Consider the following 144,179-nt stretch of genomic DNA (forward strand, 5'->3'; position numbering starts at 1 on the left):
TCCTAGCGACACATTACAGTGAATATCAGCCCGACAGCGAGTTTGCTTAGCAGCTCATCTGTTGTCTCGAAAATCTGTGAACGCTATTCGTTGTTTAATGCCTGAACATGGGCGCGAAAGAGATTTCATACAGATGGTAGGTGACTTCTTCGATGTGATCAGTTCAAAGGCTATTAGCCTGTGGACTAGGTATTCACTTTCAAGTTCAGGAACAATGGCGACTGAAATTTTTAAATGTTGCTTGAACATGTACGTTGGCACCTCAGTGTATCTTCTATTTCAAAAAGTATTCTTGAAAACTACTTAGTCAGTAACTCAACGGGCTTATAATAACGAATACATTCTCACTGAAAGACTAAAAGAAAACTAACTGGAGAACGTTATTCCCAATACAATAGGCCTTGGACATTTGTATTGTTGTCAATCGCCAGCCGTCCTCGATATTCCTCTTTCAATTGCATCGTATGCTGAATCAGTTGAAGGAGGGGGATTTGCGACTACAACGGTGTTTTGCAGCACCCTGCCAGGTATGCCTGAGGCGCTGGCAATATTTTAATGAGCGGAGAAGGTCGAAAATATAGATCTCGCAGCAGCAGATTACAATATCCCGTAACAGGCTTCTGACTGCAGCGTTGAAGGATTTACTGTATCTTGCCGAGTACGGAGATCACCGATGCTGGCTGGCACTACGACATATCACTGGCAAAATCCACTAGAGAGTTTGTGGCAATGCCTGAGGGATGTTTCAATAGGTGGTTGGACATGATTTCTCGCGGAGGTTCGCTTCTGCCCTCAGAAATGTGACTCGAAACAGCTACGAAGTTCGAATTAATTTTTTTCCCAGATCCAGGGATACCAAATTTGTTCACGGAAATTGGTGTCAATTAGTTCCATACTTAGCGAGAATGTCTCCATATTCCATTCTGAAACAACTTAAGTGCCCCCTCTCCCCTCCCCTCCAATCAACTCAACAAATTTCGCGGTGTGTACCATTGTCGTTTCCACAGCCCAATAAAAGTTGGTCTTTTCTCACTGAGCACTGGATTAAATACTGTTTTTATATACATTATAGGGTGCAAGACGGATGAAACTTCATGGACAGAGTTTCTGGAGAAATTTAAAAGACTGTATATATTTTTGGGACACATCGTGAGAGGAGTATAGCAATACAGGTGCAAGAAAGGAAGCACTTTTCCCGTTTCTTAATGAGTCCATAATGGCTTCGTGTGGCACAGAGAGACAATGAATGTCCGCTGACGTTCTGTATTTTTGTTTTTAGCTTTTATTTCTGATACTTACCGTAAACGAAATCTAAAAACCGATATAAGTACATCAGTGGGCATAAATTCATAAAATACACTTGCTTCATTGTTATAAGTGTTAAAAAATTCCAGCCAAGGCCGCCCATACCCAGGAGCAGCGCACTCCCCCCCCCCCCTACGCCCCCTCCCTATCAGCGCTCAGGGAAAGCAAAAAATAGAGTATGATGAGTTGTTTTTCTTTTAAGAAAATGATTTAACAGTCGTCATTATTCAGGTTTTTAACACGGTCGGAAATATAAATGCTTCATGGCTACTTACAAGTCGCCATTCGTCTTTCAAAGTATTAAAAATACTCCATACCCCAGATAAAGTTCGAATAGTTGCTAAATGCTTCATTTCTTACGTATCTGTTGTATTAATTACATGATGTGAGCCATGTAGTTTTTCTTCTACGAATGTGAAATGACTATCTCAGACTTACAGGTCATCTTCTATGCTACATACATAATAAACATCTACACGAAACCGTTTAGTTTTATTCATTTTCGTTTAACACGATGTATTTCCTCAAACAGCTATCACTCACATTCCATGTTTCAGAAATCATGTTGGCTAATAATTGTGGGGATCAACTGCGCTGAATTTGAGGTTCTCTTAACTTCTGCCTGCGGCTAAAAACTCTGATATAGCTTACAGCCTCTCTCATAACTGCAATCTTTCCCGTTAAGAAAGGTTGGTGGTGTTCAGTAACTTCGAAATACATATTTCGTCCATTCTTAGATAATTACGAAAATCATCGATTCCCAGCATCTTCAGTAACAGAGCATGGGTAAATATCTTCCTCTACATTAGCCATTTAAATTCCCACAGCTTCCTCTCACCTTTCTTAGATCTTCTTAACTCGAAAATAGCCAAGGCTACCAAGGCCACTCCCAGTTTGTGTCTGTGTAATACAACCAGGATGTCACACAACATAATTTCAATCAACTTAAGGTAAGCAAATCGCAGCAACAGTGCGGCGCTGTGATCGCTAAGTGCAGTCGGTGGGGCGTGTGTAGCCTGCCGCGAAGTTGGTCGGTCGGTCGGTCGGTCGAACGATAAATTGGTTCGTATGTAGGGGGCTTAAAATTTGTGTCGTAACGAGAACACGTATCCTACTGCTCTGGTGTCATCAAAAGACAAGGCAAAGAAAGTAGAGGCAGCTCACCCTCGCAAAGCAGGGAAGTTGCATTTGTCATCGCTTTAGGGTCTAAATGAACAATATTCGCGTAAAGTAAGTTATATGTGGTTAGACTCAGTGACTCACCACCAGAGGCGCCGCTGCCGAGTCACGTGATCTGGCCAAATGCAACCGCAGACGAAACGAACAGTCGTCATCATTCTTTAAACCGTTGTTCGCTTGTTGTTGTTACTGTTATCGGTTGATTTGTGATACGGACTCACTTTCGGTTGTCATATCGAGATCAGCTTAAGACGAATTTTGGCTAACTATCGCACATATTGATTTATGTTGTTGGTGCTCCTGTGTATTTCGGCTGACAACCCGGCTTCTTCACGGACCAGTGCCACGACAGTACAGGCGCGGTGAGTGAACTCGCTTATGTTTCTTGAAGTCATATTTTGTATCACTGTTACTTTCTTGATTTAGCATGGTTTTATATTTGGAAGATTTAGCTCAACATTCTGTTCCCACCTTCATATTAAAAGATTAAAGATCAGTGGTGTGATTAAAATTTTTAAAAAAAATATATGTACGCCAGTTAGATTAATTAATTGATCAGTTGCATCCTACAAAAAAAAAAAGGCAGTTGCATAACTTTCGTTGACAAATAACAAAAGCAAACAAATATTTTGCGTTATTTTTTGCTCATATTAGATAGCTTGTAGTTTTGTTTATTTTTGCGTTACAGATTTTTTCATTAGACTCGAAAAGGTCTGTTGCACGCTGTGAGAAGGTATGTTTGGTAACCGACCGAACAAAGCATAATGCGTTTCCTTTCGGGAAAAGGACAGGAAATTGGAATCTGTTCGTCGTCCGTAATAAGGAAGTTTACGAGCAGGGCATTGGCTATTGCAATAGGCGAAGTTATTGTCTACGATAAAGTTCCTACAAGAAATTATTTTGACTAATTGCTTTAGTTAACAATTATTTTTATGTAGTACTGCTTGTTCCTGTTACAGTACGTACAGTATGTTTGTCTATAGAAGTTCGTGTATATCGAAATTGGTGATGCAGTTCTCTTATCTGGGTGGGTTTCTAATTAGTGTTTGGTAACTGTGTTCAACAGTGGTTTATAGGTGTCGAGGATATTTACCATCGTCGGTTAGGTTACATTGTGAGTTTGTTTATTGGACTGTGGCCTTCTTGTTAGATAGGGTAAGTGAAGGCTTGCATAACGGATCTATTTGAATACGTTGGTTTTCGATACTGTGAGTTTCATTATAGCTGTCGCATCCGTAGAATGTAATTTGCGGTGTCGGGTTTCGGTGTTGCGTGTGGTTTCTGGTATCAAGGGCTTCGTTAGACGTATAGATACATGAAGCGAAATTTAAGATACCAGTGGTTATGGTTTTTGAATGTTGACAATTTTGTGTGGTTGATTTTTGTATTAATACTGTTTAGGTTGTTGTTGATCCTTATTGTCGTATATTTTGTCATCGCTCTAAACCGTTCACTTCTCGCTATTGTTCCGTTGAACTGATTCTACCGCTAGAGTTAAATATTTCACGTGTTACTGTTGTTCGTTCGCGGATGCAGTAAGTGGCGTCATGTTGTTGCAGTCTTCAGTCCTGCGACTGGTTTGATGCAGCTCTCCATGCTACTCTATCCTGTGCAAGCTTCATCTCCCAGTACTTACTGCAACCTACGTCCTTCTGAATCTGCTTAGTGTATTCATCTCTTGGTCTCCCTCTGATTTTTACCCTCCACACTGCCCTCCAATGCTAAATTTGTGATCCCTTGATGCCTCAGAACATAGTAGCCATGTTCTGTACGCTTCAAAACCGGATGTCCGCTGACTTCATAACGTTGCGGGACAAAGTAGACAAGCGGAATAGCAACCTTATAGTCTACCCATTTTGCCCTTTGCTCAAGAACAAATTACGTAGGTACCTGACAGAAAATGTTCATATATTGTTCCCTTACGCACCAGAATGGTCAGATGCCACCCGTCGGCTTTGACCCGTGACGTAAATCTGTTGTGGTGTGGGACGTCGCGAAGGCGCGAAGTTTAGTTTGCGAGTGTCGCGTGTTTGTAGATGTCTTGTTGTCAGTGGTGCTCTCTGATGGCGTGTCTGTAAGTTGTAGGTAAGGTTTTATTGTTTGTTTTGGTGTGTGCTTGTGATGTGTTTGTAGGTGGCGTGTCGTTGCGGTTCACTGGTGCTCTCTGGTGGGGTTTGTGGTTTGTGCGGTGTGTGTCGTATTGGGTTCTTTTGAGTTGTTGACGTTGTCAGCTTTTGTTGTGGATGTAAGTGAAGATTGGTGGCGTATTGTGCAGTGAGTTGATGGTTTAATTTTTTTTTATAGTAATGTAGTGTTGTATGTGGTTTGTCGTGTTTGAATCAAAAACACGCAATCAAAACCAAATGAGAATTCGTTTTTGAGAGAATATATGATTCTAGATTTCAGAAGTTGGTGATACATTCACACAATTGGAATTTTATATGCCGTGATTTTGCTCTTGAGCTCATATAAGAAATGATCAAGTGCATTTGCGATCTGTTACTCATAATTTACAGCCCTTCCATTCATTGTAATAGTGATCTTTCGCTGTGGCTGGTTGTCCTCTTTTCACTACATACCATAATTCCATGTAGTCTGAAATCTGTCAGAAGTACTCATTTCTGACATTATGTGCATGCTCTCTGATTCTTTAATCACCTTTATTAGTAATTTTGAGAATTTTTGTGTAAAACTTCCAGTAGATCTTTGTTCATAGCAAAAGATAATTTTCCCTTTCACAAGATATTCCAATCCCTCCGGTCATAGTTTTTCACATGGCTTATAACTGCTGTAACGTAATATTTGCGCCAGTTCCCAAAAGATGTTGCTTGACGATATTTAGTCTAATTTTATATCACCAAGAACACACGCCACTTGGCCTGCTTAACTCTTCTTTATTGACTTTGATTAGCAGCTATCCCAGAATCATCACATCTTTCCTACCAAAGAATAAACAAAAATAAAAATTTTAGAGATATTACATGTTATCAGTAATGAACTATTAACGGTCTTGGCAACTTCATAAAATACAAAAATTCCATTTAGGTTGCATCACTGTTACCTTTACACTACTCCCCCACCAGCAACATGACTACTAATTAATACGTGGTGATGAAGCAATTTTCTAAAAAAATCAGCACATTAACATAAAACAAAAACGTATTGGAATGACAAAAGATGATACAAAATAATTACAAAAACTTTTTACAATGTCTGGTATGATATTTAATTCTCCACAGAGACAACTGCTCTAAGAATCGAGGTGGGAAACTTATAATCCGTCCTGACTTCGATACAGATATTTGGAGATAGTTCCTCTGTGGGATGTTGTGGTTCAGTGTCCTTCGAAAAGTTTGGAAGTTCCTTCTCTGATTCCCATTTTTCTTGCAGGAGATAAGCTGGTTTAAGTCTGTCCACTGACACATTTGTTTCCACTTCCTTTTAATAGTGAAATATTTTTCATGTCTTGAAATGACAGGACAGGGACCATCAAATGTATGTTCTAATGGTTTTCTAACCCTGTCACATCTCAGGAAGACATGGTAACAGGTCTTGTGATCTTTTGGAACAAATACTGATCTTGATTTGCTTTGTGTAGACCTAGGTTTCAGATGAAGCGTTTATCTAACATGAATTTAAATTCTTGTTTTGCCATCGCCATGCGCTTTGGGTCTAATTGTCTTGCCCTAGAAAACACAGGCGGGCCTTCAGTGGTAATATAGTGTTTGACATGTTTAATTTCGCTAGGTACCAAATTAGGTTTAGCTATGTCTGGATACTGTAACAGTAGATCTGTAAATTTTGTTTCGGCTCATGTTGCTCAGGACGTTTTCCTCTGAGATTGACATAACTTTACCCTCAGCATTGAGCTTGGTTACATCTGTTAATCTTTTATTATGGACATCTACTAATAATTGAAATTTATTCAAAAAATCGGCACCCAATATAGTTCTATTGATCCTCGCAACTATAAATGGCCATTGAAATTGATGTCGCAGTCCCAGATAAATAGTACGAAGTTAGATTCAGTATGTAGGAATTTAGAGACCATTTGTAGCATACAATTTATATGGTGACTCACCATTAACATTTGCGTGAGCGGGAATGACGAACTTCCGCCCCACTGCCGACTAAAAATTGCAGTCCCGTTTTTTTGTCGGTTACAAATAAGCGGGTCTTGGGGCCATGGACTTGGGCAACAGAACTTGCCGGTAATTCAGCTGCTGGGTCGCGTTTCCCTTTTCAGTCCAGCTACATGGAGGTGTGAATTTTTTTCAGGCTTGCAGTTCTGCCCAAAGCGAAAGTGGTAATAACAGTACTTGCCCTTGGAGTTGTATTTGTTTCGAGACTTAAGACTTCTTTTACATTGACGCTCACAGCTTCTGTTAAGAGACCTGCCTCGATAACCAGTTTACAGCGCGGTCATTTGTTGCTCTAGCCCAGAAATTCTTGTCATCAAGTCACTTTGTTATCGAAACATCCTGTTGGCTACAAGCACCACTTTTTGTGGCGAACAATTCGTTACGGGGGTTTATTTCTGTTATTGTATCAGCCATTATAGCCTTTTCGAGTCCCTCGTCATTGACAATTAAAATTTTCCTTATAGAATCCGGAAGTTTTCCTAGCCAAAGTGTCTTTAGGACTTTTTCTGACACACCTACACCTGCCAAGGCTTGCATTTTGCGTAATAACTGACTAGGTTTTTGGTCTGCCAAATCAATTCCAGTAACTAATCTCTTAATACGCTTGTCTTCACTTTCTTTGAAAATATTCAGTAGACGTTCCTTAGCCAACGAATATTTATGCGCAACTGTGCCACAAATAATGTCCCAAATATTCTCTATGTATTTTGGTTCTAATTGTGACACTAGGTGGTTAAATTTAGTTTCTTCTGTGACGAGTTTGCAAATGCTGAACTGTGCTTCTAATTGATAGAACCAAAATTCGGGTTTTCACTCAAAGGTGGAATTTTGATGCTAACATTGTTTGCTTCCAGGCAATCTTCGGAAACGCTCCCGTTTGTCATCATATGTTCTTATAATCACGTGGGGGTCACCAAATAGCTGCTGTAACGTAATATTTGTGGCAGTTGCCAAAAGATGTTGCTTGACGATATTTAGTCTTATTTTAAATCACCAAGAACACACGCCACTTGGCCTGCTTAAGACTTCTTTATTGACTCTGCTTAGCAGCCATCCCAGAATCATTACATCTTTGCTACCAAATAATAAACAAAAAATTTAAAGATATTACATCATGTTATCAGTAATGAACTATAACTATTGACGGTCTTGGCAACTTCATAAAATATAAAAATTCCATTTAGATTTCATCACTGTTGCTTTTACAGGCTCTTTAGTGTCCTTTCTCATTAGCTTATGTGTAAAGCTCTTTTCAAATAATTTTATCATGGAATACATTAAATTTTGATTGCATTTGGTTCACTATAAATTACATCCCATGTCATCACCTTTAAATTCTTAAAAGCTGTTGCTCTGTATAGCCATTAATTGATTCTCACTGAGGAGTATCCACACTGTAAGGTGCATCATGATCAGAGAGCATTTGTTACTGGGTTGACAGTTATTTTCTTACTTTGAGCTTCATCAAAGAAATTCTCAATCACAATCATATGGTCTTTATCCACCCATATTTGAAAGTTATTCAGACAAAATATTTCCAGATAATTTTGCTTGTATCATCCATTAGAATATCTACATTGAAATCGCTATGGACAATTAACTGTTCGCTGCTGGTTCAATATGTCAAATTGAGGATCCATATATAGTTACAATTAAAAATGAACTATTTTTCAGCATTAACAAGCGCACACATCTGTGCTGATCATTAAAAAATCTACTTGCCTCAATGTTTCAGAACTTACATTGACTGTATATAACAAGTTCATTTCCTATATTTGTTCATGAGTAAGTTGCAATTTTATTTGTAACTTACCTAACGCTGTGGTTATGTGAAGGTCTCTAAATGTTCCAAACAAGACTATAAAGAAGCTACCTTATTATTCAGGCCTCTAATATTTTGTTCAAATAAGCTAACCTTACTTTTCTGTGCATTATTAAGCATTTTGTGGGCTCTTCTTTTTCATGTATTTTGGAATAGGGTGCCTAAATCCTGATTTGAATCTAAGAAGGGTGCCACTCTGACACCAGTAACCATAGAGATCTCGGCATGTGTGATGGAGCCTCCTCCCCACCCCCATGTATATTATCTGCTAGCAGCTCAGCCAGCCTATCATATCTTCTCCTAGTCAGATGTAGGCCACGTCTAGCATGTTCCCATCTCCCGTTGTTGCAACTGGCGCTGCACTCAGATGAGATTTAGTTTGTCAGCAGCAGCCTGCTCAACATATTCACGTGGATCACAGCAGTGTTTACCCAGGGGTCGTCATCTTGCTGCAGTCCAAAACAACTCGTGTGTGTGTGTGTGTGTGTGTGTGTGTGTGTGTGTGTGTGTGTGTGGGGCTGCTACTCCTGTTCCATCCAGGTCACATGTGATGCAGTAATTACTCCTCTTAGGCTGGCTGTTCCCTGCTCCCCCAAAATAATGACCTGATCGTCCTTGATAGAACCTCTGCACAAATTACAAATTACCATAGGCCTTTGTCACCTGGCTAAGGCCAGCACTAGCCTTCAGAATACATTTAACCTGGTACCCCGTCCAATTTGTCCAGTACCATGTGACCTATACCCCTTCCATGGCTACTACCCAGCAGCAAGTCACTCTTCATTCTACTCTTTCGGTACTGAGCTACACTGAGTTTCTTTGCTAGCAGCTTGCTGCACCCTGTTGTGATCTAAAACTGGAAGAGGCTTTTCTCCTCCTGCTTCAGGTAACAAGTTAAATTTATTGAATACTGTTAGCTGTTACCTTTACTCAGTTCCCAAGACCCTTTCCCATATTCAGCCTACAGAGTTCAAATATCGCTTGATGTGATTCAGCCTGAAGGGCACAAATCTTTGCCTTCCTGCTCAGAGATTCTCTTGTCTTTCTTGCAAAGCCTACAATTCCATGGGGAGTCTCGTTGTTTCCATTCAGTTCACCGCTAGTCACACCAGTGAAATTCCAACCCACAGTCTACACATACCAGTCCCTCTTTGAGTTTCCTACCGTGACATCCACAGTTTTCAGGCATTTCAAAACAGATTGTCAGCTTATAAAGAGAATTAAATTACTTCACACTACATATTAGCGCTTCAGGTATGTGGTATAACGTAAAGTTATTTCTGCGTACAACAAGAACTTAGCAGTCATTAAACTGCAGTATCCGTTAAATTATTTTTATCACAACACAATGCAACTTCATTGTATGAAAGCTGCACGTAACAAAACGGTTAGTGCGAAGGATTCTACATCAAACAAACTAAGATCTATGCTTCTTTCCGTTAATATTAATTCAACAGTGAACGAACACGTTCAAATAAAGTTTTTGAAAAGAAAGCAGAAGAATTAAGCGGGATTCTCTAAGTTAATTATGCCAAAACATAACTATTACAAACCGAGCTTACTATCTTTTCACGTTTTATGGACTAATTCTTTAAGGAAAGTGAGATCTTAAATAGCAAGCTTAAGACATACTGACACAAGTATTTAATAATTTGTACTAAATTAACTGTTATTACAAATCTAAATCTGTCTTCACGAGAGCGCAAAAACTTGTTCTCGCCTGGCGCAGGGCTGCCAACGACCTGTGCAATCTTACGCAAAATCTGAAAATACTGTATACAAAAGCGTAAATAGTAATCTTCCACCTACATCAAGAAAAGAATCGTCAAAGAATTTTACGTTATCCCATGTTAGCGCCGTAAAAGAGAACATGTACGAGGGCAGTTCAATAAGTAATGCAACACATTTTTTTTCTGAAACAGGGGTTGTTTTATTCAGCATTAAAATACACCAGGTTATTCCCCAATCTTTTAGCTACACAACACTATTTTTCAACGTAATCTCCATTCAATGCTACGGCCTTACGCCACCTTGAAATGAGGGCCTGTATGCCTGCACGGTACCATTCCACTGGTCGATGTCGGAGCCAACGTCGTACTGCATCAATAACTTCATCATCCGCGTAGTGCCTCCCACGGATTGCGTCCTTCATTGGGCCAAACATATGGAAATCCGACGGTGCGAGATCGGGGCTGTAGGGTGCATGAGGAAGAACAGTCCACTGAAGTTTTGTGAGCTCCTCTCGGGTGCGAAGACTTGTGTGAGGTCTTGCGTTGTCATGAAGAAGGAGAAGTTCGTTCAGATTTTTGTGCCTACGAACACGCTGAAGTCGTTTCTTCAATTTCTGAAGAGTAGCACAATACACTTCAGAGTTGATCGTTTGACCATGGGGAAGGACATCGAACAGAATAACCCCTTCAGCGTCCCAGAAGACTGTAACCATGACTTTACCGGCTGAGGGTATGGCTTTAAACTTTTTCTTGGTAGGGGAGTGGGTGTGGCGCCACTCCATTGATTGCCGTTTTGTTTCAGGTTCGAAGTGATTAACCCATGTTTCATCGCCTGTAACAATCTTTGACAAGAAATTGTCACCCTCAGCCACATGACGAGCAAGCAATTCCGCACAGATGGTTCTCCTTTGCTCTTTATGGTGTTCGGTTAGACAACGAGGGACCCAGCGGGAACAAACCTTTGAATATCCCAACTGGTGAACAATTGTGACAGCACTACCAACAGAGATGTCAAGTTGAGCACTGAGTTGTTTGATGGTGATCCGTCGATCATCTCGAACGAGTGTGTTCGCACGCTCCGCCATTGCAGGACTCACAGCTGTGCACGGCCGGCCCGCACGCGGGAGATCAGACAGTCTTGCTTGACCTTGCGGCGATGATGACACACGCTTTGCCCAACGACTCACCGTGCTTTTGACCACTGCCAGATCACCGTAGACATTCTGCAAGCGCCTATGAATATCTGAGATGCCCTGGTTTTCCGCCAAAAGAAACTCTATCACTGCCCGTTGTTTGCAACGCACATCCGTTACAGACGCCATTTTAACAGCTCCGTACAGCGCTGCCACCTGTCGGAAGTCAATGAAACTATACGAGACGAAGCGGGAATGTTTGAAAATATTCCACAAGAAATTTCCGGTTTTTTCAACCAAAATTGGCCGAGAAAAAAAATGTGTTGCATTACTTATTGAACTGCCCTCGTATTAGTGGATTTTATGGCAGCGAAGTTAACTTTGAACTATCCATTGATCAGTAGAACAAATTACTCCCAGTTTTTTGTTTGTGCGTGTGCTTTATAGTTCGCATTAACGGTAAATAATAAAAGCATATTGATATCGTTTTGGTCGTTCAGTGACTTGTCCATATCACTGAAAGTGAAAGTAGCAACATGGCAGAACGGCATAGCATCAGATTTCAGTCGGCAACAAAGACTTGCTAAACGAAATTAAGACTTCGACTTGGTCTCCGTCTTTAGATATAGACGATAGTTTAAGGTATACAGAGAGCGAAGTAAAAACATTGTTTCTTGGTAATGAAATAAAGTAGGAAGAGAATAAATACGGAAAATGAAAACTCAGTGGAAATATTAGTTTTATTCCTAGCAGCAGCACCAGCAGCATTGAACCGCGTGCTTGGGTTTGTGATACGGGTTCGAAACCTACTGATGAACCAAAACAACTTCTATTAATGCATTTTCCCTGTTGCTTGTTCGGATGGAGACAAATTTCCAGCCGTCTTGATACAATGTTCATCCATTGCAGCAATATAGTCCCGGAAATGGTGCTGAATTTTATTCATCGATTTTGTCCCCAAACTCAAGGCACAGAAAGTTACTTGCGTATTTGAGTTATTTACGGTCCGAGTAATTAAGAAAGAGCAACAGCCTAATCCGGCTTTTGCATAAACAGCTACACACGAAAGAACTGTAGTTGCTTGAGTCATTCAAAAATTTAAAAGCTACGTTTGGAGTGAATGAGTTGCTGCTCTACTAGATTAAACATACGATCTAAAATGTCAAGGTAACAGTATAGATGGCCTACGGTCGTGCTCGAGAAAATCGTGACGCTGACCCAAATTCTCGAAAATTTCTCAGACGCTCTTAGTTTGTCGACGGTGCTGCTCTCTGATGGAGTGTGCGAGACCACTGTAACCGTTGTCTTCCTTACTTGCAGAGAAAAACCTGAAATTGCACTTCCTGCATTTGTATCAAGTGTACTAACGTCACAATTTATTGAAGCAATACGAAGTCTCTCAGAAGACAATCGTGGAACAGTTAATCAAAAACGCAGATCTCGCACGAAACAAACTTTATTCTTATAAGAGTTGAAACTAAATCAAAATAAATTGGTTATTTTGTAATCTGCAGTGAAGTAAAGGAGAATTTGAAGTCCTGGGAAGTGTATTTAGTTATTTAGTTCAGTATTCCCCCTATCCACCTTATTTTGTGCGGCAGAGAGAATGTACTACCTGTACCAGTGACTTTGGCTCCCCTCTCCTTGCTCACTGACAGCCTCCCAGACGTTGCCTAGATGTGAAGTCTTTGTCGTTAGACATTTATTCCAAAAGGGTTTGGGTGAGGACTGTTAGCTGTGCCTGAGGAGGAGACTGAACTTGTCTGAGCGCGGCAGGATTAGATAACTGGTTGCGCTAGTTGGATTAGCGGTTTTTCTTCTTAGTGCTCCTGGCCCCACATGTGTGTAGCCAGTCCAGAGACGTGAAGACGGTATGAGAGTTGACCAGGTCTAGGTCTTTCTTGGAATAGACGTTGTACAGATTCACGGCTGCCCAACCGAACTCTTAAGGTTGGTGGGAAGTGAGGGTTTCGGAGTATCGGGAGGGGTGAAGGGATATAGGTGGTTGTGGTGCGGGTATGAACCATCACACAATGATCCCACTAACATGTCCATCAAAATCTTCGCAGCTCTTGGGTTGTCAGACAGTGGCAGGTAGTCGTAGTGGACAGCAGCCTCTTCTGCAACTTCAGCAGCGACTTGTGCTGCTTCATCTTCTTCCAGCTGCTGTGCCGTCTCCTCGTCCGCCTTCCCAGCAGCCTGCTTTTCCGCGTCGGCCAGGGAGGCGGTCGTCTGTCTCCGCATCTACTCCCTCCCTGGTGGGGGTCTGCGCCTCTTCCTTGCGAGACGCGGGAGTCATGGCTTCCGTCAGTTGCCACACCTGACGGCGCGCTTCTGCCAGTTCCACCCTCAGAGGGCCGCCCTCCTCCGCCATGGCGGATTTGAGGGCGGCGACGGCGTCGTCAGTGGCTTTCTGTAATAAGTTACGGAAACTGTTGTCTTCGCGGCGGAGCGGCCCGCTTCCCCTTCTAGGAAATGGGGGGGGGGGGGGGGGGTCGGCGGCAGGATTGCCGCCTTGTGTCTTCACCTTTTCGGGTTCAGCGGCCTCGACCTTCTTGTTCTCGTTGCTTCAATTCTTGATACAGCAGCAGCGACGCGGATTTGCAGCATGTGCGCAACCACAGTTAACACCCCCCCCCCCCCCAGGGGGTCCACAACTCTTTTGTGGATACGTGTGTAACGAACACGGGACCACGAGCTAATGTGGCCCTCCTTCCTTTCCGGGCTGCATACCTTCCTTTTCTGCATCCTTCCCTCTCCCCCATCTTCGCCCCTCCTCCCCTAACCTCTGGCTCTTTCCTTCACTTTCTCCCCCTCTGGGAGTATGGTTTGTGCCTACGTCCGGAGACGGACGCTCGTAAATGTACCGCATTCTTCGCATTCTCTGCTTGTATGTCTTCATCCTTCCTTTGTCCTCTTTTCCTTACCTCTTTTCTTTACCCTTTTCTCCGCTGCGGCGTTTGAGACCTCTCTTCTTTCCTTTCCCTTCCTTTGTTTTTCCTTTTTCTTTTTTCCTCCCTGTGCATGTCTCAAGGCTGACCCACGCATTTTCTTGCGTAGCCGGTGACGGGGTAACGCGTAATTCCCCGCCCCGGGTAGACAGGTAGGACACGTACGTACCCCCTGGTAACGGCCAGGCCCAGGGAGGGGTGATCACCCGAGCTGATACCTTCCGAAAGTGCCGATTGGTCCCTCCGTCCGTCTGTTTCTCGGGAGGTGTGACCTGAGGTGTGAACAATCACCTAAGGCGAGAGTGCCCTCAGAGGGCCCCCACGAGGGAGGAGCGTGCAATCGGGGACGCCAGTAATCATGGCGTATTCTTCCGCAATGGTTTCCTCACCTTCCACTATGTCTGCTCACAAGCGTAAGTTCACTGAGTCTCAGCCACAGACAGTTCTTCCATCGTTGCCACAGTTCCTTGTTGTTTCTCGGTCTGACGAAGGTCACGATTTCTCCACAGTCAACCCTTTCATTATTCAGAAAGGTGTCGACGCAATTGCAGGTCCTGTAAAGTCTTGTCACAGGTTACGGAATGGCACCTTGTTGTTAGAAACAGTCAGTGCCCTCCAGGCACAAAAATTGCTGCGTACTTCTCTTCTCCACACCTTCCCTGTCTGGGTGGAACTGCACCGTACTTTAAATTCCTCGTGTGGAGTCGTTTATAGACGCTCCCTCGATGGATTGTCTAAGAAATTCAGCACTACCTGTCTGACCAGGGCGTAACGGCTGTTCGTAGTCATGAAAAGGGTTGACACGAACATCGTTCCAAACCGTATTGTCTTCTTGACATTTGACATAAAAGCGGGCTATAAGATAATTTCCGTTCGCCCTTACATCCCAAACCCTACACGTTGCTATCAGTGTCAGCAGTTCAACCATACCAGCCAGTTTTGTTCCAATCCGGCCAAATGGGTTACATGTGGCAAGGATGCCCATGAGGGTGCTTGTCCACCTCCATCCCCTCATTGCATCAACTGTATGGGCGACCACGCAGCTTCCTCTCGATATTGCCCCATTTTTAAAGACGAAAAACTCATCCAGGAAATCAGAGTGAAGGAAAAGGAATCGACCTTTGCTGCTCGAAAATTATTCGCCAGTCGACAGCCCACTGTGCCTCAGACAGGAAAATACAACACTGTCCTTGCTTCTCCTCAGCCAGGAAAGGAGGCGGCCACGCAGACTTGTGACCTCACCTTTAGTGCCACGGTCGTCAGATCGGCCAGCGTAAAGATCGCCCGTTCAACCTCACCACTTTCGCCTGCCCACTCTACGGCTCACCCTTCATCGGGTTCTGCTAAGTCTCGAGCCCAAAAGTCAGACACAAATATATCGAAAAAAGAGCATACTCGTGAAGATTTTTTACGTACCCCAACTTCACAACCATCGGTTCCTCCTTCACCTAAACATCATATTTCCAAGAAGGCTAATAAGAAACCCAGTCTCATCTACAGCACCATCTGGCGGAAATCGCCCTCGGCCGTCTTCTGTGTCGCCGAGGCGCACTGCTGGTGGCCGAACCACCGGTCGATCGCTGGTGGCAGGAGCTGCTTCTGAACAACCTATGGGTCTGGATCTTCTGCCTTCGGCTGAGTGCCATTCCATGCTGTCGGTCGCAAGCTCTGAGCAGTCGTTGAGTTGACAGCAACCTTGGTCACATTCCTCAATTTTCTGTTCACCCTATGTCCATTATCCACTGGAATATCCGCGGCATTCCAGCCAATCGGGATGAATTGTCGATCCTCTTACGATCCTACTCGCCGGTCATCTTCAGGCTTCAGGAATCAAAGCTGTGTCCCTATGACAGCTTTGTTCTCCCCCATTTTCAGTCAGTTCGATTTGATCTCCCCTCTGTTGAAGGCACTCCAGCACATGGACTCATGATTCATCTCCATGATTACATTATCACCCAATCCCCTTAAACACTTCATTCCAAGCTGTCGCTGTCCGTCTTTCCCTTTCTGGATATACCTTTTCTCTTTATACTGTATACATTTCATCGTCCACACCAATGGCACAAGCTGATCTGCCGACCACCCGCTTTGGGGATCTCCACATCCTTGTCCACGTCTTCCACCAAGCGGATATAGTTTGCCTCAACACTGGGGTCCCTACATTTTTGTCTGCCTCCACGACAAATTTCTCTTATTTGGACCTTTCCGTCGGTACTATACCGCTATCTCGGCGCTTCGAATGGTTCGCTCTTGATGATACACACTCGAGCGATCACTTTACATGTGTCCTTCGACTGCAGCCTCAACTGCCATGTATGTGCCAGCGACGCTGGAAGTTTTCCCAAGCCGATTGGACACTCTTTTCGTCTCTAGCGACATTCGATGACCGTCACTTTCCCAGCGTCGACGATGAGGTCACACATATTACCGACGTTATTCTTACAGCTGCGGAACATTCAATACCACGCACCGCCGAAATGCCCCGGCGCCCACAGTTCCTTGGTGGAACGAGGAATGCCGTGACGCAATACGCGAGCGGCGACGTGCTCTTCGCGTTTTCCGCCACCATCCTACTTTGGCCAACTGTATCCGCTATAAGCAGTTCCATGCGCGATGCCGTCGCGTCATCCGCGATAGCAAGAAGGAAAGGTGGAAATTCTTTATTAGCTCATTTAACACCTCCACTCCTCGAATGTTTGGAGTCGGCTTCGACGGTTCTCAGGCGCGCCTAGTTTCTCCTCGGTCTCTGGGCTCACTGTCGCGCATGATACATTAGTGGACCCCGTCGCAATTTATAACTCGTTGGGTCAGCACTTTGGTGAGATTTAGAGCTCTTCAAGTTACCCGCCAACGTTTCTCCCCAGGAAACGTGCAGCGGAAGTGCAACCTCTTGCTTTCTTCTCTCAAAATCGCGAAAGCTATAATAATGTTTTCTCCATGCGGGAACTCCTACATGCACTCGCTTCTTACCGCTACTCCGCCCCAGGACCGGATGGTATACACACCCAAATGTTGCTGCATTTATCAACCCATATTCTGCGTTACCTCCTTCGCATTTATAATCGAATTTCGACCGACAATACTTTTCCCAGGCGATGGCGGGAAACTGTCGTCGTTCCCGTTCCGAAACCTGGAAAGGACAAACATCTATCGCCCCGTTTCTCTCACGAGTAGTGTCTGTAAGGTTTTGGAGCGTATGGTGAATTACCGTTTAGCTTGGTGGCTGGAATCCCGCAGTCTTTTAACACCTGCCCAATGCGGATTCCGAAAGCATCGTTCTGCAGTTGACCATCTTATTGCTCTCTCCACTTATATCATGAACAATTTTCTCCGGAAACGCCAAACAGTAGCAATATTTTTTGATCTGGAGAGAGCATACGATACCTGTTGGAGGACAGGCATCCTCCGTATACTGTTCTCTTGGGGCTTTCGAGGTCGGCTGCCCCTTTTTCTTCGCGAATTTATGGCAGAGCGCACATTTAGGGGGCGGGTGAACACTACTCTCTCCCGTACTTTCTCCCAAGAAAACGGGGTACCCCAGGGCTCCGTGCTGAGTGTTGTACTGTTTGCCATCGCCATAAATCCAATTATGAATTGTCTCCTTCCTGATGTCCCGGGCTCCCTCTTTGTGAACGATTTTGCGATGTGCTACAGCTCTCAACGGACCAGCCTTCTTGAACGACGTCTTCAAGTATCTCGATCGCCTCCACTCTTGGAGCATCGAAACCGGCTTCCGTTTTTCTCCCAGTAAGACCGTTTGAGTTAATTTTTGGCGTCGTATGGAGTTTCTTCCGCCCTCCTTACATCTAGGTCCTGTCAATCTTCCGTTTTCAGACGTCGCTAAATTCTTGGGTCTTAAGTTTGACAGCAAACTGTGCTGTTCCTCCCACGTTTCCTATCTTTCGGCTCGCTGTCTGCGATCCCTCAACACCCTCCGTGTCCCGAATGGTAGAATGGTACCTCCTGGGGAGCGGACCGAGTGGTCCTTCTCCGCCTCTATCGCGCCTTAGTGCGCTCGAAATTGGACTATGGAAGCATAGTCTAATCCTCTGCTCGGCCGTCTATTCTTCGGCGTCTCGACTCTATCCACCACCGTGGATTACGTTTAGTGTCCAGAGCTTTTTACACCAGCCCTGTGGAAAGCCTTTATGCTGAGACTGCTGAACCTCCGCTGTCCAATCGGTGAGCAGTCCTTCTGAGTCGTTATGCTAGCCATCTGTCTTCCATGCCTGCTAATCCAGCCCATGACCTTTTTTTCGACGCCTCCTTTGATGTAGGGTATGCAGGCCGCCCCCTCCTCCCTACTACCACCGGGAGTCCGCTTCCGTCAACTGCTCCATTCTCTTTCCATCCGCTTTCCTAAAACCACCTTGACAACTTGGGCTACAGCACTACCTTGGCTCCGTCCCCGTATCTGCCTGCTCCGTGACCTTTGTCGATTTCCCAAGGATGGTACCCCTTCACTTATCGTCGGGCATTTGCTGCTCTATGTGCACAAATGACGGACGCCACATTTACACCGACGGCTCGAAAACATCGTTAGGTGTAGGGAGTGCCTATATTGTTGGCGACACCCCAAATCAATTTCGGCTTCCCGACCAGTGTTCGGTTTATACTGCGGAGCTTTACGCTGTTCTCCAGGCTGTCCACTACATCCGCCGCCATCAGCGGATACAGTACGTTATCTGCTCAGATTCTCTCAGCTCTCTGCTCAGTCTCCAAGCTCTTTATCCTGTGCACCCTCTGGTCCACCGGATTCAGGACTGTCTGCGCTTGCTCCACCTGGGGGGCGTCTCGGTGGCGTTCCTCTGGCTCCCGGGACACGTTGGTATCTGTGGAAATGAGGCGGCCGATATTGCAGCCAAGGCTGCAGTCTCTCTTCCTCGGCCAGCTATTCAATCGCTTCCCTTCGCCGATCTACGGAGCGTTCTATGTCGACGTGTTGTTCATTTATGGCACACGCATTGGTCGACACTTACCCTTAATAAATTGCTGGACATTAAAGCTCTTCCTTGTGCTTGGACCTCTTCCTCCCGAACGCGTCGTCGGGAGGAGGTGATTTTAGCTAGACTCCGGATAGGGCACTGTCTTTTTAGCCATCGACATCTTTTAAGCGGCGGTCCTCCCACTCTCTGTCCCCACTGCTCTCAGCTGTGGACGGTAAAACACCTTTTAATTGAGTGCCCCTATTTTAATCCGTTACGCTCCCGTCTACAGCTATCGCCTGATATATCGTCGATTTTAGCAGATGACACGCGCTCAGCCGATCGCGTTCTCGAGTTTATTAGTGCCAGTGAAATGACGTCAGTCATTTGAAGCTTTTTTGGGGACAGCAAACCCCTTTCTGTAGTGGATTTTTAAGCCTTCCTTCTGCTTTTAGTTTCTCCAATTTTATGACTTTCGTTCCCATTGCTGCTGGTTTCAATTTTCGGTTTTTTACTGTTTCCTAAGTCACGGACCGGACGCTAATGACCATAGCAGTTTTGCGCCCTAAAACAAAAAAAACAAAAAAACACAACTGAGATGATACTCCATATGCACGCAATATGAATAATAGTCGCTTGTGAGGAACGGTATCAAAAGCGTTCTGGAAATATGGGAATATGGAGTCTGAGATCGCTTGTCGACAGCACTCACTACTTAATGGAATGAAGAAGTACCTGTGTTGCACAAGAACGATATTTTCTGAATCTGTGTTGGTTATGTATCAATAAGTCATTTTCTTCGAGGTGATTCCTACTGTTACAGTACAGTATATGCTCCAAAATCCAACTGCAAATAGAGATCAGTGATATGGGTCTGTAATTCAATGGGTTACTCCTTATTCCTTTCTTGAATATTGGTATGACCTGTTACATTCCAGTCTTTAGGAGCAGACCTTTCGTCAAGTGAGCGGTTGTAAATGATTGCTAAAAAAAAGGCGCTATTGTCTGTATACTCTAAAAGGAACCCGATTGGTATACCATCTGGAACGGAAGACGCCTTTCTTAAGTGATTTGAGTTCTTTGGCAACGCCTAAGATGTCTACTTTTAAGTCACTCATGCTAACAGCTGTTCTGGTTTCGAATTCTGGAATATTTACTTCGTCGTCTTTCCTGAAGGAATTACAAAAAAATCTGTATTTAGTAAGTCCGCTTTAGTGGCACCATCATCGGTAACATTTCCATCGCTATTGTGCAGTGACGTATTGACTGTTTTTCGCCACTGGTGTACTTTACATACGACCAGAATCTCTTTGGGTATTCTACCATATTTTTAGACAATATTTCATTGTGGAAACTATTAAAAACATATTGCATTGACGTCCGCACTAAATTCCGAGCTTCCGTGAAACTTGGATTTTGTGGATTTTGCGTTCTTCTGAATTTGGTATGCTTTTTTCGTTGCTTCTGCAACAGTGTTCGACGTGTTTTGTGTACCACTGTATATCCGTCTCGTCTCTTAACTTATGCGGTATGAATCTATCTATTGCTGTCGATACTGTATCTTTGAATTTGAGCGTTATGTGGTCTACACTTACACAATTAGCTTGGGGGGAATGGACACTCTCAGGAAGGCTTAAAGCATAATTTTTATCTGTTTTAAAGATATATTATTTTTAGTGGTTTTGGTTGATTCGGTTTTCAGCCTCGCTACAATGACCCTGTGTTCACTAATCCCTGTATCCGTCATGACGCTCTATTAGATAAGCATATTTATGGCGAAGAGGTAGTGTGTTTTCGCAAACATTTACAATTCGTGTGGGCTCATGAATGAATTGTTGTAACTAATTATGAGAGAAAGCATTTAGTAAAATTTCGGAAGCTGTTTTCTGTCTGCCAACGGCTTTGAAGATGCATTTTCGCCAACAAAAATGGTTCTGAGCACTATGCAACTTCACGAGTCGCCTAGAACTTAGAACTAATTAAACCTAACTAACCTAAGGACATCACAAATATCCATGCCCGAGGCAGGATTCGAACCTGTGACCGTAGCGGTCGCTCGGTTCGACTGCAGCGCCTAGAACCGCACGGCCACTACTGCCGTCTTTTCGCCAACACATCGAGAGTAGATTGAAGTCTCCACTAATTACAACTGTATGAGTGGGGTACTTATTTGTAATGAGATTAAAGTTTTCTTTGAACCGTTCAGTTATTATATCATTTGATTAGGGGGTCGGTAGAAGGAGCCAATTATTATTTTGGTGCGGCTGTTGAGTATACCCTCTACCCATAGTAATTGGAAGGAACTACCTATTTCAACTTCACTACAAGATAATCTTCTACTAATAGACACTCGCAAACACCACCACCTACTTTAAGTAATGTACCCATCCTGAGCACGGTTTGCCCCTCTGTAAAAATTTCGGCAGAAATTCTGTCGGGCTTTAACCAGCTTTCTGTTCCTATAACGATGTCAGATTCAGTGCTTTCTATCAGCCCTTCAGCTCTGGTACTTTTCCAGCACAGCTATGACAATTTACAACTTCAATACCGACTGTTGCTTGATCGATCCTCGTCGTTTCTCTGCCCTGTACCCTTTGAGACTGGAGCCCTTTTTGATCTTTCCCGCGACTAACCTAAAACACCGCCCAGTCCATCAGGGATTCGCGACCCTACCACTGTTCGCCAATCACCGTCAGGCAAGTGTCGACCGGCAGGGACGTCCGAATCCGAGGGCGCAGTGGCATCAGAGATCCCAAGCGAAGCTACAGGTTCCAGAGGCGCCAAAGCGCTCGCATCTGGTGTCACCGCGGCCCAGGGCAACAGCCTGGACCCTGTCGACCACGGCCAACACAGCTTCCAGCTGTTTACGGATGGTGGACAATGCCCCCTGAATCCGTAAACAACAGGCTCAGTCCCTATCCACCCCTAACAATTTTTTTCCTCTATCTCACAATCCGTTCAAAACAGACAAATGACTGACGACTAATCGAATTTACTCTGTACGGGTACTAAAACGCGATGCTACAACTCTCAAATGCTACTATTTGTGAATTAAACTATGCAAATACCCAAAATCACGCAAAGAAATTAAGAATTACACTATAAAATAAGTGACCTAGAGTGCAACTTGCTGCTGGCTGCTGCTTATCCAACGGCGGCAGGCGGCAGGCGGCAGGGGCGTTACTTGACTACTGTCGCAGGACTGACTCTGAGAAACAAAGTAGCGTCTGCCAAATAATGAGTGTATTATGTATTCCTATGAGATAACAATGTATATTTGTAACTAGTCAAATTCATTCATGTTTTAGCATGAAAATTTTAATTAAGTGCATATCATGAACTACGTAATAACTTGCTACATAGTAATGTTTCGTAACATAAATCTCAATTTTCTTATCCAGCTGTAGAATTGGATGATAATGAGTAACTTGTCATGATGCCTAATTTCGGGACAATTTGAAATGGGTTATGGAGGGATTTCCTTGCAATACTACACCTAGTTCATAAGCATGGGTCCAAATATTAGTTTCCTTGCAACTTACAAGAATTGTTCCACCTTTGTTATGGACATGACGTCTGTACGTAATTTGCGCTTTCTATGAGAGTTGAACTTAAATTATTACCTAGTGATTATCGGCACCATCGTTGATTGAATCTCTACTTTGTTGTAGTGGTAGGGACTGCTTATTCACCGATCGTTATTATTTCTGGAGCATTTATTCGCTCTTTCCTTCTTGAATCCTTGGAGCTGGCATGTTTCCCACTGGTAGGGATAGTCAGACGAGTTCCGAGAATTCCTGTGTAGACCCAGGCATTGTTTTGTCGCTTTTGCATAGAGATTTGGAGCCCCACTTTAACTCGAAGCATTTCCACAGTACCAGAAATAACTCACATGTTTTTCGAAATAAGTACTTAAAGGTACGCCATAGCCCCCCCCCCCTTTTCCCTAAAGTCTCACTGAGAAGATAATTACATTGTTTTTCAATGAACTGCCGAGAACTATCAATATTAAGCTAGGAGATATGACAAATAAATAACATAGAAGAATCACATACCTTTCACCACAAACGTTCACTCATATCACCTCGAAGCTGCAAATGAATTGCGTGTGTCCTTACCTCTGCTAATGAAGGGGAAATACCTAGTGAAGCCAGTGATTTTTATCCTGTTCTCTGTACAGAGCTACGGCGTCAATGCAGGGTGCTCGTGAAGGGACGGAGAAGGGCGAGCGTCAGAATACTACCTCTCCACACATCGAGGTTCACACGTTTTTATTTTCTTAAATGTTGGATTGTTCGTATAGCGTAGTGGACATTGTCGTAACTGTGAGCCAGGTCGGCCTTCGAACAGTACGTTGTTAACAGGTATCCTCTGCACCTGCGCAATCATATAAAAAGAATTAAAAAAAATGTTCTTCCAGTCACGATTTCTGCCTGAAGTCTGGCGCTCCTCCCGCAAATTCAGTGCACTGGCAACCCTGCATTTCGCCTACGGGTCAGATAACCGTCAACTACTGTTCGAAAGCGCTATACAGAATTTGTTAGATATGCATTCAGAGGCTTTCCCCCTTTGGGAAAAAATGGGACGAAGGGAGGGGATAGAAACCGCTTCTCCTACCTTTCCCGATTGATCCGCCGTTGCCCAGGATCTTCATATTACAATCCTTTCATCTGTTACTCAGTGTCAGAGTACTACTCTCGCCATCTGTTGTTTGCTTAACCTCTTCTGTTCCTTTTATTGTTCGTTGGCTTGCCTTCGTTCTTGTGGTCCTTTATTTCTTTCCGTTTTGTGTTATGTCTCGTCAGTTTTATTCCCACACTTGTGGCATCGATTTATTAGGAACAATGGACCGATGATTCTTAGTTTGGTCCCTTTCCCCCTCTTTTATACCAACCAGCCAACTACTCTGGATTTTTGTGACTTCATCTAAACACCGTCAATTTTATATTCCTTAGGACGGCAGAAGAGGAGCTAAAGTTACACTTTCGGGAAAATGTTTAGAACACTGACGTGCTTCCTATTGCTGCGAATAATCTACAGTGCAAATTTGTCATGGCTGCAGACGACACAAATATTTTAACGACGTCAGCGTAATTCAGGTAACATGGACCAATGACAGATGTTATTTTTTCCTTAACACTATTGCATTGATATTACTGTACCAGCGGAAGGTTTCTTATCATACGGCTTCCAGGGACAACAAACTTGATTTTCATTGTTATATTAACATCCTAAGTTCAGCCAATAAATAAATTCCTGTCATGTATTTATTATACCTATAACCTTAAGTCAGATCTAACGCAGATAAACATAATAGCCAGAAACGGTACATACCATAAGGCATCATAGCTCAGGATGAATGAATTACACGGACTCTTCATGCAGTGTTTCATAACGAGAGTTCGTAGCGACTTCCAACCAACTTTAAACATAATTTCAAACCATTTCTAATTTTTTTCTTACTTACACGCTTAACGTCAAATACCGCACTAACTCATTTGTAAAGCAATTAGAAATCTGAAGCAGTTGCCAACCTGAGAGTTAGGTCCTTCAAGGAATCGGATTTAATGGTTAGTCGGCAGAAGCAATAACAATAATTACAAACTGAGGTTCATTCCCATGGTTAACTTTTGGCCTAGTTTCCAAAATTTTCGACATATGGTTGGGCCCCAATAAGTTGGTGACGCAGCTCTCCAAGGCATTGTGTGAGATTCTAGCCCTCTGCTACTATAGTTGCTTTAAATTAATCATGTGCAGCTGAAGTTACCAACAGGACCTAACATGAATCTAGGGATGTAACGTTTGCGTCTTCTTAGCCTTTTCATTATCCATAGTTTTTATTGTATACTATGTTTGGTTGTTTTGTTGTTACGCAATTGAAATGTGATTGTATGACTCCTTTCCTTTTGTTGTATCAAGTTTTCTGTTAATAACTCCGAGGTAATCTGAAATTTGTATAAGTGCACTAGAATACATGATTACTTGTTTTCAATCCCCTCCCCATTTTGCACTGTGACTGCATACATAACTGCTGTAAATTTTTTTCACACTACTTTGCTTTAATTTTGAATAGTTTTCACAATAGCTAATCATTCTGTTCGCAAAATAATCAAAAGCACTCTCAGTATTAACTTCAGTACTGGTTATCTGTTAATATCTACTTTAAACACCTTGTATTTAGTAGACCAGTAATTAGATGCATGTATTATTGCATTAGGAAGCACCTCCTGTTACTTTTAATGCAATTAAATGTGATGGTACATTAACTTCTGGATGGTTAGTTACTTGACATGAGTATTGACTATTGCAATCTCGTCATAATTCTATGTACTTCAGAAAATTGTACACAGATGTGTTTATGTTCAACATAATTTCATTGTACTAGACTTACTTAGGTTTGCAAACTGAACAGCTTATGACATTGTAGGCTTGTGCCTTTCACTTAATATACAAAACTGCGCACGAACCTAAAATTATGTTTAGACAGTGCTTACATACTGAAGCGCCAAAGGAACTGATACGGGCATGCGTATTGAAAAACAAATATATATATATATATATATATATATATATATATATATATATATATATACGGTGCTGCGACCGGCAACGCCTATATAAGACAAGAAGTGTCTGGTGCAATGGTTAGATCGGTTACTGCTGCTACAATGGCAAGTTCTCAAGATATAATTGTGTCTGAAAGTGGTGTCACAGTCGGCGCACCAGAGTTGGGAGACATCAAATCTCAGACATCGCTGCGACCAAAAAAAGGTCTCGCAAGAACGAGACCAGCGACGACTGAAAAGAATCATTACACGTGACAAAAGTATAACCTTTCAGCCAATTTCTGCAGATTTCAGTGCTTCGCCACCAACAAGTGTCTGCGTGCGAACCATTCAGAGAAAAATTATCGATATGGGCTTTCGTAGCCTTGGTAAAGTCTTGTACCGTAGATGACTGTGTTGATGGATGTCAAGCGAGGCGTAAAGCTGTGTTGTGCAGGCTTTGGACTGTTGATGGCTGGAAACATGTTGGCTCGTTTCAAACTGCATCGAGGGGATAGAAGTGTAAGGGTATGGAGGAAGAAACCTCATGGAGCCTGCATGTCAGCAGGGGACTGTTGAAGATGGTGAGGGCTCTGTAATGGTGTGGGACTGCGCAGTTGGTATGTTGTGGGACCTCTGATACGTCTACACAAGACTCTCGACAGGTGACACGAACGTAAGCTTTCTCTATGATCACGTGCATTCATGCCCATTGTGTATTCCGATGGACCTGGAAAACTCAATCAGGACAACGCGACACTCCGGACGTCCAGAATATTTACAGCGTAGCTCCAGGGGAACTCTGGAGATACACTTCCGCTGGAACCGAACTCCCCAGACATGTACAATACTGAGTATAATCAGGATGCCTTGCAATGTACTGTTCAGAAGAAATCTTCACCCCATCGTACTTTAAAGGATTTATGGGAAGCTCTGCAGCATTCATGGTGTCAGTTCCCTTCAAAAGTACTTCGGTCATTAGAGTCTATGCCACATCGTTTTGTTAAAATTCTGCTAGCTCGAAGGGGCCCCTACACAATATTAGGCAGGTGTAAAAGCTTCTTTGGCTCTTCAGTATAAACAAGTAAAAGTCCTTATTGAAAAATTGTATACTTCTATACTAACCTAAGACATACAAAGTAAAAATAGTTCTTTTGTAATATGAACAAGTATTATTTGTATGATGTTAGGCCTGTTACCTTGTTGATTTCTTAAATCATATCATTCTACCCGATCTTAAATGTATTGCTTGTCATTAATGAAGCCAAGTTGCTTTAGTACTAAAAAGCTATGTTGACTCTTCTATACATTTTGAGTATGATAGACTAATTTATATGAAATGTGACGTGATCTAACTGTAAACTATTCGTAAGTATTTGACTACCCACTTTCACTGGCAAATGTATTTTTTGATGTTATATTGCGATTCTTTCTGTTGCGTATTCAGTACCGTGAGGAGGAACAGTGATAGAAATGGGTCGTAATAATTAAGTATTAAAAACAGCATTATCATTTATCTTTACAGACAGTGATTTCAGAATGTAAGACATGGCACTGTGACTTACTATTTATTGCACTTGTAGGAATAGCAAATAATTGCTATTGCCAGTAAACACACAGAAGTACATCTATCTGGGCTTCTATCTTCATATACCCTCGTCACTACAGTTGTTCCCCTCACCTTGAGGTATGAGTGACTTTCCCTTCTTTGTTAACCTATCCTAGCTTTCCACCCTCTCCTGCCTGAGGGAGTTACTGTTACCTCACTTAAATTTCCCAATGACCTCTTTAATGTCTCCGTATTTCTGTGTGTTTTCATACTTACTCTGAACTTTCGTCATGATGCATATGGAACAGTTGCTGTACAATTATTCATGTTTACTTTTTTATAACTTGCATTGGTATTCATCTGGTTTTTTTCAAAGTTGTTAATAAAATCAGAATTTGTGGTGTGCACGGGGTATTTATCTTGATTTAAAAAGATAGGTTAAAATAATTTTCTTCATCTGTTTTTAGTTCTGAAACAAAGAAAGAAAGAAAGAAAGAAAGAAACCATAATGAACGTACTTTCTGTATTTCGCTAAGGTATAACCTGCATGTAGCTTTCATTCTGTAAAAACATTCTAGCTGACATTGGAATTTGCTTATAACACCTAAGAAATCTATGTAATGCAAATATGTTCTAATATAATGTTTCTTGAATAATAGTTCTGTTACTGACAACTTCATTTCTTTTTATTCCCTGATATAAATGTTGTTTGCCTAAATCATTACTTCCCAAATTTGACAGTCCATGTAGGCAAAATCTAAAGCTCAAAACAGTGTTGCTTGTAGTTACGTCACATGGTCTGTGGTAAGATTGTAAAGAACCATTGTGTGTCTGACTGCTAGTAAGCTCTCTAGCCAAGTCTGTCCTCGCTTCCACATACTTTTCACGCTACTCTCCTCTTTCCTGTCGGCCTCTATTGGCCAACTCTTGTTTATTTCGACCCCGACGGTATTAGGTTGCGAGGCCCGAGGGTGTCTTTCATTTCCATTATCTGATATCTCTCCTGGGAGAGAGGGGGGTCTCTTCAGATTTGGTGAAACCTGCCTTACTAGAGGAGCCAATCCGTGAGATGAAAACTGGTCTTCAAAGCCAGTGATTAGGCTTGTAGCCTATGTAAAAGATTTTACACTCGCAGGCCTAAAAATTTTCAGACACAAGGCCAGATGTGAGGCCAGAACAGGCTGTACTGGAGGTGTAGATAAGTGTTTATACGATCATACAGTCTCACAAGAAACCTGGCTCTGGAAAACGTGACCCACAGTTGTAGGTGTTTCTCTGCATTAAAAGTGAAGGTGAGATAGAAAAAGCTTTCTGCAGAAGGAAAAACCCTTTTTAAATGACGGTAAACCATCCATTTGTTGCTCTACTTGGTGTCACCGCAAAAAGAAGTAATGGGAAATATTGGAAACGTGTAATCCCACGTTGCTTCCGTTACTACAGAGACAATCCCAGAGAGCAGCATACGTGCAGAAGTTACGTCGATGACTAGTGAACGCATGCAAGTGAGAACAGCAGGCTGCTGTTTCAGAATTCCAGTGACATTGTGTAACAAGCTGGAGATCTTTGATGAACAGCGTAATATTGCGGAGGCGTATGTGAAGATCAAAGCGAAAGCGATGAAAGAATGCTGGGGTGCAGCATTGTTGAAAGGATCATATGTAACAGTGCACTTGATCCCACAACAAACTCAATACACTGCGTCCCACTGGTGCCTTGTTCCTAGTTGTCAATCGCCCGAGACCTTACGGACATCTACACTGATGTGTATCTTGAAGTTTTCCCGCCGTATTGATTGGTCCATCATATTTCTGGCTTGCAGCCGGATCACGTTGACATTTTGGCACGATATTTCGGCTAACAAACATGCAGCCATCTTCAGGTGAGTACGAGACTGAAGATTACTGGTGCGCGTCGTTCTATATTGAGAGGCACCCACTTGCCTTTCTCATACTGGGGCATCAAGCAGTCAGGCCTGCAAGATGAGTGGGTTGCCAAGCGAGTGGATTCTTCCTTAATTTATCGAGTAACATGAATTCTCGTATCTTACTATTTAGTTACAAATTACTCTCCTGTATGAACAATACGCAACGGAAACACGCATCTATCAGTGATTTATAGAACTCTGACTGCACACTACGCATTGGCAATACCACATTTACTTTTTGTCTTTGATTTAACGGCTTTTGTATAACTTCGGGATATTATGACAACATACAATTTAATGAAAAAGGCCACCAATCTCTTTCTTTTCACGATTTGATTTATTCCTAAACACACAAATTCTACAACCTACAACAATATAACATGAGAAATTCCGCCCAGTGGGCATGGCTTTACATTAGTGAATCTCGATACTATGGTCTCGTAATCTATTTACCGCAACAGTGCACTTCCTGGATAGGATGGTGGATCCTTTATTATATCTCACGCTTCGACTCTCACAATCATCCTCACGAAACTTTCCTCCAGATCGAGCGATACAGAAGGAACAAGCATAACCCACACATCTTTCGGAACTACCTTGCTACTCCCATGCAAAACACACATACCCAAATTACATGACATACACAACACAACAATATGAAACATTACACAAAGAACGGTTACAACTTCATCACTTTCCGCTTTCCCACTTCAATCAATATTTATCCCAGTTTCACACGACACTGCCCCACTTTGTAATTCTACTTTCCTACTGTGAACTCTGGAGATAAACGCACGTCTTCCTGTGCAATGCAAGCCAAGTGGCGTTGCTGGAAAGACGGCCGACTCACCTTGATTCTCTCTGTTTAAATTTAGCGTCACACGGAATGATATTTCTTAAATATTTCAACTTATGATACACACGCTATTTCTTAAATATTTCAGCTTATTGTACACACGCTATTAATTCAGCTTAACTTAAGCACACGGAAGTATCTCAACTTACAACTACACGTGGGCTCATTGTGACCGTTGGTTTACTACAATCCCCTTAAAATTACCTGCCCCACATTTAATTCTCCCCACAAAAGTTCCTGAGGAAGAGAAATTATTAATTCTAACTACTCTTAAATATTCCACATCCATACCATGCCTCCACTCTTTCATTACGGAGCACAACAAAAACAGTTCTTTACAGCAGAAGGTCCAGTGGCAGAGAGTTGAAACATGGCCGTATTCCGGTTCTCTCGCACCTCTGTCGAAGTGGGAGAAGCACCTTGCTACCTTATTGGTCAGCCACATTTCAGACGCTCAAAGCTCTGGTAACTTCCATCTCTTTGGTCTCACCAAAGGTGGCGAAAAGATCGACTCAAAGATCATATATTCCCATTCACTATCTGTGGTTAGCAGACGACCATACATTCATTCATTTCACAGATCTCACCAAACTGGATGTAGGGATTTATTTTGAGGGAGTGCACATGTGATCAATTAAATAAATAAATTGTCATTCTTTCCCACACTGGTATCCGGCTTCGCTGTATTAATTGAAATTGAGTTACTTTTTCACAAAAAATGTGTTGTTCTGACAAGAATACTGAAGTATTTCGTACCTATTTTCAATGTTGGGCGGTACTGTACCCTTTCACCACCGGCTACCCATGCAGAAAAAATGGCACGGTACTATCCTTGCAATGCGAGGGTAGTACCGAACATTTTTTTTAAGAAAACTGTATTAGAACAAACATAGCAAGTCATCAAAATACCCAGGAGGAGACCTTAGCCCCTGGTGACCTCAAATAGACGACCAAATATTGTTACTTTACCAAATTGTTGACAGTTGTTGCATTATTGTACTCTCCACAATCCGGAGTAACGTACACATACAAATATATAACAATCCACATGACAAATAAAACATCACATAGAAATAAAAAAAATAATATTGAGATAAAAATTTGCTTTAGTTACTGGGATCTTCGTTATTTTTGAGTAATCCAAATTTCAATAATTCTAAAACAAATAAAAAAATACTAATTGTACTCATGAAATCTTAAATAGCTCACCGTCCAAACACTGACCAAGTAATCTGACATTCATAAATTGCGCTGTAAAAACCTTTACACAGCAAAGTCTAAATACAAAACAAAATCGACAAAAGAAAAACATTGCGTACACTAGTTACACGTAGAATGTCAGGCTCCATACCATTACTCTAAAATATACCTCAAACCTACAGAGAAATAAAACTGAGAAGAAAAACAATGAAATACACCACAAGTTACATACTGGTTACGTAATATCGTTCGTCTAAGACATCATGTCATACCTCATTAACTATCATCACCTAAGCAATTGCCACAACTACTCGACAGTGAGTTTAACCTTATCCTTATCCACCAGTACAAATACCTGCTGCTGAGCCAGTCAGTCGATCAACTTTGATCAATACACACAGTAAATAGTTTAGCCATAAGTGCTTGAATCTACCAGTAGCTCTCTTATCTTACTCTACTGCTTATTTCTCTGTTGTCACACATTTAGACGACAAGAACTTGCATTTCGACTAGCCTTCGTTACACTTTAATGTGAAACACCACCACTGTGATAATGAAAATAAGTGGCTTCAGTCAAAACACCAAGATTATTACTATGCACGACATCAAAATGCATCAATTAATTCCGATATTCGTTGTGCAATGCAAACTCTTCTCCCCTGTGACAACCTTACTGATCAATGCTACAAGAGCCGCTACGTTAGTATTACGCCACTGGCTAATAATTAGAGCATCATTGTACCAAATATTCTAATAAACATGCTACGTGAACTTGATAACCCAGAACAGACAAAAAACAAACACTAACTATTCTAAACACAAATATTAATAAAATACAATTACGCTTGCTGTCCCTTCAGGAATGAAACATACAAAAAACATTCACACAATTACAAATACATTATTCCCTATCTTGCGAGTCACATGAAAACATTTCATTCTGTGATTTTCTTGGGGTCAAAAAGTTGCTGATAGTTTTCCTAGAACCACTGTCTCGGTGTCAAAGCTCTCCCATGGTTACCCGGACGAAAGTCTTTGAGTCACTCAAATCGGCATTTTGAACACGCACTGAACAGTAAACTGTATCTCTCATTAAACACTGTCATAGTCACTCTGAGTACCATCCACACGAATCTGTTCGTCCAAAAAATGGCCCTACAACTACTATTACCCACGGTTCTGTCCTTTCAGTTCATGGTGTAATTAAAAGTCGTCAGTTCCAACAAACAGCACTTATTCCCGCGCCAATTCAAGAAATGTCTCCTACTACAGACGCAAATGTCAGTGTCCCACTTTAGTTTCTCGCGTTCATACAATAATTAGTCACCCAAACGACAACTGTCCTCTTCAAGAATACCAAGCGTCCCACATGCAATTCACGAAGCCCACTTAACAAGTCACTGTCAAAAGTATATGGATCCCACCGTTCAGTGGTCAAGACAAAACTAAACAATCATCCTGTCTGCTAAAGACAAAATCTTTTCCACCACTCACAACATGGAAACAACAGTCCTTCACTTTCCACCTTATGGAGACATACGAGCCGTCATCTTGTTTCACGGCTCCACAGTCCAGTACTAGTTAATAGTTGCTGGTAACAAATGCTCGCCGGGCTCTGCCGCGCCTCGTCCATTCTGCAGTAGCGCCGCTGCGCGCGCCGTTGAGCAGAAGAAACCACCCGCTGTTGCCTCCGCTGGATACCTTCCCCAGTCGTAAGGGTGGCGGAACTCATGAATGGCCAGTGATACGTGCGTGTCGCCCCAGGCCGTTGACCTGCTGTATCGGGCGCGTGGAGTGTACCTCGTCCGACAGTGGAGTGGGGAGTGCCGCGGCTCTGTCGCCCGTCGACATGGCAACGTCAGCTCGGCCCGCTAGCGGTATGGGCGTTATGACACCCAATCAGAGCCTTCCGTGCATCTCGCAACATTACAGACAAAAGGATATTCTTACATTATTTAAATACTCATTGATTACATGTATGATCTATTAGATACATTGGTAATAAAAGAACCTTTGTTCTAAAAAACATAAAATTATACACCCTAGTTTTCTACACATACAACATCATCTCTTTTCTATAGACAGCCCACACTCGTGCTATTCATTGTACCTGTCGTCCTCATACAAAACATGAAAGTGTAAAAAAAACAAAAGGAATAATAAGCAATCTATACTGCTCATAATTACAATATCAAATAGTAGGCTACTCTAACATCCTATCACAGTGAAAATATTAGAAACTGTATTCTAAAACTACAATATACAATGAACTTTTGTGCTTGTGACCGACTGAAAATTAATACCCCTTGAAAGTGTTCTAACAAAAAAATAAGAAATAATCTACACAGCTCACAATTACCTACCACATGTTGTTAAATAGTAAACTACTTTAACATCGTAACACAATAAACATTTTAGAAACTCGTGACTCTAAATCTACAACATACAATGCACCTTTGTGCTTGTGACAGACTGAAATCAGTATCTCTTTACATATTTTACATTTTATTATATATAACATTTCTAGGACATGTATGAACCATCCACATGTCAGATCCTGACCTGCCATCGAGGTTCATCCCAATCAAACAATACATAATAATGTTTTAGTTTACAGATCGGTAGCATCCCCTTCACAGGAGTGTGCGCATTGATCACACTACTCTACGACTCTCACTCACCAGACATCACATTTTCCTTCTCATTCAATCCATTAATACACTAACAGAATAGGTCTAGAAGTCAGCTAACCTTAACACCACCACACTCACTAAAACATACCATACCTTTGCTCCCTTATACTCAACCACATAACACATGAAGCTGCTTCGGAGATAGCTTCCCAGTCTCCGAATTCGTCCTTTCACTCTGGCACCTCTCTCCATTGGCTTACCTCCGCATTCGCTTTACCCATTAATCATTCTGCTAAACACCAACTTAGAATTGCGACATTTCATCTAAGAACAAAAAATACACAAATTAATCAACCTGCAAAATAACTGTACACATTCTTGGTACCGTTTTGATTGGTTATACTGGTACCAGGCTTCAACAACAACAAAAAATATTATTTTTGCCAAATCGCAAATTTTATGCTAAGAATTAGATCTACACTTATATCACATCTTACGTCAGTATTCCACAACGTTCACCATCTGGGTCTCATACTCCCTTTACGTCCTTTCACATTGTGCAGTTGTCCTCATCTCTTCATTCGTATTTCGGCTCTCCGTCCGTCCATTACTCCATCATTTCCTGGTCTTCCTTCATCATTGGCATCAATCTCTATTGCAGCATACACAGGCCTCTCTGTAACATACATCTAAGACATCTCCACATTATTCAATTCTACTCACCTTTATTATTACTGTTTCATCACGTCGAATCTCTCTTTATTAATCACACTGCTTCACGTCGCTTTTCTCCTCATATACCACCTTTATACACTACTATTTATCACGTCGCTTCTCTATCTACCATCTTTAACAACTCATTAATCATCACGTCGTTTCTGCTTGATCCTTATTCATACGACAAAAAATACGTACATACACCACTCTGTCGACTCCTGTTCATGACTCATTCGACCAGTCTATTCCGTCACACTTCCTGACATCCCGCCTGAAAGTTCTTATGCTCGATTTGACCCTGCACAACGTTACACACCACAAATAAATACTGACTATCTACCATACATTGCCTACTTTCGATCTATCCTTAACTTTTCCATAATTTGATGTTAGAAATGTGGTGAAGCCCACGAGATTGTTTTCCCTTGATCGTCTCAATCAGTACAGCATTTTCATGTACAATCCGCCTCACTCTGAATGGTCCACTATACACAGTAAAGAACTTGCTAGTTAGGAATCTGTGCTTCTTTGATAATCGATGTTTTAATTAGAACCTTGTCTCCTACTGCCAATTCGATCTTACGGATCTTTCCTTTCTGCTTCTCCTGCCTATTCTTAGCTGCTTTCTTAATAGGCTCTATCGCAACCTTGACAATTTCTGTGTGCCTCTGCTTTCCTGATCGCGGAAAATCTACCAGCTCCCTGACTCGATCTGGTGGTGGTTCATTCTTTAGTACCGTAATTGGTGATAAACCAGTTGCTCCATGTGGTAGCTCATTGAGGATGTCCTGAAAATCTTTGAGAAAATACTCCAACTTCTGTGTTGCCTATGGCAATAGATCTTACACAATTTTCCCAGTTCTTTTACTACTCTTTCACTGGGGTTACTTGCAGCATGGTATCGGGATATGAACACCGGTTTTATCCTTCTTCTCTTCAGTGTGGTTAGCCATTGTCTGGATCTATATTGCGGTCCATTGTCAGCAATGAACTTTTCTACAGTCCCTACTTCTCGCAAAAAGTTTTTAACGATCGCTGCTGCTACTGTCCTTCCCGTCACACGTTTCAATGCGGTAAAAGTCACATACTTTGACACCAATTCCACTGCTACTAAAACATATCTATATCCCTGCACTGACTTAGGTAGCGGGCCAAACAAATCTGTTGCTCCGAATTCCCTCAGTCTACCTGGCACTATCGGAAAAAGCGGTGCTTTGCATGAGATAGTTAGCGATTTTGCCTTCTGGCACAATTTGCAACTACCAAGCACGTTCTTGATCCTCCTCTCCATACTAATGAAATAAACTGATTCCCTTAACTTCTTACCGCATTTCCTTGCCCCGTAATGCCCGTAACTTAGGTGAGTGTACCAGATCAGCTTGCTGACTATTTCATTTGGTATACACAACACCCAGTCCTGTGTGTTCGGATTTCTACGGTAGAAAAGGACCCCGTTTTGAATTGTATAAAAGCGCGCTATATTGGCATCTAAGTTCTCTCTAACTCTGTCCTTCACCATTCTGCATGACGCGTCTTTATCCTGCTCTTTCGCGATATTTGTGAGTACCGTCCCTATGTATTTCTCGAACGGCACGCCCTGCATATACAATATATCATATCTGTTTTCGTTTACCTCCTCATCAAAGCATTGGCCATGACCTACTGGGTTCCTTGACAACGCATCTGCCACTATATTCTGTGGCCCAGGAATATACGTGACCGAAAACTGAAACTCCTGTAAATAGAGTGCCCACCTAGCGAGTCGTCTATGGTTAAGTTTGGCCGACATCAGAAACTGTAGTGACTTGTGGTCAGTATAGATTTTAGTATTACTTCCATACAAATAGTATCTAAACTTACTAAAACCCCATACTATTGCCAAAGCTTCAAGCTCAGTTACCGTGTAATTTCTCTCAGCTTTGCTAAGCACTCGGCTCGCAAAAGCAATAGGTTGTTGTATTACTTCCCCTCCTTGCTCTTGCTCTTGGAACAATGTTACCCCAAGTCCACTACGGGAACTGTCCGTGGCCATACAAAACTCTTTCCCTAGGTCTGGATGCCCGAGAAGAGGTGCCGATAGCAGTGCCTTCTTTAACGCCTCATACTCTTCCTGCGCGACAGGGTCCCAATTCCATACCGTTTTCTTTCCAGTCAGCTGACATAGTCTGGGTGTCGCTGCACCCCCAATCTTAATGAACCTCCTGTAAAAATTGATTAATCCTAAATAACCCCGTAGCTGACGTTTTGTTCTCGGCACAGGAAAATCTCTGATTGCTTAGAGTTTGTCTGGATTTGGTCTTATTCCCTCTAGCGTCACAATGTGACCTAGAAACTCGATTTCTTTTCGTCCAAATTCTGATTTTCCCAAATTCACGGTCACGCCATGTCTCTCCAGTGCACCGAGCAATATGCCTAACGTTCTATTGTGGTCTTCCCAGTTTCTTTCGGCTATCAGGACATCATCCACGTACTGCGTTACCTTATCTTTTATTTCATTAGGAATGACAGTATTTAGCGCTCTGATAAATGCCGCGGATGATACATTTAACCCAAATGGTAGTTTCCGGAATTGATACGATTTCCCGTAGCACAAGAAAGCAGTGTATTTTCTACACCCCCTATCTAACTCCACCTGCCAGAAACTCATTCTCAAATCAACTGAGCTGAGAACTCTGATCCCGTGGAACTTTTGTAGCAATTCGTCAAGTGTCAGCGGCCGATCTGTCTCTGGCTCTATTATCTTATTAATCCTTCTTGCGTCCAAGACTAATCTAATTGACCCATCCTTTTTTTTCAACACAAACTAAAGGGCTGTTGTACGGACTGGATGCTGGTTCGATAATCCCTTGTTGTAGCATGCTTTCGATCTCAGCTTCCACTCTTTCTTTGTACACAACAGGTATCGGGTACACTTGGGCCCTAAACTGTTTATGTGGCTTGACCTTGAATCTATACACAAAATTTCTTATTGTACCCGCAGCATGTTTAAATACCCTTCTATTCTCGTATAAAATTTTCTGCAATTCCCCGTAAACCGTGGTCCCTTGTAAATGCCATATTTTCTCCCTGATCTCCTCCTCCAAACATTTATGAATTTCCTTCTTCTCTTGTTCGAACCCCGTATCCTGTGCCTGTCTACCGGACTTTACCGCCAGACATAATGCTAAGTGTGCGTTATCTTTACCATGTAAGCAATCGTCGAATCTTAACGTAATTTCCTCCGAGTCTCGTTTCAACTCCATCGAACCATTTCTCATGTTAACGACTGCTTTATATTGGTTCAAAAAATTAACGCCTAATATCCCTTCAACAGTTAGAGATGACACAATCATGAACACTGTACTAAACCTCTTCGCCTGGCACACAGTCTACCTGCGCTTGTAACTTCACCTCAATTCCCTTTCCTGTAATTGCCCCTCTCACTGTTGTCCTTTGCAATGGCAACGGTGGCCATGGTTTTGTAAGACTACAACACTTAAACACATCTTCCCTCAAAACACTCATTACACTGCCTGTGTCGATGACACAAGGTACGATTATATTTATTTCTACGCTAATTATTGGGTGGACTTCACTCCTCACATCTCCTACCTCCTCTAACAGATTCTCCCTTAGTTTTCCATAATCGATATACCTAATATTTACATCATTAATAGTCCTGGTTTGTACCCGTCTATCAAGTAGTCACCTTCTTGTCCCTCCGTCATTGTGACAATGATTGTCCTGTCGTGAACCCAATAACTGCCTATCCTCTCTTCGCCCATCATTTTCATTTTCCCTTCTTCTTCCATCTCTGTCCCATCTTCTATTTTCCCGGTTTGCTGGTCGATTTCCCCATGAATTCTGCCCCCTATTTCCTCGCCATCTTCCATTTCCGTCATTACTCTGATTCCATGCTCTCCTGTCATTCTGATAGTTTCTACCGTTCCTATCCTCAACTCTGTCTGACCTATGAGTCATGTCGTCGTTCACAATGTTGCTCTCATTACCCAGTTCCTGTAAGAAGTGCTGAAATGACGCAGAATCGTTCAAGCCTCTGCCTGCTATCACTAGATCTCTGCGCAATCTCACTGGCAACTTCGTTATACAGATCCTAATGAGCTCCCCAGTTTCGTATGGCACATCCAAATACCTGTTTCGTCTCAGCATTCCCTGATAGCACGACACTGGATCTCTTATACCACCTTCGTTACAATTTGGCATCATCAATATGCTTTGCTTAACCTGGTCCTGCTTACTTTTCGACCAGAATTCATTTAAAAACTTGTCACAAAACATCTTGTAGCTACTACAGTCTTTAATAACTTCCTGCATTTTCGCTCTAGCCTCGTCCCTCAAATGGTTACACACAAACTTCATTTTGAGGAGCGGTCCCCACGATGAAGGTAATGAATCTTGAAATTGAGACAGCCACAGGCATGGATGTTGGTAATTATCAGGATCCGGAAAGCAAGTGTACGTTTGTACCGACACGAAGTGCCTCCTACATTCTTCTTCCGCATTTGTTTTCCGACCTTGGACTATACCCAGTTGGGTTTGCCACCTGTTTTATCCGACACAGCCGTTCTTCCAACTCTGAGTTCGTCTTCCTCTTTCTGCCGATTTTCGTTTTCTGAATTTCTCTCTCTCCCTCTGCAGTCTACCTGGTGGTGTTCCACCTTCGCTTCTGCACGCTAATTGCAACTGTGCTAGTTCTTCCCTATGCTTCCTATTTGTTTCTAATTGTGCCTCTTTAAACTGTAATAGTGATTGTATCTCCTCCTCTCGCTGCGTACTGTCAGAGCCCGTTTCGCCTCTTATACTGATCGTTTCTACATCTGCGCTAATCGTATTCATTCTGGCCACTACCTCCGCAACTTCGTCCCTGTGTTTATTTAGCGCCATTTCCTGCCGTGTGAGTTGAGCTTCCACGCTGTCTAATGCCCCTGGTTTATCTCCAAGTAAGTCCTCCACTATCTCTTTGATTCGCTCATCTGGCAGCACGGCCCTACGTTCTGTAATATCACTCTCTATTGTCATTATTCGTACCTCCAAATTATTAGCTTTTTCTTTCACGGCGTCACAAACTTGCTTCACCGCACCCAGATTCTTCTCCCCCTCATCTATCCGATTATTAACTGCGGACAGACGCTCATCGATAAGTGTGTAGCTTCTTCATTGCCTCTTCATTTCCCTTATCCATTGCCTCCAATTTTTCCTCATTTGCTTCTAATTTTTTCTTAGTTGCTTCAAATCGTTCCTTATTCTCCTTATCTCTCTCCTTATTATCTCTATTGATTGCTTCTAATCTTTCGTTATTTGCTTCCAATCCTTTCTTAGTCTCCCTACTCATCGCTTCTAATCTTTCCTTATTCTCCCTACTCATCGCTTCCAATCTTTCCTTATTATCTCTATCCATCCTCTGTAAAAACTGCAGTAGCCCACTGTCATTTGCTACTGTCGACGCGCTCACCTCGTTCGCCTGAGAAACCGTAGCTTCGCTAAGGGTAGCTGCACTTTCACCGCATACCTGACGTAGTCCCTGCTCGCCCGCGTCGTCGGGAAAAGCCCGCGTTTGTGGACAAAGCCCGCCGCATAAAGGATCCCCTTGCAGCGGTCCACTGAACAATGCAGCCCCTTCTGAGTGTCTGCCGTCCCCGCTCATTAACCCATGGTCAACAGCTACTTCCTGCTGCACTGCTACGTTCACGCCAGAATCGCTATTCTCCATTGTGGCTACGTTTTTCGACTGCGACCTAGTTACTACGGACATTACGCAAAAAAAATTATGAAACGATCTTCCAGCCTTGTGCGGTATAGCAATTAATTACGTAAAATAAAATAAGATCCTCACCAATCCAGAAAGAATTTGCAAACAAAAAAAAATTACTTCTTAGCGCTATCACAATATATTCCATCAAAAAATAGAAAAAAATTAACAGCAAACCCTAACAACAAAATATCCTAACAAAAATAATCCTGGCAAAATATATCCTGGCCAAATCATCCTGACAACAAAATATCCTCGCAAAATATATCCTGGCAAGAAACGGAATCCTGGCACAATATCCTGGAATAAAACCATCCTGGCAGAAAAAATAATCTAACAAAAATAATCCTGGCAGGGTCGAAATTATGAGAGGCACCCACTTGCCTTTCTCATACTGTGGCATCAAGCAGTCAGGCCTGCAAGATGAGTGGATTGCCAAGCGAGTGGATTCTTCCTTAATTTATCGAGTAACATGAATTCTCGTATCTTACTATTTAGTTACAAATTACTCTCCTGTATGAACAATACGCAACGGAAACACGCATCTGACTATCAGTGATTTATAGAACTCTGACTGCACACTACGCATTGGCAATACCACATTTACTTTTTGTCTTTGATTTAACGGCTTTTATATAACTTCGGGATATTATGACAACATACAATTTAATGAAAAAGGCCACCAATCTCTTTCTTTTCACGATTTGATTTATTCCTAAACACACAAATTCTACAACCTACAACAATATAACATGAGAAATTCCGCCCAGTGGGCATGGCTTTACATTAGTGAATCTCGATACTATGGTCTCGTAATCTATTTACCGCAACAGTGCACTTCCTGGATAGGATGGTGGATCCTTTATTATATCTCACGCTTCGACTCTCACAATCATCCTCACGAAACTTTCCTCCAGATCGAGCGATACAGAAGGAACAAGCATAACCCACAAATCTTTCGGAACTACCTTGCTACTCCCATGCAAAACACACATACCCAAATTACATGACATACACAACACAACAATATGAAACATTACACAAAGAACGGTTACAACTTCATCACTTTCCGCTTTCCCACTTCAATCAATATTTATCCCAGTTTCACACGACACTGCCCCACTTTGTAATTCTACTTTCCTACTGTGAACTCTGGAGATAAACGCACGTCTTCCTGTGCAATGCAAGCCAAGTGGCGTTGCTGGAAAGACGGCCGACTCACCTTGATTCTCTCTGTTTAAATTTAGCGTCACACAGAATGATATTTCTTAAATATTTCAACTTATGATACACACGCTATTTCTTAAATATTTCAGCTTATTGTACACACGCTATTAATTCAGCTTAAGCACACGGAAGTATCTCAACTTACAACTACACGTGGGCTCATTGTGACCGTTGGTTTACTACAATCCCCTTAAAATTACCTGCCCCACATTTAATTCTCCCCACAAAAGTTCCTGAGGAAGAGAAATTATTAATTCTAACTACTCTTAAATATTCCACATCCATACCATGCCTCCACTCTTTCATTACGGAGCACAACAAAAACAGTTCTTTACAGCAGAAGGTCCAGTGGCAGAGAGTTGAAACATGGCCGTATTCCGGTTCTCTCGCACCTCTGTCGAAGTGGGAGAAGCACCTTGCTACCTTATTGGTCAGCCACATTTCAGACGCTCAAAGCTCTGGTAACTTCCATCTCTTTGGTCTCACCAAAGGTGGCGAAAAGATCGACTCAAAGATCATATATTCCCATTCACTATCTGTGGTTAGCAGACGACCATACATTCATTCATTTCACAGATCTCACCAAACTGGATGTAGGGATTTATTTTGAGGGAGTGCACATGTGATCAATTAAATAAATAAATTGTCATTCTTTCCCACACTGGTATCCGGCTTCGCTGTATTAATTGAAATTGAGTTACTTTTTCACAAAAAATGTGTTGTTCTGACAAGAATACTGAAGTATTTCGTACCTATTTTCAATGTTGGGCGGTACTGTACCCTTTCACCACCGGCTACCCATGCAGAAAAAATGGCACGGTACTATCCTTGCAATGCGAGGGTAGTACCGAACATTTTTTTTAAGAAAACTGTATTAGAACAAACATAGCAAGTCATCAAAATACCCAGGAGGAGACCTTAGCCCCTGGTGACCTCAAATAGACGACCAAATATTGTTACTTTACCAAATTGTTGACAGTTGTTGCATTATTGTACTCTCCACAATCCGGAGTAACGTACACATACAAATATATAACAATCCACATGACAAATAAAACATCACATAGAAATAAAAAAAATAATATTGAGATAAAAATTTGCTTTAGTTACTGGGATCTTCGTTATTTTTGAGTAATCCAAATTTCAATAATTCTAAAACAAATAAAAAAATACTAATTGTACTCATGAAATCTTAAATAGCTCACCGTCCAAACACTGACCAAGTAATCTGACATTCATAAATTGCGCTGTAAAAACCTTTACACAGCAAAGTCTAAATACAAAACAAAATCGACAAAAGAAAAACATTGCGTACACTAGTTACACGTAGAATGTCAGGCTCCATACCATTACTCTAAAATATACCTCAAACCTACAGAGAAATAAAACTGAGAAGAAAAACAATGAAATACACCACAAGTTACATACTGGTTACGTAATATCGTTCGTCTAAGACATCATGTCATACCTCATTAACTATCATCACCTAAGCAATTGCCACAACTACTCGACAGTGAGTTTAACCTTATCCTTATCCACCAGTACAAATACCTGCTGCTGAGCCAGTCAGTCGATCAACTTTGATCAATACACACAGTAAATAGTTTAGCCATAAGTGCTTGAATCTACCAGTAGCTCTCTTATCTTACTCTACTGCTTATTTCTCTGTTGTCACACATTTAGACGACAAGAACTTGCATTTCGACTAGCCTTCGTTACACTTTAATGTGAAACACCACCACTGTGATAATGAAAATAAGTGGCTTCAGTCAAAACACCAAGATTATTACTATGCACGACATCAAAATGCATCAATTAATTCCGATATTCGTTGTGCAATGCAAACTCTTCTCCCCTGTGACAACCTTACTGATCAATGCTACAAGAGCCGCTACGTTAGTATTACGCCACTGGCTAATAATTAGAGCATCATTGTACCAAATATTCTAATAAACATGCTACGTGAACTTGATAACCCAGAACAGACAAAAAACAAACACTAACTATTCTAAACACAAATATTAATAAAATACAATTACGCTTGCTGTCCCTTCAGGAATGAAACATACAAAAAACATTCACACAATTACAAATACATTATTCCCTATCTTGCGAGTCACATGAAAACATTTCATTCTGTGATTTTCTTGGGGTCAAAAAGTTGCTGATAGTTTTCCTAGAACCACTGTCTCGGTGTCAAAGCTCTCCCATGGTTACCCGGACGAAAGTCTTTGAGTCACTCAAATCGGCATTTTGAACACGCACTGAACAGTAAACTGTATCTCTCATTAAACACTGTCATAGTCACTCTGAGTACCATCCACACGAATCTGTTCGTCCAAAAAATGGCCCTACAACTACTATTACCCACGGTTCTGTCCTTTCAGTTCATGGTGTAATTAAAAGTCGTCAGTTCCAACAAACAGCACTTATTCCCGCGCCAATTCAAGAAATGTCTCCTACTACAGACGCAAATGTCAGTGTCCCACTTTAGTTTCTCGCGTTCATACAATAATTAGTCACCCAAACGACAACTGTCCTCTTCAAGAATACCAAGCGTCCCACATGCAATTCACGAAGCCCACTTAACAAGTCACTGTCAAAAGTATATGGATCCCACCGTTCAGTGGTCAAGACAAAACTAAACAATCATCCTGTCTGCTAAAGACAAAATCTTTTCCACCACTCACAACATGGAAACAACAGTCCTTCACTTTCCACCTTATGGAGACATACGAGCCGTCATCTTGTTTCACGGCTCCACAGTCCAGTACTAGTTAATAGTTGCTGGTAACAAATGCTCGCCGGGCTCTGCCGCGCCTCGTCCATTCTGCAGTAGCGCCGCTGCGCGCGCCGTTGAGCAGAAGAAACCACCCGCTGTTGCCTCCGCTGGATACCTTCCCCAGTCGTAAGGGTGGCGGAACTCATGAATGGCCAGTGATACGTGCGTGTCGCCCCAGGCCGTTGACCTGCTGTATCGGGCGCGTGGAGTGTACCTCGTCCGACAGTGGAGTGGGGAGTGCCGCGGCTCTGTCGCCCGTCGACATGGCAACGTCAGCTCGGCCCGCTAGCGGTATGGGCGTTATGACACCCAATCAGAGCCTTCCGTGCATCTCGCAACATTACAGACAAAAGGATATTCTTACATTATTTAAATACTCATTGATTACATGTATGATCTATTAGATACATTGGTAATAAAAGAACCTTTGTTCTAAAAAACATAAAATTATACACCCTAGTTTTCTACACATACAACATCATCTCTTTTCTATAGACAGCCCACACTCGTGCTATTCATTGTACCTGTCGTCCTCATACAAAACATGAAAGTGTAAAAAAAACAAAAGGAATAATAAGCAATCTATACTGCTCATAATTACAATATCAAATAGTAGGCTACTCTAACATCCTATCACAGTGAAAATATTAGAAACTGTATTCTAAAACTACAATATACAATGAACTTTTGTGCTTGTGACCGACTGAAAATTAATACCCCTTGAAAGTGTTCTAACAAAAAAATAAGAAATAATCTACACAGCTCACAATTACCTACCACATGTTGTTAAATAGTAAACTACTTTAACATCGTAACACAATAAACATTTTAGAAACTCGTGACTCTAAATCTACAACATACAATGCACCTTTGTGCTTGTGACAGACTGAAATCAGTATCTCTTTACATATTTTACATTTTATTATATATAACATTTCTAGGACATGTATGAACCATCCACATGTCAGATCCTGACCTGCCATCGAGGTTCATCCCAATCAAACAATACATAATAATGTTTTAGTTTACAGATCGGTAGCATCCCCTTCACAGGAGTGTGCGCATTGATCACACTACTCTACGACTCTCACTCACCAGACATCACATTTTCCTTCTCATTCAATCCATTAATACACTAACAGAATAGGTCTAGAAGTCAGCTAACCTTAACACCACCACACTCACTAAAACATACCATACCTTTGCTCCCTTATACTCAACCACATAACACATGAAGCTGCTTCGGAGATAGCTTCCCAGTCTCCGAATTCGTCCTTTCACTCTGGCACCTCTCTCCATTGGCTTACCTCCGCATTCGCTTTACCCATTAATCATTCTGCTAAACACCAACTTAGAATTGCGACATTTCATCTAAGAACAAAAAATACACAAATTAATCAACCTGCAAAATAACTGTACACATTCTTGGTACCGTTTTGATTGGTTATACTGGTACCAGGCTTCAACAACAACAAAAAATATTATTTTTGCCAAATCGCAAATTTTATGCTAAGAATTAGATCTACACTTATATCACATCTTACGTCAGTATTCCACAACGTTCACCATCTGGGTCTCATACTCCCTTTACGTCCTTTCACATTGTGCAGTTGTCCTCATCTCTTCATTCGTATTTCGGCTCTCCGTCCGTCCATTACTCCATCATTTCCTGGTCTTCCTTCATCATTGGCATCAATCTCTATTGCAGCATACACAGGCCTCTCTGTAACATACATCTAAGACATCTCCACATTATTCAATTCTACTCACCTTTATTATTACTGTTTCATCACGTCGAATCTCTCTTTATTAATCACACTGCTTCACGTCGCTTTTCTCCTCATATACCACCTTTATACACTACTATTTATCACGTCGCTTCTCTATCTACCATCTTTAACAACTCATTAATCATCACGTCGTTTCTGCTTGATCCTTATTCATACGACAAAAAATACGTACATACACCACTCTGTCGACTCCTGTTCATGACTCATTCGACCAGTCTATTCCGTCACACTTCCTGACATCCCGCCTGAAAGTTCTTATGCTCGATTTGACCCTGCACAACGTTACACACCACAAATAAATACTGACTATCTACCATACATTGCCTACTTTCGATCTATCCTTAACTTTTCCATAATTTGATGTTAGAAATGTGGTGAAGCCCACGAGATTGTTTTCCCTTGATCGTCTCAATCAGTACAGCATTTTCATGTACAATCCGCCTCACTCTGAATGGTCCACTATACACAGTAAAGAACTTGCTAGTTAGGAATCTGTGCTTCTTTGATAATCGATGTTTTAATTAGAACCTTGTCTCCTACTGCCAATTCGATCTTACGGATCTTTCCTTTCTGCTTCTCCTGCCTATTCTTAGCTGCTTTCTTAATAGGCTCTATCGCAACCTTGACAATTTCTGTGTGCCTCTGCTTTCCTGATCGCGGAAAATCTACCAGCTCCCTGACTCGATCTGGTGGTGGTTCATTCTTTAGTACCGTAATTGGTGATAAACCAGTTGCTCCATGTGGTAGCTCATTGAGGATGTCCTGAAAATCTTTGAGAAAATACTCCAACTTCTGTGTTGCCTATGGCAATAGATCTTACACAATTTTCCCAGTTCTTTTACTACTCTTTCACTGGGGTTACTTGCAGCATGGTATCGGGATATGAACACCGGTTTTATCCTTCTTCTCTTCAGTGTGGTTAGCCATTGTCTGGATCTATATTGCGGTCCATTGTCAGCAATGAACTTTTCTACAGTCCCTACTTCTCGCAAAAAGTTTTTAACGATCGCTGCTGCTACTGTCCTTCCCGTCACACGTTTCAATGCGGTAAAAGTCACATACTTTGACACCAATTCCACTGCTACTAAAACATATCTATATCCCTGCACTGACTTAGGTAGCGGGCCAAACAAATCTGTTGCTCCGAATTCCCTCAGTCTACCTGGCACTATCGGAAAAAGCGGTGCTTTGCATGAGATAGTTAGCGATTTTGCCTTCTGGCACAATTTGCAACTACCAAGCACGTTCTTGATCCTCCTCTCCATACTAATGAAATAAACTGATTCCCTTAACTTCTTACCGCATTTCCTTGCCCCGTAATGCCCGTAACTTAGGTGAGTGTACCAGATCAGCTTGCTGACTATTTCATTTGGTATACACAACACCCAGTCCTGTGTGTTCGGATTTCTACGGTAGAAAAGGACCCCGTTTTGAATTGTATAAAAGCGCGCTATATTGGCATCTAAGTTCTCTCTAACTCTGTCCTTCACCATTCTGCATGACGCGTCTTTATCCTGCTCTTTCGCGATATTTGTGAGTACCGTCCCTATGTATTTCTCGAACGGCACGCCCTGCATATACAATATATCATATCTGTTTTCGTTTACCTCCTCATCAAAGCATTGGCCATGACCTACTGGGTTCCTTGACAACGCATCTGCCACTATATTCTGTGGCCCAGGAATATACGTGACCGAAAACTGAAACTCCTGTAAATAGAGTGCCCACCTAGCGAGTCGTCTATGGTTAAGTTTGGCCGACATCAGAAACTGTAGTGACTTGTGGTCAGTATAGATTTTAGTATTACTTCCATACAAATAGTATCTAAACTTACTAAAACCCCATACTATTGCCAAAGCTTCAAGCTCAGTTACCGTGTAATTTCTCTCAGCTTTGCTAAGCACTCGGCTCGCAAAAGCAATAGGTTGTTGTATTACTTCCCCTCCTTGCTCTTGCTCTTGGAACAATGTTACCCCAAGTCCACTACGGGAACTGTCCGTGGCCATACAAAACTCTTTCCCTAGGTCTGGATGCCCGAGAAGAGGTGCCGATAGCAGTGCCTTCTTTAACGCCTCATACTCTTCCTGCGCGACAGGGTCCCAATTCCATACCGTTTTCTTTCCAGTCAGCTGACATAGTCTGGGTGTCGCTGCACCCCCAATCTTAATGAACCTCCTGTAAAAATTGATTAATCCTAAATAACCCCGTAGCTGACGTTTTGTTCTCGGCACAGGAAAATCTCTGATTGCTTAGAGTTTGTCTGGATTTGGTCTTATTCCCTCTAGCGTCACAATGTGACCTAGAAACTCGATTTCTTTTCGTCCAAATTCTGATTTTCCCAAATTCACGGTCACGCCATGTCTCTCCAGTGCACCGAGCAATATGCCTAACGTTCTATTGTGGTCTTCCCAGTTTCTTTCGGCTATCAGGACATCATCCACGTACTGCGTTACCTTATCTTTTATTTCATTAGGAATGACAGTATTTAGCGCTCTGATAAATGCCGCGGATGATACATTTAACCCAAATGGTAGTTTCCGGAATTGATACGATTTCCCGTAGCACAAGAAAGCAGTGTATTTTCTACACCCCCTATCTAACTCCACCTGCCAGAAACTCATTCTCAAATCAACTGAGCTGAGAACTCTGATCCCGTGGAACTTTTGTAGCAATTCGTCAAGTGTCAGCGGCCGATCTGTCTCTGGCTCTATTATCTTATTAATCCTTCTTGCGTCCAAGACTAATCTAATTGACCCATCCTTTTTTTTCAACACAAACTAAAGGGCTGTTGTACGGACTGGATGCTGGTTCGATAATCCCTTGTTGTAGCATGCTTTCGATCTCAGCTTCCACTCTTTCTTTGTACACAACAGGTATCGGGTACACTTGGGCCCTAAACTGTTTATGTGGCTTGACCTTGAATCTATACACAAAATTTCTTATTGTACCCGCAGCATGTTTAAATACCCTTCTATTCTCGTATAAAATTTTCTGCAATTCCCCGTAAACCGTGGTCCCTTGTAAATGCCATATTTTCTCCCTGATCTCCTCCTCCAAACATTTATGAATTTCCTTCTTCTCTTGTTCGAACCCCGTATCCTGTGCCTGTCTACCGGACTTTACCGCCAGACATAATGCTAAGTGTGCGTTATCTTTACCATGTAAGCAATCGTCGAATCTTAACGTAATTTCCTCCGAGTCTCGTTTCAACTCCATCGAACCATTTCTCATGTTAACGACTGCTTTATATTGGTTCAAAAAATTAACGCCTAATATCCCTTCAACAGTTAGAGATGACACAATCATGAACACTGTACTAAACCTCTTCGCCTGGCACACAGTCTACCTGCGCTTGTAACTTCACCTCAATTCCCTTTCCTGTAATTGCCCCTCTCACTGTTGTCCTTTGCAATGGCAACGGTGGCCATGGTTTTGTAAGACTACAACACTTAAACACATCTTCCCTCAAAACACTCATTACACTGCCTGTGTCGATGACACAAGGTACGATTATATTTATTTCTACGCTAATTATTGGGTGGACTTCACTCCTCACATCTCCTACCTCCTCTAACAGATTCTCCCTTAGTTTTCCATAATCGATATACCTAATATTTACATCATTAATAGTCCTGGTTTGTACCCGTCTATCAAGTAGTCACCTTCTTGTCCCTCCGTCATTGTGACAATGATTGTCCTGTCGTGAACCCAATAACTGCCTATCCTCTCTTCGCCCATCATTTTCATTTTCCCTTCTTCTTCCATCTCTGTCCCATCTTCTATTTTCCCGGTTTGCTGGTCGATTTCCCCATGAATTCTGCCCCCTATTTCCTCGCCATCTTCCATTTCCGTCATTACTCTGATTCCATGCTCTCCTGTCATTCTGATAGTTTCTACCGTTCCTATCCTCAACTCTGTCTGACCTATGAGTCATGTCGTCGTTCACAATGTTGCTCTCATTACCCAGTTCCTGTAAGAAGTGCTGAAATGACGCAGAATCGTTCAAGCCTCTGCCTGCTATCACTAGATCTCTGCGCAATCTCACTGGCAACTTCGTTATACAGATCCTAATGAGCTCCCCAGTTTCGTATGGCACATCCAAATACCTGTTTCGTCTCAGCATTCCCTGATAGCACGACACTGGATCTCTTATACCACCTTCGTTACAATTTGGCATCATCAATATGCTTTGCTTAACCTGGTCCTGCTTACTTTTCGACCAGAATTCATTTAAAAACTTGTCACAAAACATCTTGTAGCTACTACAGTCTTTAATAACTTCCTGCATTTTCGCTCTAGCCTCGTCCCTCAAATGGTTACACACAAACTTCATTTTGAGGAGCGGTCCCCACGATGAAGGTAATGAATCTTGAAATTGAGACAGCCACAGGCATGGATGTTGGTAATTATCAGGATCCGGAAAGCAAGTGTACGTTTGTACCGACACGAAGTGCCTCCTACATTCTTCTTCCGCATTTGTTTTCCGACCTTGGACTATACCCAGTTGGGTTTGCCACCTGTTTTATCCGACACAGCCGTTCTTCCAACTCTGAGTTCGTCTTCCTCTTTCTGCCGATTTTCGTTTTCTGAATTTCTCTCTCTCCCTCTGCAGTCTACCTGGTGGTGTTCCACCTTCGCTTCTGCACGCTAATTGCAACTGTGCTAGTTCTTCCCTATGCTTCCTATTTGTTTCTAATTGTGCCTCTTTAAACTGTAATAGTGATTGTATCTCCTCCTCTCGCTGCGTACTGTCAGAGCCCGTTTCGCCTCTTATACTGATCGTTTCTACATCTGCGCTAATCGTATTCATTCTGGCCACTACCTCCGCAACTTCGTCCCTGTGTTTATTTAGCGCCATTTCCTGCCGTGTGAGTTGAGCTTCCACGCTGTCTAATGCCCCTGGTTTATCTCCAAGTAAGTCCTCCACTATCTCTTTGATTCGCTCATCTGGCAGCACGGCCCTACGTTCTGTAATATCACTCTCTATTGTCATTATTCGTACCTCCAAATTATTAGCTTTTTCTTTCACGGCGTCACAAACTTGCTTCACCGCACCCAGATTCTTCTCCCCCTCATCTATCCGATTATTAACTGCGGACAGACGCTCATCGATAAGTGTGTAGCTTCTTCATTGCCTCTTCATTTCCCTTATCCATTGCCTCCAATTTTTCCTCATTTGCTTCTAATTTTTTCTTAGTTGCTTCAAATCGTTCCTTATTCTCCTTATCTCTCTCCTTATTATCTCTATTGATTGCTTCTAATCTTTCGTTATTTGCTTCCAATCCTTTCTTAGTCTCCCTACTCATCGCTTCTAATCTTTCCTTATTCTCCCTACTCATCGCTTCCAATCTTTCCTTATTATCTCTATCCATCCTCTGTAAAAACTGCAGTAGCCCACTGTCATTTGCTACTGTCGACGCGCTCACCTCGTTCGCCTGAGAAACCGTAGCTTCGCTAAGGGTAGCTGCACTTTCACCGCATACCTGACGTAGTCCCTGCTCGCCCGCGTCGTCGGGAAAAGCCCGCGTTTGTGGACAAAGCCCGCCGCATAAAGGATCCCCTTGCAGCGGTCCACTGAACAATGCAGCCCCTTCTGAGTGTCTGCCGTCCCCGCTCATTAACCCATGGTCAACAGCTACTTCCTGCTGCACTGCTACGTTCACGCCAGAATCGCTATTCTCCATTGTGGCTACGTTTTTCGACTGCGACCTAGTTACTACGGACATTACGCAAAAAAAATTATGAAACGATCTTCCAGCCTTGTGCGGTATAGCAATTAATTACGTAAAATAAAATAAGATCCTCACCAATCCAGAAAGAATTTGCAAACAAAAAAAAATTACTTCTTAGCGCTATCACAATATATTCCATCAAAAAATAGAAAAAAATTAACAGCAAACCCTAACAACAAAATATCCTAACAAAAATAATCCTGGCAAAATATATCCTGGCCAAATCATCCTGACAACAAAATATCCTCGCAAAATATATCCTGGCAAGAAACGGAATCCTGGCACAATATCCTGGAATAAAACCATCCTGGCAGAAAAAATAATCTAACAAAAATAATCCTGGCAGGGTCGAAATTATGAGAGGCACCCACTTGCCTTTCTCATACTGTGGCATCAAGCAGTCAGGCCTGCAAGATGAGTGGATTGCCAAGCGAGTGGATTCTTCCTTAATTTATCGAGTAACATGAATTCTCGTATCTTACTATTTAGTTACAAATTACTCTCCTGTATGAACAATACGCAACGGAAACACGCATCTGACTATCAGTGATTTATAGAACTCTGACTGCACACTACGCATTGGCAATACCACATTTACTTTTTGTCTTTGATTTAACGGCTTTTATATAACTTCGGGATATTATGACAACATACAATTTAATGAAAAAGGCCACCAATCTCTTTCTTTTCACGATTTGATTTATTCCTAAACACACAAATTCTACAACCTACAACAATATAACATGAGAAATTCCGCCCAGTGGGCATGGCTTTACATTAGTGAATCTCGATACTATGGTCTCGTAATCTATTTACCGCAACAGTGCACTTCCTGGATAGGATGGTGGATCCTTTATTATATCTCACGCTTCGACTCTCACAATCATCCTCACGAAACTTTCCTCCAGATCGAGCGATACAGAAGGAACAAGCATAACCCACAAATCTTTCGGAACTACCTTGCTACTCCCATGCAAAACACACATACCCAAATTACATGACATACACAACACAACAATATGAAACATTACACAAAGAACGGTTACAACTTCATCACTTTCCGCTTTCCCACTTCAATCAATATTTATCCCAGTTTCACACGACACTGCCCCACTTTGTAATTCTACTTTCCTACTGTGAACTCTGGAGATAAACGCACGTCTTCCTGTGCAATGCAAGCCAAGTGGCGTTGCTGGAAAGACGGCCGACTCACCTTGATTCTCTCTGTTTAAATTTAGCGTCACACAGAATGATATTTCTTAAATATTTCAACTTATGATACACACGCTATTTCTTAAATATTTCAGCTTATTGTACACACGCTATTAATTCAGCTTAAGCACACGGAAGTATCTCAACTTACAACTACACGTGGGCTCATTGTGACCGTTGGTTTACTACAATCCCCTTAAAATTACCTGCCCCACATTTAATTCTCCCCACAAAAGTTCCTGAGGAAGAGAAATTATTAATTCTAACTACTCTTAAATATTCCACATCCATACCATGCCTCCACTCTTTCATTACGGAGCACAACAAAAACAGTTCTTTACAGCAGAAGGTCCAGTGGCAGAGAGTTGAAACATGGCCGTATTCCGGTTCTCTCGCACCTCTGTCGAAGTGGGAGAAGCACCTTGCTACCTTATTGGTCAGCCACATTTCAGACGCTCAAAGCTCTGGTAACTTCCATCTCTTTGGTCTCACCAAAGGTGGCGAAAAGATCGACTCAAAGATCATATATTCCCATTCACTATCTGTGGTTAGCAGACGACCATACATTCATTCATTTCACAGATCTCACCAAACTGGATGTAGGGATTTATTTTGAGGGAGTGCACATGTGATCAATTAAATAAATTGTCATTCTTTCCCACACTGGTATCCGGCTTCGCTGTATTAATTGAAATTGAGTTACTTTTTCACAAAAAAATGTGTTGTTCTGACAAGAATACTGAAGTATTTCGTACCTATTTTCAATGTTGGGCGGTACTGTACCCTTTCAATATATACCGAAAATTGGCGTGGCGGCGCCTGCGCAGTGGAGAAGGCTAAACCGCGCCCCCTATCTAATTTGGCGCGCTCTGCAGCAGAAGCGGGCAGTGCATGCGTAGTGGTGCACCTACATTTGCGCTATGTGTCGTAAACTCGCAAACAGCCTTCGCGCAGCTGAGGCGCGGTAGTCGAAAGTATAAAATAAATTTTCGTCAGCCGTCGCACTAGATACAGACCCATGTCTCTGTGAAGCGATTAAAGAAATTACAGGATCCCATGCTTTATCCATCTGAAAGCCGCCGTCTCGATTAATAAGATCTTTCGCCAATCGTATCTCCACGGACTCCTTGATAATGGATTCCCAAAAAGATCTAGTTGTCGCTAAAATTTTTGTTCCACAATAATCCAGTGTCCCGTCGAAATACAGTGTTCTGCTATGGCTGATTTGTTGGGCTGTAGTAGACGTGTGTGGCGCTCATGCTCCACGCATCTTTCCCGTAGTGTGAGAGTAGTTTGGCCAATGTAGGATTTGCCACATTGACAAGGGATCTTATAAATACCCGCCTTCCTCAGACCCAGATCGTCCTTCAGAGCCAATCAAAGCCGATTTTTTCGTAGGTGGTCGGAAGGTCACTTTAACACAATGCTTCTTTAATATCCTTCCTATTTTAGAGGAGAGGTTACCCACATACGGAAGAAACGCCCTGGACCTAACCATCTCTTGACCTTCTTCTTGTCTCTCTTTACATTTCTTCTTTGTTACAGCTGTGCGGATTTGGCGTGTAGAATATCCATTCTCCCTGAAGACGGATTGCAAATGTTCTAATTCTTTAGGAAGGCTGTCCTTATCAGATACCACATGTGTCCGGTGCACCAGAGTACGCAGCAAACCCATGGTTTGTGCAGGGTGGTGGCAGCTTGTCGCCTGCAAATACCGATCTGTGTGTGTGGGCTTCTGGTAGACGGAGTGCCCCAAAGATCTATCGGTTCTACGATTGACAAGGACATCCAGAAACGGCAGACACCTATCTTTTTCGACCTCCATGGTAAACAGAATAATCTTGTGAATGGAATTCAGATGTTTTAAGAATCCTGCCAGTTTTTCTTCTCCATGGGGCCAAACTACAAATGTGTCATCCACGTAACGCCAGAAGACTTTCGGTTTAAATTCAGCCGACTCGAGTGCCTTCTCCTCAAACTCCTCCATAAAACGTTTTTCTAGCAGTGTGGACAAAGGACTGCCCATGGCAACACCGTCAACTTATTCAAGATATTCATTATTGAATAAGAAATAAGTTGAGGACAGGCAATGATGAAATAATGCTGTTATGTCGGCTTTGAACCTTCTGCTAATGAGTACCAGAGAATCCATCAGTGGAACCTTAGTAAATAAAGAGACGACATCAAAACTCACTAATAAGTCAGAATTGTAGAGTTGGAAGGACTTCAGTCTACTAATAAAATCGGCGGAATTATGAATGTCATGTGGACACTTACCCACATAAGGTCCCAGTAACGAAGACAGATGTTGTGCTAAGTCATAGGTTGGTGCACCGATATTACTAACACAATAGGGCGTAATGGTAGTCACTCTTTATGAATTTTCGGAAGACCATAAAGCCTCGGTGGAACAGAGCTATGCGGTTTCAGTCTTTTAATGACTTCAGGTGGAAGCGTAGAAGAGTTTAACAAAACTGTCGTTTTTCTTTCTACTCTGCTCGTCGGATCCTTGTCGATCTTCCGATATGTGGATTCACCAAGGAGGCTATAAATCTTCTCGTTGTAGATGTTTCGTGGCAGAAGTACCGTCGCATTGCCCTTGTCCGCTCGGAGAACCACAGTGTGGGGATCTTCACGTAGTTTGCGAAGTGCAGCCCTTTCGCTAGAAGAAACGTTGTTCTTCAGAGGAGTCGCTTTCTTAAGTGCACGGCATGTTTCACGCCTGATTTCTTCAGCTGCGTCGCTGGGAAGGGGTCTAACAGTTTCTTCAATTGCACTTACGAAATCTGCGAAAGGTGGAGTCTTAGGTGTAGGAGCGAAGTTAAGTCCTTTTCCGAGTACAGACAGCGTCGCATTGTCCAAAACTCTATCCGTGAAATTAACCACGGAGCGTCGAAAAGTGCCTTCTTGCGGCGATGCTGTCGATAGACGTGCAAACTTCGATGACTGCCTAGAAGATCACTTGCTGTGAGCCCAGTCCGCTTTCGCCCAACTGACTCCGTCAACCCACTCCCAGGTGAGGGAAGGGAGACTGGATGCTGTTTCCAAATGAAGGTGATACGGTTGTCTTGAAATCAGATTCAGTTCACGGCGAGTCCCCCCAGGGGATCCACAACTCTTTTGTGGATACGTGCGTAGCGAGCACGGGACCCCGAGCTGATGTGGCCTTCCTTCCTTTCCGGGCTGCATACCTTCCCTTTCCGCATCCTTCCCCATCCCCCATCTTCGCCCCCCCCCCCTCACCTCTGGCTCTTTCCTTCCTTTTCTCCCCCTCTGGGGGAATGGTTTGTGCCTACGTCTGGAGACGGACGCTTGTAAATGTACCACATTCTTCGCCTTCCTTACTTGTAAGTCTTAGTCCTTCCTTTGTCCTTCTCTTTTCCTTACCTCTTCTCTCTACCCTTTTCTCCGCTGCGGCGTTTGAGACCTCTTCTTTCCTTTCCCTTTCCCTTTCCCTTTCTTCCTCCCTGTGCGTGTCTGAAGGCCGACCCACGCACTTCCATGCGTAGCCGGTGACGGGGTAACGCGTAATTCCCCGCCCCGGGTAGACAGGTAGGACACGTACGTACCCCCTGGTAACGGCCAGGCCCAGGGAGGGGTGATTACCCGAGCTGATACCTTCCGAAAGTGCCGATTGGTCCCTCCGTCCGTTTGTCGGGAGGTGTGACCTGAGGTGTGAACAATCACCTAAGGCGGGAGTGCCCTCCGAGAGGGCCCCCACAAGGGAGGAGCGCGCCATCGGAGACGCCGGTAATCATGGGGGATTCTTCCGCAATGGTTTCCTCACCTTCCACTATGTCTGCTCACAAACGTAAGTTCACTGAGTCTCAACCACAGTCAGTTCTTCCATCGTTGCCACAGTTCCTTGTTGTTTCTCGGTCTGACGAAGGTCACGACTTCTCCACAGTCAACCCTTTCATTATTCAGAAAGGTGTCGACGCAATTGCAGGTCCTGTAAAGTCTTGTTCCAGATTACGGAATGGCACCCTGTTGTTAGAAACACACAGTGCCCTCCAGGCACAAAAATTGCTGCGTACCTCACTACTACACACTTTCCCTGTCCGGCGGTTCGTCACATTTTAATGTCCTGTCCCGATCTTAAAACACTGCGCCTCGATCTTAACCTGCCTACTACTTTAGATGCCATTTTAGCGGATGACCCACGAGCAGCTGCTCGTGTTCTTTGTTTTATCAATTTGACAAACCTCGCTAAGGACATTTGATGATGTTTTTTAATCCTATGCCTGTCAGTCTGTCTTTTATTGTGTTTTCCCTTTTAGTTGTTGTTGTCAACTTGTGCCTCGCGGTGCATTCCTAGAGTAGTCAGGGCGCTAATGACCATTGAAGTTATGCGCCCGAAAACCACAAAAAAAAAAAAAAAAAAAAAAAAACTTTCCCTGTCCGGGTGGAACCGCACCTTACCTTAAATTCCTCGCGTGGAGTTGTTTATACACGCTCCCTCGATGGACTGTCTGACGAAGAAATTCAGCACTACCTGTCAGACCAGGGCGTAACGGCTGTTCATAGGGTTATGAAAAGGGTTGACTGGAAGATCATTCCAACCCGCACTGTCTTTTTGACTTTTGACAAAGTGCAACTCCCATCGAAAATCAAAGCAGGCTATGAGAAAATTTCCGTTCGTCCTTACGTCCCAAACCCTACGCGTTGCTATCGGTGCCAGCGATTCAATCACACCAGCCAGTCCTGTTCTAATCAGGCCAAATGTGTTACGTGTGGCAGGGATGCCCATGAGGGTGCTTGTCCACCTCCATCCCCTCGCTGCATCAACTGTATGGGTGACCACGCTGCTTCCTCTAGATTGCCCCGTTTTTAAGGACGAAAAGCTCATCCAGGAAATTAGAGTAAAGGAAAAGGTGTCGACCTTTGCTGCTCGGAAATTATTCGCCAGTCGACAGCCCACCGTGCCTCAGACAGGCAAATACAGCACTGTCCTTGCTTCTCCTCGGCCAACAAAGGAGGCGGCCACGCAGACTTGCGACCTCACCTTTAGTGCCACGGTCGTCCGATCGGCCAGCGCAAAGATCGCCCGTTCAACTTCACCACTTTCGCCTGCCCACTCTTTGGCTCACCCTTCGTCGGGTTCTGCTAAATCTCGAGCCCAAAAGTCAGACACCAAGCCTTCGAAGAAAGAGCATTCTCGTGAAGAGTTTTTACGTACGGCAACTTCCCAACCATCGGTTCCTCCTTCCTCTAAACCTCTTACTTCCAAGAAGGCTACAAAGAAACCCAGTTCCTCTCCTTCTCCGCCAAGGCGTGTCCCATCCACAGCGCCACCTGGCGGAAATCGCCCTCGGCCGTCTTCTGTGTCGCCGAGGCGCACTGCTGGTGGCCGGTCAACCGGCCGATCGCTGGTGGCAGGAGCTGCTCCTGACCAACCTATGGATCAGGATCTTCTGCCTTCGGCTGAATGCCATTCCATGCTGTCGGTCGCAAGCTCTGAGCAGTCGTTGAGTTGACAGCACCCTTGGTCACATTCCTCCATTTTCTGTTCACCCTATGTCCATTATCCACTGGAATATCCGCGGCATTCGAGCCAATCGGGATGAATTGTCGATCCTCTTACGATCCTACTCGCCGGTCATCTTCTGTCTTCAGGAAACAAAGCTGTGTCCCCATGACTGCTTTGTTCTCCCTCATTTTCAGTCCGTCCGATATGACCTTCCCTCTGTGGAAGGCACTCCAGCCCATGGAGGACTCATGATTCTTCTCCATGATACTCTCCATTATCATCCAATCCCCTTAGACAGTTCCTTCCAAGCTGTCGCCGTCCGTCTTTCCCTTTCTGGATACACGTTCTCTCTTTGTACTGTATACATTCCATCATCCACACCAATGGCACGAGCTGATCTCCTTCATCTTCTCGGTCAGCTTCCACCCCCCTATTTGCTGGTTGGGGACTTCAATGCCCACCACCCGCTTTGGGGATCTCCACATCCTTGTCCACGTGGCTCCCTATTGCTAGACGTCTTCCACCAAGCGGATCTAGTTTGCCTCAACACTGGGGTCCCCACGTTTTTGTCTGCCTCCACGACAAATTTATCTCATTTGGAACTTGCGATCGGTACTGTTCCGCTTGCTCGGCGCTTCGAATGGTTCGCCCTTGATGATACACACTCGAGTGACCACTTTCCATGTGTCCTTAGGCTGCAGCCTAAACTGCCATATATGCGCCCGCGACGCTGGAAGTTTGCCCAAGCCGATTGGACACTTTTTTCGTCTCTAGCGACATTCGATGACCGTCGCTTTCCCAGCGTCGACGATGAGGTCACACATTTTACCGACGTTCTTCTTACAGCTGCGGAACGTTCAATACCACGCACCTCCGAATTACCCCGGCGCCCCCCAGTTCCTTGGTGGACCGAGGCATGCCGTGACGCAATCCGTGAGCGGCGACGTGCTCTTCGCATTTTCCGTCACCATCCTACTTTGGCAAACTGTATCCGCTATAAGCAACTCCGTGCGCGATGCCGTCGCGTCATCCGCGATAGCAAGAAGGCAAGCTGGCAATTCTTTATTAGCTCCTTTAACACCTTCACTCCCTCCTCGGAAGTTTGGAGTTCTCAGGCGCGCCTAGTTTCTCCCCGGTCTCTGGGCTCACTGTCGCGCATGATACCTTAGTGGACCCCGTCGCAATTTCTAACTCATTGGGTCAGCACTCATTGGGTCAGCACTCATTGGGTCAGCACTCATTGGGTCAGCACTCATTGGGTCAGCACTCATTGGGTCAGCACTCATTGGGTCAGCACTCATTGGGTCAGCACTCATTGGGTCAGCACTCATTGGGTCAGCACTCATTGGGTCAGCACTCATTGGGTCAGCACTCATTGGGTCAGCACTCATTGGGTCAGCACTCATTGGGTCAGCACTCATTGGGTCAGCACTCATTGGGTCAGCACTCATTGGGTCAGCACTCATTGGGTCAGCACTCATTGGGTCAGCACTCATTGGGTCAGCACTCATTGGGTCAGCACTCATTGGGTCAGCACTCATTGGGTCAGCACTCATTGGGTCAGCACTCATTGGGTCAGCACTCATTGGGTCAGCACTCATTGGGTCAGCACTCATTGGGTCAGCACTCATTGGGTCAGCACTCATTGGGTCAGCACTCATTGGGTCAGCACTCATTGGGTCAGCACTTTGCTGAGATTTCGAGCTCTTCACATTACCCGCCAGCGTTTCTCCCGAAGAAACGTGCAGCGGAAGTGCGGCCTCTTGCTTTCTCCTCTCAAAATCGCGAAAGCTACAATACTGTTTCCTCGTTGCGGGAACTCCAACACGCACTCTCTTCTTCTCGCTCCTCCGCCCGAGGACCGGATGGTATCCACGTCCAAATGTTGCTGCATTTATCAACCCATAGTCTGCGTTACCTCCTTCGCCTTTATAATCGAATTTGGACCGACAGTACTTTTCCCAGACGATGGCGGGAAGCTATCATCGTTCCCATTCCGAAACCTGGAAAGGACAAACATCTCCCCTCTAGCTATCGCCCCATTTCACTCACGAGTAGTGTCTGTAAGATTTTGGAGCGTATGGTGAATTACCGTTTAGCTTGGTGGCTGGAATCACGCAGTCTTTTAACACCAGCCCAATGCGGATTCCGAAAGCATCGCTCTGCAGTTGGCCATCTTGTTGCTCTCTCCACTTATATCATGAACAATTTTCTCCGGAAACGCCAAACGGTAGCAATATTTTTTGATCTGGAGAGAGCATACGATACCTGTTGGAGGACAGGCATCCTCCGCACACTGTTCTCTTGGGGCTTTCGAGGCCGGCTGCCCCTTTTTCTTCGCGAATTTATGGCAGAGCGAACATTTAGGGTGCGGGTGAACACTACTCTCTCCCGTACTTTCTCTCAAGAAAACGGGGTAACCCAGGGCTCCGTGCTGAGTGTTGTACTGTTTGCCATCGCTATAAATCCATTTATGGATTGTCTCCTTCCTGACGTCTCGGGCTCCCTCTTTGTGGACGATTTTGCGATCTACTACAGCTCTCAACGGACCAGCCTTCTTGAACGCCGTCTTCAAGGATGTCTCGATCGCCTCCACTCTTGGAGCCTCGAAACTGGCTTCCGTTTTTCTCCCAGTAAGACCGTTTGTATTAATTTTTGGCGACGTAAGGAGTTTCTTCCGCCCTCCTTACATCTAGGTCCTGTCAACCTTCCGTTTTCAGACGTCACTAAATTCTTGGGTCTTATGTTTGACAGAAAACTGTGCTGGTCCTCCCACGTTTCCTATCTTTCGGCTCGCTGTCTGCGAACGCTCAACACCCTCCGTGTCCTGAATGGTACCTCCTGGGGAGCGGACCGAGTGGTCCTTCTCCGCCTCTATCGCGCCTTAGTGCGCTCGAAATTGGACTATGGAAGCATAGTCTACTCCTCTGCTCGGCTGTCTATTCTTCGGCGTCTCGACTCTATCCACCACCGTGGATTACGTTTAGCGTCTGGAGCTTTTTACGCTAGCCCTGTGGAAAGCCTTTATGCTGAGACTGCTGAACCTCCGCTGTCCAATCGGCGAGCGGTCAAGCCGTTATGCTAGCCATCTGTCTTCCATGCCTGCTAATCCAGCCCATGACCCTTTTTTCGACGCCTCCTTTGATGTAGGGTATGCAGGCCGCTCCTCCTCCCTACTACCCCCGGGAGTCCGCTTCCGTCAACTGCTCCACTCTCTTTCCTTCCACTTTCCTAAAACCTTCTTGACAACTTGGGGTACAGCACCGCCTTGGCTCCGTCCCCGGATCTGCCTGCTCCGTGATCTTTGTCAATTTCCCAAGGAAGGTACACCTTCACTTGTTTATCGTCGGGCATTTGCTGCTCTATGTGCACAAATGACGGACGCCACCTTTATTTACACCGACGGCTCGAAAACATCGTCGGGTGTAGGGAGTGCCTATATTGTTGGCGACGCCCCAAATCACTTTCGGCTTCCCGACCAGTGTTCGGTTTATACTGCGGAGCTTTTCGCTGTTCTCCAGGCTGTCCACTACATCCGCCGCCATCAGTGTATACAGTACGTAATCTGCTCGGATTCTCTCAGCTCTCTCCTCAGTCTCCAAGCTCTTTATCCTGTGCACCCTCTGGTCCACCGGATTCAGGACTGTCTGCGCTCGCTCCACCTGGGGGGCGTCTCGGTGGCGTTCCTCTGGCTCCCGGGACACGCTGGTATCTGTGGGAATGAGGCGGCCGATATAGCGGCCAAGGCTGCAGTCTCTCTTCCTCGGCCAGCTATTCAGTCGCTTCCCTTCACCGATCTACAGAGCGGTTTATGTCGCAAAGTTGCTCATTTATGGCTTGAACATTGGTCAACACTTCCCCGAAATAAATTGCGGGAAGTGAAAGCCCTTCCTTGCGCTTGGACCTCTTCCTCCCGAACGCGTCGTCGGGAGGAGGTGATTTTAGCTAGACTCCGGATAGGGCACTGTCTTTTTAGCCATCGACATCTTTTAAGCGGCGATCCTCCCCACTCTGTCCCCACTGCTCTCAGCTGTGGACGGTAAGACACCTTTTAATTGAATGCCCCTATTTTAATCCGTTACGCTCCCGTCTCCAGCTATCGCCTGATCTATCGTCGATTTTAGCAGATGACACGCGCTCAGCCGACCGCATTCTCCAGTTTATTAGTGACAGTGAAATGACGTCAGTCATTTGAAGTTTTATCGGGGACTATCAACCCCTCTCTGTAGTGGACTTTTAAGCCTTGTTTCTGCTTTTAGTGTCTCCAATTTTTTGAGTTTCGTTCCCATTTTTGCTGTTTTCCATTTTCAGTTTTTATTTCCTCAGTCACGGACCGGGCGCTAATGACCATAGCAGTTTTGCGCCCTAAAACAAAAAAAAAAAAGTTCACGGCGAGTGAAGCAAATCCTCTCCTTTATTAGAGCCAGGCTAGCCTTAGGAGTTATATTCCTGGCGGCGGCGGTCTTGATAAAATGTCACTTGGGCAAACTTAGGGATAAAGCCATTATCCCGACACTTCAATAAAAAACAGAGCTAAGTAATTTGCTCCTTTGTTGCGTAACTTTTCCGAACTCTGGACGTGTGCTGCCATCTCCTCCCTGTAAAGGTGTCTGATGTGTGTCTTGTTTTCCCGGCGTATTGATTGGTCCATCATATTTCGGGCTTGCAGCCGGATCACGTTGACACCTTGGCACGATGTTTCGGCTAACAAACATGCAGCCATCTTCAGGTGAGTACGAGACTGAAGATTACTGATGCGCGTCGTTCTATATATACCGAAAATTGGCGCGGCGGCGCCTGCGCAGTGGAGAAGACTAGTACCGCGCCCCCTATCTAATTTGGCGCGCTCTGCAGAAGAAGCGGGCCGCGCATGCGTAGTGGTGTACCTACATTTGCGCTATCTGTCTTCGTTGGCATTTTGGTGACGAGTGCTACTGGGAGAATGATTATTTTATCACTGAAGAAGATTGCTCTGTACTTCTGACACGAATCTAAGAAGATATTAAGCCAGATCTTCACCTGCAGTCCTTCACTTGGCCTACAGCTGATGGCCCCTCCCCAAAAAGCCTTCCATAAATGAGCGTTAAAGCTAGGGTGCATCAGAAGCTCTACCTGGCAAGCAACATCATCAGATTACAGACCGTGGAATCTGGAGTCCATTTCCAGATAGTTACTTGCTGCACCTCATGGTATACCGACGTGTTTCCAGCTGAATGCAGTGTTGAGTAGAAATGGACTGTTGCTTTTGCCTGACCTGAAATAAGCCAGCGTATAAGAAATACGGGGCAACATACCAACAGTAGGCCGACACCTCGAATGTGTAAATCAGTTCCCGAAGTTCAACGAGCCATCCAGCAAGACATGATGGAGTTAAGGTTCTAAGGATAGTAACAGTTCAAAGGCTGGTGGTCCCTTAGTCCAGGAGGAGCCTCTCCCCCCCCGATCGCCATAACCACTACTCTTACGTATATCACTGTTGTCTACTTCAGCTAGTCGTAAGTCAGTCTATATGTAAACAATCATGTAAAATATCATGTTAAATATGTAAGCATGGAAAACAAAAATTGTTATTAGAAGTAATTCCTTAATTTCTGATTGTATTTAGTTAATTGCGTATATGAAAATAAATACATCACCATTTTAGTCATGTAGTGTTGTCATAAGCATCTCATATAGTCTGATGCAGGCTTTCTGCATTTGATGGAACGTCAATGCGCAGTTCGTAACACAAAGTTGACAGTAACTAAATTATGTACTGAATTAAAGTGCATTTTTATGCCTTTATTACATCAATTTGACTGAGCAACTTTCTTCTAGACGTAGGATACTGTCATCTCTCTTCAAGGTTTGTTTATTTTGTGGAATAGAACAACTTAAAATTTATAGAGTAGTAATACTTGATGTTCAATGTCATAATCAACTTTTGAATCATTCACCCTGTGACATGTCCAATGAAGAGGTTTCAGCAATCACTGGGATTTTCTCTTCTATCGTAAACGACAGCAGCAGCTCTAACGGGGCTAGGTTTTAATTGTCAACAAGCCACTTGCATTACCAAGTTTAGTTATTTTAACCTTCCACATGTTCAGCGATAAGACGATGTTGTAAACTGCGTTTACTCATTAGTCATGGTGACTTTGTGCAAGGAAATTTACTGTGTTTTTGTTGCATGAAAGTACTTCATAATTTGTGTAATCGGTTACTTTCTACTCGATGTGGCTAACGTTGCAACCTTAGGCTTTGGCGTATGGTCTTCAGTTGCATAAATATGTAGCACATTCAACACAGCTCCCTGGTAATTTGTTAGCAAAACACTAGAACTACCCAGTTTAATGATAAATCTTTTGTAATCCGAGTGACACCATGTTCCAGTGATAATGCGTATTTTGTAACAACAGTTTGCATGACTTCCGGTTGTTTTTTGACATCGTAATAACAGAATACAGTTGCAAAGTAATTGTGTAAAAAGAGAGGAAGAGTAATCATTCGCTTACTGTAATTTGTGTTCAATGACTAAGCATTTCGATGCAAGCACTGTCACCTGTTAACGTGTTGCTGGGTATAATGGCTTCTTTGTTCGTATCTATTTTAAAGTGATTTGATTGTATAATAGCTTTTTACACTTTAATAGGCCTATTAGTTACGTACTTAGGAGTTTACCATTGCTTGTAACGACTGTGATGGCGCAGTCGACTGTCTCACTCGACGAAGACCAAAGAGCACGCAGTACCTTCTCATGTTCCTCTCACGGAGGAGCCCTGTTAGGGCAGCTCACTGTACGCACGGCGCTGCGCATGCTCGCCGTACTTCCGCAGTACAAAGTGAGAGTTTGGTAAGAGTCGGTCGTCAGTGTAAGTTGCTTATATTATTCATTAAGGTGCTGTTACTTTAGCCTAATTTCATGTTTTACATAGCAGCAGGCAAGTTAAAGATGTGGCGCAATGAATGTGATTCCACAGCTAAGGTAGTTTTCGTTAATCAACAAGTAAACTGTTGGATTGAACATTATGAACATAACCCAAGATTTATAATTAAATCTTGATGTATGATTGAATGCACAGCAAAAGCGTAGTAAGCGATACACTTTCTTCCCTGCATAATTTTGTGGAGGATGTTAGTGATAAAAAGTTTCTCAAGTTACAAAGTTTGAAAGTCGCTGAGGGCTGTGTCTAAAATACTGAGTGAATAAAGTTACGGATATTTGCGTCCTGTCAGTTATGCTGTCTCCTGATACACACAAACTGTAATAACTGTTTGTTGTTGCTGTGTTTAATCTTACGTTAAAAGTTTTACTTGCTAACTAGCATTTTGTGACGAATTTTCAATTTTTTTAGTTGAATCGATAACTGATTTTCCTTACCACTTGACGCCATTAACCATTTAACACTCAACCATTTCACTGGGACTGTAGTAGTTATGCTGAAAGGAAACAGTCTGTAACTGGATTTAAGCAACCATATCGTTTTATATTCTCCACAACACAATTTCAGGTGCATAGTGCCTGCACTTAGCTAAAGAGCTATCTCGTACATGTAGAGTACGTCCCAGTACTAGCTCTTGCAAAATGGCTCTGAGCACTATGGGACTCAACTGCTGTGGTCATAAGTCCCCTAGAACTTAGAACTACTTAAACCTAACTAACCTAAGGACATCACACACATCCATGCCCGAGGCAGGATTCGAACCTGCGACCGTAGCGGTCGTGCGGTTCCAGACTGTAGCGCCTTTAACCGCTCGGCCACGCCGGCCGGCCAGCTCTTGCACCTCAGCCACTAAGACGCATGCTGGGAAACTTCTGTCTACAGTTGGATGTACGACATTTGGAGCCCAACGCCGCCTTATGTGATACACACGTCAAATAATCGGTACGCATGCGATAGCGCGCACCAACCAGTGTGTTCAAAATGGCTGCGAATGAAAGTGCGATTTTTTCCGGGGCTCATATCTTGGGTTCCAGTGGTGGTAGAAACTTTAGGTAAAATGTTTCGGATAGCCCTTGAGCTGGGGACTATTGAATACCCAGTAGAACGAATGATCGCCTTTCTGTCATTGTCCTACAGTACAGGCTCAAAACATTACACGCTTCTTCCAGCTTAGGGAAATAGAGCAAATAGGTTGGTTCTTTTTGCATTAGTTGCGATCTGCGGCGCGTCTTAAGAGGCGTATTGAGGCATCCTTCAGCTCACGGACAGTTTCTCATAAAATAAGAAATAGTTTGTCACCATTTTTTTCGTAGTCAGCACCGGATATTTGAACACCTAACCGCAGAAGATTCCTCAAATTTACAAGTATATTATCTAGGTACTTAACTGGAAATGCCATCTTCTCGTTTTCTGAAATTGCCAAACAAATGAGTTCGTGGATAAAAACAAATTACCTTTTCTTGAAATAAACCAATAACCCGAAATGCTGAGAAGCACGAAGCAGATAAGCCAACACTAACGTGGGTAGTGATGTCACGATAATGCGAGCACGAGCAGGTGTTAAATAGGAATTGCCGAGCAACACCGTTAGGAGTTTGAACAGCCCCGATGGAACTGCATCACTGCCATTACCTCTGGTGAGGATTTCTGTTTAAAGCCTCTCGTTGGACAGCGCAAATACACAAGCAAAAGAATCGATTCAAACCCCCGTGAGCGTCTTAAGTAGAAAATTTCCTTTGCAGAACTCAACAGCCAACGGATTTTCTCACACTGAGCGATCACTGGTCATGCCTGCATAGCCGTGTCGATCCACTCGTGATCTGACTAAAGAGCACAATGCTGGAGAGTCGTATACTCTGGTGAAGTCGCGGCAGGCGGATAAGTTTCTCCCGACCACCTTGCTTCCCTCACGCGGAGAGCGAGACATAGTCTATCCAGTCCGATGCATTTTATCTTCCAGATTAGAAGATAGATTCGAGCTAATCCTGGCTCACTCTGTACGTTTCAGACAAAATCCCCAAAAACATGGAATTCTTGTCTTGTTTTGGTACCCAAAAACCAAGATGGCTAGGACCAGGAAATCGGTGTACCTTTTACGGTACATTCCAAAGATCCTGTTCCCTAACAGCCGTGAAAATTGTCTTTACATCTTCATCCAATTCCCGGGTACAAGGTTCAAAGTTACTTGCTGAACGGCACTAACGGGTACGAGCAGCGTAATTCGACCTATTTTTTCCCTGAAAGCAGGTGGATTTCATTAATGCTTTTGATATAGTATATTATTTCGCACTCCCTTGCCTCCAAAACCCTGTTTTACAGAGTAATCTCCGTTCAATGTGACTGCGTTAAGCCACTTAACTGGGAGGCCTGTTTGTCTGCGTGGTACCATTCTATTGGTAGGCATCTGTGCGAACGTCGTGCTGCATCAGTAACACCTCAATCATCCGTCTACTGCTTGCCGCGGAGTGCATCCTGGCTGTAGGGTGAGTGAGGAAGAATAGTCCAATGGAGTTAAGGCAGCTTCCCTTGGGTGCGCAGCACTTTAAGGCCTTGCGTTGTCATGGAGAAGATGGTTTTTTGTGGCGACGAACACAATGAAGTCGTCTTAAACTTTCTGAGGGATCGTGCAGCCGTCAGGAACGAGGGAGATCGGACGGGTTTGAGAGACCTTGTTGCGATGATGAGACGCCTCGCACAACGGCTAAGTGTGCTTTTGTTCACTGCCAGGTCTCTCTAGACATTCGGCAACTGCCTACGAACTCAGTGACTGTCCTCTGCCTGGAATGCACCTCTGTTACTGACGCTCTCTTCAAGGTTACGCATAGCGCCGCTACCAGTCGGAACCTGATGAAACTTAAGGGGCTGCAGTAGGGATATTCCGTGATGCCCCATAACAAATTCCGCATTTTTAACCGGAATCAGCCAAAAAATGTTACATTACTTAACGCTCATCGTAAAACGTGCACGTAAAAGGAAATTTATTTAAGGATATACCCGTGATAAACCCATGAGAAATGGAATACCAATGAACGACTGATGCGTTGGCGTAAATCCCACGGCGGTTACTAAAGAACAGGAAAGTGTTCTTCACGATTATTATGCCATCGGCCGCCGACAGGTCCCCAGTCGTGGATTTGAAGAGGGCTGTGCCCAGTAAATGGCAGCAATTTTTATGACATTCCTAAAATTTCGCCCTAGAAAATTTTCCGGATATCATTATCCGTTCCCGAGATACAGAGGTATAAATTACCAAACCTCGGCACGTAAAATGTGTTGAGAGGCGTAAACGTAGTTTATAAAGTGACTTACCAGAGAATTTACAACATGTTTCTTCGTGATATCATCTGAAGGGTTCTGGGAATCGGGTTTTGTAGTAATGAAGCAAATTGTTTTGTACGCTTAAGTTGGGGTCTGAGGTGTACATTTTCGCGTTGTTTCAGTTTTACATCAGCAAACTATCGGAATTTCACTGACCCATAAAGTTCTTTCCACGAGTGACATGGCAGGCAAAGTAACGGAACCAGTGGGTAAATGTTCGTCTCAGAGTACAAAATAGGCCATTACGCACCTGTTTAAAAAACTGACTCTCAAAAATTTTTGGCATGTGAAAGTATGCACACTGTTACATGCTGAGAAAGGACACTGACAGTATAATCACATCTGCCAATCACTGACTGTCACAACTGTCTCCTTTTGCATCTCGTGTCCCACTTCCGAAATATGGGTTGCTTGTTAAAATGGTCTTCCACATTTACAACTTACACTGAGTCTCAATATCTGAATGATCAGTACCTAACTTCACATGTCACTTCCTGGTTCAGTTATTTTACTTAAAGAATAGGGGTACTGTCTGACGAGCAACGACTAATGATGCATTGAACACAGTTATACGCTACCTGTGGAACATCGGTGCCCATGGATTCAAGCTTGACGTGGGATAAAGGTCCACAGGATGTGGATCTGTCTCGCTGAGTGCACTGTAAAGACACAAAAGTTGCTGGTATTAATTTGAAACAGTTAATGAACAGAAAAAGTCCACTCATAATATTTTTATTAGTGTGGCAGCATCTATGGTAGAATCACTGTCACTTCGTGGTTGCTGCATAAGCAATACGGTAGTAGTGTGTGTAGGCCAAAATACTTTATTGTATTTTGTGTTCCAGTGCACCAAAGCCTGCTGTCCACAACTGCCAACACTTCCATGGAAAATGTTCTGTATTTTGTTCTTCCCAGACTTCTTTCACATGGCTCACCCGATTTTGGGAATGGTTGAAGAGGCAGCATAATATTTTATGAAGCAATAGAAGCAGATCTGGATGTAAATGTGCAGTACCATAGAGCTGTTTCAACAACAGTAAGCATCACTATAGAGGAAACTCAAAATACGTTACGAAATTCAAAGATAAAACACATTCTTCAGTTGTACATAATGAAATTCGTGTATTTGTTGTGTTGTCTATCTTTACTAGCTATCAAATTATGCAGTGAAAGAAATGATTGCTCTGAGGATGATTACCTTGGTGTTCAAACAGTCAAAGATTGAGTCATAGGTATCTTGAACTGCAACCAGATTTACATTTCGATATGGGAAACACCTTATAAAGCAGTTCATCTGACTCAAGTCTACACACTTCGGATGTAAACTATGGACCTTGCATCTTCTTACTATATACTGGGAAGGACCAGAAAGATGACAATGAGGATCTACCACTAAGTTCCGAAGTTCAAAAAAATGGTTCAAATGGCTCTGAGCACTATGGGACTTTAGTTCTAGGGGGCTGATGACCTCAGAAGTTCTTAAACCTAACTAACCTAAGGACATCACACACATCCATGCCTGAGGCAGGATTCGAACCTACGACCGTAGTGGTCGCGCGGTTCCAGATTGTAGCGCCTAGAACCGCTCGGCCACTCCGGCCGGCTGTTCCAAAGTACTTTTGGATAGGTTGTCCGTTTCCACTAAGCCGAACAGTTATGAAATATTTTTTGACCATTACTTAAGTCATGACCTCATCCAACAGCAGGGACTAGGCTTCTGTGCATCTGCAACCATAAGAGAGAGCAGGACAACGATGTCACCCTTATCACCAGATAAGGTAATGAAAAAGAAAGGTGGGGTGGGGAGGTTTTGAGTGCGGATTTGACAGAGAAGGAAATCTTTGTCACAAAATGGAATGGTAAGAAGTATGTTGTACTAGCAACTGATTTTGACCCTGCACCCCCAGGGTCAAATTCTAACGTAGGAATTCACCCCAGAAACAAAAGCTCAGTATTCGAAAACAACATGCACTGAACACACATGAATATCATGGATGTGCCAATCTTCATGGATCTCTAAAAGAGAAAAATAAAATTGCAGTACATGGTTAATAGCGATACTGGTGTCTTTTTGTTTTTACAATAATTGTAGATATGATGGTTACAATTGCACAGCTGGCTTCTAAGAGGTGCAATGAAGGAAGTTCTCCCAGTGTACTAATGGAACACCAATGAATGTCCCAGCACGATACGACCAGAAACAGTGTACCCGAGAAATGAGAAAAGCGAAGATTATGTCAGTCTGAGAATTGTGAAGGAAAGCCTAGAACATATTGTGGTGAGTGGAAAACATTTGGTAGGGAGCGTAACAATCGAAACATAGTATTTCGCCTTAAATTTTCGTTTTAGAAAGATATTAGGTTAAATCTTTTATAATCACTGCTCTCTGTGCAGACACTTCCACACAATGACACAAGCAAATGCTGGTTACTGTGTAGCACTAAAATTGCAAAACCATGCCAGAAACAGCACAAATCAAGCACAGTATTGCCACATGAATACTCTGAAGAACAGGTGTAGGTTTGAATCCCAGTACTTCATCCAATGTTACCGAACAGCACTTGTAGCAGAAATGAAACTGTGCCAACGGTGTGAGATTAGAATCACAGACCAATTCAGGCTATACCAATAGCTTCTCTCTGCTTTTTAGAACCTAAGGGGAAGATGATGGGGTGAGAGAACTGACCTGCGCCACACCACCCAGGTGCCACTCTAGCTGATACCTAGTACATCAACAAATGCCAACAAAAAGTGAATAAAAACCATTTTAAGTTCATTTAAACACGGACGTATTATACATCATAAATATCAGTTTCATCTGGGTGCCCAACTGTAGGCTCATTTTTGAAAACTAACAAATAGAGAAACATCAGAAAGGATTATTACACCTAAACAACAAATGTATACTCACATTAACTGAGCAAGTAAAACAAAAGATACGTAGCTTAGTACAGCCAACTTAAATGGTTTTCAGTGCCCTTCACACGTGGCAAATGCACGAATTCCAAATCCTCATCCGAAAGTCAGTCCCATCTACTAGAATACCCAACATCAATCCTACCACAAGATTATAAAATGTAAACCCTTAACCACATCTCACTGGTGCTACACAAAGCTACAATTTTCTCAATATACTCCAACAGACTAATCACAAAGACAATTGTTAGATTCGTTGTACCAATCTTAATTTACTTTCATCAGTGGTATGAAATATGATCATGACCTGGAGCTAAAATCTGTGTCTTTGAAGATAGACGCTAGTGTTGAAGGTTTCCTGCCGTTTTATCAAAACGCCCTAACCAGCGTTAGATGACGGTTCTCTTAATGTAATATTGTTACATAGATACAGTGGACCACTAGGAGATGCACTGGATTCTGGGAAGTTGGCAAGTAGAATACAGTGAACAATGCTCTCCTCCCCCCCCCAGGGGATCCACAACCCTTTTGTGGATACGTGCGTAGCGAGCACGAGACCCCGAGCAGATGTGGCCTTCCTTCCTTTCCGGGCTGCATACCTTCCCTTTCCGCATCCTTCCCCATCCCCTCTCTTCGCCTCCCCCCCCTCACCTCTGGCTCTTTCCTTTCCTTTCTCCCCTTCTGGGGGTCTGGTTTGTGCCTACGTCCGGAGACGGACGCTTGTAAACGTACCACATTCTTCGCCTTCCTTGCTTGTAAGTCTTAGTCCTTCCTTTGTCCTTCTCTTTTCCTTACCTCTTCTCTCTACACTTTCTCCGCTGCGGCGTTTGAGACCTCTTCTTTCCTTTCCCTTTCTCTTTCTTCCTCCCTGTGCGTGTCTGAAGGCCGACCCACGCACTTCCATGCGTAGCCGGTGACGGGGTAACGCGTAATTCCCCGCCCCGGGTAGACAGGTAGGACACGTACGTACCCCCTGGTAACGGCCAGGCCCAGGGAGGGGTGATTACCCGAGCTGATACCTTCCGAAAGTGCCGATTGGTCCCTCCGTCCGTTTGTTCACACCTCAGGTCACACCTCCCGACAATCACCTAAGGCGGGTGTGCCCTCAGTGAGGGCCCCCGCAAGGGAGTAGCGCGCCATCGGAGACGCCGGTAATCATGGGGGATTCTTCCGCAATGGTTTCCTCACCTTCCACTATGTCTGCTCACAAACGTAAGTTCACTGAGTCTCAACCACAGTCAGTTCTTCCATCGTTGCCACAGTTCCTTGTTGTTTCTCGGTCTGACGAAGGTCACGACTTCTCCACGGTCAACCCTTTCATTATTCAGAAAGGTGTCGACGCAATTGCAGGTCCTGTAAAGTCTTGTTCCAGATTACGGAATGGCACCCTGTTGTTAGAAACACACAGTGCCCTCCAGGCACAAAAATTGCTGCGTACCTCACTACTACACACCTTCCCTGTCCGGGTGGAACCGCACCGTACCTTAAATTCCTCGCGTGGAGTCGTTTATACTCGCTCCCTCGATGGACTGCCTGACGATGAAATTCAGCACTACCTGTCTGACCAGGGCGTAACGGCTGTTCATAGGGTTATGAAAAGGGTTGACACGAACATCATTCCAACCCGCACTGTCTTCTTGACATTTGACAAAGTTCAACTCCCATCGAAAATCAAAGCAGGCTATGAGATAATTTCCGTTCGCCCCACGTCCCAAACCCTACGCGTTGCTATCGGTGCCAGCGGTTCAATCACACCAGCCAGTCTTGTTCCAATCCAGCCAAATGTGTTACGTGTGGCTGGGATGCCCATGAGGGTGCTTGTCCACCTCCATCCCCTCGCTGCATCAACTGTATGGGTGACCACGCCGCTTCCTCTCGAGATTGTCCCGTTTTTAAGGACGAAAAGCTCATCCAGGAAATTAGAGTAAAGGAAAAGGTGTCGACCTTTGCTGCTCGGAAATTATTCGCCAGTCGACAACCCACCGTGCCTCAGACAGGCAAATACAGCACTGTCCTTGCTTCTCCTCGGCCAACAAAGGAGGCGGCCACGCAGACTTGCGACCTCACCTTTAGTGCCACGGTCGTCAGATCGGCCAGCGCAAAGATCGCCCGTTCAACCTCACCACTTTCGCCTGCCCACTCTCTGGCTCACCCTTTGTCGAGTTCTGCTAAATCTCGAGCCCACAAGTCAGACACCAAGACTTCGAAAAAAGAGCATACTCGTGAAGAGTTTTTACGTACGGCAACTTCCCAACCATCGGTTCCTCCTTCCTCTAAACATACTTCAAAGAAGGCTACAAAGAAACCCAGTTCCTCTCCTCCTCCGCCAAGGCGTGTCCCATCTACAGCACCACCTGGCGGAAATCTTCCTCGGCCGTCTTCTGTGTCGCCGAGGCGCACTGCTGGCGGCCGATCAACCGGCCGGTCGCTGGTGGCAGGAGCTGCTCCTGACCAACCTATGGATCAGGATCTTCTGCCTTCGGCTGAATGCCATTCCATGCTGTCGGTCTCAAGCTCAGAGCAATCGTTGAGTTGACAGCGACCTTGGTCACATTCCTCCATTTTCTGTTCACCCTATGTCCATTATCCACTGGAATATCCGCGGTATTCGAGCCAATCGGGATGAATTGTCGATCCTCTTACAATCCTACTCGCCGGTCATCTTCTGTCTTCAGGAAACAAAGCTGCGTCCCCATGACCACTTTGTTCTCCCTCATTTTCAGTCCGTCCGATATGATCTCCCCTCTGTTGAAAGCACTCCAGCACATGGAGGACTCATGATTCTTCTCCATGAAACTGTCCATTATCACCCAATCCATTTAAACACTCCCTTCCAAGCTGTCGCCGTCCGTCTTTCCCTTTCCGGATACACGTTCTCTCTTTGTACTGTATACATTCCATCGTCCACACCAATGGCAGGAGCTGATCTCCTTCATCTTCTTGGTCAGCTTCCACCCCCATATTTGCTGGTTGGGGACTTCAATGCCCACCACCCGCTTTGGGGATCTCCACATCCTTGTCCACGTGGCTCACTATTGCTAGACGTCTTCCACCAAGCAGATCTAGTTTGCCTCAACACTGGGGTCCCTACATTTTTGTCTGCCTCCACGACAAATTTATCTCATTTGGACCTTGCGATCGGTACTGTTCCGCTAGCTCGGCGCTTCGAATGGTTCGCCCTTGATACACACTCAAGTGACCACTTTCCATGTGTCCTTAGGCTGCAGCCTCAACAGCCATATATGCGCCCGCGACGCTGGAAGTTTGCCCAAGCCGATTGGACACTTTTTTCATCTCTAGCGACATTCGATGACCGTCACTGTCCCAGCGTCGACGATGACTTCACACACATTACCGACGTTATTCTTACAGCTGCGGAACATTCAATACCACGCACCTCTGAATTGCCCCGGCGCCCCCTAGTTCCTTGGTGGAACGAGGCATGCCGTGATGCACTACGTGAGCGGCGACGTGCACTCCGCGTTTTCCGCCACCATCCTACTTTGGCCAACTGTATCAGCTATAAGCAGCTCCGAACTCGATGCCGTCGTGTCATCCGCGATAGCAAGAAGGCAAGCTGGAAATTCTTTATTAGCTCATTTAACACCTCCACTCCCTCCTCGTATGTTTGGAGTCGGCTTCGACGGTTCTCAGGCGCGCCTAGTTTCTCCCCGGTCTCTGGGCTCACTGTCGCGAATGACACATTAGTGGACCCCGTCGCAATTTCTAACTCGTTGGGTCAGCACTTTGCTGAGATTTCGAGCTCTTCAAATTACCCGCCAGCGTTTCTCCCGAAGAAACGTGCGGCGGAAGTGCGACCTCTTGCTTTCTCCTCTCAAAATCGCGAAAGCTACAATACTGTTTCCTCGTTGCGGGAACTCCAACACGCACTCTCTTCTTCTCGCTCCTCCGCCCGAGGACCGGATGGTATCCACGTCCAAATGTTGCTGCATTTATCAACCCATAGTCTGCGTTACCTCCTTCGCCTTTATAATCGAATTTGGACCGACAGTACTTTTCCCAGACGATGGCGGGAAGCTATCGTCGTTCCTGTTCCGAAACCTGGAAAGGACAAACATCTCCCCCCCTAGCTATCGCCCCATTTCTCTCACGAGTAGTGTCTGTAAGGTTTTGGAGCGTATGGTGAATTACCGTTTAGCTTGGTGGCTGGAATCCCGCAGTCTTTTAACACCAGCCCAATGCGAATTCCGAAAGCATCGTTCTGCAGTTGACCATCTTGTTGTTCTCTCCACTTACATCATGAACAATTTTCTCCGGAAACGCCAAACGGTAGCAATATTTTTTGATCTGGAGAGAGCATACGATACCTGTTGGAGGACAGGCATCCTCCGCACACTGTTCTCTTGGGGCTTTCGAGGCCGGCTGCCCCTTTTTCTTCGCGAATTTATGGCAGAGCGCACATTTAGGGGGCGGGTGAACACTACTCTCTCCCGCACTTTCTCCCAAGAAAACGGGGTACCCCAGGGCTCCGTGCTGAGTGTTGTACTGTTTGCCATCGCTATAAATCCAATTATGGATTGTCTCCTTCCTGATGTCTCGGGCTCCCTCTTTGTGGACGATTTTGCGATCTACTACAGCTCTCAACGGACCAGCCTTCTTGAACGACGTCTTCAAGGATGTCTCGATCGCCTCCACTCTTGGAGCATCGAAACCGGCTTCCGTTTCTCTCCCAGTAAGACCGTTTGTGTTAATTTTTGGCGACGTAAGGAGTTTCTTCCGCCCTCCTTACATCTAGGTCCTGTCAACCTTCCGTTTTCCAACGTCGCTAAATTCTTGGGTCTTATGTTCGACAGGAAACTGTGCTGGTCCTCCCACGTATCCTATCTTTCGGCTCGCTGTCTGCGATCGCTTAACACCCTCCGTGTCCTGAATGGTACCTCCTCGGGAGCGGACCGAGTGGTCCTTCTCCGCCTCTATCGCGCCTTAGTGCGCTCGAAATTGGATTATGGAAGCATAGTCTACTCCTCTGCTCGGCCGTCTATTCTTCGGCGTGTCGACTCTATCCACCACCGTGGATTACGTTTAGTGTCCGGAACTTTTTACACTAGCCCTGTGGAAAGCCTTTATGCTGAGACTGCTGAACCTCCGCTGTCCAATCGGCGAGCAGTCCTTCTGAGTCGATATGCTAGCCATCTGTCTTCCATGCCTGCTAATCCAGCCCATGACCTTTTTTTCGACGCCTCCTTTGATGTAGGGTATGCGGCCGCTCCTCCTCCCTACTACCCCCGGGAGTCCGCTTCCGTCAACTGCTCCATTCTCTTTCCTTCCGCTTTCCTAAAACCTCCTTGACAACTTGGGGTACAGCACCGCCTTGGCTCCGTCCCCGGATCTGCCTGCTCCGTGACCTTTGTCGATTTCCCAAGGATTGTACCCCTACACTTGTTTATCGTCGGGCATTTGCTGCTCTATGTGCACAAATGACGGACGCCACATTTACACCGACGGCTCGAAAACATCGTTAGGTGTAGGGAGTGCCTATATTGTTGGCGACACCCCAAATCAATTTCGGCTTCCCGACCAGTGTTCGGTGTATACTGCGGAGCTTTACGCTGTTCTCCAGGCTGTCCACTACATCCGCCGCCATCGGCGGATACAGTACGTTATCTGCTCAGATTCTCTCAGCTCTCTCCTCAGTCTCCAAGCTCTTCATCCTGTGCACCCTCTGGTGCACCGGATTCAGGACTGTCTGCGCTTGCACCACCTGGGGGGCGTCTCAGTGGCGTTCCTCTGGCTCCCGGGACACGTTGGTATCTATGGAAATGAGGCGGCCGATATTGCAGCCAAGGCTGCAGTCTCTCTTCCTCGGCCAGCTATTCCATCGATTCCTTTCTGCGATCTACGGAGCGTTTTATGTCGTCGTGTTGTTCATTTATGGCACGCGCATTGGTCAACACTTCCCAATAATAAATTGCGGGAAGTGAAAGCTCTTCCTTGCGCTTGGACTTCTTCCTCCCGACCGCTTCGTCGGGAGGAGGTAATTTTAACTAGATTCCGGATAGGGCACTGTCTTTTTAGCCATCGACATCTTTTAAGCGGCGATCCTCCCCCACTCTGTCCCCACTGCTCTCAGCTGTGGACGGTAAGACACCTTTTAATTGAATGCCCCTATTTTACTTCGTTACGCGCCCGTCTACAGCTGTCGCCTGATATATCTTCCATTTTAGCAGATGACACGCGCTCAGCCGACCGCGTTCTCCAGTTTATTAGTGCTAGTGAAATGACGTCAGTCATTTGAAGCTTTTTTTGGGGACAACCAACCCCTTTCTGTAGTGGATTTTTACGCCTTCCTTCTACTTTTAGTTTCTCCAATTTTATGACTTTGTTCCCATTGCTGCTGGTTTTCAATTTCGTTTTTTTTACTGTTTCCTAAGTCACAGGCTGGGCGCTAATGACCATAGCAGTTTTGCGCCCTAAAACCAAACAAAAAAAATGCTTTCCTCACAGTACAGCACTTCAGGGAAGTACCAGAATACCTGGATGTCATAACTGGCAAATTAAGTGGGACAATGAAGCACTTGTTTTGGAACTGAAGAGTTCTGACAGTACACTCCGCAGCTAAGAGCTCAGTTTCACGCATGACTGAACAATACACACACTAAAAAATTACCTCCATTAGTAGAAACAGGTTTTCTTATCTAAGTATACCTATGCACTCATTGTAGCCGTAGCAATAAACTTACCGATAATAACAAACGTTTTCTCATTTCTCAATGTCAGTGTTTCATTAAGAGTTATCTCATAATGAAAATAACTTGATATTGCCACATAATATAATTGGCACTGCAATCAGGCAAACATGAAACAAAGCATCAGAAATAAGCTTAATAAACCAGTCTATTACACAAACCATTCCTGACTTCCACCAAGCCCTCAGCAGTATTTTCTGTACGTATGGCTTCCAGCCTGCTCTGCAGGATGGAAGGTGTTGTCTGCACACACCAAAAAAAGGTGAACTTTCAAAGCTGGTTTTTTCAGTGCAGCAACGGAAAGAGAAATTTTGTAGTAAAAACCGACAACTCAGTTTAAGGATATCCCAGTTTAAGAAGTGGTACAATGCAGCTGCAGTTATTAAGATTTAATGAGCAATTTAAAAAAAAGTACATGAGTCAAACTGAAGTGTCATTAATACACATGAAAGTTCTGCTGGTAAGTTACAAATACCTCATTACATATTAAAGCTTTATTCAATTTTCTACAGCACAACATCAGCTATGGGAAGGTAGCTCTAATGAAGCGTAGAAAAAGTTTCCTTGTATTTTTAAAGTTTGGGTGGACTCTGCAGATTTGAGGCTTAGCACAGCAGGCGTAAGCCCTGCTAGTAAAGCTCTAGAGAAAAGACATGCCTCAAATTCATACTTCATATCTCGTATTCATACTGCCTTTCCTAAGTGATTTGTTCCGCATAGTTTCGATAACAGCACAGTTATGACAGCATAGGACTTGGAAGAGCAGTTGAACGGAATGGACAGTGTCTTGAAAGGAGGATATAAGATGAACATCGACAAAAGCAAAACGAGGATAATGGAATGTAGTCGAATTAAGTCGGTTGATGCTGATGGAATTAGATTAGGAAATGAGACACTTAAAGTAGTAAAGGAGTTTTGCTATTTGGGGAGCAAAATAACTGATGGTAGAAGTAGAGAGGATATAAAATGTAGACTGGCAATGGCAAGGAAAGCGTTTCTGAAGAAGATAAATTTGTTAACATCGAGTATAGATTTAAATGTCAGGATCGCGTTTCTGAAAGTATTTGTGTGGAAGTGAAACATGGACGATAAATAGTTCGGACAGGAGGAGAATAGACGTTTTCTAAATGTGGTGCTACAGAAGAATGCTGAAGATTAGATGGGTAGATCACATAACTAATGAGGTATTGAATAGAATTGGGGAGAAGAGGAGTTTGTGGCACAACTTGACCAGAAGGGATCGGTTGGTAGGACATGTCCTGAGGAATCAAGGGATCACAAATTTAGAATTGGAGGGCAGTGTGGAGGTTAAAAATCGTAGAGGGAGACCAAGAGATGAATACACTAAGTAGATTTTGAAGGATGTAGGTTGCTGTAGGTACTGGAAGATGATGAAGCTTTCACACGATGGAGTAGCATGGAGAGCTGCATCAAACCAGTCTCAGGACTGAACACAACAACAACAGATTTGATAACATAAAATAAGCATTTCGAATCATGTTACGTAAACAATCCGAGCACTGAGTATAGCGTTCACGACCATCGAATCCTTCCTAAAAATTCATTTAGAAACCTCTAGCGCATGTATAGCTGGGATCCTAAGGGCTTCGAACATCTTGTATATAGGGTGGAGCCGCAATCCGCACACTAAATTTAGGACGTTGTTCCAGGAATCGGGAGGAATTGGGTATAACAGACCCATGGCCTCTAGTAGTTCGTTACAGAGTAACTGATTTTCATTAATTTCATACCCTCACTTATGTGAACAAATAATGTTGATGTCAATGTTACGTATTGTGTATCTTGTTTGGAAACAGTTGTTTCGCAAAATCTTGTTTATTATAAATCTGTGGAGCACAACATACTATGCCTCACCGTGACACAGCTGCTAAAATACTTATTACCCAACTTGCATCCATAGTGCACATATTTCAAAACTTTAAAATCTGAAGGACGAAAACATAAGTTTCCTTTGATTTACGTCTATGGTCACAATCTTTTCTGTTTAACAGATTACCGGTTTCGGTCTTTAATGCCCATCTGCAGATCTGCAGCAAAAATGGGAAGAATAACAATTTTCCAGCCATGTGGCGGTTGTAAATCGAAACTTGTTCCGTTTATTCACAGTACTTATAGATAACGGTAACGCCTGTTTATTCTTTGCCATCAAGATAACACTCAGCAGTCGGTGCGGTTTTGTTTTTCCTTTTTTAGCAGTATTGGGAAAGCTTTACATAGGCCTCGGAATATAGAGTATTTTTGTTTTGTAAGATGAATGGCAACTTATAAGTAGCCATAAAAAAACATTTTCATCCCTGATAAATACATGGCTACATTTAAATCATTCCCTTAAAAGAAAAACATATGACCACACTGTTTGTTCCTTTCCCTAAGGATTAGCAGGGGCACACATCCCCTGTTATTGCTCCTGGCTATGGGCGCCCCTGGAGGTAGCAGCTCTTCAGGGATGCTTACACTGCTGTGGGGGACCGTATTCTGCACGCTCGGCCGCGGCGTGAAACCCCTCACCCTCCGTCTTTATACACTGCAATGTCTTAATGTTCAGTGAAGTAAGTAATGAAGGAATACTAATAGCCTCATCACGATTCTCGAAGATTTCCCTTCTATTTGTACCTCCACAATACTCTAATATAACATTACATCATTTCATACAAACAGTCCGCACTACCTCTGAATAATTCCACATTCAATGTGCAATTAACAGAATAATAAGCTTAGCTGGATTACGTCTCTTCTCTATAACAATTACAAGTCTTGTGTAGTAGGTTTTATTCCTTGATGTTTGAATGGGAATCTCACCACAGGAAGAGGGGATGTGTAAACATAACACACAGTTAAACACATTCCGATAACACACAGTGCTTTTAAGACACGAAAACATCTACAATTAATTACATTGTAAATACGCTGCTGTACAGACCAAACTAAAGTCGAATTTTATAAATACTTCATAAGCGTCCAAAATGAGATCTGGGTCAGTCTTGATCACAACAGCATCCTATGTCCACTCGCGGAGGTTATTCGCTTGTGACAAGCTGGGGATGTTTTTCATCATATCTCACAAGAGCTTAAATATGGTCCAAGGTGTTATAACCCACAGGTACCTTCTTTTGTAGTCTGAATTGGCGCGCAGCACATAGTGGCGAGGGGTACATTTCGTCCGTTGTGTCCACTTGGTTCCGAAGGATAATCAGGTTGCCACTGGTGCATTCAACTTGGCCTTTGAGGGTGATACATTGCCCACCGAGGCCCAGGTCTGGTCTACAGGGGTGATGTCAGGCCCTACAGCCCTCCCCCCTAACACTAAAAATTGCCGTGCAGATTTCTCACTATACTGAGACCGCAAGCTATTAAACAGAAATAAATTTCTCTACTGAAGTTGATCTATTTACCGATACTTGTTACAACAATGAATATTTATCTCGTGCAATAAACAGGCTAACTAGCATGCGACGAAATTTCGGCGGCGGGAAAATAAAGCTACGAAGCCTCCCTACACAAAGATATTCACAAGACTTAAATATGATGAAATTAGTGTTTTTTTCACGTGTTTCTGCAAAGAAGTGAACGATACGTGGGTATTTTACTTGTACACTAGTGGTTAGAAAATTAATCGCAGTTTTTGTTCATGCTTATCAGACAACAGATGCTGCTGGCGGCACTGCTGCGCCGCCTCTCGTCTCGGCGGCTGCCACTACCGAATTTCAAACAAATATTTCCTAAATTTTAGTTCTTAAGAGAATTTCTTGGGAACGGATGGTGTTTCTGTGTCGCAATTTCGCTGGTACGTATCTTGGCCGTGAGATACTTAGGTCTCATATTTCAGTTCTCAGAATGATCTTCGTATTTCTCTAACAGCATATCAAATGATACCATAGTCCTTAGATTTGCAAGGGATACTTGCAGAACCTCTACAGAATTTTTCACTCCGGCTGCGTTAAATTTTGATTCTTTCGGCATCTGACCAGTTGCTCAAACAGTCCAAACACTTCAGTTGCTATTATATAAAAACAAAGTTTCTAGCCGCTTCGCATAGCCCCGCAGCACTGACCTTCTTTCGACTCTGAACTCGGTACATTCAATATTTCGGTCACCGTTTTCCGGACACGCTCATAGATTCCCTTGAAACAAGTCAGATTTTAATCTTACAGCGCTTTCGGTGGGATACAATGGATTCAGTCAAGCTCCTGGGTTTGGATTCCTCCTCATCCACATCAGATGGTAACACAACCCTTTCTGCGGATTCTAGAATTAAATTTCACACGTCTTTCACAGTTAGCAGTACATCGCACAGATTCTTGAAGCTTCCTGTTGTGCCAGATTCAAACAAAGGTTGTTGCAGTGAATGTAACAATTGTCAGGTTTTGAAGATGATTCCCTTCACACCTTTGTTACACCCACACATACTACCTATACCGCGTGGAGAGTAAATTTCTATAGGCAGAATGACTAGGATGTTGTTAAGTAGTTGCAGCGTTCGCGCCTTGGAGTCCTGCGGACTATACAAACCCAGGAGGAGGTCTGTTTCGAGCGTCTCAGGGTCAACACAGAGTGAACTACCCGTGGGCAGCCACGTCCAGCGTTGCGTCTGCCATAATCGCGTAAAGTGGGGAATTTCTTCACTTGCTGCACAGATTGTCGTTGGATCATCAGTCAAAATTTTCAGTACTTAGTAATTCGCTTATAATAGTACGTGCCAACGGCGTTTGTCATATATTCAGTCATGGCCCATCATTCTTCGTCCCATCGAGAAACTTCATGAGGTTCACAGAGACGGTTTTATATTCTCAGTGCGTTTACTGCTCGACCCAGAAACCTGAGTGACCTGATAATCACTAGTAAAGCGGTTCTAACTTAATCCTGATCGGTCAGTAGGCGTCGAGCGTCTTGTGCAAACATAGGTGTACTATTATCACATTGCGCAATAATTGAGACACATTCTCACTGATACTCTTCAAGTGTGTCTTGAACTTTTCCGTAGCTTTGTTCCAGTTGGAGAAGCCTTTTTTTTAAAAAAAAGTCTCTTTCTGTGGTCTTCTGTTGTTCACTAATTGTATATGTCGCAAGTCAGAGGAATCACTGTGAACATTATTGAACGGCTATATAGTTAAATACAAAAAGAGTGCAAATCAGACCTTGCAGCAATACTGCAATGTAAATGTAAGAACATCATCGAACTTAACATACGACAAATTTCCACAATTCATACCAAATAAGTGAGACCGATGGTGTATTAGAAGCAGACGCATACGGCAAATAAAATATTTTCATTTGGGAAGACTGAACAAATACGGTTGTACACATGATGAAAAGCACTGTGTTTTCGTGTTCGATATTAAACTGTCAGTTGTTACATCAATTTGATGTAATTCATTTGTAATGAAACCGGTATGAAATACAAAGAACTACAATGTCGTTATCTGTGTACGAATGATTTCATCGAAGGCTTTAAACCAGGCAAGAATGAAGTCACACTCGCAGTATATTGAAACGTCTTAATAGAAGCAACTGTGTATTTTTTTACTTGCTGATGTTCTTGCGATACGTTTTATTGTAAACATTGACCTGCTTTATATCTGTGCATTTCCACTTTCATAAGCTAACGAATGGCATTAATATACTTAAGCGTTACGATGCATAAAACATACCAGTATTTCACAAATACATTTCTCGGGTTTGCCTGTTTGCTCCTGTGGTTAAAGGGTGAATTAAATCTCAATAGTACGTTACGTCGCGTCATGAATCTATCTTTTTTTCCCTGTTTTGATATAATGGCAGCCAGTGCTGTATTCGAGGCTGCGCTTAATTGAAAACTTGCATCCCTGTTCAGATTGTCCGCCGTACGGATATGTATGGCCTCCTTAAGAACACAGTTCCAGAAAGACGACACTGGGGACAAAATTTCAGTCTTCTCGTAAAACATACGATGTCCAGTGTCCATGCAACGCTGCAGATTCATCATTTTGACCCAGGGGCGTATGACAGTGTTCGGACGCAACGCTCTTGCACGGTTTGACATGGCTGCCCAATATGATTTTCCACATTGCCATGGGACTTCATTGTGCGCGGTCAAAGACAACCTTGGTCTTAGGAAACGTGACGTGTATAAATTCCTCAATTTTGCTGACGGCCGGAAAAGCACTTGAAATCTTACCTTTCGAGGATTCTTCCTATTCTTGAAGAAATAGCACCAAAATAGGGCAAGAACGCTGTTGCAGTGGGTGCCTCATCTTCATTTACATCCCTGCTTCGAGTGTGCTTAGAACGGAATGCATGGCGTATATGCGTATCGGAATAGCCATTTTATGGGAGTACCGTTGTTAGGTGCTGTAGCTCACCATCGGCATCTGAGACCACATGTGCTCTGTGCACCAAAGCGCGTGAGCGACAACCACGTTGCGCAGGGTGGCAGGGTGATTACAACTTGCGACCTGCAGATGGAGTTCCGTAAGGGTTGAGTTGAGATAGACGCTTTGTCCCAGTGTACCAACAGCTTTTCTCCTGTCTATGACGTCCAGGAATGGTAAAATGACATCCTTTCCCACTTCCATTGTAAACTGTATATTAGGATGGAGTGGGTTCAGATGCCGGAGAAACACAGGTGATGTATTCCGTGGGCGCACACCACAAAAGTATCGTCCACATACCGCCAGAAGCAGGAAGGTTTGAGGCTTGCCGACTGCAGTGCTTTTTCCTCAGTCTTCCTTAAAATAGCTGGCCACCGTGAGTGACAGTGCACTTCCCTCCATTTGTCAAAAATCCTGGTCATTAAATAAGAAGTTGAGGTAAGTACATGTTTAAATAATGCCACAACGTCTTTCTCAAACTGTCTGCTGATAAGCCCTAACGAGTCTTGCAGAGGTACCGTCGTGAAGAAAGATAGGTTAAAGCTAACAAAAATATTCGACGCTTGTAGCATAAGTGTGCTCAAGCGAACTGAACGACGTCGTCCTACTACGAGCGTCTTCCCGCGCACTTGTCTCGCCTGCTCCAGGCACGATAAATTTCGACGCCGCTGCGCGATCATCATCAGACGCGCCTTGCTGCAGTGACAGCAGCGCTACTACCATCTGATGATATCGAGCAGTTGCATCGATGAAATACTGTGCGAGTTACACAACACGACCGGCGGCAAACCTGAGAAGTGTATTCGCAACAGATACGCCCGGAAAGCATGAAAACTCACATCAGTACTTATTTTACAGGGAACTACTCACCTCTCTGAGTAATATGTTTTGCCGGAAACCTTGTTTCAGTACGTTGAACTGTTCGTGTAGTGACATGTCACGCTGTACTATGCGTGACGTGCAGAAAATTCGGTGCGACGTATCAGCACCACATATAATCTGGAAAGGTAAAACTTCCTTACCCCGATAAAAAATTACTTACGTAAGCTAGCTTCAGTTGGTACGCTGCAATAAGTGACCTAAAGTGCATAAAACGTGAAATACAGTGAGGTTACTGTTCACTGCAAATTCTTCAAATTACGTTCAATGACCTATGGTACTTCATTTACAAACATCGTAAAAACTATGACTAATAACGGAGAGGTTGGCACTTCACTGTCAATGTTTGGCAATAATATATCAAATATTTCATGAAGTCACAAGAGACCTTGCATTGCGGAAAGAAAAACCCCACGTAAATTCAGAAACAATATTTTCTTACTTGTCGTGTGCAAATAGTTTTCCGAACAAACTAATTTCAGAAAATGATGTATGATTCCATTTATATAAATGAACCAAAGCTACATGTTCCTGTCCGCCCCTGGTAGCTGAGTGGTCAGCGCGACAGAACGTATTACCTAACGGCCTGGGTCCGATTGCCAGCTGGATCGGAGATTTTCTCCGTTCAGGGACTGGGTATTGTTGTCCTAACCATCATTGCATCCACATCGACACGCAAGTCGCCGAAATGGCGTAAACTCGAAAGACTTGCACCAGCCTAACGGTCTACCCGACGGGAGGCCCCAGCCACACGGCATTTCCATTTCCAGCCATATGCCTCAAAATTAAGTTCCTGCTTCGGTTCTATTGTGGTGCAGGGCGAGAAATTTTTTTCCAGAAACAGTAAGCAACAATAATACTATGGCTATCAGCCTTGGATAACAAATTACGATGATGAGTCTGGATAATAAATCATAGTGTACTAGATTTCAGGATAAAATTAGAGATTTTATCTTAGTAAACTGGGTGCTGTTTTTTGCAAGAAAGAAAACATCTAATCAATAACTGACACGACTGATCTACATTTACATGGTTACTCTGCAATTAACACTAAAGTGGCTGGCAGAGGGTTCATTGAACCATTTTCATACTACTTCTCTACCATTCCACTCCAGAATGGCGCGTGCGAAAAAGGAACACCTAAATCTTTCCCTTAGAGCTCTGATTTCTATTATCTTATTATGATTGATATCTCCCTACGTAGTTGGGTGTCAACAAAATATTTTCGCATTCTGAAGAGAAAGTTGGTGATAGAAATTTTATCAATAGATCTGGCCGCAAAGAAAACCTTTGTTTCAGTGATTGCCACTCCAACTTGCGTATCATATCAGCGACACTCTCACACTATTGCGCGATAACACGGAACGAGCTGCCCTTCTTTGCACTTTCTATTTCCTCCGTCAATCCTATCTGGTAAGGATACCACACAAGGCGCAGCAATATTCCAGCAGGTAACGGAGAAGTGTAATGTAGGCTGTCTCTTTAGTGGGTCTGTCGCACCTTCTAAGAGTTCCGCCAACAAAGCGCAGCCTTTATTTTTCTTTCCCCACAATATTATCAATGTGGTCTTTCCAATTTACGTTTGCTCGTAATTGTTATTCCTAGGTATTTAGTCGAACTGACCGCCCTTAGATTTTTGCGGTTTATCGTGTACCCAAAATATATCGGATTTCTTTTAGCACTCATGTGGATGACCTCGCTCTTCTGTTTCGAGCCAATTGCCACTTTTCGCACCATACAGAAATTCCCTCCAGATAATTTTGTAATTGGAATTGATCGTCTGATGATTTTACTAGACGGTAAATTAGTGTAATCTGCAAACAATCTAACGGTCAGATTATCACCTAGATAATTTACGTAAATCAGGGACAGCAAAGGGCCTATGACACTAACTTGCGGAACGCCAGATATCACATCTGTTCTACTAGATGATTTACGATCTCTACGAAGAGTGACCTCTATGAGGGGAAATTACGAATCCATCCACACAACTGAGAGGATACTCCACATGCACGCAATTTCATTAATAGCCGCTTCTGAGGAACGGTATCATAAGCGTTCTGGACACACAGGAATATGGAATCGATCTGAGATCCCTTGTCGATAGCACTCATTACTTCCTGGGAATAAAGAGTTAGCTGTGTTGCACAAGAATATTTTCTCAATCCGTGTTGATTATGTATCAATAATTCATTTTCTTCAAGGTGATTCCTACTGTTGGAGTATAGTAGATGATCCAAAAGCCTACTGCAAATTATCAGTGATACGGGTCTGTAATTCAATGGGTTACTACTATTTCCTTTCTTGAATATTGGTGTAACCTGTGCTGCTTTCCAGTCTTTAGGAGCAGAGCTTTCGTCAAGTGAGCGGTTTTATATGATTGCTAAGAAAGGCGCTATTGTGTCTGCATACTGTGAGAGGAACCTGATTGGTATACCATCTGGACCGGAAGACTTGCCTTTCTTAAGTGATTTGAGTTGTTTCACAACACCTAAGATATCTACTTTTGTCACTCACGCTCACAGTTGTTCTGGTTTCAAATGCTCCAATACTTACTTAGTCTTCTGTCGTGAAGGAATTACGGAAAACTATATTTAATAACTCCACTTTAGTGGCTCCATCTGTAACATTTCCATCGCTATCATGCAGTGACGGTATTGACTTTTTTTCTTTTTTTGCCACTGGTGTACTTTATATACGACCAGAATCTCTTTTGATTTTGAGACAATGTTCCATCGTCAAAATTATTAAAAGCATCTCGCATTGACGTCCGCACTAAATTTCGAGCCTCCGTGACACTTGGATTTTGTGGATTTTGCGTTCTTCTGAATTTGTTTCAGAAGCGGCGAAAAAAACGTGCCAGTGTTCTGATGTGTTTTATGTACCACGGTGGATCAGTCCCGTCTTTTAATTACTCATGCGGTATGAATCTATATATTGTTGTCGGTATTGTATCTCTGAATTTGAGCCATATCTGGTCTACACTTACACAGTTAGCTTGGAAGGAATGGAGACACTCTCAGGAAAACATCAAGCAGAATTTTTATCTGCTGTTTTAAATAGATAAATCTTGTTCATTTTTAGTAGTTTTGGTTGATATGGTTTTGAGCCTCGCTACAATGACCTTCGGTTCACTAATCCCTGTATCCGTCATGACACATTCTATTAGATGAGGATATTTGTGGCTAAGAGGTCAAGTGTGTTATTCCTTCTTGAATCCTTGGAGCAGGCCTGTTTCCCACTGATGCGGATAGTCAAACGAGTCCTGAAAATTCCTGTTCTGACGTATAATTTTATATATATAAATTTTTGGTGCCTACAGTGTTGCGTCTTTCAGTGTCACACATACCTTTATTTTTAAAGGGGATCACCTAAGACTATTTCCATGGGTTCGCCTCTCAAATTTCTCCCCCATACCACAAAGTTGTCTGAGGTACAAACTGAAAAAATAAATTCCTATTAAAGCTCAGTTTCGTATATAATTTATATTCAAAACCTTACACCTGTGTCACAGAACAAATCCTACATCGAGAATACTTAACACGTGTTTAAGGGAAGAAATGCTTCAGATAATCATTACAGTATTTAAAGAACATCAAAATATGAGCAAGCTGAAATGAACAAATAGTACATGAGACTATGTTAATCAATTTAACTGTAAAAAGCTAAGGAGCCTATTACTAGCAAAATGAGAAATATGCAAAAGTGAAATGCCAAAATGAGCACTTCTCAATTGGGAGTAAACCAAAACAATCAGAATGGCTGGAAGAGAGCACAATAACGTGAGCCATAAACGAATAAGAGCTAAGCAACTAAGCAAATAAGAGAATAGGCAAAAATGAGATGCCAAAAAAATGACAGCTGGTCGATTTTTTCTTTATTACTTTAATCACCTTATACAAATGTGGGCTGTCAGCAGCATATGACGCTACTCTTCAGCCGCTAGTGGTACAAGGAATATGACGTAAAGGTGGTACAGATAATACAATAAAAATGGCGGGCAAAAACTGCAGACACGAAAAACAATAAACATGAAGCCGTTCACGCTGGACGAGAGAAAACAATAAAACTCGTTCACACGGCGCACAAAACAGACGACTGCGACGGCACAGGTGAACAGTGGTGGCGTCACGGCGAAAGAACACTAAACACAAAACAAAACGAAGGCACACACAAGACACTGGTGGCGATGATCTCCGGCGCGCGAATGTCCACTGAGCGTGTAAGAGTCCGGTGACCTGCGAAGAGAGGTGGGGGGGGGGGTGGAGAGGGAGAGCAGGGGGCCACGGGGCCATGGGCAGGGGGAGAGGGGAGGGAGGAATGAGCTGGCCGAACTCCGTCGGCACTTACATACGGTTGCGCTCGTGGCGGCACCTCGCCTGCGATCGCAATGCACTTTCAGCGCTCGCGGAGTCGTCCAGCGGCCCGTGCGCAAGTAGTGAGATTTGTTGCAGGTCGACCCTTAATCTGTGATGTTACACTGTGTAGACCCAGGCATGGTTTTATCGCTTTTGCATGGAGTTTTGTTAGCCCTTCTACTCAAAGCATTTCCACTGTACCTAAAATAACTGTCATTTCTTCTTTCGAAATATGTACTTCAAAGGTACGCCGTAACTTCCCCCCTTTTCCCCCAAAAGTCTCACTGAGAAGTGTGATAAGGTAATAAAATTAACATTGTTCAATTAACTGCCGAGAACTACCAATATTGAGCTAGGAGATACGACAAATAAATCACATAGAAGAATTGCATACCTTTCACCACAAATGTTCAATCACATCACCTCGAAACTGCAAATTAAATGCGTGTGTCCTTACCTCTGGTAACGAAGGTGAAACTTGTGATTTTTCTCCTGTTCTCAATACAGAGTACTACTCTCGCCATGTTTGCTTAACCTCTTCTGTTCCTTTTATTGTTCGTTGCCTTCCCTTCGTTCTTGTGATCCTTTTTTTCCGTTTTGTGTTACGTCTCGTCAGTTTTATTTCCACACGTGTGGCATTGATTTATTAGGAACAAGGGACCGATGATTCTTAGTTCGGTCCCTTTCCCCCTCTTTTATACCAACCAGCCAACTACTCTGGCTTTATAGGACTTCATCTAAACACCATGAATTTTATCTTCCTTAGGACGGCAGAAGAGGAGCGAAAAACAAGTTACTTTCTGGAAAACGTTTTGAACAATTATGTCGTTAAAATATTGGTGTCATGTGCAGCCATGGCAAATTTTCACTGTAAATTATTAGCAGCAATAGGCAGCGCTTAAGCGTAATTCAGATAAGATGGACACATGACGGAGGGTATTTTTCCCCTAACACTATTGCATTGATATTACTGTACCAGCGGCAGGTTTATCAGACGGCTTCCAGGGGCAACAAACCTGATTTTCATTGTTGCATCCACATCCTACGTTCAGTCAATAATTAAATTGCTGTCAGCTATTTATTATAGCTATAACCTTAAGTCACATATTTAACACAGATCAATATAATAGTCACAAACGGTACATTTCATGAGGCAGCATAACTCAGGATTCATGAATTACATGGACTCTATTCATGCATTGTTACATAACGAGAGTACTTAGCGACTTCCAACGAACTTCAAACGTAATTTCAAACCATTTCTAAATTTGTTTCTCGCTTATACGCTTAACGTCCAATACCGCACTAACTCATTTGTAAAGCAATTAAAGATATGGAGCAGTTGTAAACTTGAGTTCGATTCTTCAAGGAATCAGATTTAATGGTTAGTTTCTAATTACTTTTATTGCATCTGCTGACTAAAGTTCCTTCCTATGGTTTACTTTTGGCCTAGTTTCCCAATACTTTAAACATACGCTTGGGCTCCGATAAGTTGGTGATTCAGCTTTCATATGCATAATGTGAGATTTGAGCACACTCTGCTACGATAGTCGCTTTAAATTAATCATTTGCAGCTGAAGTTACCAACAGGACCTAACATAAATGCAGGGCTGTATCATGTGTGCATTTTTAGCCATTTCATTATCCATAGTTTCCATTGTATACTGTATATGCTTTGTTGTTTGGTTGTTACGTGATTGAAATGTTATGGTATGACTCATTTCCTTTCGTCATATTCTGTATTAATAACTGAGGTAATACGAAATTGGTATAAGTACACTAGAATACATGATTACTTGTGTTGATTTCAATCCCCTCCCCATTTTGCACTCGGAGTGCTTACATAACAAATATATGCTGTAAATTTAGTTTTGTTCACATTACTTTGCGTTAATTGTGAATTGTTTTCACTATAGCAAACGAATCAAGAAGCACTCCCAGTATTCACTACTGGTTGCCTGCTCATATCCACTTCAAACATCTTGTATTTAGTAGACCAGTAATCAGATGGTTGTATAATTACGTTAAGAAGCACCTGTTACTTGTAATGAAATTAAGTGTGATGGTTCATTAACTTCTGGATGGATAGTTATTTGACATAAGTATTGACTAATCCGTTGTGATCTCGTCATAATGCTAATATATTAGACATAGTTGGGTTTGCAAACTGAACTGCTTATGACATTGGAGGCTTGTGCCTTTCACTTAATTTTAGGTTCGTGCGCAGTTTTGTATATTATGTTTAGACAGTACTTATATACTGAAGTGCCAACGAAACTGATACGGGCATGCGTATTGAAAAACAAATATATAGGCGTTGCCGGTCGCAGCACCGTATTCTGCCCGTATATATAAGACAAGAAGTGTCTGGTGCAATGGTTAGATCGGTTACTGCTGCTACAATGGCAAGTTCTCAAGATTTAAGTGAGTCTGAAAGTGGTGTCACAGTCGGCGCCCCAGCGTTTGGACACAGCATCTCCGGGGTAGCGATGAAGTGCGGATTTTCCGTTGCGACCATTTCACGAGAGTACCATGAATATCAGGAATCCGGTAAAACAAATCTCCGACATCGCTGCGACCAGAAAAAGGTCCTGCAAGAACGGGAGCGACGACGACTGAAGAGAATCGTTCAACGTGACAAAAGTATAACCTCTCTGCAAATTGCTGCAGATATCGGTGCTTGGCCACCACCGAGTGTCAGCATGCGAAGCACCCATCAACACAGACATCGGACTGTTGATGGCTGGAAACGTGTTGCCTCGTTTCAAATTGTACCGACGAGATAGACGTGTAAGGGTATGGAGGAAACCTCATGAATCCATGGACCCTGCATGTCAGCAGGGGACTGTTAAAGCTGGTGGGGGCTCTGTAATAGTGTGGGACTGCGCAGTTAGTATGATGTGGGACCTCTGATACGTCTCCAGACGAATCTTGACAGGTGACACGAACGTAAGCTTTCTGTGTGATCACTTGCATTCATTCATGTCCATCGTGCATTCCGATGGACCTGAAGAACTCCAGTAGGACAACACAACACTCCGGACATCCAGAATTGATACAGCGTGGCTTCAGGGCAATTCTTGAGATACACTTCCGCTGCAACAGAACTCCCCAGACATGAACATTACTGAGCACTACTGGGATGCCATTCAATGTGCTGACCAGAAGAAATCTTCACCCCTTCGTACTTCTACGGATTTATGGAAAGCTCTGCAGTATTCAATGTGTCAGTTCCCTTCAAAACTACTTCGGACATTAGTCGATTCTATGCCACGTCGTGTTGTGACAATTCTGCTGGCTCGAAGGGGCCCCTACACAATATTACGAAGGTGTAAAAGTTTCTTTGGCTCTTCAGTATAAACAAGTAAATGTCCTTATTGAAAAACTGTCATACTTCTGTACTAACCTAAGATATATTAGGTACAAATAGTTCTGTGGTAATATGAACAAGTATTAATTATTTGTATGATAGGCCAGTTACCTAGATGATTTCTTAAATCATATCATTCTACCTCATATTAAATGTATTGCTTGTCATTAATGAAGCCAAGTTGCTTTAGTACTAAAAAGCTATGTTCACTCTTTCATACGTTTTGAGTATGATAGTGTAATTTATATGAAGACATGTGACTTGATCTAACTGTAAACTATTCGTAAGTGTTTGACTACCCACTTTCACTGGCACATGTATTTTTTGATGTTATATTGCGATTCTTTCTGTTGCGTATTCAGTACCGTGAGGAGGAACAGTGATAAAAATGGGTCGTAATAAATAAGTATTAAAAACGGCATTATCATTTATCTTTACAGATAGTAATTACAGAATGTAAGACATGGCACTGTGACTTACTATTTATTGCACTTGTAGGAATAGCAAATAATTGCTATTGCCAGTAAACACACAGAAGTACATCTATCTGGGCTTCGATCTTCATATACCCTCGTCACTAAAGATGTTCCCCTCACCTTGAGGTATGAGTGACTTTCCCTTCTTTGTTAACCTATTCAAGCTTTCCACCCTCTCCTGCCTGAGGGAGTTACTGTTACCTCACTTCCATTTCCCAATGACCACTTTAATGTCTCCGTATTTCTGTGTGTTTTCATACTTACTCTGAACTTTCTTCATGATGCATATGGAACAGTTGCTGTACAATTATTCATGTTTACTTTTTTATAACTTGCATTGGTATTCATCTGTTTTTTTTTCTCAAAGTTATTAGTAAAATCAGAATTTGTGGTGTGCACGGGGTATTCATCTTGATTTAAAAAGAAAGACTGGTTAAAATAATTTTCTTCTGTTTTTAGTTGTTCTGAAAGAAAGAAAGAAAGAAAGAAACGATAATGAACGTACATCCTCTATTTCACTGAGGTGTAACCTGCATGTAGCTTTGATTTTGTAAAAATATTCTTGGTGACATTGGAATTTGTTTATAACATCTAAGAAATCTATTTAATGTGTATATGTTCTAATATTACATTTGTTGGATAATATTTTTTTGTTAAGTGACAACTTCATTCTTTTTGTTCACTGATGGAAATGTTGTTGGGCCAAAATTATTACTTCCGAACTTTGACAGTCTATGTAAGCAATATATGAAGCTTAAATCAGCAGTATTGCTTGTAGTTAAGTCACGTGGTGTTTGGTAAGATGGTAAAGGACTATTATGTGTCTGACTGCTAGGAAGCTCTTCAGCTGAGTCTGTAATTACTCCCACTTATTTTTTACGATACTGTCATCTTTCCTGTCGGCCTCTCTTGGCCAACTCTTGTTTATTTCGACCCCGACGGTATTAGGTTGCGAGGCCCGAGGGTGTCTTTCATTTCCATTATCTGTTATCTTTCCTGGGAGAGGGGGTCTCTTCAGATTTGGTGAAACCTGCCTTACTAGAGGAGCAAATCCGTGAGACGAAAACTGATCCTCAAAGCCAGTGGCCAGTGATTAGGCTTGTAGCCTATGTCAAAGATTTGACACTCGCAGGCCTAAAATTATCAGACCTAAGGCCAGATGTGAGACCAGAACAGGCCGCACTGGAGGTGTAAATAACGATCATACAGTCTCACAAGAAACTTGGCTTTGGAAAATGTGACCCACAGTTGCAGGTGTTTCTCTGCATCAAAAGTGAAGTAGGTGAGACAGAAAAAGCTTTCTGCATAAGGAAACACCCTTTTTAAAAGACGGTAAACCATCCAGTTGTTGCTGTACTTGGTGTCATCGCAAAAAGAAGTAATGGGAAATATTGGAAACCTGTAATCCCACGTTGCTTCCATTACTACAGAGACAGTCCCAGAGAGCAGCATACGTGCAGAAGTGACCTCGATGACTAGTGAACGCATGCAAGTGAGAATAGCAGGCTGCTGTTTCAGAATTCCAGTGACATTGTGTAACAAGCTGGAGATCTTTGATGAACAGCGTAATATTGCGGAGGCATACGTGAAGATCAAAGCGAAAGCGATGAAAGAATGCTGGGGTGCAGCACTGTTGAAAGTATCAGAGGTATCAGTGCACTTGGTCCCACGACAAACTCAATACACAGTGTCCCAGATGGTGGCTTGTCCAAAGTTGTCAATCGCCTCAGACCTTACGGACATCTACACTGATCTTCGTTTGCATTTTGGTGACGAATGCTATTGGGAGAATTATTATTATGTCACAGTAGAAGATAGCCCTGTACTTCTGACACGAAGAATCTGAGAAGAGGTTTAGCCAGATCTTCACCTGCAGTTCTTCTCTTGGCCTAAAGGCAGCTGATAGCCCCGTCCCAAAAAACCTTCCATTAATAAGCGTTAGAGCTGTGGTGCATCAGAAGCTCTAGCTGGCAAGCAACAGCATCAGATTACAGACCGTGGAATCTGGAGTCCATTTCCAGATAGTTATATGCTGCACCTCATGGTATACCGACGTGTTGCCGGCTGAATGCAGTGTTGAGTAGAAATGGACTGTTGCTTTTGCCTGACCTCAAATAAGCCAGCGTATAAGAAATACGGGGCAACATACCAACAGTAGGCAGACACCTCGAATGAGTAAATCAGTTCCCGAAGTTCAACGAGCCATCCAGCAAGACATGATGGGGTTACGGTTTTAAGGCTAGTAACAGTTTCAAGGCTGGTGGTCCCTTAGTCCAGGAAGACCCTCCCCCCCTTCCACCACCACCATACCCACCACTCTCTAACGTATATCTCTGATGTCTACTTCAGCTAGTCGTAAGTCAGTCTATATGTAAACAATCACGTAAAATTTCATGTTAAATATGTAAACATGAAAAACAAAAATTGTTAATAGAAGTAATTTCTTAATTTCTGATTGTATTTCGTTAATTACTTATATGAAAATATCACCTCATTGTAGCAGAGGTTTAATATGCACCATTTTAGTCATGTAGTGCTGTCATAAACATCTCAAATAGCCTGCTGCAGGTCTTAGTGTTACGAACTGCGCATTGACGTTCAATCAAATGCAGAGAGCCTGCAGCTAGTGTATTTCAGTACATAATTTAGTCGCTCTGTGAACTTTAAAGGCATAATAATGCGCTTTATTCACATAAATTTGACTGAGTAACTTTCTTTTAGACGTAGGATACTGTAAAATCTTTTGACAGTTAGTGTTTATAAATTTTAAGTTCTTCTATTCCACCTAATACAGACGTAACACTTAATGTTCTATGACATAATCAACTGTTTAATCATTCACGCTGTGACATGTCTAATACAGAGCTTTCAGTTATTTTAACCTTCCACATATTCAGCGATAAGACGATGTTGTAAACTGCATTTACTTATTAGTCATGGTGACTTTGTGCAAGGAAATTTACTGTTTTTTGTAGCATGAAAGTACTTCATAATTTGTGTAATCGGTTACTTACTACTCGATCTGGCTAACGTTGCAACCTTAGGCTTTGGCGTGTGGTCTTCAGTTAAGTAAATATGTAACACATTCAACACAGCTCCCTCGTAATTTGTTAGCAAAACACTAGAACTACCCAGTGTAGTTAATAAGTCTTTTGTAAGCCGAGTGACACCGTGTTCCAGTGATAATGCGTATTTTGTAACAAGTTCGCATGACTTCAGGTTGATTTTTGACATCGTAATTACAGAATACAGTTGCAAAGTAATTGTGTAAAAACCGAGGAAGAGTAATCATTCGCTTACTGTAATTTGTGTTGAATGACTAAACATTTCGATGCAAGCACTGTCACCTGTCACTGTGTTGCTGGGTATAATGGCTTCTTTGTTCGTATCTATTTTAAAGTGACTTGTTTGTATAATGGCTTTTTACACTTTAATAGGCCTATTAGTTACGTACTTAAGAGGTTAGCATTGCTTGTAACGACTGTGACGGCGCAATCGACTGTCTCACTCGACGAAGACCAAAGACCAAAGAGCACGCAGTACGTTCTCATGTTCCTCTCACGGAGGAGCCCTGTTAGGGCAGCTCACTGTACGCACGGCGCTGCGCATGCTCGCCGTACTTCCGCAGTACAAAGTGAGAATTCAGTAAGACTCGGTCGTCAGTGTAAGTTGCTTATATTATTCATGAAGGTGCTGTTGCTTTAGCCTAATGTCATGTTTTACATAGCAGCAGGCAAGTTAAAGGTGTGGCGCAATAAATGTGATTCCACAGCTAATGTAGTTTCCGTTAATCAACAAGTAAACTGTTGGATTGAACATGATGAACATAACCCAAGATGTTTAATTAAATCTTGATCTATGATTGAATGAATATCAAAAGCGTAGTAAGCGATAAACTTTCTTCCCTGCATAATTTTGTGGAGGATGTTAGTGATAAAAAGTTTCTCAAGTTACAAAGTTTGAAAGTCGCTAAGGGCTGTCTCTCAAATACTGAGTGAATAAAGTTACGGATATTTGCGTCCTGTCAGTTATGCTGTCTCCTGATAAACAAAAACTGTAATACCGGTTTCTTCTTGCTGTGTTAAACTTTTGATGGAAGATTATACGTAGTAACGAGTAATTCTGACGAATTTTGACTTTATTAAATTAGTAACTGTTTCTCCTTGCAACTTGCCATTAACTATTAGCACTCAACCATTTCACTGGGACTGTAGTAATTATGCTGAAAGGAATCAATCTGTAACTGGATTTAAACAACCATCTCATTTTGAATTCACCACAACGCAATTTCAGGTGCCTGTACATAGCTAAAGAGCGATCTCGTACATGTAGAGTACGTCCCTGTACTGGCCCTTGCACCGCAACCACTACGACGCATGCTGGGAATCTAAATGTCCGGTGCTGAGTAAACACCTAACTGCAGAAGATTCCTCAAATTTACAAGTATATTATCTAGGTACTTAACTGGAAATGCCGTCTTCTCGTTTTCGGAAATTTTTATAAGCACTTTACTTGCCCTAAATAATCAAAGAACAGCAAAAACAAAAGCTGAAGCTTGTTTGGAAGCAGTAAGGTCCAGTTACCCAGCATAAAATCCTTGATGTTTACAAATCATTTATTTTAACCCAGATACGTACTAGAGAGAGATTTGGCACTTTTCTAATGCTAAACTTCAAAAACAGTTACTCATCTTTCAAACAAGATATTCTTTTAAAATTAAACGCACTGTTAGTAAAAAAGCTCTAGAGAGGAAGCATACCTCGAACGTGAGCTGCACGCGTCGAACGCAAAATTCAGTGCAAGTAAATTAGTCACTAAAACTTCAGGATGGCCTGGCGCAATGCGAGGGTTTAATTTTAAGTGAAACTTTGTTACAGCAACTGTTAGGTAGCAAATTCAAACCAGCATCAACTCTGTTAAATTTAGTGAGGACGAAAAAGGAACGAACTTAATAGCTAACGAATTAAAATCTGACTGGGTTACATACATATTTTACTGCAACAAATTTATTTCAGTAATTCTTACAAGGAAACCTAATAATCGAAGGCAGAATTAGCCTATATGGAATTGATGCAATATGCTACTTGCCGATAATACATCAATCGCTGTGTCTCCGTTACAGAGAATAGCAGCTTGACAATGACAAAGAATTACGCTAACGGTTCTTAGTACAACGCACGAAAATTCCAATCATACACATACAGCGGATTCAGCGTCCACCCCTGGTAGCTGAGTGTGCGATGGAATGTCATACCTAGCAGTTTGGGTTCGATTCCCGGCTGCGTCGGAGATTTTTCCCGTCAGGGACTTGGTGTTATGTCGTCCTTATCATTAATTCATCCCCATCGACACGCAAGTCGCCGAAGTGGCGTCAACTCTAAAGACTAGCACTAGGTGAACGGTCTACCTGACGGGAGACCCTAGCCACACGGCATTTCCATTTCCAGCGGATACAGCGAGCAGAAGTTTCAAAGCATTGAAGCCCATTGCCAAACAAATGAGTTTGTGGATAAAAACACATTACCTTCTCTTGAAATGAACCAATAACCCGAAATGCTCAGACGCACGAAGCAGATGAGCCAACGCTAACGTGAGTAGTGATGTCACGATAATGCGAGCACGAGCAGGTGTTAAATGGGAATTACCGACCAACACCGTTATGAGTTTAAACAGAAATTCTCACCAGAAGTAGTGGCAATGAAGAACTTCCACCGGTGCTGTTCACAGCCTCTCGTTGGACAGCGCAAATATACAACCAAAGGAATCGATTCAAACCCTCGTGAGCGTCTTCAGTAGAAAATTTCCTTTGCAGAACTCAACAGCCAACGGATTTTCTCACACTGAGCGATCACTGGTCATGCGTGCATAGCCGTGTCGATCCACTCGTGATCTGACTACAGAGCACAATGCTGGAGGGTCGTATACTCTGGTGAAGTCGCGGCAGGCGGATAAGTTTCTCCCGACCACCTTGCTTCCCTCACGCGGTGAGGAATAGTCTATCCAGTACGAAGCATTTTATCTTCCAGATTAGAGGATAGATTCGAGCTAATCCTGGCTCACTTTGTACGTTTCCGACAAAATCTCCAAAAACATAGAATTCTTGTCTTGTTTTGGTACCCAAAAACCAAGATGGCTAGGACCAGGAAATCGGTGTAATTTTTACGGTACATTCCAAAGATCCTGTTCTCTAACAACCGTGAAAATTGTCTCTACATCTTCATCCAATTCCCAGGTCCGCAGGTTCAAAATTACACTGCTCGTACCCGTTAGTGGCGTTCAAGAAGTGATTCAACCTATTTTTTTTTTCCTGAGAGCAGGTGGATTTCATTAATGCTTTTGATATAGTATATTATTACGCACTCCCTTGCCTACAAAACCCTGTTTTACAGAGTAATCTCCGTTCAATGTGACGGCGTTAAGCCACTTTACAGGGAGGCCTGTATGTCCGCATGGTATCATTCTATTGGTAGGCATCTGAGCGCACTTCTTGCTGCATCAGTAACAACTCAATCATCCGCGTACTGCTTGCCGCGGAGTGCATCCATCACTGCGCCAGAAATGGAAGTGGGGAAGGTGCGAGACCCGGGCTATGAGGCGAGGGAGGAAGAACAGCTGTGGATTCGAAGACGGCTGTTCCCAGTAAATGGCTACAATTTTTACGATATTCCTAAAATTTTGCCTGAGAGAAGCCTAGAAAATTTTCTGGATATCATTATCCGTTCCCAAGATACAGAGGTATTAACTACCAAACTCCGGCACGTAAAATGTGGTGTGAGTCGAAAACGTAGTTCATAAAGCGACTTAGACTTTACAACATATTTCTTCTTGCTATCATCGGAAGGGTTCTGGGAATCACGCTTTGTAGTAATGAAGCACATCAAATGTTTTTGTACGCCTAAATTTGGGTCTGGGGTGTGAAATTCGTTCGTGTTGTTTCAGTATTACATAAGTAAACTACCGGAATTTCACTGACCCATGAAGTTCTTTCCATGAGTGACATGGGCGCTGTGGCAGGCAAAGTAACGGAACCAGCGGGAAAATATTCGTCTCGGAGTGCAAAATAGGTCATTACGCTCCTGTTTAAAAAACTGACTCTCAAATTTTTGGCATGCGTATGTATTCCCACTGTTTTACGCTGAGTAAGGAGACACTGACAGTATAATCACAGTTGTGACAGGCCAGTCAGTGACTGGCAGATGTCTCCATTTGTACCTCGTGTCCCACGTCTGAGATATGGGTTGCTTGATAAGATGGTCTTTCACATTTACATATTATCCTGAGTCCCAATATCTGAGTGATCAGTACCTAACTTGACAGGTCACTTTCTGGTTCAGTTATTTTACAGAAAGAATAGGGGTACTGTCTGACGAGCAACTATCAATGATGCATTGAACACAATTATACTCTACCTGTGGAACACCGGTGCCCATGGATTCAAGCTGGACGTGGGATGAAGGTCCACAGGATGTGGATCTGTGTCGCTGAGTGCACTGTAAAGATATAGAAGTTGCTGATATTAATTTGAGACAGTTTATCAACAGAAAATGCTATTGGGCAGTTGACACACTAAAATTATATTTGAAGACAAGCACAGCATCAAGTATGTGTACTAGGTGGACAACAAGAGATTTAATTATATCAAACATGAGCATACCATACCATACCGTACCTCAAGAAAATTTCCGCCTCTGGATTCAGGACTTTTTTTTTTTTTTTTTTTTTGTCTCTCTTGCACTGAAATTGAAATATTTGTGCTACATTAGAAAGTGAAATGAACAGATATTAACATACAATCAAGCAACTACTTACGTCTGTAATTCGGAGACCGATAGCAAAGTAAACAAATATAATGGCAATTCACACCAATGTCTCAATCCCATATGATTTCAATAGTTGAACAGATACAGGTAGTTATAAAAATAGATACATGATCGGTGCATGGATATAGACAAATACAACTTCAGATTGTATGCAGACATTCCCTGCACCATTCATTATGCTGATGAGATAGTTGTAATCGTTCGTGAGCATACAGCTGTGTCTTGAGTTCCTGGACATCAATAAGCAATACTTGAACAGCGGAGCATGAATTCCATTGTTACCTTTGATATGGGACCTCGAGGAACAGCTGCAATGAAATGCTTTTTTTCCATACCCTTAGTTTGGGGTATTCATCACGTGTAAATTCGGTTACTCAAGCTAACCTGCATCTAACAATTCCTTTTATCCAAAATCAGCTGATAATTTGTCTACACAAGCAATTCCAGGATTTGGAAAAATATCTATGCTGAGGGACACAAACAAACCATTACATACGTGGGATCATTCCTTGCTAACACCCTCAATTGTGCAGACCACATAGATTATGCTGAAGCATATGCCATTAATGTATGCCTTTGTGTGAATGGAGTCCTATACCAACAGAAACGATCATCATATTAGCAAATGTCACAATAGGAATGAAACTAAATTAAGAGTGGGGAGACAGCATCACTCTAGGCTCAGTACGTGGCACACTGACCAATATGAAATTACACAAATCCACGGTGTCCATTCTTTCAGACATGTTAAAAAGAACACACACACCACACACTCAAAACTGATTGGCCTCAATGGGCAATAGATCCACCACATTCAGTGTCTGATCTCCTTCGGGAGTCAAAGAAGTGAGCATGGAGGAAATGAACGGGGACTTTAGGGAGATGGCGCAAGGTATGAAGAGTGGTGCCAAGTTAGCTGCCATCAATATAGTGTCTGGATGGCGCTATGGTTCCCAACTTCGAATCCCAAGCCAGCACTCATGTTCCTTCATCGCCATTGATGACGCACAGATTCCTGATGCAGCACATGTCAATATTCCTTTCTCCCCTCTCCTTCAATTTACATAATAAACATAAGACACTGAATGACTCCATAACATGAAGTTTGCCGATATGAGCACGAGGATTAAGAGCCCAGACATCCACAAAACTGGCTATTTGTTCTGGGAAAACAGTTCACATTAATACTGCAATTCAAAACAAATGAAGACCAGTTGAGGGCTGTTTCATACTCAGAAACACTGCTGTTGCGCTATTTTACTATTTGGCTCCAATTTTCTCCAAAAGCAGCTTATGCATACGACATTGGAAAGTCTACCGGTAAGTAGGTTGTACAAGTGAAAGCAGTTTATGCCTACGTTAATACTGCAAATAAAACTTACTTCATGAAGTGTGCCCATTGTACATTTCATAAAATTATTTTCGAATGGCGTGAAAGCAGCGATGCTGCAAATCTGACGTGAGTGGTGTATGATCTTCTTTGCCTGGTAAAGTGGTGGCGACATATTTGTTGAATATACTGTGCCTCCTTTCTGCTTTTATTCCCCGCAATGTGGGTACACGGTAAAGGAGGAATACCAGAAATCTTTTTCATAGTTTCACAAAAGAGTAGGTTTTCATCCCAACATGATGTTAAATGCCTTTGCTTTGCTATGGTACATTTAATCCACTGTCATTAATGAATATATTTGGGAACCTACGGGAAAGGGAATTAAGATTGTGCATTAAATTTATAACTTTACTTACCATGTTTGCATGTGATTGCTTTGGCCTTGTTTCACTAGAATATTGATAGAGAAACTTGTTCATTTGGGAAGAAGCAAGACAGTCTCTTAATTCCAGTTCATTAATTAAAAGAACCTGGCGAGACGCTTCGGTGGTTGTATCAGGACACACTTCATGTTGAAAACGGACCTAAACAAAAACTAGTAACAAAATTCAATATAGAACACAATAATAAAAAACAAACATTAAAATATATTATTTGGTGCAAATTCGTCAGCACAATCTGATATTAATCTGTTGACATAATTCTACTAGCAACGGGATCCACAGCCATAATAAACTTACTGCAAGAAATTAATCGCATGCAACGGCTGGTTTTTTATATCCATTTCATATACTATGGCATTTCATTTTAGCTGTGTAGTCATTTTCAAACAATGTTTTGGGTTACAGTCATATAATTTCAAGTATTACGGCATAAAGTCAGCACTGTAAGGACAGTCGGAAATGACAGAAGAGACGGCTGTGAGAAGAGGTCACCCAATCGCACGCTGACCCACTTCCCTCCAGGATAATGGGAGAGCAGTGGCCCCTGGGTGAAGAGGAAATAAGCGCCGCGCCCGAATGGTGGCAGACACTTCGTTAGCCGATACATTGTAGATATTTCTAATGATAGAGGCTACAGAGCACAGATTTGTGTTTGTATATTCTGAAGAAGGCTGATCATTTTGTACGACGCCCTTTGCTTGTGACACGGCTATCAAAATTAAGTATTTGTAATTGTGTTGTTTGTAATAAAACTCATTAATATGAGTTGTTGGACTGTTTGTCTAGCAAACTAAGTATGCAGGATTCCTAGACACATCATCATGTGTGGTACGTGGTCAGCTGGGCTTGAGAGCTGTAGCCATGACATCCGTTTCAGTACAAACAGAAGAACACAGTGCAGACTCGTGTGAGTTCAGAACTCTCTCAGACAAGTAAATGTCTTAGCTGTGTACTACTGTTTTTACTTAAACAGATATCATGGCTACAGCTCTCAAGCCTAGCCACCCACACTGCACATGAAATTTATGACTGTAACCCAGAAAGGGGTCTTTAATGTGTTAAACACATTGCTTGAAAATAGCTGCACAGATAAAACACTGTAATATATGAATTAAAAATAAAGTGGATATAAAAATAGTCAATGCAGGAAACTAATTTCTTTTAAGATATAAAGGTAATGTTCATGGTAATTATAATTACTTTCCTTAATTTCTTGTTACACAGATAAAAACACAAATTTGAAGAACGGACAATAGGAAACTGTGATGTTTACAAGTAATGTGAAAAAAATGACACATAACTACATGTGCAAAACACTTTACATTAAATAATAGTCCAAACAAAATACAAATTCAGGGTGTATCAAAAAGAATCATCTGATTTGGCATGTCTATATTTCTGAAACTTATGAACATATACAATGAATTTTGTTTTTTGACGAACGGGAAATTCAAAAAGCTTTAATCTGGGGTCACTTTTGCGAAACTTTAAAGGTGAGAATGAAAGTACAGGGTGTTTCAAAAATGACGGGTATATTTGAAACGGCAATAAAAACTAAACGAGCAGCGATAGAAATACACCGTTTGTTGCAATATGCTTGGGACAACAGTACAGTTTCAGGCAGACAAACTTTCGAAATTACAGTAGTTACAATTTTCAACAACAGATGGCGCTGCGGTCTGGGAAACTCTATAGTACGATATTTTCCACATATCCACCATGCGTAGCAATAATATGGCGTAGTCTCTGAATGAAATTACCCGAAACCTTTGACAACGTGTCTGGCGGAATGGCTTCACATGCAGATGCGATGTACTGCTTCAGCTGTTCAATTGTTTCTGGATTCTGGCGGTACACCTGGTCTTTCAAGTGTCCCCACAGAAAGAAGTCACAGGGGTTCATGTCTGGCGAATAGGGAGGCCAATCCACGCCGCCTCCTGTATGTTTCGGATAGCCCAAAGCAATCACACGATCATCGAAATATTGATTCAGGAAATTAAAGACGTCGGCCGTGCGATGTGGCCGGGAACCATCTTGCATAAACCACGAGGTGTTCGCAGTGTCGTCTAAGGCAGTTTGTACCGCCACAAATTCACGAAGAATGTCCAGATAGCGTGATGCAGTAATCGTTTCGGATCTGAAAAATGGGCCAATGATTCCTTTGGAAGAAATGGCGGCCCAGACCAGTACTTTTTGAGGATGCAGGGACGATGGGACTGCAACATGGGGCTTTTCGGTTCCCCATATGCGCCAGTTCTGTTTATTGACGAAGCCGTCCAGGTAAAAATAAGCTTGGTCAGTAAACCAAATGCTGCCCACATGCATATCGCCGTCATCAATCCTGTGCACTATATCGTTAGCGAATGTCTCTCGTGCAGCAATGGTAGCGGCGCTGAGGGGTTGCCGCGTTTGAATTTTGTATGGATAGAGGTGTAAACTCTGGCGCATGAGAAGATACGTGGACGTTGGCGTCATTTGGACCGCAGCTGCAACACGGCGAACGGAAACCCGAGGCCGCTGTTGGATCACCTGCTCACTAGCTGCGCGTTGCCCTCTGTGGTTGCCGTACGTGGTCGCCCTACCTTTCCAGCACGTTCATCCGTCACGTTCCCAGTCTGTTGAAATTTTTCAAACAGATCCTTTATTGTATCGCTTTTCGGTCCTTTGGTTACATTAAACCTCCGTTGAAAACTTCGTCTTGTTGCAACAACACTGTGTTCTAGACGGTGGAATTTCAACACCAGAAAAACCCTCTGTTCTAAGGAATAAACCATGTTGTCTACAGCACACTTGCACGTTGTGAACAGCACACGCTTACAGCAGAAAGACGACGTACAGAATGGCGCACCCACAGACTGCGTTGTCTTCTATATCTCCATCACTTGCAGCGCCATCTGTTGTTAAAAATTGTAACTACTGTAATTTCGAAAGTTTGTCCGCCTGAAAATGTACTGTTGTCCCAAGCATATTGCAACAAACGGTGTATTTCTATCGCTGCTCGTTTAGTTTTTATTGCCGTTTCAAATATACCGGTCATCTTTGAAACACCCTGTAGGAACTTTATGTATTCTTCATCGTTTTCTCAATACACCAGGATTTTAGTAAGCCGACCTGGCAACAGCAGTGTTTTTTACATCGCATACATTTACTCCACACTGTACTATGGCAATCTTCTGAGACAGTGCACCTAAGGCTGAAAAAAAAATTTTGGAAGTACGCTGTGAAATAAAGTGTGGAAAAAATAATGAAAGAGTGTATCTCATGCAGCATTACATTTTCTCCTTTATGGTTTTGGGAGCACAGTACAAACAATACGTTTTATCGCTACTAATGTGTTAAATTATAAAATAAATCAGCTTTGATTACGTGAATGTGTAGCATTCTTTATATTTTCACATCAGTATTAACCTCGGTACAAAACCAGGGTCTTCAACAAACGTGACAGCAACACAGGCTGTGTATGTACAATGGTCCGTCTGCCAGATATTTACGTATTTTTTTGAAAGAGAGGATAGACAACAGGAAAGGCTTCCGGGAGAGGAATGAACAATTTTTAACCCTTCTGTGGCCATTTCCCTCAATTACAGTGTTTTCTGCTTCCAAGAAAGAGTGCCGTCATTGTGGCAAGGTGAGGTTTCCTTTGTATGAGAGATGTAACATAAGCACTCATTGTCAGTTATTCAGTTGAAGACTTAAAATGAGTGGACTTTCTCAGAACCTGCTGCTTATTTCTATTTTTATTAGTGTGGCAACATCTATGGTAGGATCCCTGTCACTTTCTGGTTGCTGCATAAGCAATACGGTAGTAGTGTGTGTGGGCTAAAACACTTTACTGTATTTTGTGTTCCATTGCATCAAAGCCTGCTGTCCACACCTGCCAACACTTCCTTGGTAAATGTTCTGTATTTTGTTCTTCCCAGACTACTTTCACATGGCTCACCAGATTTTGGGAATGGTTGAGGTGGCAACATAATCAGATTTTATGAAGAAATAGCAGATCTAGATGTAAATGAGCAGTACCATACAGCTGTTTCAAAAACAGTAAGCATCACTGGATAGGAAACTCATGATATGTTGGGAAATGTAAAAATATACATTCCTAAGTTGCATGTAATGAAATTCGTGTATTTGTTGTTGTCTATCTTGACTAGCTATCAAATTATTAAGTGAAAGAAATGATTGGTCTGAGGATGATGACCTTGGTGTTCAAACAGTGAAAGATACTTTCAGTTGAAGATACCTATTGTGACTCAAACCTGAATTACGTTTCAATATGGGAAACATCTTATAAAGCAGTTTATCAGACTCAAGTCCACACACTTTGGATGTAAACTATGGGCGTTACATCTTCCCACTATTTACTGGGAAGGACCAGAATGATGACAATGAGGATCTACCATTAAGTTCCATTCTGCTCCTTCCCAGTATACTGTAGGAACATGTAAGGCCCATAGTTTACATCCAAAGTTCAAAACAATAATTCAAATGGCTCTGAGCACTATGGGACTAAACTTCTGACGTCATCAGTCCCCTAGAACTTAGAACTACTTAAACCTAAGTAACCTCAGGACATCACACACATCAGTACCCGATGCAGGATTCGAATCTGCGACCGTAGCGGTCGCGTGGTTCCAGACTATAGCGCCTAGAACCACGCGGCCACTCAGGCCTGCTGTTCCAAAGTACTTCTGAATATGTAGTCCATTGTAACCAAGCCAAACGGTTGGGAAGTATTTTTTGGCAATTACTTTGTCATGACCTTATCCAACAGTAGGGACTAGGCTTCTGTGCATCTGCAATCATAAGAGAAAGCAGAACAACGATGTCACCCTTATCACCAGATAAGACAATGAAAAAGAAAGGTTGGGAGGGGAAGTTTTGAGTTCGGATTTGATAGAGAAGGAAATCTTTGTCACAAAATGGAATGGTAAGAAGTATGTTGTACTAGCAACTGATTTTGACCCTGTACCCCCAGGGTCAAAGTCTAACGTAGGAATTCATCCCAGCAACAAAAGCTCAGTATTCCAAAACAACATGCACTGAACGCACAAGAATATCATGGATGTGCTAATCTTCATGGATGTCTAAAAGAGAAATATAATATTGCAGTACATGCTTAATAGCGATACTGGTTCCTTTCTCTTTTTACAATAATTGTACATATGATGGTTACAAATGCATAACTGGCTTCTAAGAGGTGCAATGGAGGAACTTCTGCCAGTGTAAGGGTTCAGAAAACAAATTGCCAGAACATATCAAATGTCAACTAATGGAACACCAATGAATCCTGTGTCATGTCCCAGCACGATACGACCAGAAACTGTGTGTCGAAGTAATGAGATAAGCGAAGATTGTCAGTCTGAGAATTGTAAAGGAAAGCCAAGAAGATATTGTGGTGAGTGGAATGTTACGCTCCCCACCAACTGCTTTCCAAACATAGTATTTGGCCTTAATTAAATCTTCATTTTGGAAAGATGATAGGTTAAATGTTTTATAAACGTGAGTTATTGTAAAATAAACAATAGTGAAATGTTATCAGTTCATTATCAATTTCCTTATACTATCCATTTTCCTACGAAGCAGTGTAAGGTGAAAACTGGCAAGCGCTTAACTTTCTCAAATGAGAATGGCCCAAAATTTTTTCTTTAACGCCCTAATTAAAATGAAATTTCCTCACATTTCCATAAATTGGCTCACCAGGATAATGCTTTCCAGAAATTAAGAATACATTCCGATTAATAATAAATTGAATTCTAATGGATTAATACAATTTATTGTTCTTTAATTGTCCTTTAGGAAGTTTCTATTTTGTGGATGATAACTGGTGTAATACGTAGTAACAATTCTCTTACGAACCACATAAATTTCGAAACCCATATTCCTATACATCACTATTGACTTCATCATTACTGCATTTCCAGGATGCAGGTATTAGCCGAAAGTGATATCCAGATTATCCCAATGAAGTTCTGTTTGCCAGACAGTGCTTTCATCCTGCCATTGCCTTCTGAATCCTGTCAAATGTCATTTCTGGCATCAACTTTTTGATTGAGGCGAAGTGAAGATCTTCATTCACATTTTGTCTTTTCTGAAAACTATCCCTAGCTACTGTAAAATCAGAACCTCTCCATCAAAACCAACCTTTCTAGCCTTGCACTTTCTGAACCAGTGTTACTGTACTGAAACATGTGCAATCTTTTGCCTCCCAAAACAAGCGATATTCATAAAATACCAACCAGCACAATGAACGATGTACTGCTGGAAATCGTCCAAATAAGTGACTGTTCTTAATTAGTATCTTTCTGAAGACAGAAACAACTTATTGACCACAGCATTCCATTGCCTGTACTTCTGCAAAGCTTCTCAGTACAGTTTTTAGTAGAACACCACATGGTTTGGGTGACACAGTCAGATGTTCCAATACTATTTCACCCCTTCTGTCATTATCTTTAAGCCTGTGAAAAAATTCATATCCCTCATACATGACTCTCTCTCAAACGAAATAGCAATACTAACGCAAATCACTGCTCTCTGTGCAGACACGACCACGCAGTAATGATACAAGCAAATGCTGGTTACGGTGTAGCACTAAAATTGCAAAACCATGCCAGAAACAGCACGAATTCAGCACAGTATTGCCACATGAATACTCTGAAGGACAGTTGTAGGTTTGACTGTCATTACTTCATCCGGCGTTACCCGAACAGCACTTGTAGCACAAAATAAACCTGTGCCAACGGTGTGAGCTTAGTATCACAGAACTGACCTGCACCACACCACCCAGGTGCCACTCTAGCTGATACATAGTACATCAACAAATGCCAACGAAACGTGAAAAAAACCATTTTAATGTCATTTAAAAAGGGACGTACCATACATCATAAATATCGGGTCATCTTGGTGCTCAACTTTATGCTCATTTTTAAAAACTAACAAATAGAGAAACATCAGAAAGGATTATTACACCTAAACAACAAACGTATACTCACATTAACGGAGCATGTAAAACAAAAGATGTGTAGCTTAGTACAGCCAACTTCAATAGTGTTCAGTGCCCTTCACACATGGCAAATGCACCAATTACAAATCGTCATCCGAAAGACAGTCCCATCTACTGGAATATCCAACATCAAACCTACCACAACATTATAAAAATGTAAACCCTTAAGCACATCTCACTGGTGCTACACAAAGCTACAATTTTCTCAATATACTTCAAAAGACTAATCGCAAAGATAATTCTGTTAGATTCGTTGTACCAATCCTCATTTTTTCGTACGACTGATGAAAGTTAATTATCAGGACCTAGAGCTAAAATGTGTGTCTGACGAGAGAAGCTAGCGTTGAATGTTTCCTGCCTTTTTATCAAAACGCCCTAACCGGCGTTTGATGGCAGTTCTCTTAATGTAATACTGTTACATAGATACAGTGGACCACTATGAGATGCCAACTTCCCAGAATCCAGTGCAAGCAGAATACAGTGAACAATGCCTTCCTCACAGTACAGCACTTCAGGGAAGTACCAGAATACCTGGAGGTCATAAGTGGCAAATTAACAGTGGGACAATGAAGCTCTTCTTTTGGAACTGAAGAGTTCTGACAGTATACTCCGCAGCTAAGAGTTGAGTTTCACAAGTGACTGAACAGTACACAAACAATAAAAAATTACTTAGATAAGGAAACCTGTTTCTACTAATGGAAGTATACGTAGCACTCACTGTAGCCATAGCAATAAACGTACCCATAATAACAAACCTTCCCTTATTTATCAATTTCAGTTTCTCATTAAGAGTTATAATGAAAATAACTTGATATTTCCACATAATATAATTAGCACTGCACTCAGGCAAACATGAAACAAAGCATCAGAAATAAGCTTAATAAACCAGTCTATTACACAAACCGTACCTGGCTTCCACCAAGCCCTCAGCAGTACATTCTGGACGTATGGCTTCCAGCCTGCTGTGCAGGATGGAAGGTGGTGTCTGCACACTGCAAAAAAAATGTGAACTGTCAAAGCGGGTTTTTTCAGTGCAACAACGGAAAGAGGAATTTTGTAGTAAAAACAGACAACTCAGTTTAAGGATGTCCCAGTTCAAGAAGTGGCACAATGCAGCTGCAGTTACGATTTAATGAGCAATTAAACATGTACTTGAGTAAACGGAAGTGTCAAGAATATACATGAAATTTCTGCTGGCAAGTCAGAAACATGTCATAACATATTAAATGTCTCATTACATATTAAAGCTTTATTCAGTTTTCTACAGCACTACATTAGCTATGGGAAGGTAGCTCCAATGAAATGTAAAATACAATGAAATTTTTCTAAAGTTTGGGTGGACCCTGCAGATTTGAGGCATGGCACAGCAGGCGTAAGCACTGCTAGTAAAGCTCTAGAGAGAAGACATGCCTCAAATTCATATTGCATATCTCAAATTCATACTGCCTTTAAGTGATATGTTTCGCATAGTTTTGATAACATAAAATAAGCATTTCTAAACATGTTACGTAAACAATCAGAGCACTCAGTATCTCGTTCAGCCTGAAATACGCATTATCTAAAAATAATTCATTTAGAAACCTCTGGCGCATATATAGCTGGGAGCCTAAGGGCTTGGAACATCTTGTGTATAGGGTGGACCCGCAATCCACACACTAAATTTTGGCCGTTGTTTCGGGAATCTGGAGTAATTGGTTATAACTGACCCATGGCCTCTGGTAGTTCGTTACTGAGTAATCGATTTCCGTTAATTTCATACCCTCACTTATGCGATCAAATAATGCAGATATCAATGTTACGTATTGTGTATCTTGTTTGGAAACAGTTGTTTCACAAAATCTTGTGTTTTATAACTCTGTGGAGCACAACATATTATGCCTCACCATGACACAGCTGCTAAATTAGTTATTATTACCAAACTTGTATCCGTAGTACACATTTCAAAACTTTAAAATCTGAAGGACGAAAACATAAGTTTCCTTTGATTTACGTCTATGGTCACAATCTTTCCTGTTCAACAGATTACCGGTTTCGATCTTTAATGCCCATCTGCAGATCTGCAGCAAAAATGTGAAAAATATAAACACACTCTAACTGTATACGGCTTAAGAACAATACATAGAGCATATTGAAAAGTTGTACTGACAAAATTTACATTTGTGCACTTTGTTTCTATGAGACAGGTATGCCTCTTCACATTTAAAGTCCTAATGCACTGCAGCCATAGTGGCATAGCCAACTGTTAAATGCGGAGTCAGCACCAGCATCGTCAAATACATATATATCACATCACATGCACGAGTCATGTTGTCAGGAAAGCTACTGTTTAAAACAAGCTGCCGTACAGTAGCCACAAGATGTTTGTACGCCGACATTAGCGACATCTGGTCAACTTAATACACACTTATTTTCGCTGTTTCAATTAACTATTAAAAACTAAAGGGGAATACAATAGCTAAAGTCTGTAATGAGCTTATAAAGTATAAAAAGTGTTACAGTAATAAAAGCAATAAAAAGAACACAAGAGTAATATTGTTAAAAAGACGAAGAGTTAAAAAACAGTGGTTGGCATATGCTCTAGTGCCAATATTCTAGGCAATGACATAAATATTAAACACCGTTGACATTGCACCGGGTAGTATTAAACAACATAAATCGCTAAAGGAGCCACAAATGAAAGGAAATACAGTTCTGCACATAATCAGCGCCCTCTGTTAGCGCTAACTCTAGGATTCCGCACAGGCGGGAAGTGGTTGGAGGAACGTGACCGGCAGAGGGCCCCTCGTACCCTGCGGTACTTCGTTGCAAGCAAAGAACGAGAAAATTCCGTAGCAGTGGATGATCTACATTATCTGATTAGTGCAGTCTATGAAATGAATAGAGAACGAACAAGAACCTACTACACTCATGCGTAAAACGTATGAAAACGAAGTAAATATGTGATACACTCAATACTAGGTGAACTTGCGAACACACTATATATAACAGAGGCGTGGAGTGATTAGGGTAAAACATTGTCAAATAAAGCAAAGTAGGCATTGGGCACAAAATCGTTTTGCCAGTTAAGCAGTTTATTTGGCTTTCAATTTGCTAGAGGAGCTTGAAATTTATAAAGCAAAAATTAGAGGGCACGGCCCTTTTCCACCCTGTGAAGAATACGCATACAATTCTCAATGCTCCCAATGGAATGACCAGTATCAGACAAATGCTGTCCTAAGGCCGTTTTGTTTCGTGGCTGTGAGTGTTCTTTAAACCTTAATTTAAAAGAGCGGCGTGTTTGACCTAGATAATATTTGTCACAGTTACTGCAGTCGTTCTTGTACACTCCAGAGCTATCAAATGTATCATAGTTCCCTTTCAATTTGATGTCAGACGTGGCTTTCAGGTCAATAACACTGTAAAACTACGCATGAAACAGATTTTTTAAAACATTTTTCTATTTGCAAGAAAATTTTGCCGTGAAATTTCATAGGAATAGTTCTTATTCCATCTTTGCCGGTTCTCTTTTGTGTGTGGGTGTGTGTGTGCGCGCGCGCCTGCTGTTTGTTAAACGTTTCTTTAGCCTATTGTAGGGGCGCGTGACGTCGTTTGTAGAAAAGCCGTTAGCTAATGCGATCTGCTATAAAATGCTAAGTTATTTACGTATTTCGTTTTCGTCTAAAGGTAGACGAAGGAGCCGGTGAACCATGGAAGAGAAGAAAGCTTTTTTTCGTATCTGGGAGGATGGCATGAACTGGCATCGATGATACTGTCTGTACAAGTTGGTTTCCTAAAAATCGAAAACTTCTGTTTATTATTAACTTTCTTAATACTGAGATCGAGGTAGTTAATTGCACCATCTTCTTCTATTTCAGCGGTCAAAGTTATTTTAGGGTGCATGCTACCTATTGCTTAGGTGAAAGTTTTGACCTCACTGGTGTCACCTGTCAGTGATAAAATGTCATTGACATACCGTTTGTAATAAATCGTTTGATCTTTTAGTTGTGGATACTTGGCAAAAAAAATTTACATTCTAAATCATTGATAAAAAGTCTGCTAAAGTGTCAGCTAGGCTATTACCCATCCCAAGCCTGCCCTTTTGATGATAAATTTTGTCATTTAAGGTAAAAAAAATTAAGCTAATACAAAATCTAAGAGTTCAATTAGTTCTGTACACTCTGCAGTACTAATCTTGTTGTGCGAGAGAAGATTGTCTAATGATGTCAATAGTTTCTTTAATTGGGACATTACTGTAAAGATTTTTTATATTTAAGGATGCTAATGTTGCATTAATTGGTATATATATATCCTTTATTATATTCGCTAGCTCAGCACTGTTACTGACCCCAAAATAATTATTGAACGTGTAAACCGATTTAAGTTTATTAAGGAACTTGTTTAGTTTACAGCATTGTGATGTCATGTTACTAACAACAGGACGAACCGGATTTTCATCTTTGTGATCTTGAGACCTGAGCTGGGGAAGTTTGACGTTCATTATTTTGAGCGATTTCTTTTCATAATCACTAAGAAGAAACTGAGAGCTGTCAATCTTTCGCCTCAAATTGGTCTTACTGCTACCAGTTCTTCAAAGAGCTTTAAAATCTCGAACGCGAATGTAATAAAAATTGGTGGTTGTGGGGAGTAGAGTAAGAAATAAGCTGTTAAAGTCTGTATGGCGCGACAAAGGCGGAGAGAAATGTTGGTACTTTCGGTGATACTACTGAAGCACTAACATAGCATCAGTCCTCTGCCCGTCCTGACCGATGCTACAAGGACCTGCGCTGCTAGTTATATAGCGGCGGCCGTGGCAAGCAGTGGTATGGGAACAGAGCGAGTCTGCTGTGGTTGCCATGTAACCAGTCAGCACTGCGGTCGGGTGTTTTCTTTCCCACGCGTACTCGAGTTTGCTTTGCCGCGCAGGTCAAAGCCGCCGGTGGGACAGCGGAAATTAAAGTTCCTGCCAGTCCCTGGTTTGTTTACCGTTTTCACACAGCACCGGATGTGGGGCGCAGTATATTTCACCGAGCGCTGTAACATGTCATTGTCCCGTACACGAATGAGATTTTACGATAGCTAATCATTTCGCTTTTCGTCTGAAAGTATACCCTACATATCACACTATAGTGCTTGGCAGAGGGTTCATGGAACCACCTTCACAATAATTCTCTTTTCCACTCTAGAACAGTGCACAGAAAAACAAAATTCTTTCTTTCTGCGCAAACTCTGATTTCGCTTACTTTGTTACGTTCAGGCTAACCTACATTAGGAGACATACCATCATTATTTTCGCATGAGGAGAGAGTTGGAGACGGAAATTTTTTGGAAGGGTCCTGCCACAATGAGAAGCAGTTTTAATCATGTCCACATCACATCCTAAGCCGGATCATTTCGGTGACTCTCTGCTATTTCGGGATAATACGAAACGTGCTGCGCTTCTTCAAACATTCTCGATGTATTCCGTTAATCCTACGTGATAAGGATCACACGCCGTGCAGCAGTACTCCAAATGAGAACAGACAATCGTAGTGTAGGCACTAGCTTTAGTAGATTTGAGTTCTATTTTCCATAGGTTCTTTCCAATTTAAGTTGATCATAATTGTAATTCCTAGGTATTTAGGTGAATTTGTGGCCTGTATACATGTTCGATTTATAATGTAGCCTAATTTTAATGGATTTCTTTCAGCACTCAGGTGAAGACCCCACACTTCTCATTATTTAGAGTTAATAGCCAATTTCCGCACTATGAAGATACCTCTTCTAAATCTTACTGCAATTTGTTTGGAGCTTCTGTTGACCTTGCAGATCACGCTGTCGTTCATCGTCTAGTAAGCAGCCTAAGATGGCTGTTCAGACTCTCTCCTGCCTCCAGGTCCTCTGCTGTTCCTTCTCTATAACACTACCTTGGGGAATGCTATATATTACTATATATTACTATGGATTCGTGATTTCCTTTCAGAGGTCACAGTCCAGTTACATACCTGAGACATTGCATAAGCACAGAAGTACGGTGTCAAAAGCCTTCTGGAAACCTGTAATTAAGTAAATAATTGCAAATTCCTTGTCGATAGCACTCAACACTTCATGTTAGTAAAAAGCTGTTTCTCGTCGAGTAAACAGTTGTATATGATTCAATACCAATTAGGCTCTTCACAGAGACTGCTGCTGCAATACCTCCGTCCTTAAATCACTTAATAAAATCAGGCCTTTCAGTCCAGGTTGTTAAGTTGCTTCACTACGCTCCGGATATCTACTAAGTTACTCATGGTGGCAGCTGTTCTTGACTCCAGTTCCGCAACATTTACTTCTTCGTCTTTGGTTTAGAAATGTCGGAAGGCTTTGTTTAGCAGATCTGCTTTAGCAGCACTGTCATACATAGTGTTTCAATTGTTACTGTGCAGAGAAGGCCTCGATTGTCTCTCATGGTAATATAATGTACATATGACCAGAATATCTTTGTCTCGAGACCTGCCAGAAAATCCAGTCTGAGATGCTTACAGTAGTTTCATTGTGGAAACTGAAGTCCATACTACACTTCGAGCTTCTGTATAAGATTGCCAATCCTCGGGATTTAACGTTCTTTCCAATTTGCATTCTTTTTCGTTGTTACAACAACAGTGTTCTGACCTTTTTTGTGTGCCACGGAGGATCAGCTTTGTTAATTTGAAAGGACTGGAGAGTAAGTGCAGACCAGATGTGGCCCGAATTCAAGGTAGTGTCGACAGATACCTAAGGTATTTTGCGGTACTCACACTCGATACAATAACCCTGCTCTCACTAATCCCTGTATACGTTTTAATGCTCTTTATTAGCTTAGGATTAGTTGTTGCAAAAAGGTCAAGCGGGTTTCACAAACATTTGCTAATGGTTCCAAACGATTTTCAGAGAATGCGTTTAGCACAATTTCGGGTGTTTAAATCCGGAGGTACGCCAACATATTGTTGGTGGTGACTCCAATTAGAATCTCGTACACGGCACATACAGTTGTAAGGTCTAAAGTAAACTCAAGTGTGCTTCGAACCTTCCAGCATCTGGATGCTTTTAGCGACGTCCCAACCCAGATCAGAAAATTATTTTATTCCGATGGCCAAGTATGACCGCTACCCATGCCAATTCACTGGAACTATGTACTTCAGTTTTGGAACAAGGTAGAGGTACTTCTAAAATTAACAAACGCCACCGCCATCTGCATTTAGCATATCATTTCTGAACACAGTTAGGTGTTCCATAAAAATTCCGACTGAACTTACCCCTGCTTTAGCCAGCTTTCTGTGCCTATAACTATTTGAGCATAGGTGTTTTCTATTAGCCTTTGGAGCTCTGGTACTTAACCAACACACCTACAATTTACAATTGTTACACCAATTCTTCCTGTATCTATGTTCTTCTTTTGTTTAGCCTGCACCCTTTATGACTAAAACCTTTTTTCCTTATCCCGAGATCCTGTAACCTAAAAAAACGGCCAGTCCACGCCACACAGACGATGCTACCGTGTAGTCGCCACCTGCATGTAGTGGACTCCTGGGTTATTCAATGGAATCCGAAACCCTACCACCGTACGGTGCAAGTCGAGGAATGTGCTGCCTACACTGTCGCAGAACCGACTGAGCTTCTGATTCAGACCCTGCAATGGGCACTGCAGCGTAGCCGACAGGACCGACTGCGGATCTCTGGTACAATGGTGAGCTCCGTTTCCGCCTCACAAGCAAGGCTACTAGTCCTTAGCACTTCTGATAGCTGCTGGAAACCAGGGGGAACCTCTTACAATCCAGTGACCCACATCATTGCTACTGACTTGAGCCGCCACTTGCACCTGGCTGCACCCTGTGCTCTTCATGGCCCTAAGAAGGCCCGTTCCACATCTGGAATGATCAAACCGGTATGCACATGAGTGCACATTGGCTTTCTTCCCATCCTTGGCAGCTATGTTCCTAAGGGGCCCCATAATGCGCCTAACATTGGAGCTCCCAAGTATGTCATTCCACCTGGTGTGTGCGTCCAGATCTTGGGGGCTGAAGGGTTTCCTCTGAAACAAGACAAGCAATTGCATCTGTCTGAGGACGCTGACAGGCATGTTTCAGGTGCCGTCTGTGGCTCACAGACAAACCTGCGAGGCCTAGGGTGCGGCCCCTGGGAGTCTTCCGCTGCCTGCCAAGACCTGATGTTACCACCCACTCGACCACGTTTGAGGAGTCAATTTTAGTGCGAGTGGTAAGTCTGGAGCTGAGAGCGAAATGTCACGAACTCAGCTCGCATCTGTACTCAGTCCCTGTCCATACTGAAGATAGTGGAAAACTACACTACACTATACACGCAAAGGACTATCAACACGCACTGTGGAACTCCAAAAACCGATGAAAACGCAACAAATAATTTCTCCTGATTGGAAACTTGAAATATGTCACAAAATCGGCTACATCTCTCTTCCATTTTAGGTAAACGTGCCACTTATTGCTGATGAGATCTCCCACCTTGAAAATAAAATGTATTGTCTTTCTTACACCAACTTCTAAAGAAGAGCTTCGCTTGGTTGTTTAATCCTATGTTCTCTGAGAAATAATGACTCAGAAAATTCGCGAAATAGAATTCGTATGAACGTAATTTTTACGAAGATACTGTCGAATGTTCACTTAAGTGGTCTGAAGAATAAAAATGCGAAAGTGCTCCTTATTTCACATTGAGTACTGTCAGGCACTTAACCATACATTCACAGAATACCAAGGACAATGCTCGAAAATAATCCAGTTTGTTACAGAAACGTCTGGACATTTCTGCAATGATCACGAATACCTAAAGATTTTGAAACAGTATTCTGGAGGACTGTAACGTATTCGAATGTTTAAATAATGTTACACGATATTCTAGGACACTAATTTACAGAGTATATTAGAACATTCTGAATCATTTGTTAATATTCTAAATAAACCTAGAATGCTCTTGACTTTTACGAATTATCTTCAATTTTTTTTTCCTCCTGAAATATGTACTGCCACAGAACAGATGCAAGATGTCACAGTAATCACCACATGATCACCACATGATAACCACAGTATATTACTACGCCTTCAGTCACTACGGCTACCACACTAAAACTATTTTAGTATACAGAATGAGATTTTCACTCTGCAGCGGAGTGTGCGCTGATATGAAACTTCCTGGCAGATAAAAACTGTCTGACGGACTCGGGACCTTTGCCTTTAGCGGGCAAGTGCTCTCCCAAATGAGCTACCCAAGCACGACTCACGCCCCGTCCTCACAGCTTTACTTCCGCCAGTACCTCATCTGCTACCTTCCAAACTTTACAGAAGCTCTCCTGCGAACCTTGCAGAACTAGTATACAATAGGGGATCCTAGGGTAGCGCCAGGCACACAAACAGCAGCTACCACCACACAACCCCACAGGTTCGTGCTTGGCTACCACGCGGCCCCAGCCTTTGCAGCATTTTTTCCGGACCGTGCTGCATATCAATCCTTCCTATTCTTTCTCTCCTCCCCTGGGTAACATGTCTGGGGTGTTACTGGGAATATTCTGCATTCTGTCGCTGACGTAAGAAGTCTCAGCTTTGTTTTTTCGTTCCCTTTTCATTTCTTGTTTTCCCTTCTCCTCTCGTTCCTCCACTTCGGCATTTGAGATTCCTCTTTCTCATCTTCCTCGCTGTGCGCTCCTGAAGGATGGCCCATGCGGCCCATGTAGCTGGGTAACACGTAATTACCAGCCCTAGGTCGACAGGTACCCGCTGGGACAGGCTAGCCCCGCGGACGGGTGATTGCCCGAGCTGTAGCCCTCCCAAACTCCAGATTGGGCCCTCTGTCAGATGTTCGGGAGGTGTACCTGAGGTGTGAACAATCACCTAAGGCGGGTGCGCCCCGTTTTGAAGGGGCCCACAGTTAGGAGTGCGCCATCGGAGATGCAGCCAACCATGGCGGATGTTCTCGCAATGGGTCAATCATCTTCCCAATCAACGTCAGCGGAACGTAAAAGTAATGACGGTATAGATTCCCAGATCATTCCCGCTGCACCACGGTTCCTAGTGGTCTCACGTATTGAAGACGGTCAGTCCTTCCCCACGGTAAACGCGTTTATTATTCAGGAAGGTGTAATTACTGAACCTGTGAAATCCAGCTCTCGTTTATGGAATGGCACATTGCTTTTGGAAAAGACATTTGATTGTCAAGCACAACTACTGCTTGCTGCCTCGCTTCTCCACAGTTACCCTGTTTGTGTCTACGCCCATAGAACTTCTTTTCACCATGGTGTAATTCACACCAGGCTGCTCGACGGTCCAACCCAGGTCGAAATACAATCTTCCCTGTCTGATCAGGGTGTCATTGCCGTTCATCATCTAATGACCACCCGCACTTTTCTTCACCTTCGATGGAGTGGTGCTTAGATCAAAGCAGGCTATGAAATTATCACCGGCCATACATTCCGAACCCGATGCGATGCTACCAGTGTCATCGTTTCAACCACACCAGAACATCTTGATGGGCAGCTAAATGTGTGACCTGTGGTAGGGATGTGCATGAGGGCGATTGTCCACCTCCTTTTCCCTGCTGTGACAACTTCAATGGCGACCATGCTGCCTCCTGTCGGGATTGTCCCATGTATCTTGATTAGCGGGCTGCCCAACACATCCAGTAAAGGAAAAATTGCCTTACCCAGTTGCTCGCAAGTTACTGGATAGTCGCAAAGCCTGCGTTTTCCCGTCTGGTACTTACAGTTCTGTTCTTGTTACCCCTCGATCCATGAAGGACATGACCACGCAGGCATGTGACCTCCAGTTAAACGTCAAGGTTGTGAAATAGCCCAGTGTCATGGTAGCATCGCCATCCCTCCTCCAGCTGTGCAACAAGCAGTCGCTCTCGCCTCAAGGGGTGAAGCCACCAGCTACACAACCGGTACGCCAGAAAGGACAGGAGTAGTACTCTGGCTGGAGGGACGGAGCGCGTCTTCACGAAACACCACCCGAGTCTTCCTCTAACTGGATAGGCTCGATGTAGTCAACCAAAGGCAAATTGCCTTGTCCTTAACCAACTCGAAGATGTTCTTCGATGGTGTCGCCATGTAATATCTTAGCCCAGCTGTCCTCCATGTCGCCAGTGTGCACTAACAAATGTTTCTCAGCGTTGAACTCCACAACAGACTGTACAAGCAAGACGACGATTCTGTGGACCCCTTGCAGCAGGATCCTTATGCTTCTGAGAGATATAGTGCGACTCTTCCTCAGCTGTCACTCAGCAGCCGCTGAGGTGACACCCCTGCATTTCTTGATCACGACTCCCCTCCAATTGGACGTACGCGGCCTCCGGTCCCACGAAGATTTACAGTTGCTTCATCGCAGCGTCCCATTGCCTCTGCTCTCAGGAAACGTAAATTCTCGAAGCGGTCGTGAGAGCGCAATTTCATTTCTTACCGATTCGCCTGTGGTCGGCATTCCATCTCATGGGTGCGTCATGCTGGTCATACAGGATGAAATTCAGTCAACCCATCTGCCTAACTATGTATCTTAAAGCTGTTACAAATCGCCTTTTATTTCCCCACCTGAATCTTTTTTTTTTTTTTTTTTTTTTTTTTTTTTTTTTCTTTTTGTACCTTCTATGTTGCTCTGTCCTTCGCTGTCACTAGGGCAGACTTCATTGAGCGTCTTTTCTGCTACTCTGTGACACATCATCCTCTTTGGGCTTCTTCCAGAATATGAGAGGCTGACCATCTTAACCATCTTAACCTCTTCTGCCTCAAGATTGGAGCACCTACTATCCTTTCCGGCTCCTTGCACACCTATTCCCATTAGGAACTATCCTCGTGCACTGCCCAGCTTGCCCCTCATCTTGAGCGGTCCGTCTTTTTGACGCCTACTCGAGGCACTATATTTTCCATGTGCTATCCGTTTGCTGATTCCTACCCCACCCTTGTACACGCCCAAATGTCAGCTTACTAAGGCTGACTGGCGGCTTCGCTCCTCCCTGGCGACCTTCGAAGAGCAGGATTTCCCCACTTGTGAGGTGGAATGGAATCTCACATCAGTTACCCTTACCGCTGCAGAACGTTCCATTCCACGCACCCACGATTTGCCCCCCCCCCTCCCCCCCCCTGTTCCTTGGTGGAATGAGGCATGTCGTGGCGCAATTTGTGAGCGTAGACGTGCTCTTCGCGTTTTCTGCCATCATCCTACTTCGGCCAACTGTTGCGCTATAAGCAGTTTCATGCACGGTGCCGTCACGTCATGCGCGATAGCAAGAAGGCAAGCTGGGACTTCCTTACTAACTCATGTAACACCTTCACTCCCTCCTCGGAAGTTTGGAGTCTGATTCGACGATTATCTGAAGCGCCTCGTTTCTCCCCGGTCTCTGGGCTCACTTTGCTGAAATTTCGAGCTTTTCACATTACCCACCAGCTTCTCTCCCGAAGAAACGTGCAGCGAAAGTGCAACCTCTTGCTTTCTCCTCAAAATCGCGAAAGCTATAATAGTGTTTTCTCCATGCGGGAACTCCAACACGCACTCCCTTCTTCTCGCTCCTCCGCCCCAGGACCGGATGGTATCCACGTCCAAATGTTGCTGCATTTATCAACCCATAGTCAGCGTTACCTCCTTCGCCTTTATAATCGAATTTGGACCGACAGTACTTTTCCGACGCGATGGCGGGAAGCTATCGTAGTTTCTGTTCCGAAACCTGGAAAGGACAAACATCTCCTCTCTAGCTATCGCCCCATTTCTCACGAGTAGTGTAAGTTTTTGGAGCGTATGGTGAATTGCCGTTTAGCCTGGTGCCTGGAGTCCCGAAGTCTTTTTAACACCTGCACAATGCGGTTTCCGAAAGCATCGTTCTGCAGTTGACCATCTTGTTGCTCTCTCCACTTACATGATAACTTTTCTCAGGAAACACCAAACATTAGCAATATTTTTTGATCTGGAGAGAGCATACGATACATGTTGGAGGACGGGCATCCTCCGCACACTGTTGTCTTAGGGCTTTCGATGTCGGCTGCCTTTTTTTCTTCGTGAATTTACGGCAGAGCGCACATCTATAGTGCGGTTGAACACTACTTTCTCGTGTACTTTCTCCCAAGAAAACGGGGTACCCCAGGGCTCCATGCTGAGTGTCGTACTGTTTGCCATTGCCATAAATCCAATTGTGGATTGTCTCCTTCCTGATGTCTTGGGCTCCCTCTTTGTGGACGATTTTGCGATCTGTTATAGCTCTCAACGGACCAGCCTTCTTGAACGGCATCTTAAAGGATGTGTCGATCGCCTCCGCTCTTGGAGCATCGAAACAGGCTTCCGCTTTTCTCCCAGTAAGACCGTTTGTGTTAATTTCTGGCGTCGTACGGAGTTTGTTCCGCCTTCCTTACATCTAGGACCTGTCAACCTTCCGTTTTTGGACGTCGCTAAATTGTTTGGTCGTATGTTTGACAGAAAACTGAGCCGAAAGGTAGGAAACGTGGGAGGACCAGCACACTGTCTGCGATCCCTCAACACCCTCCGTGTCCTGAATGGTACCTCCTGGGGAGCGGACCGAGTGGTCCTTCTCCACCTCTCGAGCGCCTTAGTGCGCTCGAAATTTGACAATGGAAGCATAGTTTACTCCTCTGCTCAGCCGTCTATTCTTCGTCGTCTCGACTCTGTCCACCACAGTGGATTACGTTTAGTGTCTGGAGCTTTTTACACCATCCCTGTGGAAAGCCTTTATGTTGAGACTGCTGAACCTCCGCTGTCCAATCGGCGAGCTGGCGTGAGTGGTTACGCTAGCCATCTGTCTTCCATGCTTGCTAATCCGGCCCATGACATTTTTTTACTTCTCGTTGGATATAGGGTATGCAGGTCGCCCTTTCTCCTTACTACCACCGGGAGTGCGCGTCCGTCAACTGCTCCATTCTCTTTCCTTCCGCTTTCCTAAAACTTTCTTGGCAACTTGGGGTACAGCACCGCCTTGGCTCCGGCCCCGGACCTGCCTGCTCCGTGACCTTTGTCAGTTTCCCAAGGATGGTACCCCTTCCCTTGTTGTTTTCGGGCATTTGGTGTTTTCCTGCTGTGTTTAGTTTCCCCGCTTTTTTGAGTTTCGCTCCTATTGCTGCTGGTTTCCAGTTTAGTTTTTTTTTACCTTTTCGTAAGTCACAGACCGGGCGCTAATGACCGTAGCAGTTCTGCGCCCTAAAACCGTAACAAAAAAAGCACACCAGGACTTTTAATTGTTACGTGCATGCCAAGATAGTGTCTTTCATGGTAACAAGTTGTGTTGCTACCTCTATCAGCACCTTCCAGCTGTAGGTTCTTCGTTTGTATCTGAATGGTTGACCTTTCACCTGATCCATCAACCACTGTGGTCTGTTTTACTCTAGTCAAAATAGAGGACACTTAATAGGAGCAGAGCAAATAGTTGTTGCTGCGGTGTTCATTTTAGCTCTGTACCCCTCGGTGTTCCCTCCCTCTAGGTGCAGAGGTTACCCTTTTACTGTATAGGCCTTTTACAAGTATGTTTGTTTGAGTATTGATTGGTTGGTTTTGGCGTTTGATGGAGGCTAAACATAGGGCACATTGGAACTGAGGACTGACGAACTCTGACGCCCATCTGTGTCAACTGTGGAGAGCACCATTTGGCTTGCTCGCCTGACTGCAGGATGTTCCAGAGAGAAAGGAAAATCATGGAGTAAAAGACCCTGGACAGACTGACCTACACTGAGGCTAAGATAAAATTTGAACGCCTGCATCCTGTGCATATGACACGGTCTAAAGTCACCACTACAACAGTTCTGGCACCATCAGCTCTGCCAACCCAGATCACCTCTCAGAGCTAGAAGACTACACCTGCCCCTTGATGGTGGAGGCATTTACCTCCCTATTGCTCCTTTACCACCTACTTTGGGAGCAACTCACCCCCCCCCTCCCCCCAACCATTGGGGACATCTGTCCCCACTTCTCCAGCTTAGAAGTCTTCTTCGGCTTCTCTCGCTAGGAAGGATGGGGTCCCTTGGGTCACTTCCTTCCCAGGTTTCTTCTGGTGGGAAAGATGACACCTGCCAGTGGCTGAAGCGCCAAAAAGCAGCTGGTCGTACAGCTTCACGCTCATCCTCAGTCCCAGAGACTGAGCCAGTGACGTTCTCCCAGCCAAGTAAACCGAAGGAACATTGAGAGACATCCAGAAAGGAAACCCCTAATAACAAGGAAATCATGGTGGCACCCACACCACCGCTACCTACAAGCTCTGCGGCTGAGGATGCGGACCCCTGCCCTCCGTGGCTGTAAGAGATATTACAGGAACCATAGTGAGTATTACAGTGTCAGGTGGAGTTTAGGACACAAACGCCAACTCGGTCTGTAGTGAACATGCGCCCCTTCAAACCCCACCTGAAGCTGTGGCTGTCAGAATGACGAAGCAGGAAGTAACTGTCTGCAATGTATATCTTCCTCCAGATGGTGCAGTACCCCTCAATCTATTAATGCAGTAATAGTTCAACTCCCTCAACCTTTCCTGCCTCTGGGAGATTTTAATACCCATAACCCCCTTCTGGGGTGGTACCATGCTTACTGGCCGAGGCAGAGACGTCGAAACTTTACTGTCGCAATTCAACCTCTGCCTCTTAAATACTGGGGCTGCACACATTTCATTGTGGCTCATGATAGTTACTCGGCCATTGATTTCTCCATCGGTAGGCAAGGACTCCTCCCATCTATCCACTGGACAGCACATGACAACCTGTGTGATAGTGACCACTTCCCCAGAATCAGGCCCGCTGACGCCTGCCCAGATGGGCCTTAAAAACTCCCCCACACGGTAACAGCGATGTGATGGTTGATCAGGTGACCAAGCCAATTGTTTCTGCGGCAGAAAACGCTATCCCTCGCTCTTTAGGGTGCCTTAGGCGTAAGGCAGTCCCTTGGTGATCGCCGGAAGTCTCTGAAGCAATTAAGGAGCTTTGGCAAGCTCTACAGTGACATACGCGGCACGCTTGCCTGGAGCTCATCATAGCCTTGAAACGGCTCCGTGCCAGTGTTCGCTACCATATCAAACAACGGAAGAAAGCGTGTTGGGAGAGATAAGTCACCACCATTGGGTGCCACACGTCATCTTCCCAAGTCTGGACAAAGATCAAACGTCTTTTCGGGTACCAGGCCCCAACAGCTGCCCCCAGTGTTACCATAAGTGGCCAGTTATGTACCGACGCAAACCAGATTGCCGGCACTTTCTCCGACGCAGAGGCTCGACCAATTATTCCCCAGCCTTTCACACACAGAAACGGCGGCTGGAAGGGAACGTCCACTCATTCACTAGACGCTGCAGTGAATCCTGTAACGCCCCATATACAGATTGGGAGATCCTCAGTGCCCTTGCACATTGCCTGACACAGCTCCTGCCCCTAACTGCATCCACAGCCAGATGATTAAACATCTCTGATCTGACTACAAGCGACATCTTATCGTCATCTTCAACCGGATCTAGTGCGATGGCTTCATTCCATCATAATGTCGGGAGAGCATAATCATTCCGGTGAGCAAACCCGGTAAATTCCCGCTTGATGTGGATAGCTATCAGTTCATCAGCCTCCCCAACGTTCTTTGTAAGCTGCTGGGTCATATGGTGTGTTGGTAGTTGGGTCCTAGATTCACGTGGCTTACTGGCTCCATGTCAGGGCGCCTTCCTCCAGGGTATAATCTTGTGTCCATAGTGTCTACCATCCCAACAGTCTTTCCCATAAGCAAACACCTGGTTTCGGTTCTTTCTGATTTTGGAAAAGTGTATGACACCACCTGGTGACGTCATCCATGACACATTATACGAGTGGGGTTTACGAGGCCCACTCCCGATTTTTTCCAGAATTTCCTGTCGCTTCATACTTTCCGTGTCAAAGTTGGTGCCTCCCATAGTTATCACAATATCCAGTAGAATGGGGTCCTGCAGGGCTCTGTATTGAGTGTGCCTCTATTTTTAGTGGCTGTTAACAGTCTAGCAGCAGCTGTAGGGCCCTCAGTCTCATCTTCTCTGTACGCAGACGACTTCTGCATTTCATACTGCTCCATCAGTACTGGTGTTGCTGAGTGGCGCCTACAGGGAGCCATCCATAAGGCGCAGTCATGGGATTTAGCCCACGGTTTCCGGTTTTCAGACGCAAAGTCGTGTGTTATGCACTTCTGTCAGCATTGTATAATTCATCCAGGTCTTACTATCCTCTCACTGTAGTGGAGACATACCGATTCTTAGGACTGGTTTTTGACACCCGATTGACTTGGCTTCCTCGCCGCCCCCCTCAGCGTAGTGTGTTGAGGTGCTGCCAGCACTTCTGCTTAAGCAACACCAACTGGGGTGCAGATCGCTCTAAGCTGCTGCAGCTCTACAGAGCCCTTGTTCAATCTCGTCTTGACTATGAGAGTATGGTTTATGGTTCGGCGGGGCCCTCAGCATTGCGTTTAGTCGACCCAATGCACCATTGTGGCGTTTGCCTAGCGACAGGAGCTTTTAGGATGAGTATGATGACCAGGGTCCTTGTGGAAGCCAGAGTAACTCCATTGAAGGTTGGGTGCGAACAACTGCTGCCCTCCCCCTGCGGGTCCGGGGTAAGAATAGGCCCGAGGTATTCCTGCCTGTCGTAAGAGGCGACTAAAAGGAGTCCCTCCCCCTCAAGGGGGTAGTTAGCGCCTGCGTCCGGAGACGGACGGTTCCACGACCTCTATTTGCGGTCATTTTGCTTTTTCACTTCTCGTTTCTTCCTCTCTTTGGTTGGTTCCTTTCTTTGCTCTTCTCCACCTCACTGTCTTCCTTACTCTTTCCCCTGCATAATCTCCTTGCCTTCTCATTGCCTTCTTCTCCTTGCCTTCTCATTGCCTTCTTCTCCTTGCCTTCTCATTGCCTTCTTCTCCTTGCCTTCTCATTGCCTTCTCCTTGCCTTCTCATTGCCTTCTTCTCCTTGCCTTCTTCTCCTTGCCTTCTTCTCCTTGCCTTCTTCTCCTTGCCTTCTTCTCCTTGCCTTCTTCTCCTTGCCTTCTTCTCCTTGCCTTCTTCTCCTTGCCTTCTTCTCCTTGCCTTCTTCTCCTTGCCTTCTTCTCCTTGCCTTCTCCTCCTTGCCTTCTCCTCCTTGCCTTCTCCTCCTTGCCTTCTCCTCCTTGCCTTCTTCTCCTTGCCTTCTTCTCCTTGCCTTCTTCTCCTTGCCTTCTTCTCCTTGCCTTCTTCTCCTTGCCTTCTTCTCCTTGCCTTCTTCTCCTTGCCTTCTTCTCCTTGCCTTCTTCTCCTTGCCTTCTTCTCCTTGCCTTCTTCTCCTTGCCTTCTTCTCCTTGCCTTCTTCTCCTTGCCTTCTTCTCCTTGCCTTCTTCTCCTTGCCTTCTTCTCCTTGCCTTCTTCTCCTTGCCTTCTTCTCCTTGCCTTCTTCTCCTTGCCTTCTTCTCCTTGCCTTCTTCTCCTTGCCTTCTTCTCCTTGCCTTCTTCTCCTTGCCTTCTTCTCCTTGCCTTCTTCTCCTTGCCTTCTTCTCCTTGCCTTCTTCTCCTTGCCTTCTTCTCCTTGCCTTCTTCTCCTTGCCTTCTTCTCCTTGCCTTCTTCTCCTTGCCTTCTTCTCCTTGCCTTCTTCTCCTTGCCTTCTTCTCCTTGCCTTCTTCTCCTTGCCTTCTTCTCCTTGCCTTCTTCTCCTTGCCTTCTTCTCCTTGCCTTCTTCTCCTTGCCTTCTTCTCCTTGCCTTCTTCTCCTTGCCTTCTTCTCCTTGCCTTCTTCTCCTTGCCTTCTTCTCCTTGCCTTCTTCTCCTTGCCTTCTTGTCCTTGCCTTCTTGTCCTTGCCTTCTTGTCCTTGCCTTCTTGTCCTTGCCTTCTTGTCCTTGCCTTCTTGTCCTTGCCTTCTTGTCCTTGCCTTCTTGTCCTTGCCTTCTTGTCCTTGCCTTCTTGTCCTTGCCTTCTTGTCCTTGCCTTCTTGTCCTTGCCTTCTTGTCCTTGCCTTCTTGTCCTTGCCTTCTTGTCCTTGCCTTCTTGTCCTTGCCTTCTTGTCCTTGCCTTCTTGTCCTTGCCTTCTTGTCCTTGCCTTCTTGTCCTTGCCTTCTTGTCCTTGCCTTCTTGTCCTTGCCTTCTTGTCCTTGCCTTCTTGTCCTTGCCTTCTTGTCCTTGCCTTCTTGTCCTTGCCTTCTTGTCCTTGCCTTCTTGTCCTTGCCTTCTTGTCCTTGCCTTCTTGTCCTTGCCTTCTTGTCCTTGCCTTCTTGTCCTTGCCTTCTTGTCCTTGCCTTCTTGTCCTTGCCTTCTTGTCCTTGCCTTCTTGTCCTTGCCTTCTTGTCCTTGCCTTCTTGTCCTTGCCTTCTTGTCCTTGCCTTCTTGTCCTTGCCTTCTTGTCCTTGCCTTCTTGTCCTTGCCTTCTTGTCCTTGCCTTCTTGTCCTTGCCTTCTTGTCCTTGCCTTCTTGTCCTTGCCTTCTTGTCCTTGCCTTCTTGTCCTTGCCTTCTTGTCCTTGCCTTCTTGTCCTTGCCTTCTTGTCCTTGCCTTCTTGTCCTTGCCTTCTTGTCCTTGCCTTCTTGTCCTTGCCTTCTTGTCCTTGCCTTCTTGTCCTTGCCTTCTTGTCCTTGCCTTCTTGTCCTTGCCTTCTTGTCCTTGCCTTCTTGTCCTTGCCTTCTTGTCCTTGCCTTCTTGTCCTTGCCTTCTTGTCCTTGCCTTCTTGTCCTTGCCTTCTTGTCCTTGCCTTCTTGTCCTTGCCTTCTTGTCCTTGCCTTCTTGTCCTTGCCTTCTTGTCCTTGCCTTCTTGTCCTTGCCTTCTTGTCCTTGCCTTCTTGTCCTTGCCTTCTTGTCCTTGCCTTCTTGTCCTTGCCTTCTTGTCCTTGCCTTCTTGTCCTTGCCTTCTTGTCCTTGCCTTCTTGTCCTTGCCTTCTTGTCCTTGCCTTCTTGTCCTTGCCTTCTTGTCCTTGCCTTCTTGTCCTTGCCTTCTTGTCCTTGCCTTCTTGTCCTTGCCTTCTTGTCCTTGCCTTCTTGTCCTTGCCTTCTTGTCCTTGCCTTCTTGTCCTTGCCTTCTTGTCCTTGCCTTCTTGTCCTTGCCTTCTTGTCCTTGCCTTCTTGTCCTTGCCTTCTTGTCCTTGCCTTCTTGTCCTTGCCTTCTTGTCCTTGCCTTCTTGTCCTTGCCTTCTTGTCCTTGCCTTCTTGTCCTTGCCTTCTTGTCCTTGCCTTCTTGTCCTTGCCTTCTTGTCCTTGCCTTCTTGTCCTTGCCTTCTTGTCCTTGCCTTCTTGTCCTTGCCTTCTTGTCCTTGCCTTCTTGTCCTTGCCTTCTTGTCCTTGCCTTCTTGTCCTTGCCTTCTTGTCCTTGCCTTCTTGTCCTTGCCTTCTTGTCCTTGCCTTCTTGTCCTTGCCTTCTTGTCCTTGCCTTCTTGTCCTTGCCTTCTTGTCCTTGCCTTCTTGTCCTTGCCTTCTTGTCCTTGCCTTCTTGTCCTTGCCTTCTTGTCCTTGCCTTCTTGTCCTTGCCTTCTTGTCCTTGCCTTCTTGTCCTTGCCTTCTTGTCCTTGCCTTCTTGTCCTTGCCTTCTTGTCCTTGCCTTCTTGTCCTTGCCTTCTTGTCCTTGCCTTCTTGTCCTTGCCTTCTTGTCCTTGCCTTCTTGTCCTTGCCTTCTTGTCCTTGCCTTCTTGTCCTTGCCTTCTTGTCCTTGCCTTCTTGTCCTTGCCTTCTTGTCCTTGCCTTCTTGTCCTTGCCTTCTTGTCCTTGCCTTCTTGTCCTTGCCTTCTTGTCCTTGCCTTCTTGTCCTTGCCTTCTTGTCCTTGCCTTCTTGTCCTTGCCTTCTTGTCCTTGCCTTCTTGTCCTTGCCTTCTTGTCCTTGCCTTCTTGTCCTTGCCTTCTTGTCCTTGCCTTCTTGTCCTTGCCTTCTTGTCCTTGCCTTCTTGTCCTTGCCTTCTTGTCCTTGCCTTCTTGTCCTTGCCTTCTTGTCCTTGCCTTCTTGTCCTTGCCTTCTTGTCCTTGCCTTCTTGTCCTTGCCTTCTTGTCCTTGCCTTCTTGTCCTTGCCTTCTTGTCCTTGCCTTCTTGTCCTTGCCTTCTTGTCCTTGCCTTCTTGTCCTTGCCTTCTTGTCCTTGCCTTCTTGTCCTTGCCTTCTTGTCCTTGCCTTCTTGTCCTTGCCTTCTTGTCCTTGCCTTCTTGTCCTTGCCTTCTTGTCCTTGCCTTCTTGTCCTTGCCTTCTTGTCCTTGCCTTCTTGTCCTTGCCTTCTTGTCCTTGCCTTCTTGTCCTTGCCTTCTTGTCCTTGCCTTCTTGTCCTTGCCTTCTTGTCCTTGCCTTCTCTGGTCTCCGCCTCGGCGTTTGAGACACTGTCCTCTCTCTCTCTCTCTCTCTCTCTCTCTCTCTCTCCTTTTTCCTCTTCTTCCTTCCTCCCTGTGCGCGCCTGAAGGCCGACCCACGCGTTCGCACGCGTAGCCGGTGACGGGGTAACGCGTAATTCCCCGCCCTGGGTAGACATGTAAGGCACGCGCGTACCCCCTGGTAAAGGCCAGGCCCGGGGAGGGGTGATTGCCTGAGCTGATACCTTCTGACCATGCCGATTGGTCCCTCCGTCTGTTTCTCGGGAGGTGTGACCTGAGGTGTAAACATTCACCTAAGGCGGGAGTGCCCTCTGAGAGGGTCCCCACAAGGAAGGAGCGCGCCATCGGAGACGCTGGCAATCATGGGGGATTTCTCCGCAATGGATTTCACTCCATCTCTCTCGACTTCTGCCCAAAAACGGAAACGTGACCAGCTACCAGTGACAAAAGTACTACCGCCTGCCCCACAGTTCCTCGTCGTTTCTCGATCTGAGGACGGAAAGGATTTTTCCTCTGTCAACCCTTTCGTTATCCAGAAGGGCGTCGATGCCATAGCCGGATCTGTCAAATCCTGTACCAGGTTGCGTAACGGTACCTTATTACTCGAAACTGAGAGCGCCTTTCAGGCACAAAAACTGCTTCGGGCCACACTCCTGTACACATTCCCTGTCCGGGTGGAGGCTCACCGAACTTTGAATCTCCTCGTCAGTCAAACCGTCAAGGGATCTAGTGTAGACCACACCACGAGACGAATTCAATCTTTCCTCGCTGAGCAGGGCGTGACGGCTGTCCATAGGGTCATGAAAAAGGTCAACAATGACCTTGTACCGACCCGGACACTTTTTTTGACCTTCGATAGTGTTAAGCTGCCATCGCGCATCAAGGCGGGCTACGAGGTTATTTCTGTTCGCCCCTATGTCCCGACACCTACGCGCTGCTACCAGTGTCAGCGCTTCAATCACACTCGACAGTCTTGTTCCAATGCGGCTAAATGTGTCACTTGTGGCAGGGATGCCCATGAGGGTGACTGTCCACCTCCGTCTCCTCGTTGTGTGAACTGTCAGGGTGACCATGCCGCATCCTCCCGCGACTGTCCTGTCTATAAGGAAGAACGCTGTATCCAGGAAATTCGAGTCAAAGAGAAAGTGTCCACCTCGGCTGCTCGCAAGCTATTGGCTAGTAGGAAGCCCACGCTGCTCCCAGCGGGGAAATACAGTACTGTCCTCGCCTCCCCTTGGACTACCAGGGAGGTGGCAACCCAGACCTGCGATCTGACCTTCAGCACCACGGTCGTCCGTTCGGCCAGTGCTAAGATTGCCCGGTCAACGTCTCCTCTTCCACCCGTCACCCCTTAGACACAAGCACCTTCATCAGCTTCTGCCAAGACTAAGACCCAGAAGTCAGATGCACGGGCCTTCAAGAAGGAACCGTCCCGTGCAGACTTCCTACGTACCTCGACCTCCCAGCCTTCGTCCGGTACTTCCACCAAACGACCATCCAAGAAGGCTAATAGGAAGCACAGTTCTCCTTCTCCGCCACGGCGCATTTCTTCTCCTGCGCCACCCAGCGGTTGCCGCCCCAGGCCGTCATCCCTTTCGCCTGGCCGCACCGCTGGTAGCCGAACATCTGGCCGTTCACCGGCAGAGGAAGCTCCCCCTCCCGGCCATCTTCCCAAGATGGCCGATGAACCTATAGACCCAATGGACGATGACTGTCCGCCTACTGATAGCGGCGGCAGTGCTCGCTCGAAGCCAGGCCCTCAGCGGCCTTCGAGGTGACCCCTTCTTTCATCTTCCTTTTTTCTTACGATGGCACTTATTCACTGGAATATTCGCAGCATTCGCTCCAACCGTGCTGCTTCGCTTGCACCGTCCGCTCGTCGTAGCCCTCCAGGAAACGAAGCTACGCCCATGCGATCAAATTGCCTTGGCACACTACACCTCTGTGCGTTTTGACCTACCCCCTGTGGTAGGTATCCCAGCTCATGGAGGGGTTATGTTGCTGGTCCGGGATGATATTTACTACGATCCCATCACGTTGCACACCGGCCTGCAGGCAGTTGCCATCCGCATTACTCTCCCCACTTTCACATTTTCCATTTGTACCGTTTACACTCCATCGTCGTCTGCCGTTACCGGGGCAGACATGATGCAACTTATTGCTCAGCTACCTGCACCATTTTTGTTAACTGGAGACTTCAATGCCCACCATCCCCTTTGGGGCTCTCCAGCATCCTGCCCGAGGGGCTCCCTGTTAGCAGACCTTTTCAACCAGCTCAATCTCGTCTGCCTCAATACTGGCGCCCCTACTTTTCTTTCGGATACATCTCACACCTATTCCCATTTAGATCTCTCTATATGTACTCCCCAACTTGCACGCCGGTTCGAGTGGTATGCTCTTCCTGATACATATTCGAGCGACCACTTCCCGTGTGTTATCCATCTCCTGCAGCATACCCCCTCTCCGTGCTCATCTAGTTGGAACATCTCCAAAGCAGACTGGGGGCTCTTCTCTTCAAGGGCGACCTTTCAGGATCAAACATTTCCAAGCTGCGATAGTCAGGTCGCACACCTCACGGAAGTCATTCTCTCTGCTGCTGAATATTCCATCCCTCACCCTACTTCTTCTCCACGTCGCGTACCGGTCCCCTGGTGGACCGCAGCATGTAGAGACGCTCTACGTGCTCGTCGACGTGCTTCACGCGCCTTTAAACGCCACCCTACAGTGGCGAATTGTGTCAATTATAAACGTTTACGTGCACAGTGTCGTCGTATTATTAAAGAAAGCAAGAAAGCCAGCTGGGCTGCTTTCACCAGCACCTTCAACAGTTCTACTCCTTCTTCTGTTGTCTGGGGTAGCCTGCGCCGGCTATCTGGCACTAAGGTCCACTCCCCAATTTCTGGCTTGAAGGTCGCGAATGAAGTCCTTGTGGCCCCTGAGGCTGTCTCCAATGCCTTCGGCCGCTTTTTCGCCGAGGTTTCGAGCTCCGCTCATTACCACCCTGCCTTCCTCCCCCGCAAACAGGCCGAGGAGGCTAGGCCACGTGACTTCCGCTCCTCGAATTGTGAAAGTTATAATGCCCCATTCACCATGCGGGAACTCGAAACCGCACTTGGCCGATCACGGTCCTCCGCTCCAGGGCCTGATTCTATTCATATTCAGATGCTGAAGAACCTTTCTCCTGCGGGTAAAGGTTTTCTTCTTCGTACTTACAATCGCATCTGGATTGAGGGACATGTTCCCGCATGCTGGCGCGAGTCTATTGTTGTCCCGATTCCTAAGCCGGGGAAGGACAAGCACTTGCCCTCCAGTTATCGACCCATCTCGCTTACCAGCTGTGTCTGTAAAGTGATGGAGCGAATGGTTAACTCTCGATTGGTTTGGCTGCTCGAGTCTCGACGCCTACTTACCAATGTACAATGTGGATTTCGTAGGCGCCGGTCTGCTGTTGACCATCTGGTTACCTTGTCGACCTTCATTATGAATAACTTCTTGCGGAAGCGCCCGACCGCGGCTGTGTTCTTTGATTTGGAGAAGGCTTACGACACCTGTTGGAGGGCGGGCATTCTCCGCACCATGCATACATGGGGTCTTCGCGGTCGCCTCCCTCTTTTTATTCGTTCCTTTTTAATGGATCGACAGTTCAGGGTACGTGTGGGTTCTGTCCTGTCAGACACCTTTCGCCAGGAGAATGGGGTACCACAGGGCTCAGTTTTGAGCGTCGCTCTCTTCGCCATCGCGATCAATCCAATAATGGATTGCCTCCCAGCTGATGTATCAGGCTCCCTTTTCGTGGACGATTTTACCATCTATTGCAGCGCGCAGTCTCCACGTGTCTTGGAGCGCTGTCTTCAGCGTTCTCTTGACCGTCTTTACTCCTGGAGTGTCGCCAATGGCTTCCGTTTTTCTGCCGAGAAGACGGTCTGTATTAACTTCTGGCGCTACAAAGAGTTTCTCCCACCGTCCTTACGACTCGGTCCCGTTGCTCTCCCACTCGTGGAGACAATCAAATTTTTAGGCCTTACCTTTGACAGGAAACTTAGCTGGTCTCCACATGTGTCATATTTGGCCGCCCGTTGTACCCGTTCTTTAAATGTCCTCCGTGTTCTCAGTGGTATGTCGTGGGGAGCGGATCGAACCGTCCTCCTTCGCCTATATCGGTCGATCGTCCGCTCCAAGCTGGATTATGGGAGCTTCGTATACTCCTCTGCACGGCCATCCATCTTACGCCGCCTCAACTCCATACAACATCGGGGTTTACGACTTGCGATCGGAGCGTTTTATACTAGTCCCGTCGAGAGTCTTCATGCTGACGCTGGTGAGTTGCCACTCACCTACCGGCGCGATATACTGCTTTGTCGGTATGCCTGTCGGCTACTGGCAATGCCTGACCACCCATCTTATCGTTCCTTTTTTGATGACTCTCTCGACAATCAATACGGGTTGTATGTCTCCGCCCTGCTACCCCCTGGAGTTCGCTTTCGTCGCCTCCTTCAACACCTTCATTTTTCACTCCCTGCCACCTTTCGAGTGGGCGAGAGCCACACGCCACCTTGGCTCCAGGCTCAGGTTCGCGTCCACCTTGACCTCTGCTCACTCCCGAAGGAGGTTACCCCCGATTCAGTCTACCACTCCCGTTTTGTCGAACTTCGTTCGAAGTTCATTAATACGACCTTCATTTATACAGATGGCTCTAAGACCAATGACGGGGTCGGGTGTTCTTTTATTGTCAGGGCACAAAGTTTCCAATATCGGCGCCATGGCCATTGTTCGGTCTTCACAGCTGAGCTCTTTGCCCTCTACCAGGCTGTTCTGTACATCTGCCGCCACCGACATTCTGCTTATGTCACCTGCTCAGATTCCCTGAGCGCCATCCAGAGCCTCAGTGATCCGTACCCGGTTCACCCTTTCGTGCACCGGATCCAACGCTCTCTTCAGCAGCTGGTGGACGTCGGTTCTCCGGTTAGCTTTATGTGGATTCCTGGCCATGTCAGTATCCCTGGGAACGAAGCTGCAGATGCCGCGGCCAAGGCTGCGGTCCTCCAGCCTCGGACAGCTTCTTGTGGTGTCCCTTCGTCAGATTGTAGCAGGGTAATTTGTCGGCGCATTGTCTCGCTGTGGCATGCCGATTGGGCTGCACTTTCAGACAACAAGCTTCGGGCCTTGAAAGCTCTACCCGTGGCTTGGATGTCCTCCTCACGCCCTTCTCGGCGGGAGGAGGTAGTTTTGGCCCGGTTGCGAATTGGCCACTGCCGGTTCAGCCATCGCCATCTGCTGACGGCTGCGCCGGCGCCGTTCTGCCCATGTGGGCAATTGCTGACGGTCCGCCACATTTTAACGTCGTGTCCGAATTTTAACACCCTACGTCTCGATATTGGCCTGCCATGTACTGTAGAAGCCATTTTAGCGGATGACCCACGAGCAGCTGCTCGCGTTCTTCATTTTATCAATTTGACAACCCTCTCAAAGGACATTTGATTATGCTGTTTTCTTTTTTAATCCTATGCCTGTCAGTATGTCTTTCATCGTGTTCTCCGTTTTGTTGCTGTTTTAAACTTGTGACTCGCGGTGCATTCCTAAAGTAGTCTGGGCGCTAATGACCGTTGACGTTGTGCGCCCTAAAACCACAAAAAAAAAAAACTGCTGCCCAGTTACGTTGCACACGTTCGTAGTTCTCCTGCACATCCGAATCACTGTCTCCTTTTCCCACTCACGGCGGTTCATCTCCCGCATCGGTAGCCTAGGTCAGGGCTTCCATTTGCAGTTTTATCCCCCTGCGGGTCCGGGGTAAGAATAGGCCCGAGGTATTCCTGCCTGTCGTAAGAGGCGACTAAAAGGAGTTTCAACCGTTTCGGCCTTCCATGTGATGGTCCCCCTTGGGGTTTGACCTCCATTTTTCAAAATTCTACAGAAGTACGAGCCTTTTGGGGAAGGACACCTTACGTGGTGTACCACTGGTCCTAAGTGCACTAAGACCTTGGCACTCAGCATTGCACCGGCGTTGTAACCATACCCACTATTCCTCAAATTGGGCCTAAACGCCTGATGGGTTGTCCAAGTTACGCCCATAGTGCATCTCCATCTGCACCAGCCACCATGATGGACTTTCCATGGCACCAGAAATCCAGCACGGTAGCCAGCGCGTTGTGGTGGGGTCGTCATGTACCCTCTAAGTTGTAGCCCCCTCAACACCTTGACAATCGGCTTATTGTAGGTTACATCTTATAATATCCCTTACCCAAAGTAATTGCAATAATGTTCTAATTCTCTCTTGAATCAATGTGTACTCTATTGCGTGACTGTGCAGATAAGATAAATGGAAAAAACAAGAATATTAAAAATGTTTGTAAAGGTAATAGCAAGACTTTTCCCAACAGTAATATTTAAGATTCTCTGAAATTATTATTGTTGTTATTATTATTATTATTTCTTTCTTGTCTCAGACGTTATGTCTGCTTACAAATGGAAGGTGACGCGGACCTAGATCAAGCGTGACTTCCTTTTAACTGTACGGTATATGTTACATTGCATTTACGAACTTTCGGGTAATTGAACAAGTGTCAATAATTACAGATTTCTGTAGTTGTATACATCGTTTGGATATAGCTGTATTGCGTTGATGTACTGGTGGATATTTACTGGTGGATATTGTGTGGTATGACTCCTGTAGTTGATAGTATAATAGACAAATGTCGACTTTATCCTGATGCCACATGTCCTTGACTTCCTCAGCCAGTTGGATGTATTTTTCAATTTTTTCTCCTGTTTTCTTCTGTATATTTGTTGTATTGGGTATGGATATTTCGATTAGTTCAGTTAATTTCTTCTTTTTATTGGTGAGTATGATGTCAGGTTTATGTGGTGTTCTTTTATGTATTATAAAGATTCTCTTTCAGTATAGTTTCTATTCATCATTCTCCAGTACATTTTGTGGAGCATACTTGTATGTGGGAACGTGTTGTTGTATTAATTTATGTTGTATGGCAAGTTGTTGATGTATTATTTTTGCAACATTGTCATCTCTTCTGGTGTATTCTGTATTTGCTAGTATTCTACATCCGCTTGTGATGTGATCTACTGTTTCTATTTGTTGTTTGCAAAGTCTGCATTTATCTGTTGTGGTATTTGGATCTTGAATAATACGCTTGCTGTAATATCTGGTGTTTATTGTTTGATCCTGTATTGCAATCACGAATCCTTCCGTCTCACTGTATACATTGCCTTTTCTTAGCCATGTGTTGGATGCGTCTTGATCGATGTGTGGCTGTGTTACATGATACGGGAGCTTGCCATGAATTGTTTTCTTTTTCCAATTTACTTTCTTCGTATCTGTTGACGTTATGTGATCTAAAGGGTTGTAGAAGTGGTTATGAAGTTGCAATGGCGTAGCCGATGTATTTATATGAGTGATTGCTTTGTGTATTTTGCTAGTTTCTGCTCGTTCTATAAAGAATTTTCTTAAATTGTCTACCTGTCCATAATGTAGGTTTTTTATGTCGATAAATCCCCTTCCTCCTACCTTTCTGCTTAATGTGAATCTTTCTGTTGCTGAATGTATGTGATGTATTCTATATTTGTGGCATTGTGATCATGTAAGTGTATTGAGTGCTTCTAGGTCTGTGTTACTCCATTTCACTACTCCAAATGAGTAGGTCAATATTGGTGTAGCATAAGTATTTATAGCTTTTGTCTTGTTTCTCGCTGTCAATTCTGTTTTCAGTATTTTTGTTAGTCTTTGTCTATATTTTTCCTTTAGTTCTTCTTTAATATTTGTATTATCTATTCCTATTTTTTGTCTGTATCCTATATATTTATAGGCATCTGTTTCTCCATCGCTTCTATGCAGTCGCTGTGGTTATCCAATATGTAATCTTCTTGTTTAGTGTGTTTTCCCTTGACTATGCTATTTTTCTTACATTTGTCTGTTCCAAAAGCCATATTTATATCTTTGCTGAATACTTCTGTTACCTCTATTAATTGGTTGGGTTGTTGATTTGTTGCTGCCAGTAGTTTCAAATCATCCATGTATAGGAAACGTGTGATTTTATGTTGGTATCCATTATTTCGGTCACCGTTTTCTGGACACGCTCATAGATTCCCTTGAAACGTGTCAAGGATTCTAATCTTACAGTGCATTTGATGGGATACATTGGATACAGTCAAGCTTTTGGGTTTGGATTGGTCTCATCGACATTAGACAGTAGCATAACCCTTTCTGCGGATTCTAGATTTACATTTCACACGTCTTTCACAGTTAGCAGTACATCGCGCAATGGATCACAGCTTTTTGAAGCTTCCTGCTGTGCCAGCTCCAACCAAAGACTGTTGCAGTGAATGTAACAATTGTCCGGCTTAGAAGCATGATTCCCTTCACACCTTTGTTACGCCCACACATATTACCTGTACCACGTAGACTCTAAATTTGTAGCGACAGACTGACAATGATGTCTTTAAGTAGTTGCAGCGTTCGTTCCTTTGAGCCCGGCGGACTATACAAACCCAGGAGGAGATTTGTTTCGAGCGTCTCAGGGTCAGCGCAGAGTGTGAAGTGCCCCTGGCCAGCCACGTCCAGCGTCGAATCTGCCATAACTGCGTAAAGTGGGGAATTTCTTCACTTGCTGCACAAATTCTCGTTGGATCATCCGAGTCATAATTTTCAGTGCTTAGTAATTCCTTTTTAATCGTTGGTGCCAACCAGGTGCAACGGCGTTTCAGCCATGTTTTCAGTTATGGCACATCATTCTTCCTCCCATCGAGAAATGTCATGAGGTTCCCAAAGAACGTTTTATGATCTCTCAGTGCGTTTGCTGCTCGACCAAGGAACCTGAATGACCTGATAATTACTAGTAAAGCGGTTCTAGCTTTCTCCTGATCGGTCAGCAGGCGTCGCGCGTCTTGTGCAACCACAGGTGTACTATGTTTACGTTGCTGAATAATTGAGACACACTCTCAACGATAGACCCTTCTCGTGTATCTTGAACTTCTCCGTAGCTTAGTCCTTTTTAAGAAGGCATCTGCAACTGGAACAGTTTCTGTGGTCTTCCATTGTTCACTAATTGTATGTGTCGCAAGTGAGGGGAATCACTGTGAACCTTATTGTTCATCTATATAGTTAATTACAAAAGAGTGTGCAAATCAGACCTTGAAGCAATACTGCAATGTAAATGCAAAAAAAAATCGAACATACAACCAATTTGCATGATTCATACCAAGAAAGTTGAGACTGATGGTTTATTAGCAGACTCTCACGATAAATAAAATATTTCCACTTGTAAAGACGTGTACAACCATATTTGTTCAATTGTGAAAAGCGCTGTGTTTTCGAGTTCGATATTAAACTGTCAGTTGTTAAATCAATTTGATGTAATTCATTTGTAATGAAACTGGTATGAAATACAAGGAAATATAATCTCGTTTTCTGTGTACCAAGGCTTTTCCCGGAGGCTTTAAACCAGGCAAGAACGAAGTCACACACGCAGTATATTGAAACAGATGCGACTGTGTATTTTTTACTTGCTGATGTTGTTGCGACAAGTTTTATTGTAATAATTAACCTGCATTATAGCTCTGCATTTCCACTTTCATAAGCTAACGAATGTCATTAATATACTTCCGCGTTACGATACGTAAAACATAACAGTATTTCACAAATACATTTCTCGGGTTTGCCTGTTTGCTCCTGTGGTTAAAGGGTGAATTAAACCTCAATAGTGCGTTGCGTCGCATGATGAATCTGTCTTGTTTTCCCTGTTTTGATGTAATGGTAGGCAGTGCTGGATTCCAGGCTGCGCTTAATTGAAAACTTGCATCCCTGTTCAAATTGTCTGCCGTACGGATATGTATGGCCTCCTTAAGAACACAGTCCCAGAAAGACGACACTGGGGACAACATTTCAGTCTTCTCGTAAAACATATGTCCCGTGTCCATGCAGCGCCGCAGGTTTATCAGGTTGACCGAGGCGTGTATGACAGTGTTCCGACGCAACGCTCTTGCGGAGTTCGACATGGCTGCCCAATATGATCTTCAACACTGCCATGAGACTTCATACACGCGACGTTTCCTAAGGCCAAGGTTGTCTTTGACCGAGCACAATAAATTCCTCAATTTTTCTGACGGCCGAAAAACACTTGAGATCTTACCTTCAGAGGATTCTTCCTATTCTTGAAGAAATAGCACCAAAATAGGGCAAGAACACTGTTGCAGTGGGTGCCTGATCTTCATTTACATCCCTGCTTCGAGTGTGCTTAGAACGGAATGCATGGCGTATATGCGTATCGGAATAGCCATTTTATTGGAATACCGTTGTTAGGTGCTGTAGCGCACCAGGTAGACGAACGGCATCTGAGGTCACATGTGCTCTGTGCACCAAAGAGCGTGAACACAACCACGTTGCGCAGGGTGGCAGGGTGATGACAACTTGTGGCCTGCAGATACAGTTCCGTAAGGGTTGAGTTGCGATAGACGCTATGTCCCAGGGTACCATCAGCTTTTCTCCTGTGCTGTTGGAGACTTTGCCGGCGCTGAGTCTGCTTGATAGTTTCCCGGAAATTACGGCGGATAATATTGTAGAAACCGCACAATATTTCAGCGAGACAACTGCCCGCCATCTTCAGGTGCTACTGTCGCGTCGCTGAGAAGCTCGCCAATTTATATGCTGGCTTTCTAGAACAGCGCAGGCGCCAGTGGGGCATGACGTCATCGAAGACCAATCGTAGACGGCGTCGAATACCGGAGCCGTCTGCTGGGGAAACGGGTCGCGGTCTGCGGAAGCGCGACGCGGCGCGGGAAAATGCGGCCGGGAGCGACGGACCCCGTTCGCGCGCGCGATTTAAGCATCTGCGCTAAGGCTTCCCATCTGCGGTGACTCGGTGCGGTTGCTAATCTGCGGCTGACGATTCCTTACTGCCGGCAAAGCTGGCTCCCAGGCTTTGCTCAGGTGAAACCCCGAGTCTCTGTTAGGTCACTGCTTACACGTATTTCGACCGCCTGTTTGATGGAGTCCCAGTATGTGGAAGCATGCGAGAGGATCTTGGTTTCTTCATAATTCATGCCGTGTCCCGTGTCAAGGCAGTGTCAAGGCAGTGTTCAGCAACCGAAGATTTCTCTGGCTGATCCAACCTCGTGTGACGTTTATGTTCGTCCCATCTGTCTTTGACCGTACGACACGTCTGGCCAATATAAGATTTCCCACATTGGCACGGGATTTTGTATATTCCTGGTCTCCTCAGGCCGAGGTTGTCTTTGACACAGACCAACATTGATTGCACTCGTGCTGGAGGCCGGAAAACACCACATGTCGCTGGTGTGTCTTTTAAGAATTTTCAAGAAATACCGGATGAAATATAGGTTTCCGAACAAATATCAGAAAATGATGTAGCTTTGGCTCATTTATATAAATGGAATGATACATGTGCCTGTCCTCCGCTGGTAGCTGAGTGGTCAGCGCGACAGAACGTCTTACCTAACGGCCTGGGTTCGATTCCCAGCTGGATCGGAGATTTTCTCCGCTCAGAGAAAGGATGTGGTGTTGTTAAAACCACCATTGCATCCCCATCGACACGCAATTCGCCGAAATGGCATCAACTCGAAAGACTTGCACCAGCCGAACGGTCTACCCGACGGTAGCCCCTAGCCACAAGGCATTTCCACTTCCATCCATTTGCGTGAAAATTAAATTTGTGCTTCGGTTCTTTTGTGGCGCAGGGCGATAAATTGGTTTCCAGAAACAGTAAGCAACAATAACACTGTGGCTACCAGCCTTGGATAACAAATTGGGATGATGAAGTCTAGTACACTGTGGTTTATTATCCAGACTCAAGATAAAATTATCTATAATACCTTCATAAACTGAGGGTTGATACAGATATGTACACTTACATGGTTACCCTGAAATTCACACTAAAGTTCCTGGCAGAGGGTTCACAGAACCATCTTCATACTACTTCTCTACCATTCCACTCTCGAATAGCGCGTGAGAAAAGGAACCCCTAAATCCTTCCCTTCGAGCTCTGATTTCTCTTATTTTATTATGATGATCATTTCTCTTTGGGGATGTGGGTGTCAACAAAATATTTTCGTATTCGGAAGAGAAAGTTGGCGATTGAGATTTCGTAAATAGATCCCGTCGCAAAGAAAACCGCCTTTGTTTCAGTGACTGACACCCCAACTCGCGTATCATATCAGAGACTCTCTCTCACTATTGCGCGATAACACGAAACGAGCTGCCCTTCTTTGCACTTTCGATTTGCTCCGTCAATCCTACCTGGTAGGGATCCCACACCGCGCAGCAGTATTCCGGCAGATGATGGACAAGTGTAATATAGGGTGTCACTTTAGTTTGTTGGCAGAACTCTTAGAAGGTGCGACAAACAAAGTGCAGCCTTTATTTTTCTTTCCCCACAATATTATCAATGTGGTCTTGCCAATTTACGTTGCTCGTAATCGGTATTCCTAGATATTTAGTCGAATTGACAGCCCTTAAATTTGTGC

Source organism: Schistocerca nitens, chromosome 8 (genome assembly GCF_023898315.1).
Source record: "Schistocerca nitens isolate TAMUIC-IGC-003100 chromosome 8, iqSchNite1.1, whole genome shotgun sequence".
NCBI classification, from domain to species: Eukaryota; Metazoa; Arthropoda; class Insecta; order Orthoptera; family Acrididae; genus Schistocerca; species Schistocerca nitens.